The 138413-nt window shown below is 48.3% G+C and overlaps 2 protein-coding genes across 6 annotated transcripts; both read right to left on the reverse strand.

Moving 5' to 3' along the window:
* Positions 1 to 2460: 2460 nt before the first annotated feature.
* PHF2 (PHD finger protein 2) lies at positions 2461 to 54828 on the reverse strand. Of its 2 annotated transcripts, XM_066326996.1 has the most exons (22): positions 54272 to 54824; positions 31556 to 31641; positions 25833 to 25947; positions 23362 to 23522; positions 22711 to 22852; positions 20136 to 20322; positions 19433 to 19595; positions 18507 to 18594; positions 17821 to 17927; positions 17426 to 17517; positions 16907 to 16996; positions 15804 to 16166; positions 14925 to 15044; positions 14192 to 14310; positions 13684 to 13862; positions 13412 to 13485; positions 12208 to 12365; positions 7722 to 7999; positions 6695 to 6790; positions 6237 to 6346; positions 4783 to 5044; positions 2461 to 2759 (listed from the first exon to the last, which is right to left on the reverse strand). In XM_066326996.1, the coding sequence occupies exons 1-22, from the start codon at positions 54367 to 54369 to the stop codon at positions 2671 to 2673; spliced, it is 3177 nt and encodes a 1058-aa protein (XP_066183093.1). In that variant the 5' UTR covers positions 54370 to 54824; the 3' UTR covers positions 2461 to 2670. The 2 variants fall into 2 exon arrangements, with proteins under 2 accessions (XP_066183093.1, XP_066183094.1); XM_066326997.1 differs by lacking the exon at positions 4783 to 5044 and having other exon boundaries at positions 54272 to 54828.
* Positions 54829 to 60613: 5785 nt separating this feature from the next.
* On the reverse strand, positions 60614 to 107013 carry FAM120A (family with sequence similarity 120 member A). Of its 4 annotated transcripts, none has more exons than XM_066326989.1 (18): positions 106229 to 107004; positions 101232 to 101478; positions 96438 to 96520; positions 88662 to 88790; positions 88077 to 88173; positions 86893 to 86990; positions 86321 to 86604; positions 85532 to 85619; positions 81978 to 82202; positions 79519 to 79693; positions 73732 to 73981; positions 72925 to 73039; positions 71183 to 71392; positions 70158 to 70341; positions 69154 to 69291; positions 67606 to 67747; positions 65044 to 65140; positions 60614 to 62526 (listed from the first exon to the last, which is right to left on the reverse strand). In XM_066326989.1, the coding sequence occupies exons 1-18, from the start codon at positions 106700 to 106702 to the stop codon at positions 62215 to 62217; spliced, it is 3348 nt and encodes a 1115-aa protein (XP_066183086.1). In that variant the 5' UTR covers positions 106703 to 107004; the 3' UTR covers positions 60614 to 62214. The 4 variants fall into 4 exon arrangements, with proteins under 4 accessions (XP_066183086.1, XP_066183088.1, XP_066183087.1 ...); XM_066326991.1 differs by having other exon boundaries at positions 86893 to 86993; positions 106229 to 107002; XM_066326990.1 differs by lacking the exon at positions 69154 to 69291 and having other exon boundaries at positions 86893 to 86993.
* Between the last annotated feature and the right edge of the window lie 31400 nt (positions 107014 to 138413).

Consider the following 138413-nt stretch of genomic DNA (forward strand, 5'->3'; position numbering starts at 1 on the left):
ACTGCACCGTGCAGCTCAGGGCTTAGCAAATACCGTCAGCTGGGCCACAGGAGGATGGGAAGTTTGACAGGAGAATGACCCGAAAATGAGTCTCAAAGAGCGTCCTCCCTGCAGGCTGAGGAGAAAATCTAATTCATTATAATTATTACGCTCTCAAGAGAAGAGAAGAAGCAGGCTTTCTCTTGCGATATGCACAGAAACACTTTCAAACAGTTTACACAAGTGCTGGGAGTGCTGTGGGGCGGGCACTGAGCTCCGGGCAGCTGGAATGGAAAGAACAGCGCCTGCAGCCGGGATGGCACCGGGCCACGGCTGGAATGTCCCCAGTGCCCGGGCAGAGCGCCCCGGCCACGGGGACAGAGGAACGTGGGCTCCGTGAGACTGAGGTGCGGCTGTGCCAAATGTCTGCGCCGGGGTGATTCCCGTCAGTGTAAAGACAGGAACAGCAGAAACACCGATGCTGTGAGGAGTGGGTTATTTACCACTACAGAGAGCCCCCAGCCTCTCTGCCCGTGTGTGCACAGAGATCACTCCCTGGCCGGGCCATCCTCCAGGCACTCCTGACCTAAGGTGAGGTCACTTAGCACCTTGTGCCAGCCCCGGGCTCCTGCGCAGGGAGCTGGCACAGCAGCTGTCACCCCTTGTCCCTGCGCGGGAGCTGCAGCTCTGCGCTGCCTCTCCAGAGCTGGGCTCCTGCCGGCTGCAGCATCCAGGCTCGGAGGGCTGGGGCAGGGCCGGCCGTGGGCGCTGGCTGGGTGCGCTGGGTGCCTTGGCTGGGCGCTGGGTGGGCTCTGGGTGGGTGTCCCGGGTGAGTGCCCTGGGTGGGCGCTGGGTGGGCTCTGGGTGGGTGCCCTGAATGCCCTGGGTGGGCTCGCTTTCCCCCCTCACAGCGCAGCCTGGGCTGGTGATCCCGGGGTCCCTCCCAGCTCGGGACGCCTGGTGACGAGGCGGGGCTGCTCCGCGTCCGCAGCAGCGGGAGGTGCTCGGGAGGCTCCGTCCCGGCGGCTCCCGTTTTCCCGGCCGCGGCTGTTTCTGAACTGTGAACTCCCCCAGCTGGCGAGGGCTCGATATCGCCACCAGCCACCGCCGCCCGCCCGCGCCGTCCCTGCGAGGGCAGACCGCCAGCACCATTCCCCGGAGCCGCGGGGCAGCGCTGAGCGCCCGGCCGGGCCGGAGCCGGCGGCTGCTCCCCGGGGCACAGGGAGCAGGACACTGGGCAGGCTGCGGGTGCCCCGGGGACCGCCAGCACACGGCGTCCGGGAGCTGGGAACGGCCCTGCAGCATCAGCGAAGAGAAAAAGGCAGATCGCACATGTCCCCAAGGATCGGGGATAAACGGTGGGATGCTCCGTGTTTCAGTGAGCACGAAGGGGGGGAAAGGCTGGAGCACCTGGTGACACACAAGCGGGAGGAAGCAGAGGGGAACAGGCCCGAGTGTTTGTCCATGGGAGCTGGAGGATGTGCTGGGCGGTGGGGGGACACCTTCGGGCGGACTCTGAGTTATCTCACTGGGACACTCAAGCCCGTGCCCAATGGATGGGGCCGCTCGTGGTGCTGTAGCAAGCAGAGGTGTGTAAAGGGCTGGGTGACAGAAGGGGCAGTGGCAGCAGAGCCAGCCCCTGTGCCAGCTGTGGGTCACTGCTTGCTCCTTCACCCAGCCTCAGGGTTCCCCGGCTGCTCCCCACCCCTTCTTCGCCGACCCCACAAAAAGGCCAGGCCCAGGCAATCGTGTACAAAACCTGAAATAGTTTTACTTTGCTTTCTTTTTTTTTTTTTCTTTTTTTTTTCTCCTTTTTTTAAACTTTGCTCTAGGTTTACTTAAGATTTTGTGAAGTCGATACAAGAGCATTTGATATGAATCGGTAAATAAAACACTGTCATAGATAGATAGCCACGATAAACTTTGTTAGAAATGTACATGTCGCGAAAAAAATAATAATACTAATAATAATAATCATAATCATAATAAAAAAAGCCGGCGCGGCCCTGGTGGCCCTGGTAGTGGCCTTGGTGGCCCCGGTGGTGGCCCCGGTGGTGGCCCTGGCACACGGCGGCAGGTGGCTCTGGTTCCCCGCAGGCGCCGCGCCCCGGTAATGTGTGTATATAAACAAAGCCCATAAGAAATGTACAAATATAAAAAGCTACAAACATTAATAAATTACATCGTCACAAAACACGGAAACACTCCACAAGGTGCTAGTAAAATAACTGTCTCCCTCCTCGTACAAGAAGTTACGCAAAGAGCTGGTACCGGCGGGCAGCGCCCGGAGAGACCCTCCCCGTATAAAAACCCGGCGGTGGTTATTCCAAAAGCTATGTACAAGCTACATTCTAGGAAAAGGGGCCGGGAGCGGCCGCGCGGGCCGGCGGCGGTGCCTGAGCATCCTCCCCGGCGCCGCGCTCCCGCCCCGCCGCCGGCCCCGAGCCCCGCCGCCGCCGGCACCGGCCCCACGGCGGGCTGGCCGCTGGCCACGGGCCCGACGCGCTCCTCGGTGGCCGAGATTAGTATTAACTTTTTGCGGCTAGTCGCTCTCAGCACTCTGAGAAAGGACATCTATATTAAAAAATATTTATAGCAGGATTCTGTACAGTCCGACCGCTGAAAGTTAAAGGGATCGTTGTGGTGGCGGTGGTGGCCCAGAGCTGGGTGGCAGCGTCCCTCCCGAGGCCACTAGAGCAGCAGCTTGCCGTTCCGGTGGATCTTCAGGATCTTGCCGAGCCGCTGCTTGGCCGTGGCCATGCCCTTCTTCGTCCGCTTCCCTGCAAGGAGAGCGGGGCTGGGTGAGCACCGCGGCCACCCCACCCGTCCCCTAAGGGCACAGCCCTGCAGCTGCCCCTGACAACACTGCCCTGCCCTGCCCAGCACCTCCGGGAGCCCAGCAGCACCCTCAGGAACGGGAATGCTGCCCACAGGACAGGGCCGGGCTGGAGCACAGCCCCTGGAGAGCCAGCCCTGCTGAGCTGGGGGCACAGAGCACACCGCCCCCAGGGACACATCCACACCTCTCGGGGAGGCACAGCCCTGCTGGGCATGCTCTTGTCCCTGCAGCCCTGCCAGGTGTGTTCCTGTCCCCACAGCTCTGCCAGGTGTGCTCCTGTCACTGCAGCTCTGCCAGGTGTGCTCCTGTCCCTGCAGCTCTGCCAGGTGTGTTCCTGTCCCTGCAGCCCTGCCAGGTGTGTTCCTGTCCCCACAGCTCTGCCAGGTGTGCTCCTGTCACTGCAGCTCTGCCAGGTGTGCTCCTGTCCCCGCAGCTCTGCCAGGTGTGCTCCTGTCCCCACAGCCCTGCCAGGTGTGTTCCTGTCCCCACAGCTCTGCCAGGTGTGTTCCTGTCCCCGCAGCTCTGCCAGGTGTGCTCCTGTCCCCACAGCCCTGCTGGGCATGCTCCTGTCCCTGCAGCTCTGCCAGGTGTGTTCCTGTCCCCACAGCTCTGCCAGGTGTGTTCCTGTCCCCGTAGCTCTGCCAGGTGTGCTCCTGTCCCCAAAGCCCTGCCAGGTGTGTTCCTGTCCCTGCAGCGCTGCCAGGTGTGTTCCTGTCCCCACAGCTCTGCCAGGTGTGCTCCTGTCCCTGCAGCCCTGCCAGGTGTGTTCCTGTCCCCACAGCTCTGCCAGGTGTGCTCCTGTCCCTGCAGCTCTGCCAGGTGTGCTCCTGTCCCCACAGCCCTGCCAGGTGTGCTCCTGTCCCTGCAGCTCCAGCCCTGCTGCCCTGCACCCTCACCTACCTGCCCTGGCTCACTGCTCACGGTCACCTGCTTGCCCACAGGGTGACAGTCAAACCCAGCCTCAGCAGTGCCTCCTGCTCCTCAGGGAGAGGCTGCACACACACACACACACACACACACACACACACACACACAGAGACATGCCCCACAGCTCTTCACACCTCTTTGCATCTCCTGGGCACCTCTCTCCTTTGGACGTGTTTCCCACCATTTCACCACAAAAGCACAGTTCCAGGCAAACACATTCTTTCCACTCCAGCTCTGCAGAGAGCCATAGATCCCTGACAGGACCCACCCCTACTACAGGCTGCAGACATCCTGCCCTATGGCCATCCAAGCTGCCAGGGTACTCTGCTCTACCTCCAATCTGCTCCACTCAAATACATGGAATCCAGGAAACATCTGCCAAGTTGCCTCACTTGTCACTGGGCCCTTTCCCAGTGGGATCACACACAATTTTCACACTACACAGTGCCTGTCCCACACACCTGCCTCAGTTACACTTCCTGAGCCGAGTTCAAGTGGAGAGCAGGAGGTCCCAGCTCAGACTGGGACAGGCTCAGCTTTCCCATGCTTTCCCTATGGCAGACAGAGAGCAACCTCTTCCTCTCTCCTGCCTTTGCCCAACGTTTGATATTCCTCTGCTCCCTCTCCAGAGAGATCTGCAGTGTGCCCTGTTCTACACATCCTGGGAGGGCTGTCCTCAGCTACAGTGAGCACAGAGCTGGTGTCCAGCCACCAGCAAGAGCACAGTGCCTGCCCCAGCCCTGGGCACAACAGCCTTCGTGGGTGCATCCTCCCTGGCCAGCTCCATGGGTCAGGCTGTCTGGGATGTCACCCTCAGGTGCTCCTGAGCCGGGCAGTGCTGCTGCCACGGCACCCCTCACAGCCTGCAGCCAGCAGAAGAACACTTCTTTGGCCCTCCAGAGCCAGGAGAGCCGAGGCCAGGGGCCCTGTCCCTGAGCAGACCTGCCTGGCATGCACACACCTGTGCAGGAGGCTGGGGCTGCACGGCCCTTCACCCTTCCCCACTCCTGCACCACCAGCCAGGCGTTTCCCGGTACCTTTGGCGGAGGCATTGTTCTGCGAGGATGATGAGGGTCTCCTCTGTGTGAGGAACACACCGGGAGCCATCGGCTGCGATCCCCTGTTGGGCTGGGCGACCCCAAAGGTGCTGGCCCCTGCGGTGTACTCGTGATCTGTGAGGCTGCTGGCCTGGGACTCCAGCTTCGGCTCGGGGGAGCTGCCTTCCTGAGCCGCTTTGCTTGCGTTGGGGGCTGACAGCTTCTTTTTGGTATTTTTTTTCTTCTTGCCTTTTTGTTCCTCCTTTAAAATGACAAAGATGAAGCTCAGATTAATCCCCAGAAGACCTTTAGCTAGGGCAAAGGCCAGCGGCGTTGCTTGGGGTCCTGATACAAGGACAGCCCAGGAGTTGGCCGTGGGGGCTGCTCCGACATGTCTGGCTCACAGCTGCACACACACGTTTGCCTCTCGTGCCTCTACATCCTGGCATCCTCCTGGTGCCTCTACATCTTGGCATCCTCCTGGTGCCTCTACATCCTGGCATCCTCCTGGTTCCTCCCCGCTGCGGCGAGCGGGAGCCAGCCGGGGCCGCCCCGGCACCGCAGCGTGGTCAGCACGGGCAACTCTGTCCATCTTCCACAAAAACTGGCACCTCCTATCTTCAGGGATCTTCACACCCTTGCACAACAGCATGAAGGATATTAAACATGCCACTGATTCAGCCTCTGCTTCCTGCCTGGACATACACATCATCTCCTGACCTGTCACTGCACCTGGACACACAGAGGTCTGCTAATGTCCTGCGTCCCTTGTCTACTTCCAGCTCCTTCTTCTTGAAACCCTGCCACCATCCTTAAAGCTCTTCTACTCAACAGTCCACATCACAGAAGCCCAAGGTCACCACAACCTGCATCTCCACCAGCTTGCTGAGGTGCCTCACCAACTTCACTCCAGCAGACCATGTCACCTTAGCATCTCACCACATGACCTTTGTGGGGCTTCTCTCACCCCTTCAGAGACCAGATACCAAACATCCAACCTGCCCCCAGTTCCTTTCCTGAACTGAGCCTCTGCCCACCTGGTGAACTCTGGTGAACTGAGTTTACCAAAGCTTTGGAAGCAGACCCTGACCCTTCCCAGCAGCCAGTCTGCACAGACAGCAATCGCTCCAGGCAGCTCTCAGGTACATATCACATCCACTCCTTTGGGGCAGCCTTCTCCCGCTCTACCCCAGCAGCCATCATCATTCTCACTCCCTCATCTCTCCCTGGGCCTCTCTCTGTCCCTTGCAGCCTTGTGACGTGATCAGGCGTGTTCTGACACCGCTGGGCTCGGATCCCCTTCAGTGCCAAGACTGCAGAGCCTCGTGTCACTGGCAGGAGCAGACACCGCGCAGGGCTGGCACAGCACCCGGTGCTGGGGACAGGGCTGTCCCTGCTGACAGCTCCTGACAGCTCCTGACACTCCCCAGGCAGCCTGTTTCCCTCTCTCTCACCTGCTGGGACAGCTTGGCAGCAGCAGCGGCCAGTCCAGTCTCGATGGAGGCGACTCTGGTCCCTTCCCGCACAGGCCGGTCCTGCCGGGGCACCGAGGGGCCAACACGGGCTGCAAGAGAGGGGACAGTGAGCCCAGGGGACACTCTGTGCTGGGAGAGGGGACAGTGAGCCCAGGGGACACTCTGTGCTGGGAGAGGGGACAGTGAGCTCTGAGGGACACTGGGCTGGGAGAGGGGACAGTGAGCCCAGGGGACACTCTGTGCTGGGAGAGGGGACAGTGAGCTCTGAGGGGACACTGTGTGCTGCAGGAGAGGGGACAGTGAGCTCTGAGGGACCAATGCATGTGCAGGCAGAGCAGAGCAGTGAGCACCAAGGGGCCAACTCCTTGTAAATGGCTGGGGTTTGAGATTTGCATGAATTGGCCTGAGTGTGGGCAGCACAGAGCACAGGGACTTACCCGTGGGACTGTAAGGGGCATCATCAGAACTTTTCCTCTTCTTTGATCGGGATTTGAACACTGGATTATCTTCATCTGATTCCAGAGAGGGGTAAACTGCAGCAGGAAACAAAGGCAGGAGGTTCAGTTCAGGAAACAGCTCCACCCTGCCCAGAGGCCCCTTGCAGTGACCACAGGCACTGCAGTTGGATGGTCCCCAGAAGTGCCACTGGGCACTTCAGCTGTGACACTCAGAGGGCTCTGCTCTCATCCACAAATTACTCTTGGCAGCTGCTGTCATTAAACTGTGACTGGCTTTCTCTATTTCTGTATAATCACAGCATACCCTGAGCTGCAAGGGAGCCACAAGGACCATAGAGCCCAGCAAAGCTGCGGCCACTCCATCTCTGCAAGTGGCCAAAGCCAGGCTGGACAAGGCTTGGAGCAACCTGGGCCAGTGGAAAGTGTCCCTGCCCACGGCATGGAACTAGACGGCCCTTGAAGGGTTCCTTCCAACCCAAACCACTCCGTGATTCCATGATAATTATGGCAGAAACGATGTAACTGGTGCAAACTGGCTTTGTGCCCATTTCTGCTGCAGCAGCTTGCCTTCTCTGCCAAAACTCAAAATAGAAATGGATCCCTATTCCGTGTACAAATTGGACTTCTCAGTCCTCTCAGCTGGAGGTTCAATTGCTGCCATGCAGACAAGAACATTTCCGTCACAAGCAGCAGTACTTGACCCACATTTCTGGGACAGTCCCCTGCTGCAGTTTCAGGGGCTCTCCAGATTTCCTGAAAGTTTCTCATTGTGCCACACCTCAAATGCACCTCAAGGCCAGTGTGTCCCTGGGCTCTGCAGCCAGGCTGCTGTCACCTGTCTGTGCTCCCTCTGGTGTGCAGATGCCCGTTCTGTGGCTGCTCCTGTGCCCAGCTGATGCCAGGGTGGCACAGCAGGAGAAGGCACCCAGGAGCAAAGGGACATTTGCCAGCAGGCACACGTGTCCTGCATGGCCAGGCACAGCCTCATCCTGCTCCCCCTGCTCACCGTAATCCGAGTCCTTAAAACAGGCATCCAAGTGGTCCTGCTCCTCGTCGTAGTCCTCAATGTCGATGCTGTTCTTTGTGCTTTTCTTCAGCAGCCGCTTCCCGGCGTTTTTGTTGCCACCACCGCCAGTTTTTTTCGAGTTTTGTGTGGAGAAGGAGTTGTTCTTGGCCTGATTGGTGCCCCACGATGCCTGCAGGCAGGACTCTGAGGCCTGGAGGTTTGCCATGGAGAGCATGCCCTGGATGGCTTCTTGTGTGCTGGGGGAGGCAGGTGGCTGGCTGTGGGACACAGGGAGAGAGGCTGGAGCACCCAGCGAGTCCAGAAACACCAACCCCTGGCTCCTGCCACGGCAGTGGGGCTGGCAGAGACCCCCTGACTCCTCTGAGCAGCTGCATGTCCCACCGGGGCCAGAGGGGAATTTGGTGGGACAGGAGCACCACAGAGAGCACCTCGGATGTGGGGGTGATGGCCCAGGAGCCACACACATGTGGGCAGGTCCCTGGGGCTGTCAGTGCTCTGGGCAGAGCTCAGGGAACTTCCCAAAGCCCACAGCAGAATTCCTGACAGAGAAGTGTCTCTGTACCAACTATCATCATCCTTCTCCTCCTCATCATCATCATAATCTTTAAATATCCATCATCCATCCATCCATCCATTTTTATTAATGTTATTTTTCTGTGCTACCAAATCACCCTCCTCCTCCTCATTGTATTTTAATAGTGTTATTTATAATCTCCACTACCAGCTCCTGTAAAAGGAGAGCTTATGCATCAGTGCTGATGAGGGATGTTGTGGGGGGCTCTGATCAAAACTGCCTGGAAGTTTTTTGGTCCCAGTTCACATCGTGGGCTGTCACCACTCCAGGAGCTGCTGGATATTCATTCTGAGACTGGCACAACACATCATCCAGTATTTCCAGAAGTCTGGAGTTTGGGCAAGTCGTGAAATGCAAACAGCCCCTTGCAGTGGCAATAATATTTGTTACACTTGTTATACATTTGTCATGCAGTAGAAGCCACAAATATACAAGAGAATTAACAGCACCGTGTCACTTTCTCCTACTTGAGCTTAATCTGGGTTCTGAACAAAGTCATGTACAAGACCATAAAGGAAGTTTCTGGGCACTGATGGCATTTAGTCATAATCCTGAAAATGAGTTAAGACTAGCATTAGTTCACAACTCAACGAACAGAAGAACACCAAAAAACTTATTTAGGGAAGAGCCATTGAAATCCCTCTAATACCATGGCGTCTCCTCTGCCTTCTCTGTGGCAAAGAAATATTTTGCATCATCTACAAGGAATTATCCTATTTTCTTTCAGCCTTTTTCCCTGAACTGTTTTTCCAAATACTGGACTCTCAAAACACTGCAAACAGACCATCAAATACTGACCACTAAATGGGCAAATCAGAGAGGAAACTGCCTTAAGCAACACAAACTTCAACAAATAAATGGTGGGATATGATCAAAACCAGTGGTTCTGAGAGTCAAACACCAACCTGAAAAGGGGGAAATGTCTCAGAGCTGCACATGGGGCAGAATGTTTCTCATTAGGGTATGTGCCTGGTGTGCTTCCATCAGGAGTATTTCAGCTTTCTAAGCCAAAAAAAAAATTCAAGAATACTCAGGAAGCAATTTTGAAGCTCTGGAAGAGCCATATCTCCTTTCTGTAGCTTCAGCAATGATTTTTGAAAAACTACGTTTATGAAAGTAAACTATCAGTGAGTTACAATTATGGGTTTAAAAAAACATTTTTAAAAGAGCACTGGAGCAGGAACAAAGCAGCCAAAGTTGCTTCTACCCCCGCTCTGTCCCCACAGCCACCTCCAGGCACACAGGAGGTGGCACTGGGGGACAGCTCAGCCCTGCTGCAGCCCCGCAGCCTTGCTGTGCTGTCCTGGGGCTGGCAGCTGCTGCTGTGGCTGCACAGACAGGAGGACACTGACAGACAGACACCCTGGCGCTGGTCTGTGCCCTCATCTGGCCTGTGGCAGCCCTGGGGTGGCAGCAGGACCAGGGCAGTGCCCGTCCCCTCTGCTGGCACTGCTGGGACTCCACCTCCAGCCCTGGGGTGAGGTTTGGGCTGCTGGTGACAAGAAGGACATTGAGGGGCTGGAGTGTGAGCAGAGGAGGGAGCAGAGCTGGGGAAGGGGCTGGAGCACCAGGAGAGGCTGAGGGAGCTGGAGAAGGGGCTCAGGCTGGGGAAAGGAGGCTCAGGGGGACTGTGGTACCCAGCTTTGCCATCCTGTCCCCGGCATGTCCCAGAGCAGTGGAGCAGGCAAACAGCTGTGCTGGGGACAGGAACAAGCCCTGGTGGACTCAGGGCTCACCTCCTTAGTGAGCTGGGCACAGGAATGATCCCAGCACCCTGCATCAGGCAGGATAGTGCCTGGGGAGCCAGTGCCTTGCTCTTCCTCACCAACTCAGGCCCTGCCGTCTCTCTCCAAGGGTTCACCCTCTCCAGGCAGAGCATCTCCTTCCTCCCATCAGCAGTTACTGAGTCTCCTACCTGTATCCTCATATTTAGAACTGAATTTCTAACTTTTCAGCAGAGTGTTATTGATTGAGCAGTGGCTCTGGAGAAATTACCATTGTATAAAACTAAAGAACCAACAATTCCCCTACAAACCCAGTGTTTATTTCCATTTTTGACTCAGATCTGGATACAAGTAATTTTGCTCCTTTCAAGATCAGGTGATGGCCAGCCCTCCAAGCTTTTTCCATCTTCCATTTCAGTTCTTTCAGCCTGTTCCCACCCTCACAGCAGCCTTTTGCAGGAGCTCTGTCCTGCCCTCCCCCTGTCTTGCTGACACACATAGTTGTGCTGCAGTTCCCTAGAGCACTCCAGGCAATGCCAGCCTCTGGGGTGGCAGCTGCTAGTGACAGCCCAGGATTTTACAGGATAAGTTTTCCCATGATTCAGATAAGGCCACTGTCACAAAAAGCCCTGACCTGTTTCCCAGTGACGGCAGGGATCCACGCTGGGCTGCCAGGGAGGAGATGCCACAGTGACACAGGGCGGCCCCACAGCACCCACAGAGTGCCACACATCCACATGTGTGTACACACACATACAGACACACACTCTGCAGGCAGAGGAAGGTGGGGATGGTTCCTGCAGCCAGCCCTGTGACACAGAGTGTTTGCAGATTGCCTTTCTCCCGCTTCATCCTCAAAAAGCACCTTATGGCCATCGGAAAAGCCCAGCATAATTAGGAAACGAAACACAGTGATTACGTTTCCCAGGGCCTTTTTCCAATCAAGATGCAGCACACGCTGCCAAAAGCCAGCGTTTATCCCAGAGGCAGCACTGATCTGACACATTCCCACTGCAGCACCCCACATGGAGCAGTAACTCAGCCCAGTCCAGGGATGGGGGGCTTGGGTTTCAGAAACCACAGAGCCTCCAAACACCCAGCACAGCACCCAGGCTGAGGGGGGAAAGCAAAGGCCTGAGCCCTGCTCTCTTCTGGTTTAACCCCTTGCAGACAGCAAAACACAGCCCAAGCAAGGCAGACAATTGTCAAGGACCATTTCAAAGCACACAGTGAGCTGTGCTACCCACAGAATGGCCAGCAGTGTACACAGGGCCAAGGAAGATTTCTTTAAAGTTCTTATAATAGTTGATCAATTTTCTTTTTTTATACCAAACTTCCAGTATGGGAGTTTAATTCACCCAGCAGCTTTACTACGGTGTCAGACACACTGAACTACTTTTTGATGTGTCTAATCACCTGCCAAAATGTAACTGTAAAATCAACATAAAGTCATCCCATTACGGGGCATAATGCAGAATAGAAAGGGAATTCCCAGGGATGGTCAAGCAGACAAGTGTTAATGTGATTATTCCTTTCCCCCACTCGCAGCTTGGATCACTGAAGGATCTGGTGCTGTTCCTTACTGGCCACAGCCCAAAACATCCAGCATCAGTTTCCACATAAGACACCACTAAGCCCAGGCAGACATTTCCATTTCAGGTACAGAAGAACCCACCAAAGAGTTTGCTTTTTTCTCCAAGCCTTATTTTTTGGTGGGAATAAGAAAGATGACCAGAGATGGGAGGGAGGGCAGATAGTTTCCTATATCCTCCTTTCAAACACCTGGCATTGGTGGCACCTTAGAGTGCCTTATGGGAAAAATGCTGGCCATTCAGATTTCTTTATTACAATCTCACTACATTAAAAACCATAATTCCCACTCTGAAGCTGCAGTCACTGGACTCTCTCCTTCTTCTGAATTATTCATCTATTACAGCATTATTGCTAAAACTGATCTTCAGCATCTACAGATGTGAAATCCTCTGTTTGTTCAAATTATGCCACCAAAATCTTTCCTGCCTCTCCCTCCAGATCACAGGATAAAGGAAGAGTTTGTTTACTGGAGAAAAAGCGGTTACCAAGCTGCAAAATTCATTCTCACTCACACACAACCACAAAAGAGCAAGTTTGTTGACAGGTAAGAGAGAAAGGCTCCCCTGGTGCATACCTGTTGGTGTTATACTCTAAACCCCCAACTTCCTTGCTTGCCTGCAAAAGATCAAGAATTCCTGCTGAACTTCCACTCTCTTTCTTTACTTTGGAGTTGCGTCCTGGCTTTGCCTCTGTGTCAATGTGAAGTAAATCTTCATCTGATGAGTCTTCACTCTGCAAAAACAAGGAAAGGGCTAAAGAAGGGGGAAACTCACTGAGCTGGTCCCCAGGAACAGCACTGATTTCTGCAGCCTGCTGCTCCTCCAAAGACATAGGCCTAGCCTTTGGAATTTGCTTCCTTTAAAAAAAAAAAAAAAATGAGAGAACAAACCCAAGTACATGGTAAAAATCCATTTCCTTGTAGCCTGTAGGCATGGCAGGTTTCCAAAGCTTTGAGGTCTCCCAAAGCTTTGAGGTCTGGTCTTGTCAATGGGGTCCATTCCCTTTAACAGTGGGGTTTCCATCCCCTCAGCAGCACAGTGGGAGGATCAGGCAGAGGAATGGGACATGTAGGAACAGTGTCCTGTGAGCCTGAGGAAGGGAGCTGCCCACATCTGAGCCCCTCTTTGGGGCTGGCATTTCCAGGCCCTGCAGTCTGGTGCCTAAGAAAACAAGTTTTCCCCCGTTCCTGCCCTGCTTTCAGGCTGCTACTGCACCAGCCCTTGCTGCTTGGGTGCCAGCCTGTTGTGTGCAGAGCCCCTCCTCAGGCTCCTGCACAGGGACACAGCCCAGCCAGACCCCAGTACTGACTCAGAGTCTGCACTTCCTCCTGAACGTCCCACACACAAATCAGGATGAAAAGAACTCCTTAGTACTGAAGGCCAAACACTTTGGTCATCTTTGGTCCTGTCTTAACAAACTATTTTGTTTTTTCTGCCTTATTCTGGTATTATAATATGAATTTGTAGTGACCACAGTTGGGCAAAACATTTAATTTTAATGTCATTTGGTTTCCAGCACTGAGCTTCAGACACAGAGCAGACTCCCAGCTGGGCTGTGCCAGGCTGCAGGTGAGCTCCACCTCACTGAGCCTGCAGGGCTCACCTGGCTCAGGAGCGCCCCAGAGCTCAGCCCATCATGGGCAGAGAGGCTCTGCCAAGTGGCACAAAACAAACACTTGGGCTGCTGCATCACATGAAGAGAATCACAGGATGGTTTGGGTTGGACAGGACCTTAAAGAGCCTCATGTGCCTCCTGGGGAAGGTGCAATAACCCCGTACCTTGTATGGCACCGACTCCACCTTCGGCTTCTTAACAGGGGTGTGCTGCAGGGCTTCCTTTTTATCTGACAAAACTGAATCAAGAAAAAGAAACAAAAACTCAGGGGTTTTTCCCTTCAAAAAGCAGCCCTCCCATTCCACTCACATTAGACTGACAGGTAAGGCGTGCCTTCCCTTATTATAAATCACATAAAGATTCTATTGACTGTTTTGGACAATCACCACCTACGACTTTGTTGAGCAGATAAAGACAAACCAGGAAATATCCTTACAGGGCAGTTCTCTTTTTGCAGTGTTTTTCTTTCTTCTGATTGGAAACTCATCAATTTTCAGCTCACCATCATCGGACACATATTCATATTCATCCCGTACAGGTTTGGCTTTGTCCTCTTTAAAATTCTGCAGTGACCCAAACACACTGGTGTTCAGATGAGTTTTGACTCCCTTTGAACTGAAAAAAAAAATATTCACAAATCAGTAACAACATTCTGAGTTGGAAACAACTTGTGACTCGACAGACAGTGAGTATCTCTGTGTATAACCCCAATCAGATCTTTTAGGGGTGTCAAAGCAACTAGAATAATTTTACAAATACATTTCTGAACCTATGATTTCTGTCTTAAAATAGGACTCTGACTAGAGCACTCGAAGAAGTTTTAATGATTGGGTATTTTCTACATTGACCAGAAAGGCAGATTTTCAACATCTTGGATAAAAAATATAAATAATGACTTTTCAATTTCCTTTTTTGTTGATGTGTGTTGTCATATTTTTACTTACCCAAGCAACTTCTTATTAGAGAAAGAGAATGTGAATTTGTTGTCTTTATTTCCTGATAAAGGCGTCTTTTCTGATTTGTGTTCCTCTTCCATTTTTAGAAGTGAATCAGGTTTACTGTTCTGAAAGGCAAAAGGACAAAACAAAATAAATAAATCAGTTAAATGAGCCATTTATGTTTCAGCTTCATAGGTACCCTCAGAACCTAAGCCAAGTAATTTTTCCCTTATTAAAAACCCTATCGAATTTTCCCTGCAGACAAAATGTTCTATTCTAGGAGTGAATTGCACTCACCCTGCATTAGCCCTCAAGAAAGGCAAGCTTTCAATCCATAGGGCATAATTCAGATTTCATTAGCTCTAATTTTATGCCATTAGAATTAGTTATTGATTATTAGCTATTAGTTAGTTATTGATTTCTCATTAGTTATTGATTTCAGACTTAAAGTAGTAGGACTGTGTCAGAGCAAGGATCACAAAAGGACCAGCACTCATTGGACCATCTCACTGTTAACAGTCTGGTGTCCCTACAGATAAATGGACAACTCAGCACATGCTTTTGAAGGATCCATCCACCCCCTCCTCCTTTATCAGGGATTAATTATTTCCTGCTTAATTTTCTTTTCTTTGGGAACTGAAAGTTGGTGCCTCGTTCTCTCCACTATGGCAGAGCCACAAACTATTCCCTGCCCCTGGCTCATTATCATCATGTGGCAGAATTCAACAGGAGACATTACCTTGTATTTCCACTTGGCTTCTGTTTTGCTTTTATTTTGCTCTCGAACTTCAAACTTCTCCACCTCATTCTGCTTGCTCGCAGATTCCTTATTGGGAACACTTAAAACATTCTTTGCAGCCTGGGGAAAAAGTCAGGAACAAGTCCTCTGAATGAGGGTGGAGTGTTGGCATGTCAGAAACACAGGCTTTATCTGGGAAATAACATGATACAGTTTTGAAAACTCCCATTTATTCTTTTTGAACCCCAAACTGAGGTTCAATCAAATGTTGCTCCTTCAGAGTGTGGCAGAACAGCAGCTTCACTTCTCCTTGATCCACCAACACCCTCCTCTCCCTGTCTGTCACCCCCTGACAGGTTTCACAAACTGCACACACGCTGTCGGAGCTTCAGAAACATTTTAGGAAAAGGTTTATGGATATTTCTTCACAAACAGCATACAACCATTCCTCTGTCAGTGCCTTGATGGATCCTGGCCCCTACTGAAATCTGTAGCAAAATTCATGCTGAATTAAACGGCCTCAAAAAGAAACTTGTCCACTTGTGGGGAAAAGCAGAAGAAAACTACTGTTGTGTTTTCAGTCACTCATTCTACAGTAACATCTCAAGTAAATGAGATACTTTAGAAACAAGTTCTGTCATCACTGACACCTTTTTGGTTTCTGGGAGGCTCCACATCACCGAATAACCAACGAGCAGTCAGAGCAGAGCCAGCAGCTGGGCAGGAGAAGGGCCATGCCCAGCAGTCCCAGACCTTCCCTTGCCCCTGCAGGGCCAGGCTTTCCCAGGGGGCTGCACATATGACTTTGTGCATGAGACTTCAGGGTGATTTCATCCCCCTGAGGGTGGGAGGAGAGGGAGAGGTTAAAACAGGACCCACCTTCCCCTTCTTTGGCGTCTCGATCTTGGTCAGAGCCTCCTTGGTGTGCGCCTCCAGCAGGTCCAGGTTGGGGATGGCTGGCGGTGGGCTCTCCTTCGCCTTCTTCCCTTTCTTTTTGCCTTCTCCCTTCACTTTCGGGGTTTTGGGAGGTTTGGGGGGCTTGGGAGGCTTCGGGGGTTTGGATGGCTTGAGTTGTTTGGGGGTTTTCACAGTTTTGGGAGTCTTTTTTTTCGGGATCTTTTCTACAGGAGCGGGCGGAGGGGAGACCTGGACGGGCGATGGAGGCTCCTCCTTGTCCCCAGGACACACCTCCTCGGCCGGGGGGTTGGCACTCGTGTCTGCTTTGCTGGCTTTTGAGGCGTTCTGGGGAGTGGCACAGAGCACAGGGGGTTCAGACACACCTGCACCCTGAGATGGGGAGACAAGCCCCAGAGACACCCAAGGGTGCGAAGGAAGGGGACCTGCAGCACAGCTCAGGGTGACCCAGGAGAGAAGGTCCCACCAAGTGATGCTCTGCTCATCAATCCCCACCCCAGCTCCCAGCCCCACATTCCTCAAGCTGCAGGAACTCCAGGGGCTTTAGGGAATGGAACTCCAACTGGGCTGTACCATCCTATAAAAGTGTTACATGGCCTGTCCACACAGGATGGATAAAATGAACAGCCTTCTGCTTAAAATGCTGATCAGCTCCAGCAGAAACCCTCTCCATTTAATTCTGATGTGATAAATATAGCAGGATCACATTTCATGCCCTTGGGAAAAATTAGCAGTAAAATAGCTGTCCAATTAAAATTAACACTGACTCATTAAAAAGAAATTATTTTCTGCTTAACTTGCCATTCTGACAATCAGAAAACTTAAATACGACATCAAAGCGGATCAAAGGAGAAGATAGGTTTCAGCTCTGAGGTGTCTGGATGTGGTTAGAACAGGGTGCAGTGCAGCACAATGTCCTCCTGAAGGAGCTGAGCCAGCTGTGGTCACCTTTTGCTGTCACACGTCTCCACCCAGCAGGATGTGGCACCATACTCCATGGCTGACACCTCTGTGCATTTTATAGCCTGAGCCCTCACTACAGTAAATATCATAAAAACAGCACAAACCTCACTTAATCTGATTTCTTTGGCAAGGTCCTTGATAAGTTGTGCTGGTTTGAAGTTTTCTGGTAGTTCATCTTCATGCTCTGCTAAAGCCTAAAACACAACAAAGCCAAATTGCTGTTTCTGTGCATGTTTTCCTCAAAAACAAACAAACACCACCACCCCCCCAGCCTTGAAGTGACTTGTCTGTATTCTTTCCTATGTATTTAAATCAATCTTGACTTCATTCGGCATTCAAATAAGACAAAAAAATTTCCCTGTTCTGGATGTTATTGTAACAAGTTGTCCTGTGAGAACAACAAAGTCAATCATCTTTTTTCAGATATTTAATTTTCACGACTGCAACTTTCAGATATTTAATTTTCACAACTGCAACTTTGCTCACCCCTAGTTCTCCCAGTTCCTTCTCTCTGGCATCTGAGAATTGGATGTTTTGCAATGGAGATGCTATTTGTTCCAGAATTTCCTCTCTGCTCCAGCAAATGCCAAACACATACTATTAATCCAGGCTGCTTCTCCTACCTGTTTTTTAGTCCACGACCTGAAAGCACCATTGAGAATCTTTGCTCCTTGAAGGAGATGAGCAGGAGGTTGTTGTCCAGCTTTATGCAAACCTAAGCAGAGAAAAAACCCAGTGTCATTCAACCACTGACAGCTACAGCTGTTTACAGAAAGCATTTAATTTGAGGATTGTAGCTGGGAAAGCTGAAGGTAACTCTTTGAGAGCTGCTTCCCATAAATGATTCCCTGCTACAACCTCATGATAATAAGCAGGTTTTTTAATGTTTTCACTGTGTCCCAAACACAGCAGTCTTCCCAGCCCATGCTCCTGTCAGCCTTGGCTGCTGAAATTAAGGGTCACTGTCCTCAGCCCCCAAAGCTGAGCCATCAGGGCAGGCAAGGAAATGCAGATTTACCTTTGAATTTCTCCAGTAGATGCTTCCCCATGTACCAACACGCTGTTTCAAAGTTGGGGAACTGGGTCAGACTGACAATTTTCAATCTCCTTTCTACTTCATATGCCCTGCAAGACAAAGCCACAGCAACCTGAGCACGGCAGAGCACGAGTGTGTCACACACCTGTGTCACACACCTGTGTCACACAGGTGCCAGGGTCCCTCTGCAGTGGGTCCCCTCTCTCTCCTGCTGCTCCGTAGGCTGGCCTCAGGCCAAAAGCAAACCATGACAGCACTGATAAAATCCCGAGATACAGATGTGTGATGGTTTTATTGCTTTATTTGCCCAGAAAAGAACTGCTTGCATTGTCTTACACTGGGCACAGAGCCCAGCTGAGCAGGTGGGCACTGCTCCAGCAGTGAGTGCCAGGTGCCAGGGTAAAACTCCAGGCACTGTGGAACAGTTCTACCTTCAGGATGGGGACACATCAATCCAGGCACCTCAGGCAGCCTCCCCTGCATTGCCAACACGTGTAAGGACAGCTCAGGATAACTCAGCACAAGGGAACAGGGTCAGAGGGGACAAAGGCAGGGGCAGCAGCTAGGACTGCCCAAGAGCTACACCAGCATTACTGCCAGTGATCCATTATTAGTGATCCATTACAAAATGAACTTATACAAAACTTTAGATTTTAAAGACAGATTACCTCATCTGCATTTCCACGCTTAGACTGTGTAGAAAATGTCCTGCAAAGGCCAGGCAGTCTACTGGTGTTAGAGTTGCATAAATCCAACCTAAAAGAGAGAGAAGAGTCCTCAAGACAACAACTCGAAGGCCATCAGCACAGACTCCTATCCCCAATGATGTCTACCCTTCACTGAGCTGCTCCACAGGCACCCACACAGCCCAGCCCCAGAAGCACACACACTTGGAACAGAGTCCCTCTGGTCCCTGCTTTGTTCTGCTACATAATGGCAGCTGCTTTCCTGTGTCCACAAGGACCTGCCACAGCCCCTGACACATGCTTTATCACAGTGTCAGAATCAGGTGTTTTCCAAACATGTATTTTCATACAAAAATCTACTCAAGTTAGTGAATATCTATAAATTGCTCTGTGTTTGTTCCACCATCTGCTCCACAGATGGTCATGAGAGAAACACCTACTTTCCTCTTCTTACATCCAAGGTAAAATTCAAATGCGCAAACATTTGGTGCAAGAATCTACTCACACATAGAGACCTGTAGTTCCTGAGTGTCACAGGGGATTAATGTCTGTGACAAGGATTTGGGGGTGCCATGGTCAGAATGCAAATTCATTCAATGTAAATGTTCTGCTAGGTGGACACAGAAAGAGAACTCATGAGTTGCTACAACCCAGTGAGACCATGACTGGAAGACTCTCTACTAGTTCAACTTTTAAAAGGCTGCTAAAATATTACTAGCCAGCAGTAAAAGTTCTTGTTTGTTTTGTTTGTAAGCACATAAAATAAAAACAAATACAACCTCAGAAGTAGACTCCATACTTTGTCAGAGAAAGCTGTCACATCCCAGCCCTGTGGCACTTTGGCACTTTGGAGCAGCCCTGTGGCTGCTCCAAAGGATGAAGAAAGCCCTCCTCCCCCACCTGCTCACCTGATGGGATGAAGAGGGTCTGGCCTTGTTTAACTGTGCATTTGTAACATTTATCTACTTGGTCTGCAAAAAACATCTCGCTGTGATTTGCTGCTGACTGCCAGCGTTCATACAGAGAAATATTTGCAGAGGCTGGTTTGATGAGATAAAAGATCTTTTCTCCCTGAATTAGAAATATAAAATTAGCAATGAGCAGCCAAATCAAACCACACTGCACCAGCACACACACACAGACACAGACACACAAATATTTATCTAAATACACATGTAACATTGTGTACTTTGGCCATATTTAAATAAAATCAATTAGTCAGCTTTGTACAGAAGGGCTGAAATAGTTGAATCACAGCTGACCACAACTGCTCAGATTTGTGAGAGTGATGGTACAAAAGGTTTACAGCACCAGCTTCCAGCACACTGCAAAAACAAGACGTAGTATTTTTAAGGCCCAGGGTGATGTATGTGCAGAAGACACTAAACAAATATTAAAATCCTAATAGAGAGAAAATACACAGAGGACTTCCATGCTCCAAGAGATTCCTCACTCAGGAGAACCTGGCACCTCTGGGAGTGCACTCACTGAGAGCACTTAATGCTCAGATACAACAGGACAATGAGCTGAATTTTGGAGAGAATTCTGTGGTGGCCTTTGTGTATAAAATGGAGTTTGTCACTGGCTGCCCCCCAGGCCAGGCCCCCTCACCTTCAGCACGTGGTACCAGGCAGAAGCGCCCCCAGAGTCTATGTGGAAGTCGGTGTAGCTGTCCTTCACACAGATCAGGCAGTACTTGGTCACTTTGGGTTTTGCCAGCAGAGCATCGTCAGGCCAGTAATTCTCCACCCAGGACAGCTTCTTAACGATGTCAGGAGGCTCCACAAAGCTGGACATCCTTACAGGGAGAGTGCAGAACAGACAGGCAGCTTTTAAAACACAGCACAGGCACCCCAGTACAGCGAGAGGCGACTGGCACAAATATTTGCATGGCAAACTGGAGCCGCTCCTCTTGTGGCAGTGGAACTGCCTTCATTCAGAAAATTAGGGAAAACTGTTTACAGAGACTTAAGGGTTTGTAAGTGTGGTGACTCAAGAACAACCCTTTGCCTCCTTTCAGCAGTATCATCTATGAGCAAATCTGTGCTGGTTGCAGTTTTCCAGCCCCAGCTGCTCAGGCTCAGGCAGCAGCACTGCTGTGATCACTGTCACCTTCCAGCCCCCTCCAGAACAGAAGGGAGATGTGTGCACTTGGACAGAAATCCCCTGGTAAGCCATAAAAATCACCAACTCAAGCTCAATATTAATGATCCAGATAACAACAGCATCAATGCTTATGAGCAAATAACTCCTGATGCTGAAAATCAGCAATATGGTTTAGATTGACTAAATTATATTAAAAGCTCAGAAGAAGGAAGAAGTCTGTTTTGGGTTGATAATGTGAATATATTTTAAATATAATTGTATATATATTTTAATATATAGACAATCATATAATATACAGATATATTATGTAATTGCAATATAAAATATATATCTCTAATATCTATATTATAGAAGTAATAATAATAGAGTATAAGATATATATCAATAATTTATATGAATGAATCTATTTATGTACATTAAGAACCTACTCTTACTGGATATGTATCTAAATTTATACAAATTATTATCTTCATTCACATTGAATGTAAGTTCCTATTTATTTATTTATGTCATTAATGTATTATGTTTTTGTCAAATACGTAACATACACTATAATCACAGCTAAGGCAATGCAGTGGCATGACAACCAGATATTAAGTGTTTCATCCTAGAATGTGCTGAATTTTAGATTCAAACAGTCCAAAATTTGTAGGAGCTGAAGCTTCGCTGCTAGACACTCCAGCACATCAGTAAGAGGATCTGCACTTCAAACCAATATTGAATGCTCCCACGTGTCATTTGCGCTCAGTGTCAAGCCCTGATGACAATAACTCCATTTCCATGGCAGGGAAGAGGGAGCTGTGCATTCAATTAAACTGTCACTGTCTATGCTAAGAAATAAAATATTTGCTATTAATGTCTCGATTAGCAGAGTATGAACGACAGCTCCAGCAGTCCTTCAGGAAAAAAGACATCCCATTATTTGGGGATAATGGCAGAAAGCTGAAAAAATCTCTGCTGAGATCCCGGTGGTCTCAAACGTGCAATGAGCAGAGCTGCTCTCTGCAGTGATGGGGGAGAGCCACTAAATCCCAGCTACAGGGATCAGGGGAATGCCTGGCAAAAATGAGCTTGTCCTTGGCCACCAGCCTTCTTCTCTCAGCCTTGGTGCTGAAGCAGAATGCTCCCCTAAACAGCCAGTCTTTGTTTTTCTGCTGACACTCTTCATCATCTGTGTGGTGTGTTTGTGTGTAAAAGGATCTTTTCCTTTTCCTGGTGCTTCTCTTCTAGAAGCATCAGCTACACCAAAGGCTCCAGGGCCTGTGAAATAACCTGCCCAGCTTTAGGTGTTCAGGATCTCACAGGTGCCCCTGCCCACTGCTGGGAGGAAAGCAGTGCTCAGTTATGGAGCACAGCAACAGAGAGCAGCAGGCAGTGTCTCAGCAGCAGCTAATCATGGAATCACAGGGGTGGTTGGGCTGGAAGAGACCTTAGAGGTCATCTCATTTCCATCCAGTCCTGCCCAGGGACACCTCCCCTGTCCCAGGCAACTCCAATCCCCAGTGTCCAGCCTGGCCTTGGGCACTGCCAGGGATCCAGGGGCAGCCACAGCTGCTCTGGGCACCTGTGCCAGGGCCTGCCCACCCTGCCAGGGAGGAATTCCTTCCCAACATCTGCACCACCATGCCCAGGGCAGTCAGCATCACCCTGAGCCTGAGCTGCTGTCAGACAGGTCACAGCCCTGAAACCAGAACCAGGACACATGCTGGAGGATTACAAAATTATAACCAAACTCCAAAGTTATTCTCCTCAAAGGACACCCAGTGATATTTACCCTACATCTAAAGTCAGAGCACCCAGAAGCTGCTAAACAACTTTCCCTGAGGAGGAAAAGCACTGGGGAAGGCAGACAGGTATCCCAGACACAATGTGGAATTCAGTAATTTAAAATTATAATTCATATATAATTATATGTAAGTAATATTAATATAATTAAAAAATAAACACATAGGGTAGTGGAGTAGAGTATAAAGCTATGTTACTGTACAGAAATACATTATGTACAAAATAATATATTAAATACGAAGGAAAAATCTAAATAAATCTCTAATTATTACTGTGCAGCAGGCTGGACCCTTACCTGGTGTCAGAGAACTCCAGGTTTGTGACATTTAAGACCCTTTTCCTGTTTGTGCTGTAGTAGTAATCCACAAATTCCTTGAGCTTCATCTTGCAGTCTTTCTGCTTGGTGACATCAGTGACATCGACACTCCGCTCTGGCCCTGCACACGGATTCAGGGGAGAGGAGAGGTTGATGGACAGCCTGCCTCGCCCCTTTTCTGTGCTTGGGCTGAGTTCACCTGCCCAGAAATATCTCAGTCCTCTGACTTCCTGACCTTCTCAGCCCTCGGATCCTCCCTTATGTACGTTCCCACACAGACACACATGCATGAAATACCTGCATATACATAAACACCCATCACATGGTGCTTTTGTAGTCATGTCCTGGGCAAACCATTCCCTGGTACTGCTCTGTCACAGCTCGTGCAGAGCTGTGGGGAGCAGTGCAGGCTGGCTGAGCCTCACTGCCAAGCTGCCACACCAAACAAGAGTGCCTCAATTGCAAACTACAAGTTCCCACTGCATAACAAACCCTGGGAGCAGCACAGCTCAGGGCACAGGCAGTGTTTTACAACACCCTGTACGATTTTCCACACAAGCGGTTGTTTCTATGGAGCCAATGCCCTGATGAGGACCACTCCATCCCAAGCAGGGCAGTGCCAGCACTCACCGACGTAGTTCTCCACGTCGCTGACGTAGAAGGTGGGGGCAGGCACAGCCAGGCCCAGCCCATCCTTCTTGGGCACCAGGATGGGGTCTGCAAAGCCCTTCTCCTCCAGATACTCTGCTGTCAGCTGGCTGCCTGCCACTTTCACCACGATGTCCTCAGCACTGCAAAGCAAACACAGATTCAGTGGTGAGGGGCTCTGCGCTGCGTTTGGGCTGTTCTGGTCCCACTGCTGAAAGGAAGGCCTCGGGAAAAAGGAATTCCAGGTAAATTCCAGGTAAATCAGAGACCAGGTAAAATGAGCCAAACCCCCATTTATTGCAAAGCACGAGAGGCACAATAAAATCAGGCAACATCAATCTCCCCAGCCTCATGCTCCAGCTACTGGGAAGTCCTAAAATAACAGTTGACAGCAAAAGACCATTTTCCTCAGCTGTAGAATCAGCTGAGCTACCAGTGATCAGTGTTACAGGAATTAATGTTAAATGTTTCACTCTAAAGAAGGTGAAATTAAAAATGTTACCCAATCTCAAATACATGGCCCTAGAAAAAAAAAGTGCTTTGCAAATCATTTGAAAGCAGTCAAATAATGTGCTCAGGAAATATTCTGCAGCTCATTTTGAAGCGGCAGGGACAACTTTCACTATCCCAGGGTGCTCCGTGCCCCAATGTCCAACGTGACCTGGGACATTCCAGGGATCCAGGGGCAGCCCCAGCTTCTCTGGGCACCTGTGCCAGAGTCTGCCACCCCCAGAGGGAAGAATCAATTTGATTGTTATCGCTGTACTCTTACTACTCCAGCACTATTCTGGTAAGAAACATTTTAGAACAGAATGCCATCAATTCTATTTTTGTCCTTTTTGCTCTCTCCAGTGTTTTCCTGTTGACCTGAGGCCCTCCCAAGCCCTCAGTGGGGTTGTTAGTCCCTGCCAGTGATGCTCCTGGTCTGAGCCCCCTGTCCCCTCCCTGTGCTGGCACCTGCCTGTCACAGCTGCACTTCCCATTCTTCTGCTTTGGAGGAGAAAATTCCTCCACAAGACCTGGTGTCTGAGCCCTGGATCTTGCAGGCATTTCTTTGTGCTACAGACCCCCCTGTCTCAGGAGGTTTCATTTGGCAGCAGGATTTTCTTATGCACACATTAATGAGTAACAAAGAGGAAAAAAAATGGGGGGGCTGTATTATTTATAACAACACTGGAGTGACTCAGAGATACTCTGTGTGTGTGACTGCAGTCCCAGAGGCCACCCAAGGTTACTGAAATCAGGCTGCCTGGGCCATAAATCTTTTTTAAAATGAGCTGTGCAACCTGTCAAATTACAAATTACAAAAAAACAAAAACCACAAAAAACCAAAAAGAAATATAAACAGCAAAGATAAAAAACCTTGCAGGCCCCAATGGAAATAGCCAAGCAAGTAAAAATACTGGATCCTGAGCTCAGCAAAACACATCTGTAAAAGCTGCAAAATACTTTCCAGAATTATTTTCAAGTTTTTTCTTTAAGCAGCCTAAGACTAGTATCTTAAATTAAATGTGAAATTAAATTCTCCACAAAAAGGAAGAAGTTCTGTGTTTACTTTGCCAGTCTCCAAGGATTCGTCTAAAATAATTAGTTATTAATAATTAAGGATTTATTTGGCTACAGCCTACATTAAAGAGCCAAAAGCAAATGATCACTCTGGCAAATGGCTGTGGAGCAGCCTAATAACATGTGGGACATGTCACCTAACAATCAGCACCATTCATTGCCCAATGAGAGAGCCTTTGTCACCCAGCCACTGAGCAAGGCATTGTTCTGCCCAGGATGGGGAGACTTCAGCAAAGTCATTAGGATTTGGAGAACTGGAGAATTCTATGCAATAAGTGGGTTAGTTCCTTATGCAAGTGGATGTTCTGGGGGCCAAACACATTCTGGTGCAGCCTGGAGATATCTCAGAGCCACTTTCAGAGCCTAAAGGGGACTTGTAAAAAGCAGCAAGAGTGAGTTTCTGCAGAGGCAGTGATAGGACAAGGGAGAAGAGTTTTAAACTAGGAGAGATTTAGATGGGATCTTGGGCAAGAATTCCTCCCTGGGAGGGTGCCAGGCCCTGGCTCAGGGTGCCCAGAGCAGCTGGGGCTGTCCCTGGATCCCTGGCAGTGCCCAAGGTTGGACACTGGGGTTGGAGCACCTGGGACAGCAGGAGGTGTCCCTGCCATGGCAGGGTGGCACTGGGTGGCCTGTAAGGTCCTTTCCCACCCCGACCATTCCATGATCCTTGCCTTCCCAAATGCCAGCACCCATGAAGATCCACAGGCACTGGGCTCAGCTGAGAGGAGATCTGAATCCAGCTGCACAAAGGTGGAAAAGGGGAGAGCCTGGGACATCTGCAGTCAGACAGCACTGCTTTAAGCAGCAATACTGGGCCATGTTCCCAGCACAGACCATCCCCAGCCCCACAGGAGCCAGCCCAGGAGCCCACCCACGCCAAAACCCACCTGGGGAACGTCCGACTCCGAAGCTCCTTTATGAACACTTGGCTCCCGTTCTGGACAGGCTTCACCTCCGTTGTCTGGCCTGTGTCATGCTTATGCCAATTTCTTTTCTTTTTCACTGCAATAGAACGAATTGGACAGCCACGTGAAGTTGAAGATAATTCTTAAAGGCATTGGCAGGAAGGGCGAATCTTCATTTAATTTCTCACCCGAGCAGAGCGGAGGGAACCCCACCACACTGCCCTGCAGATTTTAATACTGCTCTCAATGCCCCATTAGACAATTGTGGTGCAGCTGAAGATGCATTACAGAGCGAGCAGGCAGCATTTGGGAGCAGAGGGCAGCAGTTGGGTAATTGCTGAGCTGCAGTGCCTGCAGCCTCACAAAAAAGCTGGCTCTGGACACTCTGGGCTCTCACACTGCCCCTCAGCCTTGCCAGGAAACTCCCAGAAAGGCCCTTGGAGATCCTACAGGAGGGATCTGTGGCAGTGCATTCATCAGGAATCACCTCAGAATAAAGCTCTGAACACTAGTGCTGATTCAACACCAAATTTGATGGGATTTTAGTGTGCCCTGCACACAGCATGGACAGGGAAAGGGGGAAAGGGGGAAAGGAGGAAAGGAGGAAAGGGGAAAAAGGGAAAAGGAAAAAGGAAAAAGGAAAAAGGAAAAAGGAAAAAGGAAAAAGGAAAAAAGGAAAAAGGAAAAAGGAAAAAGGAAAAAGGAGTTAGTTACTAGAAGTGCAGAGAAGGGAATTTATTATGGCTCAGACCTGCAGGCCCCTTGTCTGCTCCCAGTGAGGGATGGACACTCAGGACAGCCCAGCAGGACACAGGGCAGCAGGAAGGAGCACACGTGAGCAGTCAGGTTTCAGTGTGGTTTTGCCCAGCCTCTGACAGCTGGATAAAACAGAGCAAGAAAAACTGGTCCTGCTTTTCCCCTGAGTCAGCACTATCCCCCTCAGCTGTTCCTGCTTCCACAGCGTGGCCAGAGAAACTCACTTCGGTAGGAAACTGGGTTTGTCCACATTTGCATCATTTAAAGGCTCTGCTAATAGAATTTTCATATGTCACACACTTTCATTCTCCACCCTTGTTGTACATCATGAAACTCAGTATTTCAGCCAAGTCCAGACCTCTTATCAAAACAGTGAGGGAAGGGAGCAGACCCCTCACAGATGGCATCCACTCCTCACTCTGCACACACACAGACCCCCACACTTTTTTTCCATTCAGAAAGGAATCCGGAGGGAGATTTGAGGACATGAGATTTGGAAAGAGCAGATTTTGCTTTCCCAACCACAGCCCTGGAAAAACTCAAGGAAAGACATCTCCCAGTGAGTCCATCCCAGGTTTTGCACAAAGCATGTTGGGTTTATTAGTTCCATGCAGGCTCCAGCCTAGCTGGAGATATTCATTAAAGCTGCTAGTTCTTTATCTTAATGACTCTCAGGCTTAGTGTATTAATTCAATGCTCCTGGTAACAAAGGAAACAAGCCTGGCTTGAATGCCAAACCTTCCTCCTCTCCCTCCCGCCCCAGCCTCCACCTCCTCCCCCTGTCAGCCCATGGACTCCACACCACCAGTGTGCTGATTGCACTTGCCCTCCGAGTGCAAGTCCCAGGGAAAGAGGTGTCACTGCCACAGGAAAATTAAAGAGCTTATCCTCTAAGCACGTTCCTTTATTACACTCCAGCCAGCATGGAGCATGGGGAAAGGAAAGGACAGAGCAGTGCTGGACTGACAGACCCACTGCAGCTCTGCCAAAACCTCCGGGGAGAGGTTTACCTGGGCACCAGAGGGGGGAAACTGCACCTGGCGGGCGTCCAGCTCTGCCATGAACCTCCCAGACACCTCTGCCATGAACTCTGCCCACCCAGCCCTCCCGCAGAGGCAGCCCGGATCCCTTGCCCCAGAGCATTCCCCAGGAGAGGAATGTCTCCTGGGCAGCAGCTGGAGTCCATCTCACTGCATCAAACCCTCGACCCTTCGCCATTTCCAGCCATGCTTTCTGTATTTTATCTTTGCCATGAACACCACAGTCAGGACCAAAGGTTCATTCCCACGTGCAACAGATCCCAGCTTTGGCCAGAAAAGCTACTCTTTCGTAATTTATCACAGATTTCTTTTTCTGCAGATCCTTCTGATCCAAATTTAACCTCTGGGAAGTCCAATACTGGAAAAAGGGAATACAGTTTTACAAAAAGTGTGATTTAAAATGAGTAATTCACAGGTATACGTATATTATTTTAAAGCTATTTGTGTAGAAGGGATCATCAACTTGAGTACTGAGGAAGAATGAAAGGCTGGACAAGCATGGGCCAGGGCTGCCCAGGGAGGAGGTGGAGTCTCCATCCCTGGAAGTGTTCATGGAACGGCTGGACATGGCACCCAGAGCTCTGGTCTGGAGAAGCTGGTGATCAGTCACAGGTTGGACTCAGTGACCCTGGAGTCTTTTCCAACCTAAATGACTGTGAGGTGGAAGGGACTTTACAGCCCAGCTTGTGCCATGACCAGGGTGCTTCCCTGGAGCAGGGACACCCTGGAGCACCCTGTGGGCTCTCCACTGATCAGCACCAAAGGTTGTATGTGCTCAAAGCCAGCCACAGCCTTGGCTCACTGGCAGCTCTGTAACTCCACTGATTCCAAAGGATTTCTCCTGATTTTCACTGCTGCAAACGAGGCAGCAATCAAACCCAGCATTTCAGACTGTTATGAAAATGAGCCAAGCCTGCCCAAACGAAGCCCTTGCATTTCATTGAAATGATGTCAGAAAATGTTGGATGAATATGGATGATTTTTCCCAAAGAGAAGTCCCTACACATTTCATTAAGCAGGAATGGTTTAAAATGCCATGTGACAGGAAGCAATCTTCTGAGAGCAGCCACTCACCACAGTGGTAATGTGGAAAAATGTAAGGAGAGGAAAATGATTTTTAAATTTGACATCTGGAAAACATATCTGGTAGAAGGCAAGCTCCAGAAATACAAGTATATTTTTAAATCCAGACAAGTTGCATAACAGACAATTGGTGTCTGTGTTTCCCTTTGCTAATCTCACAATAATTAAATCCTACCAGTGAACTACTGGTGCTGGAACAACTCCTACTCCTTTATTACAGAGCTGATAGTGCAGGATAACGGGTCTGAACAGATTCTGGAGCAGGGAAGGAGCAGAGGAAGCTCCCAAGCCCTGCAGCAGGACATCCTCCATGCAAATCCCAGCAGATGGAATTCACCAGCCAAGCCTCTCCCTCCTTCACTGCATCCAGCTTTCAACTCCCCTGGCCTGGAGAGCCCTGCAAGGATGGGCTGCAGCAGAACAGCCTCCTTTCTTTTTCCACTGGACCCACAATTCTACAAAGTAGTAGGGAAAACCACTATGCAGCTTGTGACCTTGTCACCAAAACTCAAGGTAAGGATAGCAAAAATTTATGTTTAAATAAAATTTTTGCACATCCCTTCTTTGATGATTGGTGTTGCATGTCATTAAACTGCCTGTGCTGTATTCAGAGGGAGGAAAGGAAGTGTCCTTGCTGTCCTGCAGAATGGCTGTTGGCCTGTATTCCCACCACACTGCAGCCCCAGAGGGAAGAGGGCCCAGGGACACCTTCTGAGACCCCACCTACAGAGCTGCCCTGGGTCTGTGGGTGCAAGGAGTGATCCAAGAAAGACCTGGAGCTGTTGGAGTGATCCAGAGGAGCCCGTGGAACTGCTCCAGGGCTGGAGCTCCTCTGGTGCCAGGCTGGGAGAGTTGGAGGTGCTCACCTGGAGAGGAGAAGGCTCCAGGGAGAGCTCAGAGCCCCTGGCAGGGCCTGAAGGGGCTCCAGGAGAGCTGCAGAGGGACTGGGGACAAGGGCTGGAGGGACAGGACACAGGGAATGGCTTCCCAGTGCCAGAGGGCAGGGATGGATGGGAGACTGGGCAGGGATTGTTCCCTGGCAGGGTGGGCAGGGCTGGCTCAGGGTGCCCAGAGCAGCTGTGGCTGCCCCTGGATCCCTGGCCGTGCCCAAGGCTGGACATTGGGGCTGGGAGCAGCCTGGGACAGGGGAAGGTGTCCCTGCCATGGCAGGGGTTGAGCTGTGCTCCAGCAGCACTTTCTGCTGGGCTCTGCGACACATCAGTGGATTTTTATTTGGATAAAAATAACTGGATAGACAGAAACCTTTTTAAAAAGCACCAGAATGTTGTTGTCAATTCAACTCTCCTCATCATAACTGGTGTATTAAACTTGCAATCTTTTTATCAAAACTGCCATGTCTTGAATTCTGGGATGACACACCCCAGTTTTTATAGAATTGATATTCAATTCCTGATTATAGGCTTTGGCTGCTTCTGTCTGGGCTTTTCCCCTCGCACTGAAAAGTAGGTGCCTTTCCTCATTTATAATTAAAACAAAAAGTGAAAGCAATCAAAGTGTCCTACCCATCTGAACGTTATGCACTGGCACTGTGAGGCTGGAGATGCTGTGCTGCTGCTGCTTCCCCCCGGGTCAGGAGCAGTCTGGGAGTGTCTGCAGTCCCCCCTCTCCAATCCCCAGTCATTCCCTTCCAAATGACCTGTGGTTATTTGTGTAACCAGGAAAACAAAACCCTAGAAAGGCTGATCCTTTCAGACCAGAACATTTGGTAGGGACGTACTGACTTTGTTAAGACTTTCAGAACCAGCTCCCCAATGAGGATTTTGCCAGTTTCTCAGTTGGACCCTCTGGGAGACAGGAAGAGCTGCAGCTTTCCAGTTCACATTTGATTTTTAAAAAATCACAGTGGAAACACAATTCTATTTTTTGCCCACAAAACAAACACTTCAGACCCCACCCCATTCCCACTAGAAATTTTTTAAACTTTAACAATTAAGGCAATACAGAAATAATTGCTTGGGTTAAAAATTCTGTCTTTTAACGCAACAGGAGTCACTTTCCAGTCATCCCTTATTTCACACTAAATAAAAGGTCATCAGGATTCCCTCAGCCCTGGCAGATGAGTGCACTGCTCTTCCTCTGCAGGATGCCCTGAGGTTGCAGAGCAGCAGGATCCTCCCTAGCACTCTTGCTTATTTATAACTGGTTTTCAAGTGCAGCATTTCATCTTCTGCAGGGATTGGTTTCTTTTCCTTTTTTTCCTCCACTGTATAATAGAAAGAATTTGTGAATTAATCTGACCAAAGCAAACACATCCCACGATTCCTTCCCAGACAAAACTCCCACTGAGATCAACTGTCACTTTTGCTCAGGAGAACCTTTTCCTGTGAAAGAACTGCAAGAATTGGCACCCTCAGCGTATCCTACAATTTTGACTGACACTGAAATTGCGGCAATTCTATATCCAGGCCAAGCACAACAAACTGTTTCTTACTCTTCTCATCTGTACACAGAAAACACCATGTAGGCTCCAAAACTCCCTCTACCAGCACTTAGCTGCCCTCAGTGGGTTTTTTAGCCCTCATTGCTGGGTGTGGGCACGATTCATGCAAGGCAGGCCAGTGTTTTTTGCGGGGCCAGGCACTGCAGATCCAGGTAAGTGCCTGCATGAGCTCCCACACGTGCCTGAGGCTGCAGCCAGAGCTCTGGGATCCAACCACAGCTTCCTCCCACCAACGTCTTTCTTCACCTCCTGCCTTGAATTCCAATATTTATGGCACACAATAGTGGGGCGTGCCTTCCGCAATGGCCAAAATGAAAAGCCCCTGTTGTTGAGACACCCCACCCCGGCTGCACAGGGCTACTTACAGGTGGACTTCCCGTGGGTTTTCTCACAGTTTGGACAATGGTAGATGTCAATATCTGGTGCCTCCTCCTCTTCCACGCCGACACAGCTGGAACACAAGAAGGCAGACCTGCCATTAGCCTGAGCACCCCCAAGCCCAGCCTCAATCCTGAGAGCCCCTCGCGTTTGCTGTGCAGCCCAAACCAGCTCGGGGGCTGTGCCCTGTACAGACAGGGGTTTGTGGCACATCCTGGGGGCTGGCCTCAAAAGCTGCCAGGCAAAGGGCACCCAGTAGTCCACTGCAGAACTCCATGAAAAGGTGGCAGAATCCCACAGAATGTGGGGGTTTTTTTCCCAAGGAGACTATTTTGCACCTACACAGAGCTCTCCCAGCGCCATCCCACGTAAATCTGATTAACAAAACACATCTCCACAAAACACGTGTGGGCAGCTGGGAAGTACCAGAGGGATCTTGGCAAGGGATGCCAGGAGCACAGCTTCCACGGGTCCCACCTCTGCAGCAGTGCAGGGAGATGAGGAGGCGGAGCAGACACCCAGCTCAGCACTGCTGGCCGTGCCAGGACGGTGGGTTTGGATGGCACACAGCAGCAGCGGCCCTGGGCACGCCCAGGGACAATCCCTGAGGGAGCACAGCCCTGCGGAGGAGCCAGACACGCAGGAAAGCGCTGCAGCACCCAAGACAAGCAGCTGCTGCACAGCCCCAGGGGCAGCAGCCAGCCAAGGAGCCCAGCCCCTGGGCTCTGTCCTGCCCAGGAAGAAGGGCCAAGGGGGCCCTGCTCCTGCTGCAGAGCACCACACCCACAAAAGGTGCTCTGGGATCCACCCCTGGTGCCTTGGCTCTGTAGGATACCAGAGTGTCCAAAAGTCAGTTCAGCAGTGGGAGAAATTCCGGCAGGGTGGGCACAGCAGCAGCACCTGGGGCTGGTCCAGAGGCACGAGGACCATGAGCTGGGTGCTGCTGAAGGAGGGATAACACAGAGCCCTGTGCCCACCCCTGCCATGAGGGTCCTTGAGGGGCTCTGGGTGCCCCTGGCAGGGTGTGCAGGTGTCCAAGAGCCAACACAAGCACACCTGGGCCAAGGAAGCAGCTGTTCAATGCACTGTGAGCCCCCTAAGGTGGTTTTGAACCCCCTGCTGACCCCGGGGCACATGGTGCTGCACGTCACCATCACAAACCACAGACACACCTGCTGCTGGAGAACAGCAGCAACAAAGCCAAGGCTGCTGCCACGCTGGGAAAGGCCAAACGAGCTGAGATACAGAGGCACATCCTTTTTATTACCACTGTAAATGTTGTGTCAAAACAAGATCCCGCCAGAAACCTCGGTGGGTTTGTTGCAGCTGTCAATGTGGGAGCCAGCCCCCTTCAAAACAAAGAGCCCAGGGTGAGAGAAGCTCTGCAACCAAAGCCAGACTCTCTCATCTCTGTGAACCCAGACTGGGAACAGAAATCATTACTCTGGAATTGTGTCAAAGCAACTGCAGATTTGGCTAATTTTTTTTTTCATTAAACAGTTACTTGAAAAAAATACAAAATTATTGTGTGTCCCTGGGAAGCCAGCACAGAAAACTGAAGTTTGCTGACAGGAAAAATCACCATCACAACAATCCAGTCCTCAGAATCCTGTACATATATAGAGAAAAACATCACATTGGTAGAGAGTACCAGAAAACTTAGTAGAAAATTACGAGATTAATCAGTAGAAAATTTAAACAAACCCTGGTAGATTACAGGCAGTGTAAGAGAACATAGAGGATTCCTCTACCCACAAAGCTGCGTCAGCTGCTTATGCCACTGGATTCAGCTGGCTAAGCTCAGTAAAGGTATGGATTAGGCTCTCCACAAGAGCTTGAAAAGTCTATATTTAGCCAAAGTAAGGAGATGAGACCCTTGGCACGGGATGGGAGGAGGTTTGAGCAGCTGTGGGCAGAGCTGTGGCTGCAGCCTGGTGGGAGCCATTGTTCTGAGAGAACAAGGAGGAGAAGTAAAAATAACTGACCTCAAACTCCAGTGGGGCCCTACAAGACACAGTCAACTTTTCCAACTGCAGCACAGTTGGAATAAGGCTTGGCCACTCACAGCTGCTCACAGGAAGAAGCTGCTGCTTTCTCTCCGTGTGGGAAGGCGGGAGTGAGAAGTGTCCAAGGGATCCCCGAGCTGAGCTTCCTCGGGAGATCAGGAGCCCAAATAACCCACCCAGGCTGTGCTGCTGCTCTCACCCAGCAGAGCTGGGCTCTCCAGCCACTGCCACCAGCACCACCGGGGCTGCCTTCCACATGGGTACAGGCACAGCAAACCGAATTCCCACCAAAAGTTAGAGCCAGACAGCCCCGAGCAGCCACTCCTGCCAGCAGAGGAACAAGGGGTCCCCACTGCCTCTGCTGGGTTTGAGAGCAAGATTTGGGTAGGAGGGGCCCTGACTGAGCCTTGGGTTGGTCTGAGCATTTCACCTCGGGATAAAAAGCAGAAAGGCAGTGCCAGCTATGCTAAAGCCAGGGCCCAGTTCTGAAGTGGCTCCTACCCAATTTACTAATGTGTTTTTTCTCAGGCAGTTAATTACCAATAACACAGAATCAAAGCATTTCTCCAGCTGAAGCCGTGTACAGTGACTGAACAGTGCTGCTCTCCCCTCAGCCCCTGAACTGCAGCACCAGTGGCACTCTCTGGTTTGGATCTATTGCTTTCCTCCCATGACAACACTGCTTTGGTCCCTCCAGAGTTTTTCCCATTTGCCCAAGAGAAACAAACATCAAAAAGACCCAAATCAAGCATTTGAAAATGATCAGTCAGGTCTAAAGGCAGCTGGTACAGGGTCACAGCCAGTGCTTGATCACAGATGATGTGTTTGGGACCCAGGATTTGTGTTTGGGACCCAGGATTTGTGTTTGGGATCCAGGCAGGGTGGTCAGGATTCAGGTGTTGTGTTCAGGATGTAGGCAGGGTGCTCAGGATGCAGGCAGGGTGCTCAGGATCCAGGTGCTGTGTTCAGGACCCAGGGGCTGTGCTCAGGATCCATGCAGGGTGCTCAGGACCCAGGCAGGGTGTTCAGGATCCATGCAGGGTGCTCAGGATCCAGGTGCTGTGCTCAGGACCCAGGCAGGGTGCTCAGCAGAATCCCACAGTGCCCCCAGAGTACCGTCACTGCAGGATCAGGTGTGTTACCATTGTCAGGGAAGAACTGGGAAAAGCTCCCATTAGAACTGTTGGGTTAGAAGGAAAAAATATTTGCCTGGTGAAGGACAGAATCACAGAGCCATACAACTGTTAAGGTTGGAAAAGCCCTCAAAGACCATTAAGAGCAGCCATTCTCCAGCACTGCCCAGGCCAGCTCTGCCCCATGTCCCCAAGTGCCACATCCTGTTAAATCCCTCCAGGGATGGGGACCCCACCTGGGCAGCTGTGCCGGGGCTGGAGCATCCTTCTGTGAGAGAAAAGCCTTTGCAGACACCCCCAAAGGCCTGAGGGGGGATCAGTGCCTGAGGGGCTGCAGCCGTGCCAGCAGGGCCTGGGCATGCCTCTGCTGAGCAGGGCAGGGGCTGGGACGCTGGAGCAGCAGCCAGCACCACCTCCCACAGCTCACAACCCTTCCTGCCCAAACACAGCAAAGATGGCCTAAGAGATTAATTATCCTGCACCCAGGAATCCTGTTGGAACAATTTTTACCAACCTAATGGTTGATTTTTAAATGGTCATTAAGTGATTTAACTCATGTTGAGGCAGCGTAAAACTAATTTGATAATGAGATAAAAGGGAAATATTATTAAAAATTTATTTGAGTTTTACCAAAACTGTTGTAGGGAAAAAAAATAATAATGACAAGTGAAAGCTTTGATATTGCAGCTGTTTAAGCTGATATCTCACCCACGTTACACAGACTTAAAGGAGAATTAGCACATTAGAAGCTTTTGCAGTCAGAGGCTACAAATTACATTTTTATTAGAAACTCTGCCCTTTGCCACTTTAAAATGAAATTGCTTCTGTGTTCACAGTGAAGAGATGTTCAAGTTTCAATATTCTGATAAAGTTAACAATGATTTTTTTTTTTTTTTGTTATGCAGGCAACACTAATAAAAGGTGTGTAAATTGAACTGGTTTTATACCATGGATGTTTCTAGCAACCTTGGGTTGTCATCTGCAGGGAGGTGACATTTGAAGTAGCTTCAGGAGAAAAATTAACCCACATGATATCTGCTCTATCAAAATCATGTCATCTCCAGTATCAACCAGAAGATAATACAGAAAAATATATTTTAAAACAATAAAATAAAATAAAATAAAATAAAATAAAATAAGAAAAAGACTCTTAGATGGGGAAGAAAATTATTTCTAAGAAAACAGAAATAGAGCCAAAGAAAAAACAGGCTGCCTTGCCTTGCCTTGCCTTGCCTTGCCTTGCCTTGCCTTGCCTTGCCTTGCCTTGCCAGCACTGCTCCACTCCAACTCCACCCCAATTCATGAGGACAAATCATCCAAGTTCCAGGGAGCAGAAGAGGAGTTCCCAGCGTTGTTACAGGTCCCAGTCAGTGATCACCCTGAGCTCATCCCTGTCCCTCGGTGTGTCACTGACCACGTGTGGCACAGAAATGCTCTCCAGTAGCAACTGGGTGTGATTCACAAGAACACCTGCACATCTTTGTGCAGAGGAGCCAGAGGAGCTGCAGAAAAGCAGGACAGCTCAGCAGTGGAGAGGCTCAGGCTTCAGGTTTTGATGCCAGGCCAATGTTAATTGTCCATCCCAGCACCCAGAAATGCAACAGCCAACACTGTGAGCACAAGAAGTTAATAAAAGACAGAACAGGGGAAAGGGGGAGGCTGTTTTGAGAGCAAGGGAATGAGCTGTTCCATGGGTTCGTGTCTCCTGGGCTGTTTTCCTGGTGGCTTTACAGGGTGAACTCTGACCAGAGCTCTCCCCTGTGTGCTCTCCACTGTCTCCAGAGCAAACAGACAAGCCTTTTCCTGAGCAGAAGGATTTGTCTCATCTAATCAGTCACATGTTTCCATGAAACAGAGATTTTGGAGAGCTGAAGCCTGCTGTCATCTAGGGTTAAAGGCAAGCAGCAAGCTCAGGAGTCATTCAGGAGAACAGCGACACACGACGGTGTCACTTCAGCAGGAGACCCAAGACCAAGGACAGCAGAAGGAACCCATGAGCTGGTGTTGGCACAGGGGTGAGGGTCCCCTCCACGGACACCTTGAATTAAGGCCTCAACGAGAGAGAACTCAAGTTGTACTGGACAGCCAGGGTTTCACATCAGCTCTCACTCCCTCACACAAACACAAATGTGGAGGGAAAGGGAAATGGAAACGGAAAAGGCAAAGGCAAAGGAAAAGGCAACGGAAAGGGAAAGGGAAAGGGAAAGGGAAAGGGAAAGGGGGAAAGGGAAAGGAGAAGGGAAAGGGGGAAAGGGAAAGGGAAAGGGAAAGGGAAAGGCTCCTCTTCCAAACTGAATAGCATCTGCACACTCCCTGCAAGGAGCCCAGCATCTTCAGTAACACCTGAATGCAGGGACAGGGAAAATCCTCACTGCCCATCAGATTGCTTGGACTGCTTTTCCTCCTAGGAAATGAGCTCAGCTCTGTGACTCAGTTTCCCCCCTGCAGGCACCACCACCACCTGCCCCATGGCCTCGAGGCTGCTGCTGTAAAATGGACAAACACTCACTCAGTGCCCAGTTCTGTGCAAGAGAGCCTTCAGAGGCTTCATAAAATCATGGAATGTCCTCAGCTCAAAGAATCCACAGGGGTCACCCAGCCTAGCCCCTGGCCCTGCACAGAGCCCCAACAATCCCACCCTGGCCATCCCTGGAGCTCCTGGCCCTGCACAGAGCCCCAACAATCCCACCCTGGCCATCCCTGGAGCTGCTGGCCCTGCACAGAGCCCCAACAATCCCACCCTGGCCATCCCTGGAGCTCCTGGCCCTGCACAGAGCCCCAACAATCCCACCCTGGCCATCCCTGGAGCTGCTGGCCCTGCACAGAGCCCCAACAATCCCACCCTGGCCATCCCTGGAGCTCCTGGCCCTGCACAGAGCCCCAACAATCCCACCCTGGCCATCCCTGGCAGCGCTGTCCAAACACCCCTGGAGTGGTGGCAGCCCCGGGGACATGACCAAGCCCTGGGCAGTCTGGGCAGTGCCCAGTACCCTTCGGGAAAAACCTTTCCCTGATTTCCATTGTGACCCTCCCTGACCCAACTCCAGCTGCTCCCTCGAGTCACCAGAGGCCTGGAGCCTCCAGGTAAGGAAGGAGATGTGTGTGAGGGTTGCAGGTGCAAGTCTGCCCTGTCCTCAGGGCTCCTGGGCTGGTACACAGCTCTCACTGCCATCACTTGAGTTGCATCAGTGAAGCCTTGTCCAGGATGACCAAGGCTCTGAAGGAACCATAGAGGTCCTGTGTGTGCTGGAATGAACACCTGTGAAGACAACCTGACAGTGCTCCCCCAAACCAAGCAGTTCTGACATCAGCACGAGATGAAATGACAGCAGCAGAGATGTGCATCCACCACAACATTCCAGATCCACCGAGACAACTGTGCACTCTTCCTTCCAGCCTCGTTTCTGGGCCTTGGTGAACCACTGTGGTCATTTCTGGGGCTGATGAGAGGAGGTTTGGTCTTGAATCAGAAACTGAGAGCAAAACAACACCAAGGTGCAGCTGCAAGGCAGGAGCCTTGTCCTGGGGGCACCTCAGGGGTGGCTGTGCCGCAGCTGGAGCCAGGGCAGCAGGGCCCTGTCCTCTCCAAACCACCTCTGCTGCAGGCCCTGAGCCACACACAAAGGTATGGCTGGGGACTCTGTGCTTTGCCTTGCTATAAATAATAAAGCTTCATTTCCTTCACAGAGCTTTTGACTTGTTTCCTTTGGGAGACTCACGGGTTATAATGGTATTAATTCCTATTTGCCAACCTTGTCCTTATAAATGAGGATCTTCATTAAATGAATGTTAAGCGATGAGCACTATAATTAGGACAGATTTAAAATGCACTGTGCCTAAATCAGAGACTGCCCAAGATGTTCTTTTTTTTATTAAGATATAATTTGAAGGAGAATTACTGCTTAGTTTAGAATGAATTATATTTCCCAACAACCTCTTCTCACTGAGGGAATGTACAGAGCAGGGAAATACATCCTGGAGGAGTGAAGCCCAGCTCTCCTGATCCCACTGCTGGCAGATGACTCATGAAACACATGTGGCTGAGAAGTGCTAGATGAGACTCTTTCCCCCCCTAATTATTTTATGTCAACTCAGAATTCTATTCAATCTTGCTGTCATATAATTTAAAATAATTAAAGACTTGGAGACTGACCCCAACAATCAATCACACAATTCCAGCTGGTTGCAGTGCCTGTCACCTCCATGACCTCAGAGGCAACACCTTGAAGAGGTGAACACCTTCACCACTCATTGGGGACAATGTCTCAAGCCATCTTCTGCACAGCCCCATCCCCTGCCAGGTGAAGGAACTGGGCTGGGCATGGGACATCTGTGCACCCACCACTGTGCCAAGGTGCTGCTGCTGCTGAAAACCAGGCTCAGCCTGTTCAGCAGAGAAGCTGCTCAGCCCTGTTTGATTACAGCTGCCCTGATGTTTGCTCTCCTCCTTCTCATCACTGGGTTTCCCAAAAGCAGACGGGAAATCAGCCAGGAGGGAGGGGACCAGAGAAAGAGAGTGGTAAAAAGCAGGAATAAAACAACACTGAAGGAAAAAACTGCCAAGCCCAAATTAAACCCGAAAGGTCAAGAAGTCCATTAGACAAACAGAACAAAAACAACCCTCCTCTCAAAATCATTCTCTTAGGTTTCATTTACTCCTTGTGTAACTCCACTGAAAGAAGTGGCACTGGTCCACAAAGGAATTTGGCCACATCCAAAACCTTTTCCAGGCTGGGTGGCCATCCTGCAGCTGCAGGGAGCAAGAAGGGCTGGTCCCAACCTGTGGGGAGGTGACAAAGCAGAAGCCCAGTGCAGCCCCCCGAGTCCCCCAGCCCTGCCCAAGGGAAGCTCCCGCCCCAGGGCTGAGCCAGCGGGCTGCAGGTGTGAAAAATGAACTGGTCTGCACATGTCTTCTCTCTGCTGCTTTCTTCTTCCTCTCTCCCACTCCTTTCAGCAGCCACCTTCCGTTCTCAGTGTACGGTTTCTGTTTGATCCTCAGCCGCTGTGCAGGTGCCAGCCGAGCAGCGCGGGGCTGTGACACGCGTCCTGCTCCGTGTGACACACCCACACAGCTCCCCTCTGCTGCCACACAGCCCCAAACAGCGCCCTGGACAGCCAGCCTGCGCTCCGCCGAGCTCACAGGCAAAGGCAGTGAGGGGCAGCACACGTCCCCTGCACAGCCACAGGCGGGTGCAGTGCAGGGTCCCCTCCCCAGAGCTCATCTCCCCAGCACAGGACCAGCAGCCCCTCCACCCACGGGCCCACAGGGCTCTGGGGCCAGCAGAATGACACAATCACAGGATCATTTACGTTGGAAAAGAACATGAAGGACACGGAGTCCAACCGTTCCCCAGCACTGCCAGTGCCACCACTGATTCATGTCCCCGAGTGCCCCAAACCCTTCCTGCTCCATCCTCAGCAGAGCAGCAGCTCCACACCCTGATGGAGCCCACAGCACTGGGGGTTGTTGCCCATTTGCTCCATGGACCAGCCTGACACTCAACTTGCAGGCTCCATGTCCCCAGACCTGCCACCCTCACAGACACCCCCACCCAGAGCCTCTGCCAGCAGCAGAATAACCCCTCACCCCGAGCTCCCTTGGGCTGAAACCTAAACACCAGTGGGGTGGACACCGAGGTTTTCCTGCCCAGGTCACTGAGAGCTTTACAGAGTGAAGGGCACCTGCAAGAGGAGTCCTGCCCTGGGGCTCTGCCTGGGTGCAAACGCTGTGTCAGGTTAGTGGCCATACACCAGAGAGTGGATTCATGCATAAAATTGCCCTTTACTTCTCTCCCGCTGGCTCCCAGCTCATCCCAGTCTGCACAGGCAGCTCTCCAGATCCCTAAACACCTCCTCTTCTATCTCCAAACATACTGCAGAACTTCTCTGAAGAATTAGGGCTGGGTTGATCCAACAAATTCTTGTTTATCTGCTGCACATCACTGAGGGGTGCAGTGATGGAGTGCATTCTCTCACATGCACAACAGTAAACAGAAGATCCCAGGGATGGACTGATTTTCATGAGCATTTTAGAAACCACAGGCTGTATTCTGCCCAGTGCAGAAGGAAGTAGGAAGGAGAATTGTCTCAGGGAAAATAATCCTTGAACTATTGTATGATCAACAAAATTCTGTGATATCAGTGTCCCAGCACCTCTTCTTCACGCAGTGTTGTCACCTCAGCTGTTGAGCCCTGCTCCATGAGGAGCTCCAGGAGGCAGCCCTTGGGAAGAGCCACTGTCAGAGCAGCCTTGTACAAACCCAGCACAAACCATCCTCCAAAGGAAGTGCTGCAATCCAGCCTTTGTGTGCTTTCACTCACAGGTCAAACTACTTTATCTACTAATCACCTACTACTAATCTAAAAATATCTGCTATTAGCACATGCCCTTTGTTCCTCAACAAAAACCAGCTGGTGACACTGTGTAAAAGAAATATCATCCACCTTGGGAAAAAGGAATTAACCAAACAGAAATAAAGTAAGAGTCTAGATGGCCGCAACCTGCACCTACTGCACAGCCCAAGTCTTTGCCAGCATCACACTGTTATGTGGCCTAACTAGAACCTGCACATGCCAGCAACAAATCTGTTACTCAAAGCTGGAAGTCAGAACCCCCAAAATCAGGCAGGGCTCACTGCTCAGGTCCTTGAGGCCCTACAGAGCGAAGTTTCAAGGCTCAGTGTAACACAACCAGTAGGGATGAGGAAGGTGGACACTGCCAGCTCTCCAACCAGGACATACCCAGACCCTACGGACCAACAGAGGCAACTCCCCTGGCAGACTGGTCCCAGTGAGCCCTGGCAGCCACCAGCCCAGTGCGGCAGCAGGCAGCACTGCCAATGAGACTGGATTTAACCTCAGCCTTCCTTTGCTGGCCCAAGGATTTGAAGATTAAAAGCATCTCTACCAGAAATGGCACCCCACAAGTGGCCAAGCAGGGAGGCCACCTTCCCAGGAGAGCCCCACAGCAGAAGGAACCCCAAAAGCTAAACCCAAGCCCTGAGGAGCAGGAGCCAGGATCAGCTGTGCTGCAACACAAACCCGTGTTTACCAAGCACTGCCTGGTAAAACATGTCTCTTATGTCTTGCCCTCTGCAGTTCTAGGAATTAGAATGAGCACATGCACACCAGGAAATCAGCCACTGTGGAAAACCCTTACAAATTCACTGCAGCCTTGCCCCGGCCCTGTCATTCCATTTCTCCCTCCAACAGGAACATTACTGCAAATAGCACTGCAGCAATATCAGCTGTGCAGGATCCCCCACCCACCAAACTCCTGCAGCCCTGGCCTGTTACAGACTCACACCTGCCACCAATGGGCCCTCTGGGATTTCGGGTTTTGGGACTTTTTCTCCAAAAGCCACAATGCTCAGAGCAGCACCGCTCCTGTTTCATGTTCCTTCTCATCTCACCCCTGTTGCCCACACCAAGGATGTGCTCACCCTGCCTGTCACATCCACAGCCCACGAGTGGCAGGAGCAGGCTGGAGATGGGCAGTGCATGTGTGTGACTGAACGACAGATAAATGTAAACAATTTAACAGCAGCAAAGGCCCAGACATCACTAACTTTGAACAGCAACGATCCCTTGTACCTGTGTATTTATACATCCACGTGTGGATTTATACACATTAATACAAACCTGAGCACTGCGTGTGTTTGATTTGCTTTAATTGTGACACCCATTTATATAACCATTTATATAACTTACTTTTAAATCTGAGGGAACTTACCACCGTAATTTGCATAAGCATGCTCAGATCTGGCTAAAAATACTGATCAATGGTTGGTTGTCCTTTTCAGTCACAGGACCATTTTCATGCATTCTTTATAGGTATATATAAATATATAAACACATGGCAATGCTGATAGTAGCCCAGCGTTACCTTTCATGCTCTGTTTTGCATGGCAAACACTCTGAGCCAACTGCAACACTCACAGGGGAAGCTCCAAAATGAGCCAACAGCACAAGGAGGGAGAAGGAACAGGAATGATTTTCACTGTCATGTTTTAAAGGACTTATTAAATTAAATCCAACAACCACACAAATTAATAATTATAAATTATTAACAGAACCTCCAAACCATTCTTGACTGTTCCTGTTGAGATACATAACCTGCTCTTGTGCCTTTATTTCATTTCAGCACCTCAAATACATTTTCAAAAGATTAACATCAAATTTCGAATGACCTAATTACAGCTTTATCACATTTTATTCCTATTTCAAGATGCAAACTGGCTTTATACATGTCCATCCATGCTGTGCTCTGCCATTCTGCAGCTGGCTCACCCCCACCATCACTCAGGTGACAGCACAGGGTCCCCTGCCCACGGAGAGCTCAGCACTGCCCCACTGCTGGAAACAGCCAGGGTGGGGATGGTCCATCCTTGTCCATGCTGCACATGGCCCATGTGTGTGGGAATGATGGAAAACATCCTTGACAGAGGGGAAAAAGGAGAACCTGAGTGTTTAGAAAGCTGTGGTAGCAAGAGGCACAAACCACACGGTGTCCTGGGATCAGACATTCAGGCTGGGCACTGGGCTGTGTGAAATGAAGTGGTGCTCTCCGTGTCCACAGACTTGTAAGGATTTGCTCCACCTGGTAACTGACAGGGAAACCCCTTATCCCAAATGAGGATATCTCTTAATCACCCATGATTTTGAACTGCAGAGGAGCAGTAACAGCTGAAATAAAACACCCAGTGACACCCAGTGCCACCAGCAGTGAGTGAGCAGTGGGGACTGCACCTTGTTGCTGTTACTGTGGTGTCTGACTAAAGTGCTCTTTTCTTCAGCTGATTCACAAATCTGCACATCAATGCACCTGGCAGGAGGCTGCAACAAGGTGAGGTTTAAGGTGCCTCCCAAACCAAATGATTCTGGGATTCTATGGGGAGTCATCAATTCCCTCTTTTACTCCAGATACTTTTCTTGCCTTTTCACAAACACGACATGAAGCGTTAATATTGTTTCACTGCTTGTGACTTATCAACAAAAAATCAGAGCTCAGCCTTGTTCTTCTCAAAGGGAAAATCTTCCAGCCCATGCAGTATGTGCTCCACAAGACACTCCTTAAAAGTGCTCCACAAGACATCCTTCCTTAAAAAATGACTATGGCATTTTCTGTGACATTTCTGTCCCCCTGAAGCCCTGTGGCACGAGCAGGACCTGCAGCAAGCCAGTGCCACTGAGCCTCCCCATCAGCATGGTTTGCAGTTACAGCCATCAGTTCTGCTCTGAGAGGGATTTCAGGGCTACAAGGATGCAAAAGTACACAAAATTCAGAAGGAACAATGAAAAGGCAGCAGCAGGTTCAGGCTGTGACTGCAGGCAGCCAGACAGGCTCTGCTCCCACTCTCGGCAGGATTCCAGCTAAGTGCTCTTCACAAACACCTCCTTGACACACGTTTTCCTTCCTCAAACCATTCGCCAACTCTCACACCACAGAAAAGCAGAAATAATTATTCTGAAGAACATTTGTGAGTGCTTTGCTACTGAAAAACTTCCTTGCACCAAAGCATAAAGCAACAATTCTGCCAGGTCTAAAAAAGTCTCCAGAAAAAAAAAAAAAAAAAAAAAAAAAAAAAAAAAAGCCCAACTAAACAACAAAAGCTGCCCACTCTCCCTGCAGAAAGCCTCCTGGGAAAAAGCTTAGGTTTCGGAACTTAAAAACATTTAGGCTTGGCTCATCGTTGAACACTACAAGCAACAGCAGTTCTGATTGCAAGTGACTTGTTGAATGGATCATTTCCTACAGCCCCTTGCTTTGGAAGCATCAGGGAACAACCCCAGCCCCAACTCCTTCCAGCCCTTTGGGTATTTTCCAAACAGGACTGTAACTGAATTCCAGCACCTACTTCAGATCAGCACTTTTTAAATGGGAAAATTTAGCCGTATGGTAAAAAGGGACACCAGTTCTATGCGGGACTGAGGCAGCAGCCGACAGCAGCTCAGGGCAGCCCCAGAAGGTAAGTGGGAGCAGAACACTGCCCACAAGACTCTCCCCTCGGTGCAGGGCTGCTCTTCACAGCATCCCCTCCCTGCTGGGGTCACTCACAGCACCCATCTCCTTACCTGCTCCCCTCTCCTGCAGCCTGGAGCGTCACCGGCGAACCCGAAACACGACAGTGCCGGTTTTCCGGCGGGGCAGAGGGCTGTGCCCGGCCCGCACAGCGGGGCAATGCCGGCACATCGGCCGGGAGCTGCTGGCGGGCAGCGCGGCGAGCTCACGGCCGATCACCCCTCAGCCGGAGCCCCCCGAGCTCCCAGCGGGGCTGAGCGGGAATCGCCACCGCACCGCCGGCCCCGGCACGCTGCCTTCTACACGAGCGCTTGGGCAAAACGATGCCGCGCTCTGGTGAGGTGTTGGAAAGAGGGAAACCTGGATAAACCCGCACAGCGCCGCGGGCACCGAGCGCCGCGGGAGGACGGCCCGGGCCCGCACGCCTCGGCAGCATCTGCTCGGTTTGCGACAGTCCTGCGCAACTCTGCGTCCGAAGAACGACGGGAAATAACGTGTCCGAGTCCTCGAGAGCCCTCCCCACGCATTCGGGCCCGAGCGCCCCGGCACACGGCGCCTCACAGCTCCGGCAGCCCGCCGTCTCCGAGGAGCGCCAGGAACAGTGACGGCCCTCAGCCTCAGCCGCCCCTCAGCCCGGCCACTGCCCATCGGGCCGCCCTTCCACTCGCACTGCTCCAGCGGGCCCCGCTCCTGACGGCACGGCTCATCCATCACACGCCGCGCCCTCGGCAGCGCACACAGTGCGGCTGCAGCGGGGCACTGGGGCAGCATGCAGCATGCAGCAGGACAGGCTCAGAGGCGGTGCAGCAGTGCAGCAGGGCAGCAGTGCAGCAGTGCAGCAGTGAGGGCTCTGTGCATGCTGAGTGCTGAGCAGAGGCTGTCAGAGGCTGTCAGGGGCAGTGCAGCAGTGCAGGCTGAGCAGAGGCAGTGCAGCAGTGCAGCAGTGCAGCAGTGAGGGCTCTGTGCATGCTGAGTGCTGAGCAGAGGCTGTCAGAGGCTGTCAGGGGCAGTGCAGCAGTGCAGGCTGAGCAGAGGCAGTGCAGGCTGAGCAGAGGCAGTGCAGCAGTGCAGCAGTGCAGCAGTGAGGGCTCTGTGCATGCTGAGCTGCTGCCCTGGGCTCAGTGTGGATCCTGCTCCTGTGAGCGCTGGAAGGACAGAGCTGTGGGCAGACATCCCTCAGCAGGAGCTGGTGTGCAGCAGCGCCCCGTGATGCCATCGGGATGAACTCTGGCACAGCCCCAAGAGCCTTAAAATTTCTCTTGAGGAACTGCTACATGTTTCTTTCTGCTTTCCTTGGTCCTTCAGCACTCTGACTTATCAGAGCCAGTACAGTGGACTGGAGAGGTTTTTTACTTGCTCCAACTCAGAGCAAGGCTGAGGCCTTCTGCTGTGATTCATGAGCCAATTCCAAAGGTAGAAACACAGTTTCAAAACCAGACTGCTTAAAAAGTAACTAGTACAGCCATATCTGGCTCCTTTACAAGTTTAATGCAGATAACCAACACTTGTCTGATGAGTTACTGAAAATATAAACTAAGAAAAAGGGAAACTTGAATGTGGAGTAGAAGAGGTGGGAAAAATATTCACTGAAACATGGTCAAAAGTTAAAAGGTCTCTGTATAGAACTACTAAATGAAGAGTACTTCTTGGACTGTTTATTAGTATTTCAGCCAAATCCAGATGAACAATTTTATCATCTCACAATTAAAGAAGATGACTTGAGCAGAAGAACATCAAACATTGATAGAAACACCTCAGTGAGAAAGAGGCTCTTCACTAATGCAATAATACAGCACTTGGAAACTGAAAATAAGCAAACTTGGATTGGAAATACACATGATTTTATTTTTCCGATAATGAACTAATAAACCACTGGGGCAACTGATTAGTGGATTTGTTGACTTTCCCTCAAGAACAGCTGTCCTTTCCTTTGGCCAGTGTGTTTGTCCTGATGCAAAAGAATTGTGGATGAGAGTTCCCAGTACTGCTAAGAACCACTCTGGCAGTAAAAGCTCTGAATTCTTAGGATCTTCTCAGAACACATCTGAGTGTTTGAAGACCTCCTCAGGCACCTCAACGGGAGCAAATCCACCCCTTTAAGAACAAGCCTCATGTTGGCCTGTAAGGAAATGCCATCCTCACCTTTTCCAACCCCCTTTACACACTCTGCCCACCTTTACACCTTTCACTGGTGATGTGTCACTGGGAGGCAAAAAGAGGAGGAATTCCAGCGCAAGAATTAGTCAGGTCCTTGGAATGAGGAATCCCTTATCAGGAACCAGCTGCAGAGTAGCACTGTCAGTGTTCCACAGCCAGGAGCAGAGATGAGAGAGGAGAGGCTGGTGAGAGGTGGCCCCTGGGCTTTCTGGGGCCCTTGTGGCATCTGGTGGCACCTCTGTGACTTGGATTTCTGAAGTGACCACGGAGCAAGACTCAGCAGCCCCACGTGCTCACCACTCTTTGCTCAATGACTCTTCGTTCAGTACTCAGGAGGATTCCTTGGTGACAGAGTCCTTTAACTCCCGGGGAAACACGTCTGGGGTGTGAAGGAGCTCCTGTGCTGTTCATGCGCTGTCCCCGTGGCCTGCAAGGAGCTGGGGTGGTCCTGCTCCTTCCTGCCCAGTCAACTGCTCCGTTTGGCTAAACAAATTAAGAGCACCCTGACAGCCTCCACATTCCTCAGGAACAGCTGCACTTGTGTCTCAGGGTGTTCAGTGACCGGGAATGGAGGGGAGATCCCAAGGGGATGGTGACCAGGAGCCACTGTCCCTGTTAACACACAGGCCCAGGGAGCCCTCCTGCCTCCCCACCTGCCCCCACCCCGAGGCTTTGCTGGGACACTCAACAAAGGCACTAAACCACACTTACAACCTGGCAGTGGGGACTGTGCTCCTGCACCACGATCCTTGGCTGACACAAGGGACACGGCACATATGGCACAGCAACACCATTCCTGCCAATTCCCACTTTTCCATTCCCCACCATTGAGATGTTAACAGCAAAAATGGAGGTTTAACAAAAAATCACAGCTATTGATACCTAGCAGAAATATTTCACTTTTTTTTTTCACTTGTTACATCCTTCCAGTCTGCCAGATGAGGAAAAATCTCTTTCTGAGAGTAAATGTACTGTGTATTTTGCTAAAAGTGGAAAACACAACGAAATCCATGAGCAATTCCATAAAAACAATAAGGCAGCTCTCACATAATTTCAGATTACTGGGTTGACAATTGCAAACAGGAAATTTAAAAATATCTTTGTTTCTGCAATTCTAGTTTATTTTTTCCTGTCAAAATGTACTATTGCTTAACTTTGTGCTTTTCTCGGCTACTCGCTAAAACTAATGGATGAAGCACCACAAATTGCTGAATATCCCAGCAGAAGCCTGTCCTGGTTACCTGGGAAGCTGAGCACAAATACACCCAGGGAGACTCAGTGTCCTGCCTGCTGCTCTGCCCGTGGGCACAGGACTGAGCCCTGGCCTTGCCTGGAGCAGCAGCACCTGGCAGGTTTTGGGGATGTGTCTGAGAGGAAAAGCAGGAACTCCTCCACAGAAGCCCTGCACGTGTTGTCAGCCTCTCCCAAAGCTCTTCCAAAGGCCCAGGAGGGTGCAGCAAGGAGGGATTTGCACTCTCCCATCCATCCCTGGGTGCCCCAGCTGTGCTCCCAGGGCTGGAGAGCACCAGGCACAGAACGGAGCTGGAGATCACGGAACCATGGAATCGTCTGGGGTGGAAAAGACCCTTCAAATCACCAGGTCCAGCATCCCTCCCAGCCCTGCCATGTACTCCACTAACCCATGTCCCCGGTCTACACCTCCTTAAATCCATCCAGGTATGGTGACCCCACCACAGGACAGTCTGTGCCAGGAATCACAACCCTTTTGAGGAAGAAATTTTCCCCAATATCCAGTCTAAACTTCCCCTGGCACACCTTGAAGCCATTTGCTTTAGGATGTTGCAGCCTGCTCACAGCCCCAGGACACCCTGCCCCTCAGTGCCCCTCTGAGGAGGGGATATGCTCAGCCACCACACGGGGTGGGGAACTGACAGCCCAGAGAACATCTACCTGAGAGACCTGGTGAGATTTGTTCTAACATGTTGGTTCTGCCATTATATTGTGTACCAGAGGTGCTTGGATGCAACAGCCTGGTAACACCCCAAAACAGCCATGCATGAAGTTGTAAAATGGACTGTGAACAGGCTCCTTTTTTTCCAGATAAAACTCTGGAAAAGAATTACTATTGGTATCAGTCAGCCAGTGTAAGATTTGCTAATGTACACCCACGTTACAGTGTTATCAGTCACTGATAAGATGCATGACATGGTCACTATGAGAAACCCACGTGATCCCAAAGCAGCAGCTCACCTGTAGCACAAACAAACCTCCCGCACTGCTACAGAGCACCTCTGTAAGACACTTCTAATGACACAAACCGTGTTTTAATAAAATATTTTGAGAACTGTAGACCTACAGGCTGCTTTACAAGAGGGGAGAGAACACGTTCAGTTTTTGGTGCAGATGTACCACAGCGCTACTACAAAATTTCTGTTGCTCAGAAAGAAGAAAATGCATTAAGATAATATTAAAGACGGTGGCCTCTGAGTTTTGGAAAGCCTTATGTTATTGTATAACACTTTTTCTCCTCACCAGTATCTCCCCATATATAGTCACATTCCTTTGTGACTTAAATATTTTTTAAGACATCTTTACCCATTTTCTTTATTATGGAGCGTTTCAGCACTAAGGAACAGTTCCCCTTTGCTTGCAGAACTCATTTCTTTGTTGTGACATGTTAAGGCTGCCACCCCTCTAATGCTGAACTCGACAGGTACCTCAGTGCCCACAGGGCTGCTCACAAAACAGTGCAGTTAAAGGCTTGGGCTGCTGGAGAGTACTCATTAAACCACAGGATTTCTCCCTTTTTTTAATTAAACACAAATTGTGTTTAATATTTCTAACATTTTACCCTTTCAGAGGTAAAATCTCAGTAAAGTCTTCTAGAATTAGAGGAATTTTTATACACAAAAATCTTCTGTGAGCTCTACTGGCTCCCAGATAGCAGCAGGACAGACAATGTCCAGGTAGGACTTTCCACACAGCTGTCCACTCTTGGTATCACTTAGGCTCGGATTTCCTAAAGCATTCCAGAATAGGCATGAGCACGGCTGGTTCATGATACCTGCTGTGGGCAGGCTCCCAGAAAACTGAGCCTGCCATGTCAACTAACTCTTCAGGAAAAAATGAAATTACCTGAGATTTTTAGTTATTTGAAAACCTTACACACCTTGGTCCTATCTGAACTCGGCACATGAAAGGAAATCATGCTGGGCACAGCACAATTAACCTCAGGGATTCCCTCTGCTGTGATAAAACCAAAGCAAATAGCACTCCAGGATTTAGGATTATCCTCATCTTCAAATTTTACCCAAATTTCCAAATTTGCTTAGTGATAAGCCTGGGTATAAGAGTGGAACTAGATGCTGCTGTGTAAAACCACACCTGGCTTTGAAAGGGAAAATGCTGAATGCTCCGTTATGAGCATAAAATCTGCCCACACAGAGGGCTCAGCTCTGCAGTGTAACAGAGGAGTGCTTTCCTTACCCCAGCCACGTTCACTCTGTGTGCCAGGGCGTCCTGAGTGACTCCCACCACCACTCCAGGCTGCTCTGATAACTGCACCAGCTGCTTTAGGTAACTAAACCTTTTACTAAGTTATTGACCACTGCCAGGCCTGGAGCAAGAAGGATCAAAGTTCAACTATACACGAGGTAATAAAATCAATACTTGTTATTTCATTTAGGGAGCACAATCCCACCCTGCAGCACCAGGTGTGGGTTATAGGAACAGGTAACAAAATACTGCAGAGAAAATGAATAATTTACCTCCCCTCACCTCCAGCTGTAATGAGTAACCCCGTACAGATTTCTAGCCGAACAAACTGGTACAAAAAGGCTTGTCTTGGATACCAGGTTCTGTAACCTGCCCATTTCAGATGAGGCACCTGGAGATCTGTCACCATGGACGGCTTTTTCCAGCCCCCAGCAACTTGCCAGGAAACCCATCCCTGCTCCCAGGACAGGGGATGGAGGGTGTCCCTGCTCTCAGGACAGGGGATGGAGGGTGTCCCTGCTCCCAGGACAGGGGATGGAGGGTGTCCCTGCTCCCAGGATGGGGATGGAGGGTGTCCCTGCTCCCAGGACAGGGGATGGAGGGTGTCCCTGCTCTCAGGACAGGGGATGGAGGGTGTCCCTGCTCTCAGGACAGGGGATGGAGGGTGTCCCTGCCCCCAGGACAGGGGATGGAGGGTGTCCCTGCCCCCAGGACAGGGGATGGAGGGTGTCCCTGCTCCCAGGACAGGGGATGGAGGGTGTCCCTGCTCCCAGGATGGGGGATGGAGGGTGTCCCTGCTCCCAGGATGGGGGATGTAGGGACGTGGGGCAGCACAATGTCACCAGCAGCATCCCCTGCAGGCTGAGGAGAAGGCAGAGCTCCTCACCCCAAACAGCTGAAGGCCTGTCCCTGTGCCCCAGCAGCACGTGGCTGGCCCGGGGACCCCAGGTGGCAGAGCTGGCACCAATCCTGTCCTGCCAGGCCAACCCTTGAGGCAGCAGTGACCCAAGGGGCACCTGCTGAGTCTCAGCTTCCTCACACATCAAGACCACTCCCTCTTCCTCCTCCTTTCCTGCTCTTCTTCAGAGCCACCTCCCACCCCACAGTCCCACAGCCTGGCTGTCCCTGTCCCTGCAGAGCTGGTACCAGGCAGAACAGCTCCAGGACTCCTCCTTGGGACAGCACCCAGGGGGAGAGGAGCCAGCACAGGCAATGGAGAGGCCGGGAAACCACAGAGCACCAGGGTGGCTGCTCAGGACACAGCTCTGAGGTGTGTGGAACTGCAGCAGCCCAGAGAACACACCAAAGAATGCACCAAATAACACACCAAATAACACACCAAAGAGCACACACACCACCTGCACACGAAGGGGACTCAGACAGCCCCATGCCCACCTTGGCATTACTGTCCTTTGCCCCAAGATCATCTCTGTCCTTTCCAGACTGCTGGAAGCTGCTTGTGTGGAGCAGCTCGGGCAAACAGAGAACAGGAATGATCAGACCTCAGTCTCACGAGGAGTCATAGGGTTCTGTGAACACACCAACAGCTCCAGGGCTCAGCACAGGTCAGCAGTGTCCAAGGGTCCTCAGAGCATCTGTCCCATAAGTGGAGAGGGCTCCACTGTTGTGTCCAACTTCTAAACTACATCAGGTAAGTTTAACACACTTCAGATACTTTGAAAATATCAATTTGCCATCAGAACTGCTGAAGGTACCACAGAGATGTTGCCCAGCCTCAGATGAATGGGCAACTGTGACTGCTGTAGGGATAAACCCATAAAAACCATTTATTTTAAATATTTGGGAACCCTGTCTGAAGGGAAACATGAAAATACCTGATCTGCTTCTACAAAACCAAAGCAGAAAGGGCCATGTTTTCTGAACGGCACACTGTGCATCATGTCAAAAAGAAGCAGAAGTATGATTAAACACTGGGCGAGCCTCCTGAGCCCAGCACAGCTTGGCACGCTGGCTCGTGTTTGGTTGCTGCCCCGATGTAACATTGTATTTTTGGTTGCAGTACTATATAACACTGAATATTTTTTTGTTGCAGTTCCGCATAAACATCAACATCAGTGCTTTGAGCGTCCAGGACAGACACGATTTTATACAGCTAAATCCTGGTAATTTTTTTTCTATTTATTTGCTTACATATTACCAAGAAAAGCAAACAGTGTCATAGATAAGCTGTTTGCTCCTAATACTCTATGAACTTCTCTGATACAATTACCTCAGGTTTTGACACTGTGAGAAGTGAACTCCTCCTCCGTTTCCTTTCTCTAAAATCAATCTCTGGGCACCACCAGAAGCTAAGGGAAAAGCGTACAACCCCCCAGTAGCAGCACTACAAATCAATTTTGCCCCTTTTGCCACAAAATGAAACACCTTTCCTCGTGCTGTTGAGCCGGAGCTGCCCACAACACGATCATTTGCTTGATCAGTTACAACCAACCTCTCTTGGTTAGTGTCAATGGAAATTCCCCTACCTGCGCCGGCAGCTTAACTCCTTTCGCTGTTTACGCTTCAGGAATCCACTCTGTCATTACTCTGCCCGAAAATCCCAATTCTTTCATGTCCTTAAACTTTCTAAGTTTGGAGTACACACGCTTGAGGCTCCTCTCCAGCCTCACTGCCCATCTGTGCCCGAGTCGTGCCCGGCAGGGGCCGGCGGGTCCTGCCAGCGCCCGTCCCGGGCACCCTTCTGCCGGCACTGCCCCCCGGACCGGCTCTGCCCGCATTTCCCTTCCTAGTCCTACACAGCTTCCAAAATAAACGGCGCAACATCACTCCTGATGCCAGGGCGAAGCGTCTCGAGCAGCTGAATCCGCGCACGGGCGATGTGCGGGTGCCCGGGCAGCGCCTCTCGGCCCCTCTGCCCGCTGCTCCCGACGGAAGAGCCACAGCCTGACCTCACCGGACCCCTGTGGTAAAAAGCGCTCGTCCAGGTGATTTACCTGATTTTAACTGCACTTTTTACACTTCAGTCACTCCCGGGGAATCGCCGCGATGCCGCTGACACTCCATCCTCCTCCTCCTCCTCCGTCACATCCGAAGGGAGCGAGGGGTCCTGTCGGGGGCTGTCCCCGCGGGTACCCCCCTTTCCCCCGGTCACCCCCTTCCCCGCACGGCTGCCCGGGCGCTGCGGTGGCCGCCGAGGCTCTCTGTCCCCAGTCGCCGCCCTCGCCCCCATCGCATCAGGCGCCGCCGAAGTTCCGCCGCCCGCCCCAACTCCGCCGCGGCCGCCCATTGTCTGCGCGCCGGGAGGCGCTTTGGGGAGAAACGAGCCGAAAAGCCGAGTCCTCCGCCCCGCCCGGCCTCCCCCGCCGCTCCCCTGCCCGCGGCCCCGCCACGGCAGGCCCCGGCTTCGGCCAGGGCCGGGGGTCCCCGGGGGTCCCCGCGGGGCGGGCGCTGCGCCAGCCAGGGCTCCCCGCCCGCTCCCCCCGGGCCCGGCGGTCCCCGCGGCCCCCGGCCCTGCCCGGCCATGGCCGCCCTGTCACCGGGAACACGCCGCGGCCAAGGTGCCCCAGCCCTGCCCGGGCGGGAGGCCGAGCCGCGGGGCCCGAGCCCGCTGACAGCGCGGCCGAGCCCCGCCGCCGCCGCTCTCCCCGCCCCGGGCCCGGCTCCGGCTCCGGCTCCGGCGGGGACGCGGCGCGGAGCCGCGGCCGGGCGGCCCCATCCCCTCCCCGGGCGCGCACAATGGCCCCCGCCGCCCCGGGGCTCCGGTGTCAGCGCGGGGGGAGCAGCTTTGTGTCGGCGACCCGGCCCCGGAGCCGCAAAACACACAAAACCGGCGCGCGGGGAGCGCGGGAGCGGCGCCGGGGAGCGCGGCTCCTCCTTCCCCGCTCCGGGAAGGCCTGCGGGAGGGAGCGCGGCGGCGGGAGCACCGGGGGCGGCGGGGCCGGGGCCGGGGTGCCGGGCGCGGTGCGTTACCTGCCGTGGAACCAGTCCTTGCAGGCGTCGCACTCGATCATGAAGCGGGTCACGTCGTAGGGCAGCCGGCAGATGCAATAGACGGGCACCGTCGCCATGTTCGCGCCGATCCGCTCCGCTCACGGCCGCCCGCCCGCCGCCCGCCCGGCCGAGCGGAGCGGAGCGCGGCGGGGCCGCGGGGGGAGGCACGGGGGAGGAAGGGGAGAGCGGAAAAACAGGGAGAATACGAAATAATAACAATAAAAAAAAAAAAACGCTACAAAACCGCGGCGGTGGGTTTAGGGCTCCAGAGGGGCGGGCGAGCGGTGCCGGAGGACGGGGAAGCGCTGCCCGGAGCCGGGGGCCATGGCCAGGTCCCGCCGCCCGCCGGCGCCGCGGGCCGGGGCTCTCTGTTGTTGTTGTTGTTGTTGTCCCTCCAGGATGGTGATTCCCGGCGCTCGGCGATCGCGGCGGTGCCCCCTGGTGACAGCCCGGCGCGGCCTCCCCGGCGGGCCCGGCCTTGCGTCAGCCCGGAGGGAGCGGGGCCGAGCGGGGCCGGGCGGAGCGCGGCGCGGCCGAGCGGGGCTCCCCGGTCGGGGCCGGGGCGCGGCGGGGGCTCGGCGGAAAACGCGTGTTTTGTTAACCCCCGCCTGCCGGGAGGGAGCTGCCCAGCCCCAGCGCCCCCGCCCGCCCCGCCGGGGGGGGCCTGGGGGGCGGCGCGGGGGGAGCGGAGCGGGGAGCGCCCGGGGACGGCGGCACCGCGCTCGGGGCGCCCGGGGCTGGCCGCGCCACCCGCACAGCCCCAGCGGGGAGCCCCAGGGATCGGGGGGCTCCGGCCCCCAAGGGCGAGGAAGCCCGGAGGAGAGCGGCGCGACCCGCGGGAACAACGCCCGCCGGGGTGTGCGGGGGGACAGGCAGAAACACACCGCGCTTGGCTCTCATCTGAAGAACCCAAAAGAACGGGCTTCTTTCTGTTCAGTAACGTGATCTTGCTGGGGGTTTAACCGCCTGGGGGGGGTTTGCTGGGGGTTGGAACGAGAGGGTCTTTAAGGTCGCCTGCGGCTCAAAGCACCCTGTGATTCTCTCTATTTGCGTGATTTCTGCTTTTAAAGTCACCACCTCTGCTCGCAGCAGCCCTTGCCCTGCTGTGACACCAAGGGGATGGCAATGAACGCCTGGTGGCCACCGAGAAGCAGATCACGGCAGATCATGGGCCGTGGGGGGACCCTGAGGCACGGGCTGGCCCTGTACCCCAACACGGCCCAGGGCCCAGCCAGAGCCCCGAGAGCAGCCCTGGGTGTGAGCGGGGCTGAGGATGCAGCACCGGGCCGCCCCGCCGGGCCAAGGCTCTGACAGGGGTTAAACAAACGGGCTGGGGGCTTTGGGAACGACTTCTATTCCCACAGTGTTCGCAGGCCACCGGCACCTTTCCCTGAGGAGCCTCCTACAGAGTGCTCACAAAGGGCCTCCAGCTAAGGTGGGATTGTAATTCTGTGACGATGGATTCAGCGTCGTGAATCCACTGCATTTGGTGGTGTGGCAGGGAATTTGTCTTTGAGCAAAAAGCTAAAACTGACATTTCTCAGCTCTTTTTCACCTGTCTGCAAAAGTCCTCAGAATCACCTGTGGAGGACAAGGGTAGCTCATGAAGCCAAAAAACTTCAGTTTCAAGTTTTTCGACAGAGAGGCGGCTGTTGTTGAATGGCTGAAGAGAGGCTGTCGGGATCCTTCCCCTTGCCCACTGCGAGTATTTGCCAGGGGCAGGAGTGTCCCGCCCAGGGCTGTGTGTGAGTGACACACTCAGCCCCGCCACAGGTGGCCTCTGCCACAGCTGGGAGTGCAGTGACACGGGGGAGGCCCCGGGCCTGCACCCTTAGCTGTCACTCAGTGCTTTGGAGGGTCTCCAAGTGTACCGAGGGACAGTTTCCTTCACCGCAATGCACCGTGTAAGAACGCGCTGCCTAACACCAGCCCTCTTTAAGTTTAAATCTGTTGGTCATGGCTTTAATGGTTCAGAGCTTCAGCCAGAATGTAGAAGAGTGAGTCCCGGGAGTAAGGCAGATGGGGCAGAAGGGCTTGGGAGCCATCACAGAGCTGCACACACCTTTGCACTGCTCCTCGATGCCAAGGACACCTCCAGCACCATCAGGGTTTAATGAGCCCCCAGAGGCTGGGGTGTCCTTTGGCACAGGATGGTCACGAGGACACTGGGCTTTGTGCCTCTGCCCACCCCACACACGGGCAGCTGTGCCCTGAAGGGTCCCCTCCCCTCCTGAAGGCAGTGTTGGCACGTTACGGGGCGTGGAAGCAGCAGGTGGATCCAGGATCTTGGAGGCCTTTTCCAAACAAAATCACTGTTCCCTGAAGCAGCTCCCCCACACCACTTCCTGTGCCCGTGTTCCCTCTCCCAGTTGTTTATGAGCTTTGCTCACCCAGCCCATATCGGTGTGAGGAATTTTTCCCATCATCTTTCCTCAGTCCCATGAGCATCTCCATGCAAACAGCTTTATTTCCAAGGCACCACCCAAATTCCAGTGTCCCAGCTGCTGCAGTGGTGAGCCAACCCTCTGAATGCCCTGTGAGTTTGGTGCTCACTACAAAGGGCAGCAGGGCCATGCCTGAGCTGCAGCCAGGTGCTCCCAGGGGCTGGAATCATGTCCAGCTCACCACTGTCCATCGCAGGCCCTCAGGTGATGCCATCCCTGGCAGCAGAGCGGTTTGTCTGTGGTTTTACTCCTGTTTTTACAGGAATCATGTATACCTCTCCCCTGTCCATTGGTGGCCCTCAGGTAATGCCATCCCTGGCAGCAAGCGGTGTGCCTGTGATTTTACTCCCGTTTTTACAGTGTCCACGTTTTTACAGATACTGCCAAGTGCCACAGTCAGTTGGGCCATCAGTAGTTGTGCTAGAGCATGCTGGAGCTGACACTACATGGAAATGTAGAGACTGTGTTCTGACAGCTCAGACACCTTACTCATCGTTTTAACAGAGATTAGTGGATTAAGAAATTGATGGGTGAGGTTGCCCCACTGTCCTGAGCTCTCCACGAGCACTTCAGTCCTGGCTGAAAGTGCTTGGCTGCCCTTGGGAGGGGAGGTGAGCAGTGGAGCTGTGCTGGGGTGCCTCAGCAGAACATCATTTGATCACAGAGTTCCCTCTTTGAAACCTTGAAGTGAATTTTATTGTCTTTTTAAACCAACTGGAAAAGAGTGGCACAGGCCCACACAGAGGGCAGAGCCTCTCACAGAGCTGCTGTGCAGGGCCACGAGTGTTCTCTGGTCCAAACCTCCACAGAAGAGGGAGACACGGGAGCCCATCACTCCTCAGGCTGATCTCCACTTGTTTAATCTCTCGCTAGGGATCAGCACACATCCTCAGGCACCTGAATGTTCATTTTTCCCAAATCTAAAGTGTCCAGGAATTTCCCAGGTAAAAAGAGATTTTTCAAGTGTTTAGAACTTTTTCTATGCACTGAGAGCTGTTAAGAACCAGAAACTGGAGTAAGATAACAGCAGAATCACTGTTAGATGAGCCCTCTGCTCCCATCCCATCCCATCCCATCCCATCCCATCCCATCCCATCCCATCCCATCCCATCCCATCCCATCCCATCCCATCCCATCCCATCCCATCCATTCTTCCAGATCTTTCTGGAAATGGGCCAGAGGGCTTTCGAGGGACATGGGTGGTTTTGATCACCTCCTACAGCCAATGCTCACTCCTCAGCCTCATTCCTGTGCTTGCACTGGACTGTGTTGTGCTTATCTCCAGAGACTGGAACAAGGATGTTTGTCCCAGAAAAGTATTGCCCCTCCTCTGCATGACCCCTCCTGCAGCCACATCTTGTTCTTTTCCAATGGGGTGTTATTACCAACAATCCTTGGTTGGCTCCACAGCTATCAGTGTTTGAGACACACACATTATCAACGCCTTATCTCCTGGGATGCTACACTGTCCCCCTTCAGCCCATCTCTGTCCAGGGGGTGGGACTCGCCGGGACCTGGCGGGTCAGTGAGCCCGGGCTGGATTCGCTTTACAGGCTCTGGGTGCGATCTCCAGGATCACAGACTGTCACCACCACCGGCACTGCCACCTGCCACGGGGCCGGGTAATGCGGGGCCGGGTTACGGTGCTCCTGGGCACCGGCAGCACCGCAGGACGTGCCACCGCCTCATCTTCATCTCGTCCCAGCGCAGGAGCGATGGCTGCACGTCCCATTCCCCACTCCCCATTCCCCATTCCCTACTCCCCGTTCCCCATTTTCCCGTTCCCCGTTCCCCTCCCGGCTGCGCCAGGCGCTGGGGCTCCGGCCGGGGCTCACCGGAGCTGTTCCCTGAGCGGGAGAAGGGCCCCAGCGGCGGGCAGGGCTCTCACAGTGCCCCAAACCCGGCCCCGGGGAGCTGCAGCCCGGAACAGCCCGAGCGGCGCTCCCGGCGCGGCCCCGCCTCCCCCGGCCGGCCGCGGGCAGGAAGAGGCGGAGCGGCCGCGGCGGAGGCGGCGGGGATGGGGACGGTGGTGGCCATGGCGGCGGGGATGGGGACGGTGGTGGCCATGGCGGTGGCGATGGCGGTAGCGGTGGGGATGGCGGTAGCGGTGGCGGTGGCGGTGGCGATGGCGAGCCCCCCTGCCCCGGGGCCGCCCCGCTGGCCGGACACCGCCCCGAGAACGAGCCGGGCCGGGCCCTGCGCTGGGCTTGTCCCGAGCCGGGACCTTCCCCGCGGCCGCTGCTCGGTTCAGCCTGGCGGGGCCAGCGCACGGCCGGGGCCGGCCGGCACACGCCGGGCATCGCGGCTCCGTACACGGACACGGGGGGAGCGAGGAGCCCCGTGGCACAGCACGGACGGTGGCCCCACGTCCCACGCAAAGAGCGGATTCTCCCGGGTTAACTCTTGTCTTGGAGCTGGCCGATGAGATACTGGTCGCCCCGGGGCTTTCCTTTCCGGGAGGGTGGTCAGACCCTGGATCAGGGTCCTGGAGAGTGTGACGGTGCCCCAAAATGTCACTGTTCGAGGGGCATTTGGATAATGTCCTTATTAATGAGCTTAAAGTTTTGGCCAGCTTTGAGGTGATCAGGCAGTTCGACTCAATGATCTTTGTGGGCCACTTTCAACTGAAGTATTCTGTCCTATTATTCCTATTCCTATTCCTGTTCTATTCCATTCCATCAATTCAGGTGCAAAGACGTCCTCCAGGAGCACGCCCAGGCAGCGGTCGGCCATTCCGTGGGGTCGCCGATCGCGGGCTCAGTTCGGCGCTCTGCAGGAGGACTGTGTCAGTACCAAAGGCGCCTCTCCTGCAGGGAGCTGGGGGCAGCGGGCGGGCAGCGCCGTGCCCGTCCCGAGGGCTGCGGGCTCTCGGGACATCGCCGGGCTCTCAGGGCATCGCCGGGCTCCCGCAGCCCGTCCCGGCTCCTCGGCAGCGAAGGCACAGCGGGGACTGGCGCTGCCGCCCGGGACCGCTCCGGCAGCCCGGGTTTGCTGGTGCTGTTTATTCCGTGCCAGCTCCCGGCCGGAGGAGGGCTCGGGAAGGAGAAGTGCCGGGCAGTGGGACAAGGGGTGCCCGCAGCCGGACATGGCAATGCTGGCAGAGCAGACAGGGGCTGGCATGGGCGAGTCTCCGAACGGAGCGGGGCGGGCAGGGGCCAGGGATGTGACTCGGATCGCTGTCCCTGGTGGGAACACGGCTGTGCTGCGGGTCGGGTCAGGGCAGGCCGGAGGAGCCGTGCCCGCTGCTCACAGCCCGCGGCTGTGGGCACACAGGGACGGGCACGGCAGGGAGAAGCTCCCCAGTTTACACCAAGGCGTAAACCTGCACTCCTCGTGTTCTGTCAGCCGGATCCCGTGTAAAAGTCCTGGTTCCCGGCTCTGTGGAGGCATGGCCCACCACCCTCTCACTGCCCACCCCCATCAACCTCCCTGAGCACCTGCGCTTGTCTTTTTCTTTGAACAACTGAGCCCGTTATTTCTGCCTTGTTTGCATCTCTCCAACCGTCTGACTTTTAAAGGTGACATCTAAAGGAGCTGCACACACCAGCAAAGCCAGGGCACGACTCCAACCAGGTGTGGTGTCCCCCAGTGAGTGAGTCACAGAATGGCAGACTGGTTTGGGTTGGATGGGACCTCAAAGCCCACCCAGTGCCACCCCTGCCATGGGACACCTCCCGCTGTCCCAGGCTGCTCCAAGCCCAATGTCCAACCTGGCCTGGGACACTCCAGGGATCCACAACCAAAGGCTGTGCTTTCCTCCCCTGCCTTTTAGGAGGACACCACAGATCCTGGCAACTCAACCACTTGACTTGGGCACAGGAAAAACTTTTATTTACATGTTAATTAAAAAAATACTTGACAAAAAAGGCATACAGTATTTTATACTAAAAGAATAAAGATTTTTATTAAGCACTGTAAGTTGCATTCAATAGCCTTCAAAGACACCACACCACAATCCATCTACAACCAGCCAAACCCAACAGTAGTTCATTCTTGCACAATCCATGAGTTGGGGCAGAACTCCCTTCAACTTACATTAAGATACCTACTTAGCTCTGGCGGGCAGGGAATGGGGAATTACACCTCATTTCTGATCACTAATGTGTGATGAAGAGCATCAGGAGAATTATATGAAAACGAATATAAAGAAATGATTCTGATTTTGAAGTACATTAAGTTTGGAAACACTAACAAAAACATCAAAATGATACAGGTATATTTGCTTATACTAAATTCTTGATGGGAAAGTTCTCAAGAACAAGCCATTTGTTTCCTGCTACAGAAGGGGGGTACTTTTTTTTTTGAAGATCAAAGCGTTTTTTTTTTTTGTTTTTCACAGAATTTCATATTTGCTAATATGAAGGCATAAAACAGCAACAGAGAACAATAATGCATACAGCAATGAGTACACCAGGGTAACGTTGATATTCAAAACGGCTAGATAATTTTTTTTTTAAAGTTTTAGAATAAATGCAACAGAGGTCAATAATCACAAAATTTTAAGGTTAGAGCAAGATCAGTCAATGACTAAACATAGTTAACATCTTTTATAGGACTATTACTGATTATTAGCTTTTTTTTGTTTTGCAAATGGGCACAGTACTTGTAAGAATGGAAGAAAGAGGACAATAACATGCATAATATTAACTACACACTTTAAAAATCATGAACCATGCAGAAGTTTAGCTCAAATAGTAGTACTAATGGTCTACGTCTGATTCAAAACCACATAGTTCATTGATCACGGATGCATGGTATTAGTCACAAAAAGTTTCCCAACACATTGTGTTTGTTTTGAAAGGTCGTTTGCATCTTCTATGATTTCAAGTTTATCTCCGTTTAACTCGCTCGTAACATATGTATGATGTCTATTGAACTCAGCAGAACTGCAAGTGTTACTGAGAATTGGTAGTTTCGAGAGTTTGCACATTTTTAACACAAAAGAACCACGGCAACGGTGATGAGATTTCAGAAAGAAAAAACTGTGGTTGTGCCTTTTTCCCCCCATAATCATGAAATCAAAGCCTTAAAGAAAGCTTTATTGTGACACAGTAATGCAAAATCAAATATAATGGCATACATATGGTGCCAAGTACTAAAAATTATAGTTTTAAGCTATATATACTTAAAGACTGCCAAAATTTGTTTTCTTTATATTTCAAAAAACAAAACTACAAGCTTTTGTCATAACCAGTTTAAACTTTATGTATACTTCATTTTAAGTGCGGGAGTCAAATGCTCTTCATTCTCTTTTTTTTTTTATTTTTTGTTTTATTGTAGCATTTTGACTACAACTGGTTAAAACTAAAAAAATGTGTTGTTTAAATCTCTGACATCAAAGAGGGATCCGAATTTCCAAAGTCCTCATTTTTCTCTTACGGAAAGGAAAAAATGTACATAACTGTAGGCTCTCTTTCTTTCCAGATATTCCTAATCCTGACCCTTCCCAACATCCTTCACCCTCTATAAAAAATAAGTTTACTCTTCTTTTTTTAAGACAGTGGCCTCAAGAGCATCATCTTTATGGCAAACACTGTCTGCATTTAGTGCATTTAAGTGAGGATTCGTATTGCACATTTTAGAGTCATTACTCAAGGCACTTTCAGACTGATTGGAAGCCCTGATGTCTCCTGTATTCCCATTCATCTGGGAAGCTGGTTTTTCCTCAGTCACAACTCCATTCTCAGCCAGGGATCCATCTGAAGACACAAGTGAGGATTTAGATTCCTCGGATTTTGACTTAAGTTCTTTGGCTACTTCTTCTGCTGAAGCAGCGTAAGGAGGTTTGCCCTAGTTGTTAAAAAAAGAAGAGAATTACTGAAGAACCAGTGCTAAAAATGTATATAAATGTACAGTCTGACATAAGGACACTACAACAGGCAGCATGCAGGGCACAGGGTCGTGAGTGAACACCAAATATTAGGCATTGCTGAAGGAAGTGGCCCACAAAATACACGGAGAGGATTTTTTTCGGTGTTCCCCAGAGCCTTTTGATGCCCCCGGGAAAAATGCTTTTGTTTTAACTCCGATGTGGCCCTCCTTTCCCAACATCAGAGCTACACAAATGTCTGAAACACCAAAAGGGAGGACCAGTGTACAGCTGCACTCTGCTCCTTGGTTCATGTGTGCTGTGATCCAGTGGCAGGATTCCGTGTCACTCAAGCACAAACCCGACTGTTTCCAGCCAGGTTTGCAGGAGTGCAGAGGCACCATGCACTACTCCCTGCACCAGCCTGTATGCTTCCAGGACTAGGAAAGGCTTTCATAAAAAAGCATATAGTAAAATCTTACAAGACTGAGTATAGCCATAAAAACCAGACTGATGCAGCATACAATTAGTTTTTAAGTATTTATAATTAATCTTAGTGTTCCAGAAACATAATAGGCTTTAAACAAACCAAAATAAGTGGGTTAGGCTGCTAAGAAGCAGCACACTGGTCTGTCACACTGTTCACAAAGTCAAGTGCTAAGAAATGGCTTAAGACAGGGACACCTCAAACAGCAGCAAACAGCTGTGCAGTATAAAAACCTCCACTGTTACCCACTGGAACACCTGCAGTAAGCTGCTGAAGGATTTTACAGAAGGACTTTGCAGGTGAGTCAGAACTGCTGTTCTCTGGCATTCCCATTATCCAGATAATCACAATTCAGTCCCACTGCACAGGTATGGGACTGCACATGAGGACAAGGGACATTGATCACTGTCATCGTGCCTCTTTGCAGACGTCCTTAAGTTCAGCTTTCAAGACATGCTTTAGTTCATTTCCAGAACAACAGTGAAAGGTCTCATCTTGTGACAAAACAGACCAGTCTGGTGTGCTGGACAAATCCAAACAGCTGGTTTTGGTCAGATTCCCAAGCTGAGGGGAGGAAGTGCCTCAGGCTGAGCCTGGCCCTGCACAGGCAGTGCCTCAGTGAGGCAGAGGGGCCACTGGCACCTCCCAGCCTCACCTGACCCTCACAATCCACTCACTGCGTGGGAACTTGCCCAAGTTCTCCCTGCCACGTGCATTTTAAATCACCTTTTGTCTCTTCCTGTACAAGGAAGATCCTATATGGCCTTGATGACCACAAAATGCAATGAGCTCAGGTCCACAGAAAATGCCATTTATCTTCCTTCTCCAGGCACAATTTTACACACAAGTCCTTGTGATCACAAGTATTTACCATCCAAATTACATATCATCAACAAAAATGCAAATACCCAACCCTGATGGCATTGCCAAGACACCTGCAGCTACTACCTAAACTACACCTGAACTATCCCATAAGTACACCTGTAGTAAGCCTGGAGTATTTGGGAGCTCGTTTTCAGGATTTCCTTTATTTCAAAGCTTAAAGTACGCAGAAATTAGATGCTCTGTTATTGACACAGTGGTTTCTCTTCTATTTAAAGATGTAGTTTCAGATCCACAGGTATGTTTGTAGACATACAGCCTGTGTACACAGCAATTTAAGAAGGATGAGAAGTATTTGAATTTTTACACCTGTAAAACAGTACGTTTTACTGAAAGCTAATAGTTGCTTCATTATCTACTGGAGAAAATTCTCTATTTTACTGTCTGACACCTGAAAACACCCCCCCTACTCTCAGGTCTCCCTGACAAATGGCATGTCCATATAACATACTTATTGTGGAAGTTTTTCTAACTATTTACTACTCATTCATCCAAACTGCAGAGCAGCCAGAACCATGGAAAAGGGAGGAAAGCAGAATTCTGAAAACAAGTGGCATCTCATACAAATGAGCAGTCTGCCTCAGCTATGTTTGAAGGATCCACGGAACAGACAGAAGTCATGATCCATGGATGCTTTGCAGGCTGTCACCAGAAAGGAACCTGCATGCTCAGGGGGAAAGGCTGCTCTGCTATTCCCAAGAAGTTTAGAGTGACCTCTTGGATCTGGAGCGTGGCAGCAGCAAAGATCCTTCACTGCTACAAACTTTCCTCCACAAGGTTGGGCTGGGGTCCCAGAAAAGAAATTGGGAAGAGTAGGGGCAGGAACAGAACTGCTAATTTGTTTCAGCTTTGTATTTCTCCCATTTTCTAAATTTTCTTCTACTCCCATGGCTGGTTAGAGCTGTGTAGGCACAGGATTCATGTCAAAATACATTCTTCCACGTCTGTCTTTAGAAGCCAAGTTTGCTTTAAGTGAGCTGTGAGAGCAGCCTGTCCTGTCAGCGCTGTGCAGCTCACAGCCTCCAGGGTCGCCAGAAACACTTGTAGCAGTTAAAGTGGTGCTGGTCTGGATGCAGCCCAGCCCAGCCCGGCACAGAGCGTGCTGCAGTCAGGCACATGGCTTCATTACCTGAATTGCTCCCTGGCTTTTATAACCTCGCCCATAGTACCTTCCACCTCTTCCAAAAGTTCTTATCACCGGAGTGGAGATAACTCCTCTAGGACGCCTGCAGGGGTGGGGCAAGGGGAGAAAATAAAACACACATCAGTTTTGTTTACTACTGCTTTACATTTAGTTTTGCTGGAATATGATTTCCCTAGCTTCACTGTCTAGTGCCTATCATCAACATGTCTTTAAAGAGGCAAGATGCCTAATTCTGAATTGCAGGGTTCTACTGCTTGCAATTGCATCAAACCCAAAAAACCTTTTTGGTCCTGAGCAATGAAAGGTCTCTTTTTAGATTTCCCTTCTAAATAAACAATAAATAATGCTTTCAAGCTTTGCAGAAACATTTTCCAAGTGTCAAATTATCCTCCTGACACTTTAAAACCAGAGCTCAAAATACTTTCACCTTACAAAAATAGCAATTTGAACCACACAGAAAGCCATTTCTCTCATTAAGTAACAGGTCCCAGTGTAAACAACGAGACAGACAGGCTCTGATAAAACAAAGTGATGCAGAATTAAAAAATCGTGTAGATACAAAACTATGTAAGAAACTGAGCGAATAGAGGAGTTTCACCTGTACCTGGCATGTGGCAACTGGTAAGCTGGGATGCTTTCCAATGGAGACTCCCAACTTAGACACATTGGGTGGTAGTTTTTGGTGTGATTCAGTACAGACTACATCAGATGAAACCAAGCTTTCTCACCTTGGTCTCACGTTGTGCCAGGGGAAGTGGTTTAGGTTAGATATGCTTGGAAAAATTGGTCCACAGAAAGGGTGAAACCCTGGCACAGGCTGCCCAAGGCAGTGCTGGAGTCACCATTCTGGGACTGTTCACAAAACACATGGATGTGGCACTTGGAGATGTGGTTTAGAGGTGAGCATGGTGGTGAGTACTGGGTCGACAGCTGGACTTGATTTTAGAGGTCTTTTCCAATCTCAGCAATTCCAGGATTCAGCTGCAACTGCTTTAATTCCATCAGCTGAAGAAACTGAACTTCCCAATCATTATGTCAAGAACACTGTTCTAAAAATTCCTTGTTTTCTCTGCTAGCAATACTGGATTGCTCTGGGAATGCCCTTTGTTTGCTCTGGAGGTGCTGGTGTGACACCTGACCCCAGTGGGGCTGGCTGGAGCAGCCAGTGCTGCTCAGGTCCCTGAGCTGAGCAAGGCTGCACTGCCCAGGGAACAGCACTGTGCCCCCCAGTCTCCACTCACATGCTGTGAATTCCCACACTGGGCATTAAGAAATCCAATTCTGGGGTTTAGAAACGAGAGCAGAGAATGAAGAGAGAGGAGCTGTGGTTTGCATGTGAGTCCCTCTCACTGTGTTCCCTCCTTGCCAACCCCACTGGCTCTCTTTTCACAAGGTCAAAGCATGTCCTTCAAGGAGCTGAGAAAAACTGTTCAGAAAATCACACTAAATACACTGATGGATCGAGGCCAATACAAAGCAGCTGGTATAATTTTACACAATAAGAACAACATCTGAGCTCAGCATTGCAGAGACATGAGGCAATGGGGTGAACAAGCCTGACTCAATTCCCTCTGCTGAAAGAGAGAAAAATGGAATACAAATGCGCAAAAATTGGGCCATGAACTGAGACAACTTGCTGTGCTGTTTCCCAGTAGTGACCTTTGGCAGGAAATAACCTCTGCCAATATGAACCTGTTGTTAAAGCACTGGAGACCAGGGAAAGATTCTTCCCCCAGAGGGTGCTGGTAGTGCCCAGGCTCCCCAGGGAATGGGCACGGCCCCAAGGCTGCCAGAGCTCCAGGAGGATTTGGACAGCACTCCAAGGATGCCCAGGGTGGGATTGTTGGGGGGTCTGGGCAGTCACAGACTCCATGATCCTTATGGCTCCTTTCCAACTTAAAATATTCTATGGTTCTGTGATTCTGTCTTTAGGCAAAACCCTTAACATGAGCATGTTTTCCTATTGGTTTTACTTCAGTACGAACTGACCCAACCAACAGGCAAGCTGGTGCAGTCACTTTCCCTCTGGCCTATTCCAGTAACTCTGCATGTGACCAATGCCCTATTGGTGCTGATCTGATGGACACAGGATGATCTGGCATTGACAGTTTTCCTCTCTCTTTGGGGTGACAACCTGCACTCAAACCTTACTGCCTTAGGACAGCACTTCCAACAAAAAGAAACTTCAGGCATTTTATCTCAAATCAAAATCTACTAGTGAAGAATCCAATTTCTCTGTCATAAAGGTACTGGCACTCCCAAAGTCATCTCCTCATGCAAAACCAACCTCTGTGTGTGTGTATATATATAGATATATATTTCAGATTGAGTATGAGTTTTATTGGCACATAAAAATGCTCATACTCATACAAATAACTGGCGAAAAGCATCTTAAAAGGAATGCCAATGTTTTTCTTGAATATTCAGTGGGCATAATTGACCCTATGTATCCTAAAGTGTCATATGCAATCTCTACTGCCCCCAACTTTTCCTTGTTTCCCCACCCATGAAATCCCCCGAGGAGCACATTCCCAGGCTGGCACTTACCCTCTGGCTGGTCCTCCCACGGACACCACCTGCAGAGGAAATGGCCCTCTCCCCCCTCGTCCACGTCTGCTTCCAGCCCAGTGGCCGACTACAGTGCCGGCAATTTCAAGTTTCCCTCCCTGAGAAGGAATAGGTTGGACTCCTGCACATAAAAGCAAAACCAAACTTTGATCTTCACAATCATCACAGTAAAGTTCCAAATGAATGGAAAGCTGGTTTGCCCAGATTTCACCACATAACCCATTTCCTCTATGGATACTGTGAGATTATTGCTCATTTTGCAGTATTCCAGAAGTGTTAGAACTCCAAGAGCCTGTTTCCCCCCACCCCTTTTTAAAAATAGATATGAATTCTGAAAAGAAAAATGATCTGACATGAGTGCTTCAGTTTCAGTAATTAAAAATATACTTGAGATAAGCCTCAAGAAACTAGGGGAATTTTACAAGCTGGCTGAAGATTGGTTTTTTCCTGCATTCCTCAAGAAGAAGGAATTCTTGCAGGTTCAAAGCACTTTTTAGCCCACAGCAAGTACCAGCATAGACCACACAGATTATATTGGCAATAAAGAACTTATTAGGCTGGATAAGCTGTACTAACACTAAGTTACTACAAAAATGTAGCATTCGAACAGATCTGGTTTAAAAGGTGGGTTTATCATTCTCCCTCAAAGAAGGCAGCTAAAATAACAGTTGTCTAAGATGTAACTATAGCTTCTGTTCTAGTTGTTCACGTCTCTATACTAAATCAGCTCTGGGGCATAACATGTAGCGTAAGAAACCCAAGTATGTGAACCGAGCAAGATGTTACTGGTAAGACCATCAGCACCAAAAGGGTTACAAACCACAGCGTTTATGCAGCCATAATTAGTCTCCAAATGTTAATAGGCTGGAAACTACACTACTGATTACATCCAGAAGGTTCCTACTTCCCTGTGCAAGTCCTTCAGCTCCAAATGCAGATGGTTTGCAGGGCCAGAGTTATTCACACATGAAGCATTAGAGGCATATTTGTTCTCAGGAGAAAAGCTCAGAGGCCAGAAGGAACAGCTAAATATGCGGGAAAAATTTACCCTGAACAGGTTTCCACGATCCCACACCATACAGGAGTGAGCAGTGGGCACACAGGTCGGGAAGTTCATCCCACTCCTGTGTCCACACCAGCGCTGATGCCAGCAAAGAAGAGCTCAGCAGTAACACTAAAGCCACTCATTTCTACGCTGGGTCTTTGCAAAAAGCTCAGCTGTCCCCAGATTTTGGAAAATCCCTGTTAATACAGAGGCAGAGGCCAGTGGGTTACAGATGCCCTTTGCCTGTGGGGGCACAGCAGCCAGCCTGCCCCGCTGGGCGTGGGGCTCTCCCGTGGCACCAGGAGGGCGCCGGGGGCTTGCGGCAGGGACGGGAGCAGAGCGGACAGCACCGGGCAGGCTCTAGAGAGGGAAGCTGAGACAGTTAGGGAGACAGGGAGTCAGTAGGAAAGCCTCAGACCAACCCGTACAGTGGAGGAAGCCGTTGCCAGAAGCTCTAAGAGAAGGGGTTTGGGTATAATTACCGCCCTGAAACTTGCTAGTCCTGTTGCTGTCATTGCCAGAGAAGGCTCCGGAGTGTCCTGCCGCTGCCGCCACCCGGAAGGCCCGGTAAGCGCCTGTGGCTACTGTTTCCCCATAAGGGCCTCCGAAGCCATAGACTCCTGTTAGACCCAGGGTAAAGAAAGACAGGGGAAAAGCTGTGAGGGGGCCAGGCAACCGGGAAGGCCCCAGCAGAGAGGTTGTGCTGCCTCCTTCCACCCTTGCAGAGCCAGGCGGGAGGGCCACGCTCCCGCTGGCCGGGCTCCTGCGGGCGAAGCAGCAGCACGGAGGGAGCCCTGGCCAAAGGGGTCCTGCTGCCTCAGCCAGCAGGGAGCCTCTGATCCGAAGGGCAGGCCTTGGGGCTTGGAACGGGATCCCAGCTTCTGTGGCATTGCAAAGGCTTGTGACAATTATGTGGCAGTGAGCTCTGGTGGCTACAGTCATGGCATCCCTGGAATGCCTGTGTCCAGTATCCATACACCTACGGGCCTTGGCACGGAGAGATTTTGAAGAAGGGAGCAATTCTGGGAGCAGCCTGGAATGTTTATGTCAGTATTTACACTTGAGGGTGCCAATGGTTATATGACTGTAGCAAAACAGAGGCGTGGGGAGGGGGAAAGATTGTCTTCAGCCCTGACAGTTAAACTGTGTCTGTTAATTTATAAATGTTTTGAATCAATTTACTGTGCAAATCAGAGCTTTTCCATACCACCCAGTGTCAATGCATTCCTCTTTTTTCTAGTTCTACAATAACAGTAAAATATTTTGATCTGGCACACTTAGTAAAATCCTGATGAAAATCTGCAGCAACACAGCACATTCCGTATCACTGGGCTGATAAAAGCAACCCCAAACACAGAGACTGGCACATGCCAACACAAGCTGACCACCTGCCTTTGTGTGGTTTCCCTATGAGATCGACCAGGGTCAGTAGTTTTGGGAATGTGCAAGGTAAGGCAATGTGTGGCACCGCTGTCCCATCACTTACCAGCAAAGCCTCTCCCCCTGCCCTGAGGTGGTGGGACTGGCCCAAAGTGTCGAGGATACATAGAAGCTGGATAGAAAGGCATGGCAGGTGGAGGTGGGAAAGGGAGAGGATGGTTCTGCCTGGAGAAATTTAATCCTTCTAGGATGCTCTGACGCATCTTTTCAACCTTGGCTGCCTGCTCAGCCTAGGAATAAAGAGAAGGTCACAGAGGGACATTAAAATTCTTATTTCAATTGTATAAAGCTACATTTACACAACAAATTCAAAGGAAAATGCAAAATAATAGAGGAGTAGAGACAGAATCATCATCCTAAACCTGGACTGCACACCACAGTCTGTGCATACAGGCTGAAACATGCCTAGAGGGTTACATGCCTGAGAGGGACCACAGCCACCACCAGTAGCAAAGCTGGATCAGAGCTTCCCTCAAGTCACAAAAAAGGAAGGGATACAATTTCGTATCTTTCAAAAAGTTAAACCCAAAAAAGTCTGGGTTATTCAGTAAACTGTTTTATCAGTTTCCTGGTTTTACAGGTGGATAGTAACTTTGCATGATTTGGATAACACAAAAAACTCTTCCATTTGTATTTTAAGATGGTTGTAAGAAATGTGAAAAGATTTTGAGCTGAGGACCCCAAGAACGACTTCGCAGTCTGTAAAATCAATTAGAATTCACCAATTTTCTTTCACTACAAACCCAGTGCAGCTTAGTCCTTTGGACAGTCTGACCCAAAAAGGTGGGACTTGAACAAATGAGCAGAGTTTCCAAGTTGGCCATTCATCATATCAGTGTTTCCATTTTGAGAGGAAAAAAAACCAAATTCAAGCTGATGCCTCTTCTTTCAAATCTACCCAAATGCCATTCTACTCATTAAGAAATAAGGAACTAAACAGCAAAACCCACCCATTAGCCATTCCCCTCACATCTGCCTTTAGAAACAGAGGAGACACATGAGGTGAATGATGACAGGCCACGGAGCCCCTGTGGGCCCACGGGACACTCCATCACCCCACACGTGACACACCTGACCATCACAGAGGTCGATGAGCGGAACTTTCTCCCGGCTTGCTTTGATGAGCTTGGTCTGGAATAATTTCCCATCAAAATACATCCAGGGACAGCAGTGCTCCCAGGGAATGGGCTGTCCGCAGGCGTCGTTGGCAAAAAGAGCCATGTCCACACCACTCATGAAGAGAGCGGACAGCTGGATTCCACGGGGATCCAGATTCTCAATCTGTTCAAAAATGGGGTAAACGTGGTAAGATGGCAATGAGATGTAATTCAGAGTTATTCCTATAGTTACATGCTTTTCAAAACTCTTGCAAACAGAGGGATTTTAAAAGGTCATTCACACTTTCAGAGGTTTGAGCAGAAGAATTCACTGGAATCCCCCATTTGTGCATGCAGAGCTGCCATCTTCAGAAAAGCTGTGGTCCCATCCACCTGCTCTGAAGACCACGGATAAACACAAACCCCTATTTTCTCAATACAAAGTACAGAAAACTATTTCTAAAGACATTTAGAGGAAATTAGCACTAGAAGAATTCATTAAAAATTTTATTCCAAATAATTAAGTGCTTCTGAAATGTGTGGTAGAACATCTCAGGAAGGAGCTCAATGAAAAATTCCATTTTTCTTCCCATGTAACACATTTTCTTCTGGGCCCCTTTATAATGGATTTTCTATTAGTTTGATTCAAGATTTTGATTTAAGAACACATCTCTTAATAAGAAATAGTGTGTATGCATACAACAGCTTTATTTAGGATGCAGGATAGGGACACTAAGGTAGAATTAAAGAGTGAATAATAGGTAGTGGTCAAAGCAAAAAGGATTTGCTTGCAATAAGTGTATTTTTATCACTGATGTAAGAAAATATCGCTACTGGTGTTTTCTGAAACACTTCTCAAAATATCAGCCCTTGCTTGGGAACAGTTTCAAGACCTCGGTACTAAATTTTAAAATTAAACTCCATTACCACCTTCCTTAGCAATAAGCAACCTTTAAGAGCCCAAAGACTCTCCCGCTCATTTTGCAGATACATGACTGGGTTCAAACTCAGCTGCTCTTTCTGTCTGGCTTCACAAGCTGCTTCCTGTGAAGACATTTACGACCCTGAGGGAATTATGGCATCTTCCAGCTAACCAACAGATCTTCTGGAAGTCATCTGCATTACTTTATGTATAATTGAAAAATAACACAATTACTATTAAACCAAAATATTATCTGCTTTTTGTTTTGTGTTGGAATAGAAAGAATATTTTCTCTGGGAATTCCTTTCTAAGGTGTCTAAGAATAGCGATTTTCACAGTGGAGTTTCTTCCTCTTTGCATCAGATCTTAAGAGAGAAGTGAGACTTTGATGACTCTGTAATAGACACCTTTGCCAAAATCTCTGCCCCTAGATGTCATTTAGTCTGTGGGCTCACCATCCCTGGAGTGTTCCGGGCCAGGCTGGACAGGGCTTGGAGCAACTTGGAATAGTGTAAGGTGTCCCTGCCCATGGCAGTGAGTGGAACAAGATGGGCTTTAAGATCTCTCTGAACCCAGCCCAGTCTGTGATTTTGATTTATTGTGCTGTGTTTGGAAAACAGACATTGCAGCCATCTCTGCAACACTTCAAGCCACTAAGACTAATATTTAGGAAAGTATAGGTGATTGTGCAAGGCTTTTAGTGAGACAGGCACATACAGATCAGACACTACAGTAATTCCCAGATCAGCTGGAAACAAATCTCTTCAATTATGTAAGTTCTAGTTAAGAATTACCTTGAGTTCCTGAAGCTGGTCAGGTTCATAGAGCTTTGGAGACAATGCTTGGGCAAGGAAAGCATCGAGTTCCTGGCGCCGCAGAATGCGCACCCCTGGCCACTGTACCATATACCTGTGAGGGAAACACGGCCCCAGTCAGCGCCAACATGGATACAGGACATGTGACAGGACAGAAACATGCTGTGCCAGTGAAAAGAGGAGCTTTAAGATCCCACTTTGTTTGCATACTAACTAGCCTATAAGGAGAAACAGTGTTTTAGCACTCAAAGGGTAAGATGAAGCTCAATAGAACCAATGACAAATTTACATTTATCATTCTCAAAAATGGCTTACATTTTACCATGTGTAAGATGCTAACCTTGGATTCTGAAAGAATTATAAGCTAGCTGTCTTAAACGATCGCTCCAAATCTAAGCATCTCCCAATTCCTCTGTCAATTTTCAATCAGAAAATCGAACCATTCAGGATTTTGGACACTGTGACTTTTTCTTTGGAAAGCTGGAAGCTTTTGTTGTGCAACTTCACCCACAGAAGCCTCTGAGGCCCCAAAAGTTGTTTTTTTACTGAGCTGGAGCCTTGAGTACACCAAGGGAAAACTAATCAAATGATACAACCTCTTTGCAACACAACACCTTTTTTGTCTTCCTGTCAATGCTTTAGAGACTGAAAAAGAACTACACACGCTTTTCCAGAACCAAACCCAACCCCCTCTCCCAGTGAGGCTGCAGATATGAATGAATACTTTCTAGAGATCCCAGAGTAAAGCCTTTCCCGGGTTCTGACGTGCCTGGAGGTGACACTAACCTCAGCACACAGCAGAGCACCATAAGATGAGTGGGCACATTAGTTGGGTTGAGCATTGCTGGTGTGTCTGATCGCATACAGGCCAGGAACGCCCTCATCCGTCGGTTCTTGTCTTCCACGGCCTTGCCCAGCCACAACTTCTTCAGGTTGGGGCAGGTCCACTCCCTGAAGGCCAGGGCTTCCACTAGCTCAGGGGTCTGAGGAGATTTGCCCTTGTAAGCAGCCCATTCCTTAATTATCACTGGTGAAACTGCAGAATGGCAACAGCAGAAATAAATCACCCTTAGTATTTCATATTCCAGCATTTATTTCAGATTTCATATGCATGAGATTTTGATTTAAAAAGCCTCACTTTGAGACTGCAATAGTGTGTTGGATTACAGTGCCAAACTGGTAATTCAAACCCCACACGAAATACCTTTTAATTGTGATCACTTACAAATCAGGTGTGTACGGACACACATACACTAGGAATGTCATACTAATATTTTCAAATGAATAAAAAACATAGAGGAAATACATATATTTTTCTAAAACAAACAGCACAATTTCCCCTGGAAGTGCTCAATGCAAGGGAGGACGGGGCTTGGAGAAACCTGGTCTACTGGCATGTATCCCTGCCCATGGCAGAGGATTAGAAATGGACAATGTTTAAAGATCCTTCCAACCTAAACCATTCCACCATTTTAACTTAAAAGTGCAATTTTCCCCTTAAATATCTCTGTCTATCTGACAATACTTGTGTGTGATCAGAAACCTACAGCAATAAATAAAAATAGTACATAAACACAAATGTGGTCTTTTAAGAACAATATGATCCTAGTGTTTTTATTTGAATCATTTTTAAACCTGGTAGTATTATACTTGTCTGTAGCTGTTCAGCTACTGCAATGGAGTGATATCTCAAATATAGGCAGGTGTGCAACCTAAAAATTTTACAAAATATTACTTTACATAAAGCCTTCGCATTTATTGCACTGCTTTCTACGAAGAGCTTAGTGGCTTTGTGCCCAAGGTCCCTTTCATCCACATCAGCACGAAGACAGTTCACTCTGCATTGCTGCTAAATCATCTCCCTCCCTCTGTTTGAAGACAACCAGAACAGAACACAAGTTCAAGTCAAGGCTGAGACACGATACCTTTGGCCTTGGAGCAACCCCGAGCCTGACACAGTTCACAGCATGCCTGCACCCTTCTAGCCCTGAGCCAGCTATGCAGTGTGGAAAGGTTCAAGGAACTTGTTAGTGCAGGTTCAGGTTACAGCCCGGGGAGATTCCCTGAGGGAGCCCAGACCTGCTCTTTCTGCTGGAAATCCACTGGATACAGCCTGGGGAACACGTCCCACCGCTGCCAGCACAGACCTGACAGCTACAAAGCCTCTTTCAGCAGTGGGGCAGCAGCCTGATGTGTGATCCTATAGCCAGGGGCAGGCAAACCACGGCAGAGGTGATAGCCCGGATTAAAGAGAAAAACTCCAGAACACCCCAAAGAGCTCTCCTGCTTTTTGGGAATAAACCCAGCCTTGCATTACAGTTACTCTTCACAGAGCTCAGGGCAGTTTTACAAAGATCACTCACAGCAATGCAAATAAACATTTTGATATATTTAGTTGGTCACCTCACTACAAAATCATGTTCTATTTTGGTTGCTCCCAGGTTTTATACACTACTGCACTAAAGATGGGCTTTAACAGCCAGTAGAGCTACCCTGCCCTGGTGCACAGCTCATCTCTCTGGGTTTCTCTGCTCGCTTAGGTCTGCAACAGCAAACACAAATGGAAGTCTGTATTTTATGTGTGATTTCAAACCCTTCTGTAATTGCTTTAGGTATCAGAAGCAAAGCTGTACACACCACCAGTGCTTCCCTGATGTTTCTTTCACTTACACTGAACACATAAGGACCTTACGCTTAGAAGAAGGGAATGTTTTATGTGTGTGTTTTCTACTTTACGCTTCAACATTCAAATACAGTTCAAAGCTTTTAATTAGTGGATGAGAATTTCCATGGCTCTGTGACATGAAGGCCACACAAAGAATACCTCAGCCTGTTCTTCAGCCACATGCTACAAAGGTCACACTAGAGCTGCACACGGCCTTCTCTGTTATGCCAAATAATGATAATATACAGGACTCCTAGAATGGCTGGAGTGGAAACAGACCTTAAAGCCCACCTTGTTCCACCCCCTGCTGTGGCAGGGTAACCTGTGCCAGGGCCTCACCACTCTCACAAAGTAGATTATTTTCCCAGTATTCCGTATTTGCCCTCTGGAAGCAATTCCCCTGGTCCTGCCACTCCAGGCCCTTGTCCAAAGTCCATCTGCAGCTCTCTTGGAGTCTCCTTAGGTACTGGAAAGGGCTCTAATTTTCCCTGGAGCCTTGTCTTCTCCAGGCTGAGTCCTCCCAGAGGGTCTCCACAGAAGTGTTCCAGCTGTCAGAACATCTTCATGGCCTCCTCTGGACTTGCTCCTGCAGTCCGTGCCCTGTGCTGAGGACCCACAGCTGGGTGCAGGTAACCATGCTTCTTGTGAAAAGGTTTAACACAAAGGTCCATCTAGTGGTCTGGAATACAGTTTCCTCTCTGAGTGATGGGGATGAGGAATTGCAGCTGAATCTATCAACAAGCACAGGTCTAGCACTGTTCACCCACAATTAGTATTTAACTGAACAGATGAATCCAGGACTTGTCCATACCCACCTATTTCTCCAGGGCATTTCTTAAACCTTTGAAAAGCCTCTGCTGAGACTGCTACCAAACTCACTGCATCCTCAGCCACCAGAATCACAGGACGTATGGCATTCCCTCCCATGACTTCCAGTGAGAAATGAGCAGTGCTTACCCTGAAAACTACACTGACTACAACGAGGCTCAGCATGCTCAGCCCCATTACCATGGTGATTATCCTGTTTTCATACCAAACCTCATCCTACTGCTCATCAGCACGTTTGAATACTCACAGAGGCCCGAGGCACCACACAATCTATGGACCTCTGCTTTCAACAGTGCCCTCACCACATGTTAAGTTAATCCAAGCAAAGAGGGTCAGCATCAACCTGCAGGACAGTAACCTGCTTGATGAACACCTGAGTGCTATTACAGGCTGAAAAGGCACCAGCCACAGCACCCCAGCAGAGCACTGGTTGCTAAGCACAGCTCCAGTGGTCCTGGTCTTATCCATTAACTGTGATTTTTAACCTTACAATCCTTCCTGACAGCACAGCTTGAGCTCAGCATGCTTGATTTTGCATGAGGGCTACTGCCCAAGAGACATGGCTTTCCTCTTGGCAGGGCTGGCGCCGGCTGAGCACATCCGCGATGGGAACAGCACGTCACAAGGTGGCTGGGCTTAAAATAACATACCTTGGGATCCAACCAGGAGCAGCTTGTGCAAGTGTGCCTTTTGCCACTGAGCAGAAAGAGCAGATGGTTTCACTACACTCATGTATTTATGAGACACAGAAATAACCTGGTTCAGAGCTCGACAAGCAGAGCAAGGGAGATCCTTGGTCTCCAGCCCCTGCCAGGGAAGGGCAGCACGGTCAGCACCGTGCCCTTGGCAGCCCAAACACCAGCAGGCACCCTGTGACCCAGCATCCCCTGTCCTCTGGGATCAGAGATGAGGCCATGTACAGCAAAGGCATCACTTAGCAGACACTGATCACTGAAGAAACTCACTGATTGCTGCTTCTCTTGTTTCTCACTGGCTTTTAAACTCCATAGAAAAAATAATGTTTTAAAATACAAGGCCATCCGTTTCATGAAAGATCCATTATCTTGCCATCTATATATTTAGTAGCAATCCCGACATGTCCGTTTATTATGCGTTTTTCCCAGTTTCCAATAACCCTCACATGCAGTAGTATCCTCACCAGTTATTCAGGCACTACTATTAACTTGCCAGTGTTTGGTTTGTACAACAAAGATGACAGGATTATTGCTAGATTTTCTCTTAATTGTTTTCATTACTGTGTTTCATAATTTACTCATTTTTGAGAGCAGCAAAATAATTTAGACACTGGAGGAGAATGAGCATCACTAGTTCATTGCAACTTGGGTGCTCAGCAAAGTTAGAGAAGGCTAATCAGTGCTTCAGACACTGTCCTCTCCTTAGGTCTTGCACAGCCTGCCCAAGCCTTGCTGCCCTGTAAGAGAGCCAGCCAAAATAAAGGCGTTCCTGCACCAGAGCCCTTTCACAGCCCACACCTGCACAGCAGCCCAAATCTATCTTTACTGGCACTGGCACTTGCAGCCAAGCAAGGAACTTTTGGGCATACGTTCAAATTGGATTTTGCTTTTTTAAGAGCCTGGTCAGTCCTAAGCTAGAAGTAGGTCAGTAGCTGAATGCGTCCTGCAGCAAGATTTGCCAGAGCTCCCAGAACTAAACCAAGTCAGCAGCAGTGTGCTTACCCTCCACTGAGAATAAACTCTGGAAAGCAGGATAAATGAAGAGAAAATAGATTATATAGGCTTCCCCAGCAGCCTAAAGAGAACATTCTAGGTTTACAGGATTAACCTGAAGCAGACCTCCAGCACTCAGCCACTCACCAAAAAAAGGCTGTAGTACGCTTTTCAGGACAGAATTCTCATGAGGATAAATGACAACTGCAAATAAAACTACTGTTTTAATACTGAAATGACCTTGTAACCTGAAATGCCACTATGCTGTATGAGTTTTAAGAAGTAAGAAGTTTTGTGAGTAGGTGTGCTGAGGTATTATTCAAGCAGGGTAAATGCTGATTCCCACAAAGTAACTGGCAAAGATAAAAAGCTTTTCAAACATCATTGGGAGATAATCGCCTTCACTACAATCATACAAAAACATTTTATAATCACAAATGGAAAGAGCAAAGAGAATGAATATAAAGATTATAACTGATACTTATTTTTATCCTTTTACACATGAAGCCTGTGAATGATGATTTCATACATTTGAATATGTGATTCTTAAATTTAGCACAGTGACAGCAGACTCCTACATTTATATACTCGTGCTGCTGCTGCCATGCACCGAATGCTTCAGTATTCCTGTAACCTTTATAAGCTGCTACTGCTAAGTTCAGTCATTTCCCTGTATGCATTCATTATAACAAAAACACTCTAGAACAAGGGCTGGAATGACAGTAATTCCTGGAAACTTAAGACTTAAAAAGATAACACTCAGTTTAATGAGAAGATTAACATCCACATCTCTGAACAAGTCAAAGGATCTTTTGACAAGGTTGTTTGCAGAAGTTTAGACCTCACCCAGGTCTACCTTTGGTTACATTACACCCTGATTTCTGTGGGGTTTAAACTAGGTTTTTATACATCAATACTTGAAGGACACAAGATACTTGCAAATTTCCCTGAGGTACCTTCGGGGACATATTCAGGAAGCCAGGGCAAGTTAATCTGTGCACCTCTCACTTTTGAAAAAAAAGCAGGCAGATTTGTATGTGTGTGCACAGAATAGAAGTTTCTTAAAATATGGTTCTGCCACACACAGAAATGACATCACAAGCTGACATCACTCACTGCAGGTCTGGCAGCAGCTTAAGCAGATGTTCAAAAGCAAACCTCAGAGCTTGCTTTGAAATGGCAGCATTTACAGTTCTTAAACTACAATAGGAAATAAAATTTCAAATTAACATCTTTTTCCCTTATCCATGGCATTAAATAGGCCTGAAATTCCTCTGGCATCAGCTACCCTGACAGGATCTTAGCAACAATTCCTATTCACATCACAGTACAAGTGGCTCTGGGACCACAGCAAAGGGAAGGGGAATAAAGCATGGGTTCTGCAGTACGTACATTCTGGTGGAAGTCTGTTCTTTCTAAAAGCAAGCCTTTCAGTTTTCTTTCTGCTTTCTGCCAAACTAAACAGGACTCCGTAAACATACTGACGCACTGGCCTATACAGGAGAGCAGCAGGAGGCAAGTCCTTGTTGGCTTCATCTTCTATAGAAACGGCGATTTTGATTTCACCCTTTGGCAGGAAAGAGAGCAGAGAAATATGACATGTTACAGTGAACAAAAAGCATTCAGGTATGCACTCAATTCAATCCTGACCCACGTCAGCTAGTCAAGACAAATGTGATTCAGTAGTAAAGTGGGTCTCAGCTCAGGGATTAGCCCAGCCTGCTTCATTTCCTCCACGTTCTGTTGTTTTCCTCTTTACCTTCTCCATCACACACATATTTGTCTGGACTAGCTACATGTGAGGATTAACTAAATACTGCTCTTTTAATACAGGCACTTGGAAATAGAGCAATGTGCTTTTAGACAGCCAAAGCACATTTGAAGCTGATCTAGATTTCAGGCAATTATTTAAAAAAAAAATATTCATGCTAAAAACACCAGTCTGACTTTTTGCTGCAGGATTTGAAATTTATTGGGGACTCACTGCGAAAAACAATGCACGAACACACCTGGACAAAAACCACCTAACTGGGAATTATTCCACTAAGGTTGGGTTTGAATACACCTATGTAAAAATTTAGCATTTTAGACCTTTTAAGAAAAAAAGCATAAAAGAACCTTCCAACATTTTCTCTCAACAACACTGTTCTCTATAACTGTATATCCAAACATGTTATGATATTCTTGGAAAATGACTGACTGCACTGCCCCCAAAAATCAACCTTTATTTTTAACACTGACAAGAAAACACTCCATTGTGCTACTTTCCCTTAAAAAAAAAAAAGCTATTTGAACTATCCCGGTAATGAATGCTGAAGGTGACATCTTGAAGTGGTTACATGAGGATATTGTCAGGTTTAACTCAGACAACACTACCTTAGGTGTAAGGTTATGACTCAAAGGTCTCTCTCAGTAACAGCAACATAACCTGGAACATGTGTCCCTTTCTTACGGAATCACCAGAACTTCACCACAGGGTCCAACAGCTCTGCTCTAGGGTCACAGAGACCCCCTGCAGCTCCAGGCTGAGCCAGAGGGGCTGGAAAGGCCCCGGGCTGCTGTGGCAGCAGCTGAACAGGAGCCCAGGTGGGTGAGAAGCACCAGGCCACCTTGGCCTGTTCCAGCCCTGGGGTGGCAGCAGGAGCAGGGCAGTGCCATCCCCTGTGCTGGCACTGCTGAGGCCCCACCTCCAGCCCTGGGCTCAGTCTGGAGCCCCTCACAACAAGAAAGAGCCTGAGGGTGTGGAGTGTGTCCAGAGGAGGGGACGGGGCTGAGGGAGCTGGGAAAGGGGCTCAGCCTGGAGAAAAGGGGGCTCAGGGACCTCCTGGCTCTGCACAACTCCCTGACAGGAGGGTCACGCTCTGGGAACAGGGAACAGGACAAAGGAAATGGCTTCAGGTGGCAGTGGTGGAGTCCCCATCCCTGAAGGGATTTAAAAGCCATGATGATGTGGCACTTGGGGACACAGTTCAGTGGTGGCCTTGGCAATGCTGGGTTAACAGCTGTATTCAGTGATCTTAAAGACCTTTTTTAACTCAAATGATTGTGATTAAACATCAAGTAGTATTTAAACATGCTAACACACACTATGCAAAGTGTGAAACAGAACTGGCATCAATGGTCTTCACAGACCTTTTGATTCTTCTTCACTTGTCTTTGACAAAAAAAGCGTAAGAACACACAGCAACATGAGCTGTGGTACCAAACAAACAAATGGGAAATAGGAAATCCAAACCTCAAACTCGATACAGTAACTTTTAGTTTGATGGGTTTCAGATCTGCCTGTGGGTCCTTATTGTCCTGAAGAGGATTTTTAAGGTGAATACAGGTTAACAGGCATGGGGACAGTGCCACTTTGCCAGCTGGTGGTACAAAAGGGATTTCTTAGAGCTGCTGTGTTTCTCAGGGCCAGCTATCAGTAATGGGAGGGATCAGACTGGGAGAGAAAACAATCTCAGTACTTCTGAACACTGAAAATAGAAAAGACTTGGCACAGACACCAAAGTACATACGCAGGAATTTTTAAATGGAAATGGACTCTGCATAAACACATGCACACAGACATATACACCCATGCATAGAAATATATACAAATAACTGCAAATAGTTGGGAAAATAATTAATTTTGTAAATAAACACATCTAATTATAGTAATCTCAAATTTATTGGAACAATGAACCACATCAGAGGTTAGAAGACAGGAGGGAAACTGGTTCAAATGACTAAAAAGGGATCAGAAGTTAGAGCATTTAAAAAGGATGTAAAGATCTGTTACTCTTTAGCCAGAAATGCCAGGGCAATTATCTTCACAGAATCATTATCTCACAGTGCCTCATTTCCAAATGTCATACCTTGGTTAGGACATGAAAGATGTAGGGATACATTAACCCCTTCTTGTGCCTGTGCTCTGCCACTCGTAATACTTCAGGTGCTACCGGAGGTAATGGAGGGGTGGTAATATCCATGTGGTTTCTGGTGGGCATGGACAAGAGGCATGGGATTTGTGGATTACTGGTTTGATTCCCTTTGACATCAGCTGCCTGACTTCCTGAAGAAGCACTAGAGGAACCTTCTGCCTGTAACAGAACATACAAAATAAAGGGCTTTGGATGTGTCCAGAAACATACCAGGAGATCAGCCAAGAAAAACAGCAAACTTCCTCCCTCACCCCCAAAGAAAATAGTAAATCTTCACATCATGCTCTTGCCGTGTGCAGAATACATTATCCAAAGCTGCCTGCAAGGTTTTCAGGAAACCTTCAGCCATTGTTTGCTAGTAGAACCAAATTACTAAGAAAATAAATATTATGATATTTATTTATTTTTTATGATGATAATAACTTTTAAGGCATTAACAGCAACTGAAATTACTATTTTCTAAAAATTTTAACTGCATAATGCAGAAGTGGACTGATGGTCTTTTAATGACCTGTGAATGGCCTCGTAACTCAGTATTTCCGAGATACTCCCAACTCAATGTGTTAACTGACAGTCACATAGTCTGTAATTTATCTAGACTTCCATAAACATAGCCCTTCTCAGCTTGTAACTCTAGACAAACAGGGAAAATTACATGGTTCAATTAAATAACATGTAAAATACATAGTGTCTAAACTCAAAAGCCCCGTAAATGTTGTTGGAATTTTTTTGCTGTTTGGGGTTCTTGTAAACATGAAAGCTCTTTGTCTGAGAAGACTGTAAGAGAAAATGGTGAAGTTTTCTGACTGGAAGACTAAACATTCTGTTCCAGTTCTAGAAATGCAGTTCATAAACTTATGGGAAAAATATGATGCATAACAATATACTGTAAATCTCCCAGCCTTTATAAGGATTTTATGTTGATTTCTCACTGAAACAACCAAAACAAATTTAGAGTTCATTCCTAAAAAACCTTTTCTTCAAAACCAAAAGCTGGTTTTAGCTTATGAATTCACATTCGCTTCATACCTATAAATTATTACAGCAAAAGTAAAAACTTTTGAGAGCAAAATTTGATCACTTGATGATACATCATGCATGAGTATTTTCACAATTGAGTAAAGAAGTTCATATGCTTCCTAAGACTTGAAAAGCAAAGCTGAAAGGGAAAGACCAAAGCATGAAATCCCACAGAACATGTAACAAGAAAAATAGGCCCAGACAAGCCCAGGTGGTTCACTTCAGACCCAAGAAAAATACAAATCTGAAAGCAAACAACAAAAAACCCCACACAACTTCCAAAAGTCTTCTACAGAAAGGTGTAGGTAGTAAAAACAGGCTCTAGCAAAATATCAAAGGGCAACCTTTTCAGATGACACTTTAATCACACAATCAAAGGGGATGTTACAGAAAGATTGCATTTTCATTGGTAATATAGACTTGAGTTATAAAAATGAAAATATATAGATGAAATGGTTAAAACCTGTAAACCAGAACACTTCCAAAACACCATGCTAATACCAAATGCTTTTATATCACCTTTATTAAATCTGTGTTATAGTCCCAAATATTTCTTTATCAGGTTAAAGCTTTTTTTTCCCCTGTCTTCTACTACCCCAACAACTGTAAGTCAGTGATACTGAACCACAGCAAGAAGCTTACAGAACTCCCAATTACTGGAAGCACAGAGGCAAGAAGAGAAAAGCCCCCAGGTGACAGCAATGCTTTCCCTGACTGCAGTTCCCTGGCTCTTCCTGCATCTGCTCCAGCAATACTCCAACACCTAAGCTGAGGAAACACCACACTTAAAAGGTGATTCTTTTCTTTAGAAATATGCATCCAGCCAAATGAGAGGAGCTTACCTTTGTCATGTAGAATCTCACTGTGAGATAACTGCAAGGAATTTTAACATTTAAGTCAGGTGAAAGGAGTGTCAAGACTGCTGCTACCTGCCTGACCTATGCTGGATTTTCAGCACTTTTCTTCAGAAATTCACATAGCTCACTCCGTTGAAACCTTCATAGAATCACAGAATGGAAGGGCCCTTTGAGACCATCTCATTCCACCCCTGCCATGGGCAGGGACATCTTCCACTGTCCCAGGTTGCTCCAAGCCCTGTCCAACATGGCCTTGGACACTGCCAGGGATTGAGCAGCTTCTTTGGGCAACTTGTTAAGGAAGTGCTATCTCTTTTCTCAATTATTAATGTTCACCTCTCCAGGAAATGAACTCATTTACAAAATGTACTCATAATCCTTCCTGTTGTGCTCAAAAGATCCTTCTGCCTTCTCCTGCTACTGAGGGCTGACACAGTGGTTTGATAGTAAAAAACAGGCAAGTAAAGCTCAGGAGCATTACTACATTAAACTGGATACATTTAAGTCAGCTTGTGCATACATCTCTTGGAAAGTTTAGTGAGTGCTGGTACAGCTGTGGCTCAGTGGGGGCTGTCTCTGGGAAAGGACAAGCTCAGGGCTGGGGGACCCACAGGGCTGCACACACAGCCCAGCCCAGCCGAGAAGAAAGGAATGGAATAGGTCAAATTAGCATTTGCATACGGTGACTAATCCCCAGGCAGACACCGTTATGTACAGGCGTAGTCTGCAGGAATAATAACCGCTGATGGATGAAATCATCCACTTGATATTTTAAGCACAAAAGCCCAAGTTTACTGGAATTCCTACGACAAAAGTACAGGGAAAATGTTCTGTTTGCTCACAGTGTAACTAACTCAAGATCACGGGGTTTTGACAGAGTTAACAGTTGGTGTACAGCTCCACCATCAAGGCACAGAGAGATTAAGTGTAAATGCCCTGAATATTCTTTCCAAACACAGATGAAACTTGGAATAGACACCATAATGTTCTTGATTTGAATGTGGTTTGAAATCTCAAATTTAATAATGATAAAGCTTTATTAAGGGCTTATCTAGCTCATCCTTACCTAGTTAAGCACCAACACTAACTGGCCCCATGGAGCAACTTTACAAGTATTGTGTGAAATCCTTACCACACAGTTATAAAGGATTTTAAACTCCTCAGCTGAGCTCTAATACACCTGCAGTGGCCTGTGGCTAACACTGATGGTGTCATCTGCTTATTGCCCTGTGGGATACAGGACATGGGCTCTGACTCCACGGACACTCAACACTGTCACTCCTTTCTGAAAATCCAACATGCACCACTGGAAGCCCAGAGAGCAACATCTGAGGGCGAGACTGTTGGCTAAGGGCCAAACAAGGTGATTGATTTGTTCCTGGTTTGCATCTAGTATTTTCTAAAACATTCTCTTTCATGTTTGTTTTTACGCATATGCTACAATGTCCTTGGAAAACTTCCCCCGTACTCTAAAGTTGTTGTTTTCAAATTCACAAGCCGTACAGGTTTGCACTAAATACCATGGATCAATATTGAAAATCCTCCTCTGAGCTTGCTATAAAGCTTTAATACTAACTAATAAAACAGGATGCCTGGAATTTAAGGAAATACCTTTGTTTGGTCTCCCAGCTCTCCACGAGTTTGACCTTCTGACTGGGTTCCTGGTTTTTCCCAGCCTATTTTGTTCCCACTGACATGGCTAAAAGACAACAGAAAGAAGAACATCATACTAAAATGCAGTTTGAAAGAGTGAAACAAATCCTTGGTGTCTGTGACTGGAATTTTGGCCAAGATATTCTGATTTTAAGGGATGCTTTCTATTAAAAACCTATTACTATTAAAAATCTATTTTCTATTACTCACTTGCAGGAGTCTTGAAAAGAATTTCTGACATTCACATTACATTACGCCTAAATTTAGGACGTGTAAACACCACAAGTTCAGTGATGTTCTGTAGATCCTAGCTTCTGAAATTTTAATGAATTATACTGTGAAACAGGAATATTTTTTATATAAAGTAAAGGACCTGAAGGCTTTATGACATTTACCAAAACCTCACTCTCTCAATAAAATATAAGGGCAGAAGTGGAAAAACACCCAACACTATTTGGTTTTGGATTCCTGCTTAAGGAAGAAGGCAATGTGATTGAACCATGCACATGACTGCAGCCACAGACACCCAAAACTATCTTTTTAAGGTCTATCATATCACTAATTTGTGGATTTCTGTGAAGTCCAACTCTGCCAGGAGTTTGACTTCAACGATGCTTGCAAGTCCCTTTCAGCTCAGAGTATTCTATGATTGATTCTATGATTCTTATAGGATACAGGTACACGATTTTGAAAGTAAATTTACTTTAACCGACGCTGAGTAAGAGAACATCCTCACGAGAAACTTACTTCACTGCACCCCCATTGCCTTCATCGTTGTCAGAGGATGAGGATGTAGAAGAGGCAGGAAAATAGGTTGAATCCACATGATTAGGGCTCCCACTCTGGGCTGGATTTATTGGAGACGACCGTTCATACAATGGTGTGTGTTTTCCTTCGTGAGGAATGTTACTGTAATTGTTCTGCTCAGACAGACTTTTTCCACCTGTTTCCAAGGTGATGGCTGGCTCAGAGAGGCTGTATGGGTATGGACCCTGGCCTTGGGCCCCACCCTGACTGGACATCTGCTGGGCCTAAAATAAATGGATCTCTCTTAAGTGAAGGCAACTAAGGCTTTGCTTTTAAAACAAAATACTTTCTTTAATCAAGTGGCTTTTCCCAAATGTATGCATTAAAACTGAGACATCTTGAGCATCCACAAAAACTTCCACCAGAGTCTGCAGCATCACTTCAGTTACAGATTTAAAATTCAGTCAGTGACTGCTCACACTGAAAAAGATGGCTACACCTTTCCCACCTGGATTCCAGCTTGCTGAGCGCAGCAGGCCTCTCCCAAGGAGCAGGGCAAAAGCTGTACTTACCACAGGTTTTGCTTGTAGTGAGGTCTGTGGAATGTTAAGCATCTGAGAAGTAACATATGGTGGCACTATCCCAGGCATACCAAACTGATTCGGTCTGGCTGCTGTATTGCAGGGGAGGAGGGAAAGGAGAAGGGAAAAAAAAAAAAAAAAAGAAAAAAAAAACCAAGCAATCATAAAAACATTCAGTATTTGACACAAATGTTACCCTGTTTGTCCTTTTGCTTCTGTGGCTTATTTACTCTTGTTCTGTTAGCATTACTGTTTTCTCCTATGCCTTTAAGTTTGTTTATTCATTTTTATCTTTCAATAAAAGTACTTTGTAGCTTGTGAAGTGTATTTTATGTGTTTCACCTTCTTTCAGGTCTTTGTATCTCTCATTGCTGCACATTCCTATTGTATCTGAGAATCAAAGGTAGCTTACAAGAAAAAACCCCCAAGAGATGTCATAATGGAGACACTGCCAACGTCACGCAGATACAGAATGCTGGCATATTGTCATTTGAATATCTGACCTAGAGTAGCCTCTAAACCCATTAATGCAGGTCTCTGGATGTAAATAATGACACCCCACACCCTCAAAAAGAGCAGGAAAATCCGTGTCAGTGTACCAGTGTGGTAACTGAAGATCTTCAGAAAATTTTAGCTAAAATGACATTTTAGTGTTAAGATTGGGGCACGAGTAGGAAATCCTGTGATCACACATTTTAATTTTTAAGCCTTGAGAATAATCTGCAACACCACAACAATGTGTGGCTGCAATTTGAGCAGGTTTGTTATGACACCAAAAAATCAAAGACTATAAAGGCATTTCTAAAACATGCCAGCAAGGCCAGTGAGAAACAGTAAATATGTTTTAATGACTAGAAACAGCAACTGTCCTCATGAATGGGAGTGGACACCAGACTTCTGTTGTTCACAGCATCACTGTCTCAAGATTCCAAATACCAGAATGGATGCCGCAGTAGCCAAAAAGAGAAGTAATCCAGGTTGTCCTCTTTTGGGACAAGAACACAACCTCAGCATACATCCTATGAAAACCTTCTGAAACCTCATCTCCACAGGTCAATGAGAATTGCCAGAAGATATACCCATTTTTGTAAGATGCTGCTACCAATAGGATTTCTGATTTAGGGTTATCCTGGGTTTTAGTCAAAGTGAAAAGCCTGGCTGCTGTCAGTACTTACCCAGGTAATGTGGTGGATGAAATGGCATAGGTTTATTAGTTGCCGAGTAATAAGCAACTGCTCTCTTAAACCGAGTAACTTTGTCATCTGTTCTAGACTACAATTAAAAAAAAAAAAAAAAAAAAAAAAAAGAAGAAAATTCTGTCAGAAGCACATCCAGGTTTATCACCTGCAGGTCAGCACAGGGATGTTCAGCAGTTAATGTGCACCATATCTCAGGATTAATGCTTATGGACCCTCCTGGGCTGCAGCACTGCTTCAGTATAGGAAATGGTATGTCAACCCATGTAAGGGTAACCTTTAAACATTCGGTCTACATGTACAGCTGATTCTTGAAGGCAGTGCACACAGCTAGACTACAAACCCCTCTAGTTATAAAGAATTTAAAACACTGAGGGTCAACACAGTGTTTTCACCCTCAGAAAGCACAGAACATGAAATTAGGACAGCTGAGCCTGTTATCAACAGCAGACACCTATTATCAACTGATCAAGTCACTTTTTTATCAAGTGCAATTCTTCAACACAAATGTACAGCAAAATTGAGTAAAAAAACCCCAAGATAACATCTGGCTTTATGCTTTACCTGCGAATGCTGAAAAACATCTTTTGCTATGGCATCCAAATCAGTGGTGTCCTGAATGTTGCGGACGTAGTCGGCTACGGCTTTGATCACTACGTCACACGGCGGTAAAACTAACTGGTGAGCACGTACCTGTGAGCAAGGGAGGCAGGTGAGCACAGCTGAGCCTCCTCTGACTGTCTGCAACAACCCCCCTGCTCCCACATCTCTTTTCTAACTACTTCCCGGCCTTCTGCTTTGTTCTTAAGACTTCACCTTCAATAGTGACTCACACAATTACAACGTATTTATATATATATGTGAAACCTCACCTCTATGTAAACCTGCTGGTCAAGTATCAGTTCCAACAACAAACAAGGTCAACCATGCTGATCCTTTTACTGCTTTCTAGTTGCACGTTTCCTCCAGTACAATATGCTTCATCTGATTCATCATACATTCACATATACAGGCCAGGAAATATTTTGACACAGTTTATTTTCAGAGTGTTAAGTGATAGCAGAATTGATGAAAAAGACCCATTGGAAACCCTGCAATTCCAGCTCAGCATTCATTCAGTTATTCCTGAAAATAAATTATGATTTGGCCTATGATTATGGGAATGGCTGCTCCTACATGCCCTGTGTAATCCTAGGTGGGGAACAGAAGCTTCAGGTCAAGGAACCATCTTGGACCTCTGCAGAATTCCAGGCAGTGCTGCCAGCTGGGTCTGAAGAACTCCTCAACCACCAGCCGCTTCTGCTGCCATCCCAAGTGCTGCACAGGCTCACAGGGCCAGGAACAAGGTCTCCAAACACGTGTCCTACATTCTAGAGGAAGTCTGAGCAATTTTTAAAAATTCTGGCTGGAACCTCTGCACAATTCTGAAGCACTCTGTCTGGGCTATAGGGGCAGCAAGCTTTTGCTTTTAACATCTTTTAATCTGTCTGTTGGCAAAATTCAGTGATTCAGAACCTGAGAGATCACTATTATGATTTACCAGTGCTATTTTTAAAACACAAAAAAATTCGAAAAATCTTTACGCATTCTTATGGCATTCTACACAAAGAGATCATATTTTACCAGAAAATAGTGCAATTCAGTCTTGTCAGAAACATTTATATGCAAAATTCTGATCAATACCTCATTAATTTTATCTTTGCAAATTTAAAACCCATACCACAACTCCTTTTATATGGTGTCTACCATATGTGATTATTTTCTTCCCTGCCCTTATCTGATCTATTTGTGGTGTGATTTCTTATACTGTCCTCCTCTTATTTAGACCATGGAATTTTTGCCAGATATCCATTTTTATTAATTCCCTTCTCCTAATGTCTACTTTTTACAAATGTCAGGATATTCATTCTTTATTTGGTCTTTCTCTACCAGAGATGAGCTCTATATTTTATAAGCCTAAATTAAACATAAAAACAGAATGGTTAATGGACTTTAAAGTCCATCCAGTTCCACCCCCTGCAATGGCCAGGGACCTTCCACCAGCCCAGGCTGCTCCAAGCCCCAATGTCCAACCTGGTCTTGGACATTTCCAGGGATCCAGGGGCACCCACAGCTGCTCTGGGCACTGTGCGCCAGGGCCTCCCCACCCTCACAGGGAAGAATTTCTCTCTAATAACTAACTAAACCTGCCCTCCCCTTCAGGTTAAGACCATTCCCTCATGTTCTGTCAGTCCATGCCCTTGGGAAAAGTGAACAGTCAGGAAGAGTTTTGTTTAGTGTGGTCAGTGGCAGGGTAATTATTTCTATCTCAGATACTAAAATCTAAGCCTACATTAGTGTGAACTCTGAATATAGACAACAATACTAAAAATAGATCACACTCGCATGTAAGCTTAGAGTCACAAATATTGGTGATGAAATTTGGCGCCCATTTTGCCAGAGGAAGGAACAGATTTTCTTCTCCCTGGTAATCCAAGTCAGTGGCTGAACACCTCCCATTTTCCTCATATGTGTAACAATTACCCATCTCTGAAAGAGCTGAATCATTCCATGGCTGTGTCATGCTGGATGTGCTCTGGGCAGCCCTTGCAGAAACCCTGCACTGCTCCCTGAGTGTTCCTGCAATCTCTGCTTGGAAACACAGTGGATGACAGGAGTAAGCAATCTCCTGATAATTTATGTGATCTCCATGATGGCAATATTGAATAAACCATTTAAAGCTGGCACCAAGAGAAGACACCACATCACTCTGGCACTAACAGCCAGCTCAGGCCTGGAAGTTTGAAGCCCAAGTGAGGCCTATCAAGGGAGCATATTGCGCCCATTTAGCTGCCTGTAAACAGCCTCAAGATCTCACTAGAGCATACTCTTAAATCCTAAAGTGAGACTTCCAGACATCCTTCTGAAAGTGTGTTTTACAGATCTAGAGACATTTCACATATTTGGACTTTCTTCTGTTTCAGAGACATCAACTGCATATCTGAGAACATCCTCCAAATTAAAGAGTATTGTGACCTATATGCTGCACAAAATTTGGAAATGGAAATGAAAATGGTGACAAGATGTACTTTCCTGTTATTAAAGAATAATATAAATACAAATTAAATTTATATAATTATATAAATATAATTATATAAATATAATTATATATAAATATATAAGAGCATAAATAAATATTACATAAATATAAATAAAGATATAAAATAATCTTCCTATTAATTTCGGAACTTTCCAGAAATCCAAAATTGTAGATTTTGCACTGAATCATAAAGAGCGTTTCTAATCCTGGGAATTAAAATACAAGCTAAGTCTTACTGCATGTTAGGGATAGGAAAAATTCAGACTTGCAGAGCAAGTGTTGGTGGTTCAATCTTACTTTTATTGCCACACAAAACATTTCAGAGCAAAAGCAGCAGCATGTTTTACCAATTTCTTATTAGAAGTTACTTTTTTCCCTTATCCTCTAGAGAAACGTTTCAGACAAGCAACAACACAGAAAATCAATTCTGGAAGGCAAACATGGTCCCATACTTGCAGGCAATCAGGTAGAAGAGCTTACACCTTAGAGGAGCCCCAGTCTCTTTGCTAGGTGTAAAAGGACTCCTGCAGTCCGAGACAGAGCACTGACAAAAATCACAAGTCACTTCTTTGTGCACTCTGAGAAGATGAGGTGGGGAAAGGCAATGAATTCCAGAGGGGTATTTGTCAAAATGAGAGGCAGAGTAACATAGAAGCAACAAGATAAAAATGTCTAGGTTTTGACAAAATAAATTTGCAAAAATGCTTTTTGGAAGAGAACAGACTCACATAAGCACAACTCCATGGGATGATCAGGATAGTGTAGAACCTAAGCCACACTAGGGAAAAGCTCCCAATTCTGGGAACACCCCAGCTGCCCACTGTCCTCAGACAGCAAAGCCTGCAGAGACTAATCAACACCGTATTTACTGCTGTGCCTGCTGGAAACAGGTAATTGGTTCAGCTTCATTTTCAAACCATTCAAAAAGAGACCTCGAACATTCACTTGCTGTGAGGCAACATACAGGGAACATCTTTTTTCTGCTGGTGAGTGAAAAGGCTGAAGATATGAAGAGAAACACGAATTATGTCAGAAAGCAAAGGAGAGAGCAAAAGCACAAGCCAAAGACGTGATACAGACAGACTACACTGAGACCCGTGGACAGCCCAGCACACCCCGAACATGAGGGCTGGGCTGCCATCCAGAACTCCCTGACAAGCCACAGGCATGAGCCAACAGGAGCCTTCAGAAATTCTGTAGCTAGAGAAGTGAAGCCTTGCACCTGGGTAGGAATAACCCCCGGCTACTCCACAGGGCTGCAGGTGTGCCAAAAGGGAGCTGGGGCTGAAGATGCAGCAGAATGATCAGGAGCCAGGGGTGACCCTGGGCTGTGCAGCGGGAGCACAGCTGGCAGACCCAGGGATCCCACTGCTCAGGGCACTGCACTCTGTCTGGGGCTCCAGCCACGTGTCACAACAGTTGGGCTGGCTCTGCAGGCCATCCTGACTGTCAGTCAGGAGCAATTGCTCTGGAAAGAAAGCACTGAAGGAAGGGGGCTTATGCAGCACGGCAAAGGCTTTGCCAATACAGCCTTCCACTACCCACAGAAAGGTAAGTGAGCACAGAGAGCCAAGCTCTTCCCAGCAGGACGCTGTGCAAGAGCAAAAGACACCAGACATAGCCTGAAACAAGAAGGGCTCAGACTGCACACAAGGCAAAGCACCTTCACTGTCGGGACCATCAAACCACAGGGCAGGCTGCCCAGACAGGCGGGGCACTCTCCAGCCCTGGAGGTTTTCAAGACTAGTCTAGGCAGGGCCCTGAGCAATCTGCTCTGACCTCAAGCTGAGCACACTTTTCACAGGAGGCTGTCCCAGATGACTTCCTGAGGTCCTTTCTGACCTGCATTATGGTGACCCTTAGCATCAAAAAACCCCACAAACAACAAGGCACTTACTTGAAGTATATCTTAATAGTGTCACCTTTCTCATCTGAGCAGCAGCAAATTACCTAAGCACCTACTTCACATATTAGTCTCCCATTTGGCAAACACCCTCTGAGGTCAACCAACAGAGCAAGACAGGAATTTCCTAGAGAGATTCAGAGAAGCCTAACCTGCATAGTCTAGATTGCTTTCCAGAAGCATCTCTGCCTCTCCACTGAGATGGAACAACCAAGGAAATGGAGTTTCCCTGCATACTCTTCTTATTTGTAAAGGGAGACTGCATGAAGCTTTGTTTCTAAGGTTACCTTGTGAATGAAGAGTCAGCACTTCTTCAGTGGTCTGTGCTCCCAAACAGGCACCAATTCCTTCCAGAGGTAAGAAACTGCCCTCCCAAACTCATTCTGACAGTATCACACATTGATGTTGAAACTCCACACTGAAACCAATTTTTCCAGAATAAGAACCAAATTGTCTTTAAGATAAATCCCAAAGCACACAAATAAAAAAGCAGGATAATGTGTTTACAAACAAGGTCTAGCAATCTAGTCTAGACTCTTCTTGTCTCAACCCCCTAATTTGGGTGGTCATTTCAGTGAACTCTGCTCTCAGACAGGTGACAGGACTCGAGTGCAGGTCTGCACTCTAATGAGATTTTCCCACAAGGATACTTGGACAGGTGAGATTCTGACTCGGAACAGCTCACAGAGCCAGCTTCTGATTCTTTCTCCCTGTTGCAGCAACAGCAATTCCCATCTCTTCATTTAAATTTGGCCATGGAATCTTCCCAGCTCTGCTGGGCTGATGGCAATTGTTGGTGTCTCCTGAGAGGCTTTTCATCCAGCACACAGAGACGCTGTCCTGGCTCTCGGGTTCATTCCCTTCCAGATGTTAAGTACAGACTCTTCAGTCAGGTTTTCCACTTTCCTCCCATTTCTACTCAGCTGTTTCCTGGCCGAACACCCCTCCAACTAAATCAGAGGTAGGGGTTCCTCTGGTTTGCTTTTTTCTCCTTCCCATGGTGACTCCAGGGGAGAGCCAGCAATTTCCACCAGCAAAGGTGGTAGGTTCTTTTTTTAAGTTACACTTCTCACTGGTGAACTCACAAAGCTTCTCTTGTAGGAAAAGTATCTATTTTGCTACAGCATAATAAAAGATTGAAAGAGAATGCAGGAAATAAATTGTACTTTATTAACTGTCACAGATCTCCCTGAAAAGCAACAAATCTGGTCACTGGAACAGAATCTGTCAGCTTTGATGCTCAAGACCATACTGTTCTAAAGACAAAAGATTAAAATCTTTACACGATGAGAAAAAAGCTTTCTAAATCCTAAACTGAATGAGGTGTGGGATTACAGCCCTTGGGTCCCGAGCACGGAGAACACTCAGTTGTGACTCTAAATAGACACAACAAAGCAAAGTTTGTAAGCACAGCCCAGGAAGGACATCCTGGGGAAACACAACAACTTCCCCCCATTTCTAGATTTCATGCATTTTGAGCTTTTTGGGACTGCTCTGAAACTACTTGCTATCAGCCTTGTGATTAAAAGAAATGTTTTTCAGGGTTTTTTAAGCATTCATAAAACTTACAAGTAATATTGCCCCTACAGAGAGCTGTGGTGATATCACTGACATACTAGCATGTCAATGAAATTAAACTCAGTTAACGATCTCCTGAAACAAGTCATCATTTCAAGCCATGAGCACTGTAAAATTAAAGCTGAAACAAACAGGCAATTGTTCCATTACCAGTAACTAAAGACTGGTTTGCTGTAGATGTGTCCTGCCACCTGACAGCACTCCCAGGCAGGAGACAGCAGTGCTGTGCTCACTTTGGGGCTGTGCACTGAACAAATGGCCAGCAAGCTCTAGTGGAATTCAACAAATCCTGTGTTGTGCTAGCCTTCCCTCAGTCAGGGCACTCATCTGGGGCTTTGCACTGCTACCAGCACAGCAGTTTTCACAGAACCTTTAACAGCCAAATGGGAACTGCTTTCATTTCTAATCACATTGGCCAACAGACCAAAACCACCAGGGAGGACTGCCTATGGCAGGCCAGGATGCTCTGAGGGTACACACTTCACTCCCTTGAGATGCCAGCTACAAAGTCCAGTTGGCGTTTCCATGAACAGGTACCTCCAGATGCAAAGATGACAAATATCTCATTTGCATTCAAATAATTCAGTGTAAATTTTGAGGGCTTTCCAGGAGGTCTACGTGTCTGAAGTTATAATCTGACCTGACCAACAAACAAATCTACTCGGGCTAGACCACAGAAAAGAATCACCACAAAGGTAATCAACCACTTGGCAAGAAGCCCTACATTCTAACCCCCTTAATAAAAAATGAAAATACAGGCATAATCACTCATTTTTTCACCTCAAATTTTATAAGGAAGTAGCAAACATGCATGCAGGTTTTGTTTTGCCACTGGAATGTGCTGACACTTACCTTTCTAAGCACCAGAGCGGCAGCAAAATAGAGGATGAGTGTAACATCAAATGTCACAGCTGTTCACTAAGCAATGCATGTGCAAGCCTTAAATATTCTGCTGAAAATCTGGAATCTGGTTTTAAATTCTACCTTTGGCAAAGCAAATTTTCAAGGTTTAATAAGCTTTCAGAACAGAAGGGGGAAAAATCCATCTCTTTTTGCCGTAGTGATAACAAAACAGTCTGATGGAATTTACAAAAAGCAGATTATTTGCTACATGGTACACCTTAAGGGAAAGGCAAATAGATGCATCTGTTGTGGCAGAGAGAAAGGTCACTATGATCCCATTCTCTGATGTGTCCAGTTTCCCTTTTATAGCCCTCTCCTTGGCAGATGCACCAGGCAAGTGTGATGAAGCAGCAGAACACACACACTGTAAACTAAGAGCATCAGGCAACTTACTTGTCTCAGCCCCTCCAAACCTACCAAAGGCCACTTCAGCTTTCTTGTGCAATCTGTTCTCCAGCATATTTACACTTCAAATACCAAAACCGGATTATTACACACAAACTCAGAGCAGCAGAAAATAAAACAAGATGGTAGGAAGACATACAGCTCATTATTTTTGATAGCTGAAGAACATGACTAAACAAAAAAACTCTCCTCTTCAAGAAAGAGGAGAGGAAGAAACTGCATTCTGCAAGCCAAAGCACACTGGAGCTCTGGCTCGTGCAGCTGAAGGGCACTGAGGGGGATCACACAGGCTAAGTTTAGCACTGTGAGGCCAGTGACCCCAGGTATCCTCTGCAGCCAGAGACTGGGACACCTGAGGGTGACTGAGCACAAGGGCCAAGCAGAACTCCTCTCAATTAAGCTACCACATTGCTCTTGTTAACCAGTAGCATTGATTTTACCTAAATTTCTCCTAGCTATATTAAATTTGTACCTTAAGTGAAGCTAGTGGATGTTCTGGACCAAGTAAACTCCAATGAAAGGAAGCCAAATCTTCATCAGGTAGAATATGATTACCTGGAACATAAAGCAGAACTCATTTAAGTGCACTATAAAACATTACACACTGTTTCTACACACAGCAAACAAATCTGCAATCAGTCCTCAACTCCTGATCAAGAGGATTAACAGATTAAACTTGCAGATAGCTTTCTGTTACTCCAGAAAAGCCTAATTAGCATGCTGCTGCAGCAGCAAGAGCCAGTTGGTGTGTGTGAGGAGCACTCTTCCATGAAACCAGCTCACCTACAGCAGCAACAGAGCCAAGCAAAACACAGGGTCCACCTCAAGCCACTGTGTCCTCTGAGGGAACCCACAACACATTTCACAATGCAGGTGCAGCAGAGTCAGAACCCGTTTTGTTGCTCCCTGACATGCTGTGAGGCCTTTCTGCAGCCCAGCACGTGCTGTTACTGACCCCATGGGAGCTGCCTCTGGAATCTGCACTCTGTTCCAGTGTGCAGCATGGCTCAAGCAGCAAGGCACCAGCCAGCTTTATCTAGCCCTCAGCAACGCCAGCAGCTCCAATCACACTTAGCAGGTTCCCAGTTCCTGGGGTTTCTTTTCCTGATCTCACCAGGTCAGATGGGACCTTGGGCTGGCGGCAGGGAAGGATTTGGGAAATTATTTTGTAGTTTCCATGGACAGAGTCTATCTCTGTATTTATCACACTGGTCATACCTAAAGGAAGATCACCTACATTTTTTTTCCCAAAGTGCATCACACTAAAAAAAAAATTCTTACTAGGAAACACTTAAAACATTTGAATAATCAAATGTAACTCATCAGCCTCTGAAGTTCAGTGGCTGTGGACCCAAACTTTACAAAGAGCTACACTGAATGTATTAATACAATTCTGGCAGAAAACTTCAGGATATATTCAATACCTGGTTTTATAGAGCAGCAGCTTATTAGTGAATGCACTGTTCATAAAGAAAATTAAAAGATTCTCTGAATATTTCAACAATTGTTTTCTTTCTTGATATTTTGTTTGTAAAATCATCTAGTTTGCTCTTAATGCTCTTTAACCTGTGAAAGCCAGGAAAGCTCCCACTGCCTGGTGACAAGCAGAGGACTTCTCAGAAGAGAAGTCTTTGTGTCCAATCAATACTTCACCCACTACTGAGATCTCCAGCAAGATGTTATCTTTTTTTTCATTAGGAGCTAAACTTTAATCTCTCATCAGAAGATTCAACAAGTTTGCACATAACAGCCACACTCACTAATCTGGTCAGGGTAAGGCAAGTCTTTCTAAAAGACTGCAAAAATCTATTGTAGCCAGAGCAGGACAGTTCTGTGGTAACTGACAATCACTCCTGCAGATGCTACCTTTTAAAACAGTCAGGGCCTCACTCCCTTCCACCAAAACCTCAATTTTGCTTGGTCTCCATCTGTCACTGCAGTTAACTCAGCCCTCAGAACACCCCTAGGCACTGTTTGATCACTTCTCATCATGTATGTTGAAGTGCAGCAGTGTCTTCTGTTGTCCAATTAAGAAGTGATGACTGTACTTACCTTATGTAGTTCTAAAATTTTACTGAGGAGCAGAACAGGATTCCATAACTAAACATGTTACAAAGTGCTGTCACAGTGGGAAAGAGATCAGCGTTACATAAGCAACCTCTATTTCTTGACCTGGCTGAACAACCTCAACATATATTGATTTTTCCCATTTTAATGGCTTATTTTAGTGTATGCCTTAGGTTTTTTTTTTTTAAAGCAATTAGATACTAATTGAAGCCACTGCCCTTTCTAAAGAGTTCACTGAATTAGAGCCCTGTATCTCACACTGGGTTTGTTTTCCTACTTGCTGAAGCTTGGGTTGCTTTTCTTTTTTAAAACTATTCCTAAGTATTTGAGTCAAAAGTTACAAAATAACCCAAATCAACCCCCTGTTTACATCAGCAGCAATTAGAACAGAAATTTTTAAGAGCATACTCACAGACTGCAGTATCCTGGCCACATTTTAATCATCCATGCAAAGGATGCCCTTTATATTACAATGCTACAACTATAAACCCCTTCCACATGAAAAGCTCTAAGAAAGAAAAAAACCTGTATACCAAGCCAACGAACCAGAGTGTCCACAGAATCTCATCTGAAACTAATCTTTAGAAGTTTGCCTCATTGATACAGTCGGAAAAATATTTTGAGGGAATATTTCAATAGAGACTTTATCCCTGAACAGAACTCAATCCCAAATCACTTGCCATTGAGGACAATTTTTTAATTGCCCAGTCTAGTGTCATTCCTCAGGCTTCTTCAACTGGTCAGTGTGAGACTGAAACTTTGAGGACAATTTTCCTCTTTCAGCATTCCCCAAATTAATTCATCTGAACACAAAGCAACTTTGGTTTTCTAGATACAGGGAAATACATCTGCAGCCTCTAAAGCCGAATACAGAGAGCACAGCTATAGTGATAGTTTGGGCCTGCTGGGATTGCAAACATTAAACCAGCAGCTTAACTGTAATTATTTCAGAATACATTATTTTATTCCTACACAAAGTACTAGCATGGGGAGTTATACTGCTGTACCCAGAAAAAAATTCACGTGTCTTCCCATGCCATCAAACACTCATCCATCCCTTCCCATTGCGCTTTTCCTTATTCTACTTAACAGGATCAAAAAAGACCCAAAGAGCCACAGGAACAAGGCCAGAATAACCTGTGAAGTCAGACAAGCCCTCAGATAATCAACAAAAATATAAAAATTTAGATTAGAAACTGAGCCACCCTAATTTAAACACATTCCATACTACGCAACTATATGCACACAGGCACTTAATAGTCTATTTTAAAAAGTTACTGTATTACCAAGGTTGCAAAAGTTAAAACATGTTGCCAGCACTTTCAGCCAAACTGTATCTGTTTGTTGTCAGCTCATATAATCACTTTCTACCCCAAATACCTCGGGTTCCTAAAATGCACTCATATTTAAAAAAAAAAAAACCAAAAACAAACAAACAAACAAAACAAAAAAAAAAGCCCCAGCACAGGAAGATCTTCGGAGTATTTTCTGTTCCAACTCTGACTTCCATGAACTTTACTCTATTCTGCTTACTCATACTGAAAACACACACAAGAAATGCAAAGGAATACTCAGAACTAAACTTGTAGTTGACCTGGGGGGTTTTAACCTTTACACCAATTTGACAGGGAGGGGGGAGAGCAACCAAATCTCTCTAGAGTAATCATGTGAAATTACCTCCAATTTCTTTCTCCTAAGAACATGCTGAAAAATATTTGGTCACGAAAGACAAGAGAGAAAAACAACCAAGAGCTTCTTGCCTAAAACTGGAAAGCTTTCAGAAGCTTTAACAAAACTTCTCACCGACTGTTTGATGTAAGCAAGCAAAGCCCCAGCAGGCCGTGCAGCTGGAATTGTGTGGAGACTTAAAGCCACACTTCCCATTAACTCCATAAAGCATCTCTGCAAAGGGGAAACTGCTTTTCCAGCAGTAATACTTACTCACTGAACTGGCATGCCCCAACTTATTTATAGACTCCAAAACAAAGCCAAGCAATAGTAGCCTGTCATGCAATTCCTGCAGTGGCAGCTCAGCCAACCCTCTGCCTTCCCTCCCTACACCTGTGCAGGCAGGAAAAAGACAAACTGACAAAAAGCAACTCCAACACGTCAAATACTTGTGGCTGTCTACTGCAAAATCCATTGGTACTTTCCTCCTTAGCATGGAAGGTGCCTTTCTGGACTGGGAACAATGCTAAAGACTGCTAAAATATTAGCATTTAAAACAGTAACACAAAGCCTCTCTCATTCAGAGCTTTCAAAGAAGTTTTATTCCTCTATCATGTACCCATACTGAAACAGAGTGAGAAAGTAGAAAGAAAATCCAGTTTTCTTAATTTGTTTGCACAGCATGACAAGATCAAGAACATGGCTGTTTCCAAAAAGCATTTAGAATGCTATTCTAAATAAATCTTATTCATTGGAGTCAACTTTGTCAGTAATGAATTCACTCTTGTGTCTGACAGTATGACAGCTATTCTCTATCCCTGCCATGGAACCAGAGTGTGTTAAAACTGTCCCATTTAAGCAGAAATGTGCAACTGGAGACATTCCCACCTATGCTGCTGAGCATGAGAAGCTCATGAGCAAGAGAAGCAGGAGAGCTTATCAAGTATACAGCCAAAACCAATGGCTGTATGTACAGCCATGGAAAATATCCAGTGTCAGTCACTTGTGCTTTCAGAAACACAGAGTTTCACTCAGTTATAGTTCGGTATATTTCTGTTGCACCTGACGTGCTGCCATATTTGTCCAATACTCATTTCTGAGGGGAAACAAAGCCCCAGCAAACCAAGTTCCTTCACTCCATAGGTGTTATTTTTAGGTAGAATTCAGGACAAAAGCAGACTTCCAGTCTGGAAAGTGTACCACTGAAACTAAACCTCATCCACTGTACAGGACCCAAACTAGAACCACAACTGTCCTGATTTCCCCCACCCACAGAGAACATTCTGGCTAGGCAGAGCTCTGCTGAACCCTTGCTGTTCTCTTTCTAGACAGCCACAGTTTGCATTGCTTGAAAGTTTCTACAAACTGGGCATGTCTGACCTCAAACACACATCCAGTCCACCTCACACGGCAGGAACGTCTGGAACAAAGGGATGCCTTTCCCCAGGTGCTCTGTCAAATTACACACATTATTTTAAAACAGTTAATAGAAACTGAAATCGTAAGGCTGACTAGCAGCATCTTCACTTACCTAAAAGAGCAGCAAAAATAGGAAAGCGATTTGGATTCAGGTCCAGTTGCTTGGCAACTTCATGCATTAGGTATTGGCTTGTTGTGAGGCTTTTCCCATTCCGGCTCAGTTTTAGGGCATGGGCACTGAAATAGTAAGGGATGTTGCACAATGCATAATCGGAGTCATATGCAACCAAACCATGGAAACCTTTTTCTCTGCAGAAAGCAATTACTTCTTGATGATGATCCTCAATGCTCTGTGCAACCTATAGTGGAAGACAGAGCAATTAGCTTCAGCATGAATGGCAGCACAGATTTATCACAACTATTACGATACAGTGGGTCTTTCTGAAATTACACATGTGAATTGAAAACACTCGAGATATTTCTGAAGTCATTTTAAAACTCCAGTGATGCAGTACATATGGACAGGAGGTGAGGAGCACTCAGAGGCACAGCACACTTCTGGAAGCCTGCAGGCTGCATTGTGTGCTAGTGAACTCATCTGAAAAAACTGCTGATTACCACAAACACGAACTCTGAAGACACTACTGTTCCAGTGTCTGTACCAGCCCATGAGAAAACCTTGAGGCTGTGGGTACTCCAGCAGTTCAGCACACCAAGACGCCTCCCATGATACCTTTTAAAGTTTTTTGGCCCACTTTTAATGAGCCAAACACAACCCCAGACGAACAGAGAGAACTTTGCTGACCTTTCAAATGCAAACTTTGCCGTATTATGTCAACTCTTTTCCCCTTTCCACCTTAAGTCTATGCCTTCATGCACACCTGTACCTGATGGTGCAAACTGCTTTGAGATTTCAGCCCAAACTTCCCCTCTCCACTCCTGTTGACTAGCAAAGCACGTATTTTAGACTACAGAAATCAGATGACTTGAACAGACATGTGCAGGCAGACATGGGCCAATGGCTGATGTTGGAAATATAAAGGAATCCTTTCTAACCAAGCAGCTTACACTGAAACTGGAAGTCCCATGAGGATAGGTCAGGACCTACAGTCCTGCATTCCAATACACCTTCAGAACTGCTACAACTACAGAGTGCATCCAAGCACACTCAACTCCAGTCAGCTGAGGGCTTTGGATCCCTAATGATTCCACCATCCATAGACATAATGCACAGTGATACAGAAATCCCCTTGGAAGTTTGGTGTTGGTACAACCCACCCTCACTGAGTATTCCATTTCAACAACAATGTAGATAGCAAGCTATCCCAAAATAGACTAGTACAAAACTATTCGCTTCAGTCTCTGCAGCATGCATGAATAACTACAGCCTTAGTGCCAGCAAAGCTATTTATTTCCTCTGCAGAACAGGAGACAAGGTCCCAAACTCCACAGCCCCTGTAGTCACCCACAGCAAGTTTACAGTGACCCTTCCTCTTCCACTCATGTCTTGCACTTGCTGAACCTGACGCTGAACCACCACATTCCAGAGAGGTATGTCAAATTTTACTTCTCCCATGCACCTTTGTGAGATGTTCCCTCTCAAGCCAGACCCCCAGCCAGCACCTCACCTGTTCCTGCAAACAAACACCAGTTCACTAAGCTCTCCCTACCCCTAATCCTACCACCCTGTACTCTTCAGAAAATGTTACTTCTTCAGAAACTTCCTCGATGGACTGCTTGTGAAATTCACTTTGTTTGTGAGGAGGACGCACATACTCATTTTCCTTACAATGATGCTGTCCTCGAGCATAAGGTGTGGGAGAAACCATAAACATTTTTGGAAAAATTTAAAGACATCAGACTTACATAGTTTCTAACTAAAGGAAGAAAACTTAGGCTTCACCCCACCCTCACCCACCAGTCTTCACAGGTTTTAAATTAGACAAATCCCTCCGATGCTTTTTAATTAAGGGTAGATAGATTTAAATTATGTCCCCATCTCTAAACCCAACCTCTCTGCATGCACAACGAGCAGCTCTGATCTATAAAAAACCAAGTGAGAACTCCTTCTGCAGCACTAGGTGTGACATGGGTGTGGAGATAACGCAAGAGGAAGCTCAGTGTGCAGCTCCTCCGATTTTCTATGAGCTATTTCCTCTACCTCCACAGCCTCCAGTTCCCTCCCCATTTTATAGAGCTCTCTAACCCAGCACGAAGCTGCTGGGTGTTCAGGGAATACCAGAATCCATGTTCAAATAACTGAACCATCACAGGGAAAAGCGCTGTATTTACCAAAGTACAGTTAACCCACAAGGTAAAACTCTAACAAGATGGGAGGCAGGGAAACATCTCATGGCTCTCACAAATGCAGAGGAACATTCAGCCTTCAAAAGCAACCCAGGGAGAGGGACGTGGTGGAAATCATAGCCAGGAGTTTGGAATAATTTTCAAGTCTAAATCTTGTGTAAACATTAACGGTGCTGGCTCAGAAAGAGAGAATCCTGCCTGAGTAAATACACACGAGCACCTTTAGGTACTGAGAACAAAACAGTCTCCCCCAAGTATTAGAGTTCTTAAGAACTCCATTGCCTAAATACATAAATTTTAGCAAACCTACTTTACATAAAAGTTTCTTTTAACAATTATTCCCCCCAAACTCAAAAACACTAGGTCACCATGAAACTAAGAACCCGCAGGATATTTGTTATAACCTGGAGGAACCTGTTACTTCTACATCCTGCTGAAACCATCTGTGAGTGATTTATAATTGTTCTGGATAGAAGACATTACTCTTTCTCCTCTCTAATTACCAAAATGGATTAAATTAATAGTGGTGGCTCAGTGGTGTGGACAGCAACAACCTCTCCCGAGACACCCCTCAGTATTTGGTACTGGGCTGCCAACTCCCAGGGCTAACCTGACAGGGACAAATAAACACCTCACAAACTTTCTCCATCAAAACAGGGGGGATGTTGTATTTACTGAGATTTTGCAAGTTTGAGCTATTTTTTTAATGACAGAAAAGGACTCAGTATGAGTGTACTTACACTCCTACAACTACTTCCAGAGATTTGGAATAAGGCCTGCCACCAAGAAACCATACAGGAGCTAATGCTGCAGCTGTGCTGGAAAGTAAACAAAATGCTACAGGTGATACCACTGTCAAATGCAGCAACTTAGTTCAGATGTAATGTACCTGAGTCAGGTCTGAGACAGAAAATGTTCAACAAGCTAACAGCCACTTCAACACACTACAAAACTACTGCAAGCACCAGATTCCCACTGATCTCAAAACAGCTGGCTTGCTGTTGGGTACTAGGCATTTCCCTGTTGCATTAAACCAAGTCTCTACCATATTACATTAAAAAAAAAAAAAAATCTGATTTTACCCCATTCATTGCTTTTACTAATGATCTCCAAGTTTCAATAACAAATGAGGAAGATTTACAACGTACCCACAAACAGGTCAAGGTAAGGACCTTCACTGCACGGGCCCTAAAACGTTTTGCTGAAAGAACAAAAGTATTTCCTAGCTACAAAAAGTCCCCAAAAGTTTAAATTATAGGGATGTTTTACTTATCACGCAAATTGCCACCACACAAAAGACATAACACCACTTGGCTTCTGCGCTGGCCAGGAAAACACACAAGAGGGAGCAGACACGGCCATAACCTCCTCGCTTTATGCAAGGCCAAGGCATCGCCTCTGGCAGAGCTGCACATGCCCTGCAAGCACCAGCTTCGCCTCCGCTTCCAGTTCATTCCACACGTGCCTTGCCTGGCGGCCCGGCCTGAGCTCAGCGTGGCCGTGCTCCAGCGCCGGCTCCTCCAGCAGCGCCTGGCCCGGGAACGGGGCACCAGGGAGCGACAGTGATTCCCGCCCTGTTGGCAGAACCAGGAGAAACTTCACCCAAAGTCACCGGCGGGGTGAGCTCCTTGGAGAAAGGCCTCTGTACCCCAGGGCTGCAGCCCAGCCAGAGTGTTTCTAATCCGCCGAAAGGCCAAATAACATTAAGCTGCTGCTAGGGATAGAGCAATTCCGAAGGTTACATAATATTTTTCTACACGCAAAAGTAATTTAAGATAATAAAGCCTAGGAGTATGTGCTTCCCTCCTGCTGCTCTTCCCTCCCCAGCGGGAAGGTGAGCAGTCAACTCCTAAAACTGCAGCTTCATCCCTGGGCTTGTTTTTCCAGCGTCTTGTGTTTCAATACACACAATCGTTCAGCTGAACAGAAACCATCGTAAATCAGGGACGCCGTGAGGAGAGATGCGACGTGGTCATATCCTGCAACCTTTGAAATCGTGGCCTTCGAGCGCAAGATGGCCATGGAGCCCAGCTCCGACATGAAGGGCTCTACGTGGGGCCAGAAAACTGAGGTCGCCCCTTAAAATAAGGAGTTTAAAAGAAGGACTGTCAGCTTGCCACTGCTGACTGCACGAACTAAAAGTGTTGCTGTTATGGAGTAAGGAGCCAGTTAGTCAACAACTGGTTTTAAAAGCTTGCCGATACTGAGAAAACGCTGAGCGAAACACGAAAACCTCCATAAAGCCAAAAGTGGCACCCCTGTGTTTTCTGCAGCGAGCCATTTCCCCTTCAGCCCAAGTTTAAAACACCTCGCCCCAGCCGGGAACTTGTTGCAGATCCATCCTGCGCGAGAACTAAACTGATTAATTATTTTTTCCTCCCCTCAATAATTAATTACAGAGATGCTTTTCTCCCACCCGCTCTCCCCTGCGGTACCACAGCCCACAAGGCAAGAAGGGACATTTTGAGTCAACGGAGCGAAAGAACATGGAGGCAGAAGCCGCCCTGCTGCCGGGCCGGGCCATGGGCGCTGCCGGTCGCCCCGCCGAGGCCTCCCGGCCTCCGGCCTCGGCGGGGCGGCGGGCAGCGCCGCGTAAATAAGCCAAAATCCCCCGGGGATTGAGGCCGCCCGAAGTTGTGCCGCCCCCGCGGGTCTGGGCGACATTTTGAGGCGCCGAGGTGAGCGGCTGAGGGTGCCCTCCCTCCCCCGCGGGCAGCCCCCGCTGCCATCTTGGAGCGGCGGGCAGCGGCGGGGAGGGGGCGGCGGGACCCCCGCGCGGGGGAGCGCCGGGCTCCTCCTCACCTTGATGTGGAAGCGGATGAGGGCCAGGCGGATGCAGTGCGCCATGCAGACGGGCGGCAGGAACCAGACCTTGGGCGGCGGGGTGCCCTTGTTCTGGACGTGGCTGACGATCTGCTGCGCCGTCTGGCGCTCGTTGCCCTGGCGCTTCACCCACTCGTGCAGCCGGGCCTTCTCCAGGGCGCCGTTGAAGAAGACGAAGAGCTCGATGTTCCCGTTGAAGCAGGCCTTGGCCAGGGCCGCCAGGTAGCCCAGCATGTGGTTCCACTGCCCGCCGCTCACCCAGTCCGTGTAGAAGCCGCCGTAGAGCCGGTGCAGGCAGTTGTCGGCGTCGATGAGGAGGCGCAGCGGGGTCTGGGGGGGCCGCTGGCGGCCCCCACCCACGAGGCTGCCCCGCGCCAGCTTCTGCAGCTCGACGGGCACCACGGCGCTGGGGCAGTGCTTCTCGATGTAGTCCTGGAATCCCTGCACTCCCATGATGAGGACCGGGCGGCGGCGGCGGCGGGCGGGCGAGCGGGGGCCCGGCGGCGGCGGCGGCGGCAGCGGGGTCTGGGCTCGGGCCGGGCGGCGCGGCGGCGGCGGGCGGGCGGTGGGAGCGGTGGAGCCGGGTGGGAGCGCTGGCTGCCGTCGGTGGCCGATCAGGGGGGAGTTGTATGGATTAGTGGGGGGCTCATGGCTGCCGCGGCCGCCATGTGCTGCGCTCACAGAGCCATGGCTCGGGGATCCGGGCGGCTGCGGCTCCGACTGCCGGGGGGCGGGGGAGCGGCCGGGCGCGCAGGAAGCCAACCCGCCGCCGCCGCCGCCTGCGGCAGCGAGAGCGGAACGGGCGGGACTTGGCGGCGGCGCCGCTGCCACTCACACACCGCGCGGGGCCGCGGCGGGAGCGCGCCCCGAGCGCAGCGCCCTCGGCGCCTCCCGTGCCCGGAGCCCCGAGCCCCTCACGGCCCCCGGCCTGCCCTGCCCTGCGGCTCTGGCCCGGCCCGGCCCGCCCGCCGCGGCCGTTGCATAACCCGGGCATGCGCGGGAGCGCGGCGGAAGCGAGTGGCGGGGAAGGGGAGGGGGCCGGGGGCGGGGAGCGGCGGCGGGAACCGGGGCACGAACCGGGGCACGAACCGGGGCACGAACCGGGGCACGAACCGGGGCACGAACCGGGGCAGGGGTCTCCCGGCCCGGCCCGGGCCTGGCCCCGAGCTGCCGGACGGCGGCGCTCCATCCGCCCCACGGCCGCCGGGGCGGGCCCCGCTCGGGCCGCGGCGCCCCGGGCACCTGTTGCTCGGGGCTGTTGGGCCGTGGCCGGGCAGCAGAAGTGGCCCCGCAGCGGTTCGGTTCGGGCCGGGGAGCCGCGGAGCTCTCGGCATGGTGCCGCGCCCGGCCTGGCCATAGCACCTCCGGTAAAAGTGGCCGGCTGGCTTGGCCTCTCCCGGCTGAGCTTTTGGTGCTGCTGGTAAAGCTTCCAGATCGTACAACAGCCCGAGCTGGAAGGGACCTACAAGGATCATCAAGTCCAGCTCCCGGCCCTGCACATAGCCCCAACAATCCCACCCTGGCCATCCCTGGAGCTCCTGGCCCTGCACAGAGCCCCAACAATCCCACCCTGGCCATCCCTGGAGCTCCTGGCCCTGCACATAGCCCCAACAATCCCACCCTGGCCATCCCTGGAGCTCCTGGCCCTGCACAGAGCCCCAACAATCCCACCCTGGCCATCCCTGGAGCTCCTGGCCCTGCACAGAGCCCCAACAATCCCACCCTGGCCATCCCTGGCAGCGCTGTCCAAACGCCCCTGGAGCTGTGGCAGCCCCGGGGACATGACCAAGCCCTGGGCAGTCTGGGCAGTGCCCAGCACCCTCTGGAGGAAGACCCTTTCCCCGCTGCCCACCCTCAGCCTGCCCTGCCCAGCCCCAGCCGTGCCCTGGGCGCTGTCCCTGGCCCAGAGCAGAGATGGAGCTGCCCCTCGGGAGGAGCTGCAGCCCCCGGGGAGCTCTGCCCTCAGTCTGCCCTTCCCCAGCTGAGCAACCCGAGTGTCCTCAGCCCCTCCTTGGGCGGCCCCTGCAGACCCTGCCCCATCCTCATTGCCCCCCTTTGGACACTCTCTAATAGTTTTAGATCTTTCTTGTATTGTGGCACCCGGAACTGCACAAAAGACTTGAGGTGAGGCCACACCAGTGCAGAATAGGGATACACAATCAGCTCCTCAATGATTTTGGCAGCCTTTTCACCTTAGATGTGCTTAAAGTGGCAATTGCTTGTATCTTGAGACCTGCCATCCACGGGGCAGCCAAACTCTTGCCATAACTGGTAAATGAGCATAAGTATTAACTATCAGGGAAGAAACCCATAAATGAGCATTAAAATCAACTACTGGAAGAAACCCATTTTTCACTGCACAGGCAGTGAGGAATTATCTGTCTTCGATTTTATCAGATTGAATTATTTTTAGAAGGCTGAGGTCCACAAGCTTCAGAGGTTGCCTGCAAGTTTATCTTTGCAATAGTTCTACAGCACGTGAGCAATGCTCTGCTTTTCAGGTGTTGGAAAACTACAGGAAGTGTCAAGCTGCTGATGCTGTATGTTCATATTAATATTTAATTAATGAGGAAAAGCATATTGTTAATGAGATTTCAGTCAGGCTGGGTTGGCACCCACAGTAAATATTCCCAGCAGGGAATAGCTGTTGCAGCAGGAGTGGGCCGGCTCACTCTCAGGCATGAGTGCCATGGGTGTGTGTCTGAGCCCAACTGGTGCAGCATCAGCACGATGAAATAAAGAATACTGGAAAAGCTATGGAAGTAATCAATGACAAGTGCATGCTTCTTCTTGGAAATCTGTTTTTGCAGTAATCTGGGAGTGTGGTTTCCTAAGTAAATAGTCTGGTCTTTTTCCGAACTACTTTTCCCTTAGAATTGTTAGATTGTAAGAATAGATACGCTCTAAGAATGTCAAAATAATAAAACAATTTAGAACACTTGAACACACAAAACATGGTAACAGGCCAATAGTGCTAATAGAAGGGAAGTGGATCGAGGAGACCTTAGAATTTCAAAGATCCTAAAAATCACCAAAATCTGGTCAAAATAACAAGTACTGCCATACATGAGGTGCCTAAAAAGCAGACTTTCAGACAGCCCTGCATGTACCAATGCTCCAACTGTGCAAAGCTTAATCACAAACAAGCCATTCTCTAAGTAGCCTTGTGAGCGACAACTGAGTCAAGAAGAATTCACTTCTTGTCGTTAATTGTCTCGCAGGGTCTTTATGGTCAATAGTCTTAGGAATGGCAAATCATCTATAAATGAAAGATGATAAATTTGCCTGTATTTTTTTTGTTTGTTTGTTTTTTTTTTTTTTTTTTTTTTTTTTTTTGTTTAGGAAGGACACTAATCCAGAGCACGTGCCACCTGGAGTTTGGCTGTCAGCATCCTTGGAGTCAGGGAGGCACAGCAGAACTGAGCACTGCCCAGCCACAAACACAACCCTCTCTCCTCAAAGAAAAAAAAAAAAAGAGAGAGGAAAAGCATAAGGGGAAACAAGGTGCCTCCAGAACTTATTTAATACAAACTAAAAGTTTGGCCAGACAAGAAGACAATGGAAAATAAGTTGAATTTATAGAAAACAAAATTACTCTGGAAAGCAGGTAGATTAAGCTAGATTTAAAGAGTAATTAATCAAAGACACAAGGCAAACAAGGTGTTTTTTCATCAACCAGCATTAGAAAGTCTGCAGGATTCATCAATCTTCTTCCTCAGTACAGAGACACAGTGTGTTCCACAGTTCCCAGATGCTGGTTGTGTGAAGGAAGGGTTAATAGCAGTTGGTATTAAAGTCAGTGACTCATCATCCAACCTGAACAGAAGAGAATTAGGAGTGGCTCCCTCAAAGGAAGGAACTGAACAGTCATTAGAGAGAACTAAGGAATAACCATGTCAGAGCAAGAGCAGAGATGAATGTTACCAGTTTAGTCTCAGTTCCTTTTGCTAACAAAGTCAGTCCCACAGCCAGATGAACATGCACACAGGCTGTGGAGCAGACTAGCCACTGTGACCTCAAAGGTACATCTGCCTGGGAGGAAGGCCTTGTCCATGGGAAACACTTCTTCCCTTCTTATCATTATTCCTTTCCTTTTTCTCCTCTTTTCTTGCTGTGGAGCTGCTGCCCCAGAACTTCCCCGTTCTTATTGCTATAGGAGAGCTCCCAGCCTTCACATCACTGCCCACTGCAAGTGGCCGTGGGCTCACCTGTGGACAGTTGCAAAAGTTGCAAAAATAAAAGAATTTGAAGAAAAAATTGTTGAGGTTTTAAAAAGTATTTGGAATAAAGTTTGTCTCTAGTTGCCATCTTGCTCTGATTTTGTATCATCATATTTGATCCCATGTATGACATCTCTTTCTTGTCTCTTAAGTTGCTGCAATTAAACTATACAGCATCACACAACATTCGTAGAAGGATTTCCATGTTCAGGTATCACCACAAAATATTAACAAACACCATCTTACTTAAGCATACAGTAACGTTTTTCAAATATCTATGATACTTCAGATGGAACATCTTCCTCTTAGGACAAAGATGTGCATGTAGAAGGCACATCAGTGAGTTATTTAAAACACTTACTGGTGTCTCTGTCAGCACCAGCTCTCTAGGGACCACCAATCCAAAGAAAAGATGATTCAAAAAGTAGCATACTTCACTAGAGCCACTGCTATGCTCAAACTCAAAATTTCTGATTGTCCATAGAGGCCAGCCCTTGAGGAGTTTGGCCCTGGGCCTATGTGGGGTAAGTGATGGTGTTGCTCCAGCAAACTTTCAGGGCAAGAAAATGCCTGGTAGCGAGTCCTCCAAGTGCCTGGGAGAAGCAGGCTGGAGGAGGAGGGGGCAATGATGCTTGCTGAAAGAATTCCTCCTTTCAGAGAACAAGCAGTGCTTTCACAGCAGTGGATGCTCAGCCACAGCACACACTACACAGATTACATCAGGGCCATTCGCTGCCTTTGATTAGTTTTAAGAAACAAAAGCATGAAATTTTTAAGTTCTAAACTTGAATTTTCAAGACAAAAAGCATAAATAATAAGGGCATTATAGAGCAGGCAGCGGGAGCTGGTGGGGAGCAGTAGCACTGCTCCTTCAAAAAGCTGGAACAGTAGTGTGCTGTTCCTGTGGCTGTTGTGGCAGTCATACAAAAAGCCAGTATTTAAAGCCTATTCTACTGCAGTTTTTGCAGGAGCATCAATAATATTACCAGAAGATATTAATAGAATGCTACAGCTTGATATTATAACAGATAAGATGCACTTGCCAGTGGTACCACGAGAGCATGTCTGAGCTAAAATACATCTGCTGTGGCCATTTCAGAACAGCAGCTATTTACACTTCCAACACTTTAAAAACATGTCATTTTTGTTGGTATTTATGCAATTAACAAGTATCTCAGGCATGGAACTACACAGATGTACTACCTACATGTGGGGTAGGGCTGCCAGATTTGGGACCACCATCCAAGCCACACTTTCACCTTCAGTCTGCTACACAACTGAATTCTTCATCTTGCCCAAGCACACGGCAGCACGGTCTACCAGCGTGCCACTATAGGTGTGGATCACTCAGTTATTCGTCTTACCATGGTCTGCCCTTATTTCACCCCCACAGCTCTTCCTGCAGAGTCTAAAATGGAAGTATAAAAAAAATTTAATTGATTTGAATTGCAAAGTATGAAGTTCTGGGGCTGCGCCTGCTTGAATCAGCACACAGGATGAAATGAGGTCCATAAATCCAGACTTTTCAAAGTGGTGGCCTGGACACAAGGGTTACTTTGTGCTGTTTCCTCTGCTGTCACATAATGGCTCCCCCATGTCCACCCCAGAGGCACGGCCGCCACTCCTGGGACAGGGTGCTCCTTGAGCGGCCGCAGTTGCTGAAGCAGACAATCTCCCTGTTGTCCAGAACTGGCCCACGAGCCACCAATTAGACTGCTCTGAACGACAGCATTCCCTTCAAAGGGCTGCTAATTGTATTTTAATGATGATTTAAATGCTGCTGCTGATCATTTCAGAGACATCCAGATCACTAATTACTCATGGTCTCTGTTGAGCTTTAAGCAGGCACGGGCACAGCGCTGTAGAGGCATCAGGTAATGTTATCAATGTTCTCAAAGGCTTTCCCTGCCCTCCTACATGTCAAAAGCATCATCTCCTGCTCTCAGGCCCCTAACTCAGCCCTGGCTGTTCACATCTGGGATCCAGGAGCTCAGCTGCAGCACAAGTTCTTGCAGCATTCTGGAAGTAAGGAAAGAGAAACAGCAAATCAAAATTACTTACATTCATTTAAAAATTCTACCCATATTAATAAAAATTAACTGATGTTGTTACAACATCACCGCTTCAGAATATTTTACCTTAAGATAAAATACTAGCTCAATGGAACTGCATCCCTGAACACAGAATGGTCAGGATGTTTGAATAAACTCACCAGAAATGCAGATCCTAACAAGCTGCCTGCACAGCCAGGAAGGACATCAACCTGTTGGAGCAAGTCCAGAGGAGGCCACCAAGATGATCAGAAGGATGGAGCAGCTCTGCTACGAGGAAAGGCTGAGAGAATTGGGGTTGTTCAGCCTGGAGAAGAGAAGCTTCAGGGTGCAGCCTTCCAGTACCTGAAGGAAACAAAAGGAAAATGAAAAGAGGCTATTTACAAGGACCTGGAGTGACAGAACCAGGGAGAATGGCTTCAGACTGACAGAGGACAGGTTTAGGTTAAATATTAGAAAGAAATTCTTGGCTGTGAGGGTGGGCAGGCCCTGGCACAGGGTGCCCAGAGCAGCTGTGGCTGCCCCTGGATCCCTGGCAGTGCCCAAGGCCAGGCTGGACATTGGGGTTGGGGCAGCCTGGGGCAGCAGGAGGTGTCTCTGCCATGGCAGGGGTGGCACTGGAGGGGCTGTGAGATCACTTCCAAACCATCCACCTCTATGGTTCTCTGAGTGTCTCCTTGCAGCAGGAGCAGTGGTGAGCTGGGAACGTGGCCGCCCTGCAGAGCTCACACAGCCAGAGCTGTGCTGTGCACTCAGTCCAAAGCAGTTCAGCTTCCAAGGCTGGCAAATCAATACCTGCCATAAGCATGAAATTCCTTCCCAAATGTTTACTTGTATTCTGTACAAGATGCTCATAGTGTGTGGAGGAATCCATTCTCCAGAAAAAATATTTAGAGTGCAAGTCACAGTTTTCCCCTTCAGAAATTCAGCCAAAACACACCAAATCTGCTATCCACTGACAGCGTAATGCTGGTCAAGATGTTTATACATAAAACACTCTGTCAGTGAGAGTAAAGCACATATCTTGCCTGTGTAATTGATATCTACAAATGAGGAAACTGGCTGAGCCCTGTTCTAAAATACGTGCTTTTACAAGAATGTAGGTTAGCTGTAGTACAGTGGATTTTACATGCCAAATCTAAGCAGTCAGAATTTTGAAGAGACTTTTAATGATGCAGGAAAAAAAAGGGAGGCTTGTTTTCTCACTGGAAAATAAAATGCATGTAAATAAATCCTAACACTGGGTGTTTTTTGGTGAAGATTTATCTGAGGTTAATCCCTTTATAGTCCTAGAGTGTATTAGTGTCACTAATCTACCCTCAGTTTGATGTGAGATTACTGGCCTGGGACACGAGTGAGGGGCTTGCTCCACTCTGTGGCCAGGCACAGGTGAAGGGTGGGCTCCTGTGTGCACACCTTCCCCCAGTGATGTGCCTGGAGCTGCAGGGGCACCTCTGCCTCAACAGCCCCTGAAACAGCCTTAAAGGAGACTTCTGCTTGTGCAGCTCAGGTGGCTGGTCCACAACAACGACATTTGCACGTGGGAAACATTTTACATGCAATTTTTTTTCAGTCATCTGACCTGAGAATTTTACTTTCTGCATAAATGGTCCGTCTTGCTTGCCTGAGGAAGACTTTAGGTGATTTTTGTGCGTCTCTCTGTTTTCTGAGGGCTGTGCCAGCCATGGCAGCTTTGGAAATGAAAAGTCATGAAAAATTCTTGTGCTTTGTTACCAAGTGGTGTTTTTTTTCCCTTTTACATCGTTGATGGTATTTGAAACTGAGTAGGTATGAGGACAAATAATTCCCCCTTTTCTGTTTTCAGCAAGCACCTGCCTCAGCTGCCAGCCTGCTCCTACAAACCCCCCAGCTTGCACAGAGCAGCCAGGCTGAGCTGATGCCAGAAAAGTGAAGGTCTTGTAAGAGTTTAAACTTGTGTATTCCCAGCTTTCATAATTATAGGTTAGTCACCTGGTTTCATTCTTTTCAGCAAGGTCTGAGATGTTGGTGTCGTAGGTTTTCTGCCTGATCTACACAGGTTACTTCCTTATCTTCATTTATTCCTTAAAAAATGCATCACTTGAACTTTATCCTGTGGCTTTCTTGCCTAACATCAGTCAGGAAAATGTTTAAAAATTAAAGAATTAAATATGTTTGGATAATAGGTAATCTCTTTTGTGAGAGATGAGAAGACTTAAACCCTGCAAGCGTGTCACTCGATGACAGAAGCCCTGACTTCAGAAAGTTGTATACACACGTGCAGCCTGCCCTGCGCTCCGTCTCCTGACTGCCATGAAACTAGAAACATTAATTAGCATAAAACATTTGTAATCTAGTTTGGAAAAGGAAAAAAAAAAAAAAAAAAAAACAAACCCAAGACAAAAAGGCAAATGCTAAACAGCTCTCATTTATGAGAACATTCTTATTTTCCAGAAGACGTCATTTAATTCTCCAGTTACTCGCACTATACCCAGCAACTTTTGGTCCCCCCCCCCCCCCCCCCCCACATAATACAGCACAGGAGAGTGTCTCTTTAAATTCATTTATAAAATAATTCAGGACTGTGGGTGTCTTTGATCTGTTCCTCTCTGCTAAAGTACAGAAGAGAAGAACATGTCGCTTAGCAACCCCTCTTAGCCAGCACTGGGGGAGGCAGGAGGGATGGATGGTCCAGAGCCACAAAAGGGGAGGATTAAGCCCCCTAATTTCGGACAATCTTTCTCAAAACTGAAGCAAGCAAACATGGTTGTTTGCAGAACTGGGTAATCTCACTTAGTCCTTTTTTATATCCACTTATGGTCTATTAATAGCCACTTTCCAACCAAATGAGAAAACCTGGCATGGGACGGACAACGCAGGCTTTGACAGCCTCAGGGCTGGGCTGCAGGTGAAGGGAACCTGAAGTTTAATTTTAAACCAGCTCAATAGATTTTAAATAGAATTGGCGTTGTCAATACTAATGGTAATCAATTTCATACCACAGTTTTAATCTTAACACTTCAAATAAATTTTGTGTGAGTGTCATCCTGTTGCACAGTTGGACAGCCTAAGTGTCCCCAGGCTGACGTGTTCAGGGTCACTTACCTTGCTGTAAATAAACCCCAGAATTCTCTGAGTGGTTACCAGGCTGGTAACTAGGTAACATCTTAGAGCTGCAAGAGAACACCAGTTAGTGAAGTAACTTTGCTGTGAGGCAGAGGAGCAGCCCTCAGCCCTCTGTCCTTCCTGCAGCTGCAGGGTGGTGACATCCCAGGGGCCACGGCAGGAGCAGGCACCAGCTCAAACCCTCCTGCTCATGCCCTTGCTGACCACTGCTGGCCTAGGGCAGCCTTGACTGATTCTTTTCCCAAACACCAAATCCCACAGCAATGAGGCTGAGCTATGGAAGAAAAAATTATGCTCAAAACCTGTGTCAGAGGAAGAATGGCAAAACTACCTACTTCAACATCTGACACAGGAAAAAAAAATTAAATACAGGTAAATTGTTACATCTGGTCGTGTATGAATGATCATAAAGATTGTTCTAAATCATCCACTTTCATGTACTAATCACCTATAGCTTGTTAGTGAACAGTTAAGAGAATCCCTACATTCTAATGGGTCAGGTTTCTCCCAGAGCTCAGTGCAGGCAATCCTGTGCTCAAACTCTGTAGCAAAACTGCAGATTTTTAGACAGAGCACCTACCTCTATCCACAGGCAGGAAGCTTGTCTAAACTGGCACCTGCTGCATAGTCCAGCAGTTATAAACATACCTGAAAACAGACATTATTGGACTCCGAAGTAACATTGTTTTTTTTAGTAAGAAAAGTGGAAAGTGCAAGTGTGGAGCTCATTCAGAGCTAAGGTTCTTAGAATAGTGTACTGAAGAACTTAATTCATAAGTGACAAGGTAATTTTTAGTACCCATCTATAGCAAAGACCTGTACAGTAGAATCATGTCTTCAATGGGAATTTTACTGGTTACTGTAGGGGTGCTGGATTTTACCCAGGATCTCTGAGTGTGCTTTTTGTATTGGCAAATGCTCGTGTAATGTGATTCTTTGGAGAACTTTAATTAAAGAAAAATGCGTAAGGCACTTGGCATTAAGTGGTCTAAGTTTGTTACCGTACAGTATGGAGAATGAAACCCAAATTAGAAGCAAATAACACTAACTCATCTGTGAGCATTTCCATAAAAACTGCTTTAGTAAGAAACTTCTATTTTTGTAGCACATATTTTCTCTATACTTTCACTTTTATGATCCAAACAAATTTAGAGGCTTTATTTGAAGTGTCACAAGCTGAAGCAAACCCTGTTGACTTGACTTTGTCTTTGCTCTCAGTTACACCACAATTAACAATTCTTTACTGTAACTCAGTACTGAGAAAGTAATTTTGCTGACTGCCGAAATTGAGGAGGAGGAGGAGTCCAGCAACAGTAGAACTCTTTTATTTGCACTTGTGTTTACAGTGCCAGTTCATACACGTAGTGGGTTTTGGTTTTAGGGAACAGAAATATGTCATACCCATAAGGCCAAGGTGCTCTTTGTTGGAGATCCTTGTTACAAACACTTCCTGTGGCTCCTCTGACAGAAAAGAAGATCTCCAGCCTCTCGAGCAGACTTTGTGAGGCGGGTGGGCTTGAGGAACATGTTTTGGACTCCACTGACTTCCAAAGCTGCACAATTAACATAGCTTTCTGCTTATAGCATCCAGCTTCCCGGGTCAGGATGATGCATGGAAAAAGCATGCAGATAAGGCATCATTTGCCCAAACATGTCACCAGAAACTGACTTCCTAAAGGTATGTCTCAAGCTGGAGAATACAAACAGATGTGTGATAGTTTTCCATTTCGGAGCAGTCGTTATAATATCACTATGATGCAGATTACCTTCATGACTTCTTAATCCAATCCAAGAGTAATCTAAATTTGCAGATGCATCATGTTGGAGAATTCTCAGTTTAGTGCAGCAGTTCTTGAAACTATATTGGCCCAGCTGACAGTATTTGGGAAAAGAGGATAATCTCTGGCATGGAACCACACTGCAACAGCCCCTGGTCTCAGGGAAGAAGCTCTAATCTAAAATCTTTCAGACTATTTCTTTGTCTTGTACTCTCTTCCTAAATGAAAATAGAATTATTCAAGTTTTTGTCATGATGTACAGAAAAGTGTGAAGTTAAAAAATAAGTCTCAGCTCCTCCTCAGTGGAGGGACAATGGCTGTTTTTTTAAACTAAAAGCCCACTGGTCCCATTACCTTCTGCTAAACAGTTGGGCATCACACAAAGGTTTTTTGGTGTTTGAGGCTCACTTTCCCCAGAGATCAATAATTACAGCAGGAGAACTGCAGAGTTGGACACCTTTACTGCCTGCAGTACTACCACCACATCTGACTCCAGCACCAGGCAGCTGGAATATAGATGGACAGAAAGATTCACTGAAATGCTTTGATGTTGTATAGATGCCGAATTTGAAAGGATTGTGAGTATCTATTTCTAAAGGGAAATTAATAAAAAACATTATGAGGCTAGGAAAAATACTGTGTGGCATAAAGGAACATCAGGAAATTCTTGTTTTTCTCATAGTTTAAGGAACACAGGCATTCACAGAAAGAGATACAGTGCGCAAAAATACGCAAACAAACCAGAAGAAGCCATTCCCTGCTGGATTTTGGTGTGTCCTGACTGCCTGGTTCAGCTGAGTGAGGACCATGAGCCAGCCTGCCCAAACCAGCCCTGCTCGCCCCTGTCTCTCACTGAAATCAGCAGGACTATCACCCCCATGGTGCTGCAGCTCTGAAAATGTGTAACTGGAAGCAAACGGTTTTGAAGGAGAGAAAAAACAGGTGCAGAGAGATCCTTGTCCTCAGAAAGCCTGCTGAACCACACCTTTTTCCTTGGAAAAAGTCATATTTACGTGACAAATTTACATGTAGCGATGACAGTGGCAGAATATTTCCAAGAAAGCAGAATTATTAATGTTTTGGCAGTGTGAGATTGGGTTTTTTTTTTTCCCAATTGCAAATGTTGCTCCATCTGCCACAAAACCATTAGTTCCAACAGCCTGGCCTTCCCCAGGAAAGGGCATCAGAACAGGTTCGTGGCTGGGGTTTGAGGAGGGGAGGTGACACTGGAGTGCTGTGCCCTGCTGGCCAGGGGCTGCCCCTGAGGACACGAGCCAGCTGGGGAGGTGTGTGTCCTCCTTCCTCCCTTCTGCTGTGTCAGCTCTTCACTTCATTGTGTTTGACGCCACCTGGGTTAAGATTTTGATAACACCACCGGTGTAAATCTGAGTTACACCATAGAAAGAGTGGTTGGACAGGGCCTTTAGATCAGCTCCTGCCTCCTGCTCAAAGCAGGGCTGAACCAACCCTGGGTCAGCTCTGCTGTGATTTTACCTGGCCAGATGTTTGGTTTCCCCCTCTGGGTGGCCTCTTCCCTCTGCAGTCCTCAACATTTTCAGAGTTTAAGATCATGACAGGTCTGTCTCTGCAAAACACTCTGTTTTTAGCAGAACATCACATGTCCACAAAGATAACTCCCTGATTTATGTTTTGACATCTGAATTATCACAAGGGTAAAAGGTATGTGATTCCTTAAACCTAAAGGAGACATCCAACATAAAAGAGCAATCTTAATTCTAAAATTACTATTTTAGTGATGAGTTGTAATCTATGCAGTTTTATCTACTTGATAATACCCAGCTTAGTGTTAGATCTAAAAAAAAGAATGAAATGAGAAAATTATTCCTTTGATACACATTAAGTTATTCAGTTAGCAAATTAGTGAATCTTATCCCGTTATTAGCTATTAGCATGTTACATTTCTTGATGTTGCTCATGGAGAATGCATATGAAAATGAGGGGGAAAAATTACCTTTTGAAGTTCCTACCACTTGATATGTTGACATTTCTTTTAATTTGTGACTGTCCTCTTGAATGCAGTATTCCACTGTCTGGTTTTATGAGAGATTTTTCATTTTTAATTTGTTCTCCCATTGATCAGACTTTTTTTTTTTTGAATGGGTAGCTCTCAAGATAATTAGCCTTTCAAGGAAACCATGTTCTCCTAAATAGTTATTAATTAGTATCTCTCCCATTCAGTGCTCTCTGCTCTTTTTCATTAAGGGACTTTCAAGGCCTGGCCAACCTGTGCCTGGTACTACTGAAGACAGCAAGAATCTGGCTGCAGATTTCAGGGAGAACAAGAGCAGACCCTGGGAGTGAAGAAACATCATTTCCATTCACTTTGGCAGGTGGCTGTGTTCTAGGAGAACCTGCAAACAGTTCTCGAGGCTCCAGGGTAGACTGAGGAGAGAGTAAAATGAGTGAAAGAAAACACGGTGTGTTTCCTTCTCTTTTTTCATCCTCCTCATGACCCAGGTTTCCACCTTCAGAGGATCTCACCAGCTGCAGCAGCTGTGCTAAGGAGCCTCAGTTACACTGCCCTGTTCACAGTGCTCCCTTGTATTTGAAGTCATTATGTACATTACGTGAACATAAACCCATTGAAACCAACAGCCATTCTGTAGCTGAAGTTATCGGCTGGTTTTGTCTGCAGTTATGCACAGTCACTTTCAGCAGGGGCTTATTCTGTACTTCAGGTTCCTATAAGCAACAGGAAATAAAGGTTGGCTATTTTGTCTCTGCTCATCCTGATTCTGCAACGCCTAAAGACCAACGTCTTTCTTTGCAATCAACACTGGACATTTTTTGGAAGAACTAGATCAGGAACTTCAATAGAAAAAATGCTCAGACACCTTTCAGGTGAAATGACACCTTTCAGGAAGAAAATCAATATGAGATTAATGAAACTGAAAAAAAAAAAAAAAGATTACAAATAAAACCCAAGGTGATCCAACACAAGCTGTAAAAGTCAGTATAAACAGCTGAACAAACAACCATCGTAGAGTCATAATTCAAAGGGAAGCTTCACTTTGGAGAAGAGCAATGTTTATAGAGACGCTAATTTATCTTATTGAATACTATTAAAATAACTAATAGAAGTTACAAGTTGTAGTCCAAAACACTGCAGTGCAGCTCACAGGAGAGCTAGCACAGGCTATGAACTGGCCTCACCAGGTGATCTGTGTCTGTTACCATAAAAAATACACTCTTTCAAGAGCCCAGGCAGACTGCATGGGCAGAGCCCTGTCCTCGCTGCACCTGACAGCTTTGCTAGTGACACCTGGGGAATGATGTTTTCCTCTGGTTTTAGCCCATACAAGTTTAAATACTGGGCCAGGAAACCCATAGCAGCTCTACTGCATGCAATACCAGTGATTTTAACCACATTTGCTTAGGAGGATTAGTAAACGGAATTTGAAAAGTGATTTACTACTGGAAAGTATTTTTGTTTGTTGATTCACCCAGTGTTCCTAATTGTGCCATGTTATTTTGTATGGTAGTGTGCCTCTGCTGTACGAGGATGAAATATCCACTTAAGCCTTTGGGCATGTATGAGGTGAGTTGTTTCCCTTCCCCATTCCACTGGAAAATCAACAAAAACAAGCCTTCAATAGCATGAATTCCATTATGAACTGCCTTCGCAGGCACCTAAATCCTGTAATGATAATTTATCTTTGAACTCGTTAGTAGCGGTGCATAATTAACAAGTAAGCTGCAGGAACATGCAGTTGCTCTGTATTTACGGTCCTTGCCGTGCCGTGTAATTGCAGAGATGATGACACCTGCCCTCTGGAACAGGAGCACACGGTGTCCCCCGGTGTGCTGCTCCACACCCAGAGCAGAGCCCAGCGCTGCGAGTGGCCGCGGGACAGAGAGAGCAGCGCCGGGGACACTGCCTGCCTGGGGACACTGACTGACTGGGGACACTGACTGCCCGGGGACACTGACTGACTGGGGACACTGCCTGCTTGGGGACACTGCCTGCCCGGGGACACTGCCTGCCCGGGGACACTGACTGACTGGGGACACTGACTGCCCGGGGACACTGCCTGCCTGGGGACACTGACTGACTGGGGACACTGACTGACTGGGGACACTGCCTGCCCGGGGACACTGACTGACTGCCCGGGGACATTGACTGACTGGGGACACTGACTGCCCGGGGACACTGACTGACTGCCCGGGGACACTGACTGACTGGGGACACTGACTGACTGGGGACACTGCCTGCCTGGGGACACTGACTGCCTGCCTGGGGACACTGACTGACTGGGGACACTTACTGCCTGGGGACACTGACTGACTGGGGACACTGACTGCCTGGGGACACTGACTGACTGCCCGGGGACACTGACTGTCTGGGGACACTGACTGCCTGGGGTCACTGACTGACTGGGGACACTGACTGCCTGCCCGGGGACACTGCCTGCCCTTTTGCCTGCCCTCCTGCATGCCCGGGCTCACAGCCTGCCCTCCTGCTGCCCGCCCAGCTGACCGTGCCCGCACCGGCAGCGCCGCCCTTCTACTGATGCACTCCTCTGGACCATGCAGATTCCAGGGCAGGCAGAGTTGTAGTACAGTAACTTTCCCCTCTGATGCATGCTAGTGTAGGTTTCTGTAGTAATAACAGGAAATGCATGGAAAGGATGTGTCTTCTTACAAAGTTTTAAAATTTTTTAAGTTTGTTTGATGCTCACACATCCCCACTGCTTTGCCCTAAAACTCCATTGGTACCTCAATACCAAATGTGAAGTGGCAGCACATAGGTGCTGGGGAAAAAAATAACAGCAAGTGGTGAAAAGTGCAAAGAAATAATGCTGTGCCTCCGAGCTGATCACATTTTATGTGATTCAACATAAACTATAAGTAAAACTAAATGTAAAGTTTCTGTTATATTTGAGATCCACACCTAACAGGAAGGGGGGTACTGTACACATCACCTGGTGCACAAATTGCTGTGCCACTGCTCCAAAGCTGACTTTCCACTCCTGCATGCAGTATTGCCCTCTCCAAGGAGAATGCACAGGCCTTTCTAGAGCACGGATACAGGTCCACACTAGTTAAAGCAACTCAGCAGGAGAAACATGGATTTATTTGCTGTTGCCAAAGAAAAAAATTTCACTTCAGCAGACAATAAAACCATCCAGGAGTTCCCTGTTCTGCTCCAGGTGGAAGGAAAAGTAGGGAGCTTTTTAAACTGTAAATTATTGTTGTTCAGCTTCATAATAGCTTTCCTGTCTTGAGGGCCTTGATTTCTGAGGACAGAATTACCAGCATCTCGCTCTGAAGGGCCAGCAGTGTGACATGACAGGGCATGAGCTGTGCTGCATTGATTTCCAGCACTGCCTTGGCAGTGTACAACTACATCACCAAAATGAGATGCAAATTACCAGGATATAATTATCTCATTTCAATGTCTCACGGTGATTTCACTCTGTGCCACAGCCAGGGCTCTCATGGTTTTTTGTCTGGGTTCTGCTGACCTTGGCAGGGTGGGTGGGGCTCCCCCATCCCCAGGGCTGGGCTGCATCTGGCACCCAGCTTGGTGGGCAAGCCTAAAACTGATAGCTTGAACCCAGGGTTCAGGGAACTTGGATGCTTAACATCAACAGCTTGTTTCTGTCACAAACTGCATTATCTGAGGGGTTGTTCATGAGCAGTTAATATTTCAGTCCACCTCAGAAGGTGCTGGTTAAGGACACGGACACAGTGCACTAAGTCTTTTCTGCACTGACAGATTTAAAAATCATTTCAGAAGATGTTAGAGAGCAAAATTAAAGTAAAACTTCTTTTCCAAAATTCATATTTGAAAAAATGGTATTTGGTTTCTCACATGCAATATTTCTATGTGGACTTTTTTATTTTTAACTGTTTTTCTAGGTCTTCCTGTTTTCACAGTGGACAGTAAGGAACAATGGAAGAGACACCCATCCGTGTCCCATTTACAATCACAAATGTCATCATCCATGAATTCCGTGATTTTTCATTTTCCTTTTTCCTTTTTAGCATCACAGAGTGCTGGGGTGGCAGCTGCAGCAGCTGTTTACTGTTGCTGGAATACCAACAAATTGATATTTTACCAGCACACCGACCAGAGCCAAGCCTGTATTTTACAGGCACCTTCAAAGCCAACATTTCAGGCCAGCTGCAAGACCTGGATTTGAAATTCTAGATCTTCTTAGCTCCGGTGTGCCATGGCACTCGGGGCTTGACTTTTCCCCCCTTTTCCACATGGTCAGAGTTACTCTAATGCTTTTCTTTGTAAAAGGACACAAGGTGCCTGACTGAGGAGGTACAACTGACACCAAAGGCTTTGAGCATCAGCACCTTGTTATCTAGAAGTCTCTCATACCTTTTCTCTGTAGCCTCCCATGGGCAGATCCACACAGCTCTGGCTCTTTCTCTCCTTCTCTCCTCCTCCAGCAGTTCCAGCTCGCTGTGTCCTGTCCCTGGCACGGCCACCTAACCCCATCCATCCCTGGTAGGAGGTGTGACCCCTCCCATGCCCTCCTCCTCCCAGCAGGGCCAGCCGGCTCCAGCTGAGCTCTCCCGGCTCATTCCCTCTTTATCACACCCATAGCTGAGGGCAAGGCTGTTCCCAGCGCTGGGAATGAACACAGCCTCAATGTACCCCGGGCAAATTGCCTTCAGTACTATCTCCATCTTCAGTACTATCTCCAGGTACCCACCCAGAGCCCACTGAAAGGTGCAATCATTCCTTTGCGCTTTTCAAAGACGGTGATTTGCAGTCTGGGAAGGACAGTTTTCTCCACCTGGAAACTGGAGAAAGGAGAGCTTTGCACTGAGTCCAGCATGGCCCTGGTCAGGCTCTTCAGCTGGGGTTCCCATACAAACATACTTGTGTTTCATTCAAGTGTTAAAATAACCAGGGGAACCCTGCCATTATTGCTGGGAATGAAGTAACCTTTAAATGGTGAAATCATGCATAATTTAATTGTTCTCAGGGAGAATACTAAGACTGGCTCTTTTGATGTTTTGTTCACAGAAATAGGCAGGTGATGCAAGTTCATATATACAATGAATGGACTTGGGACAAATGTTTGAAGACTTCTTGCAACAAATTGCTCACAAATGATCTACAGCAAGAGTTAGTTCCAGAATGGTTACTGCACATGTGTTTGGAAAAAAGATATTCAGGCAAATCAAGCTGATTGTGGACAAATAATGAAAAGAGAAAAAGGAAAAATTCCTCTAACAAATATGAAACTGCAAATTATTCACTCAGCTCAGTTGGCAACAACCAATTTTTGTGGTAGTAGGAGCTCATGGAGTAGGAGGTAACTGTGTGAAGAATGATTGATTTGGTATCTTATATTGCAATTCTGGAAGGGCTTCAATTTCTAATTTAAAAGTCATCTTCCTCCTTTTATCCAGTAAAGAAAACAAAATGATAGTTGATTTCTGTGAGCTGTTTTGGGCAGATAGGATCTATTTTATGTCCTCTGGACACTGACAACAGCTAGCTCATAAGAAAGAGCAGTTATTTATTAGAAAAGATCTCTCTTGCCAGAAAAAAAAACCAAACTAAGCCTGCCTAAGGAAGGATATTGCCTTCACAATCCTCTTTGCATCTTCCCAGGACAGACACGTCATGGGTCTGAACTTGGTGCATCTTTGAGTTGTGGAGCCTTGTGGAAGCTACTCCTCCACAGCCTATCTTTCGGTACAAACACTGATTTTCTTCCCTCTGGGAAGAATACAAAGCACATCTGAGACATCTCTGAACTAAGAGCACCTTTTGCCTCTCCTTCCCCACTCCTGGGCTGGAGGCAGCCACCCTTTGGGTGAGAGGCTCTGGGATGCTGCAGTGGGATGCTGGCAGAGTTGTCTTCTTCTCCAAACAAAGTGACTGTAGTGTGCTCCGTTTGTGCCTGTGGAGTGGCGGATGAGAGTTCAGCATTCAACTCCTCTTAACTCCTTACACGTGTGCTCCTGATTGAATATGTAACTCCTGATTTATCCTGAGCAGGCACGTGCCTCTCTCCAAGGCAGAGCAGATGCGAGGGAGTCCACTTCATCCCCGCTGCTTTACTTCCCAAAAACCTTAAAATGCTAAAGCCATAAATAGGCATTAAAGCACAATCTTTGGCTGAATGATCTCCAACGTTACTGCAGATCTTAGTCATAGTGAAAGCTTTTACAAGCTACTTTGAGCTAATGGCAAAATAGTTTTCATTTAAAGCAGTGATGTGTTCCTTCCCACAAATGCTAATTGCCATGATTCTATTGTAAGTTCTGGGCTTAGTTACACTGAGCTTCAGTTAGCTTGTTATAACTTAACACTAACCATTGACCAGAGACTCATTTTACGCTTTCTGAGGTTTTAGAGAGAAGGATATTGGGGCTGAGACACTCTCATGTCACCAAAGTCAACAATGGGACAAAGGTGCATTTCTCCAGGAATGTCCCAGGCAGCCTCCTCAGCAGCAGGAGGACGTGCTGGTGTTCAGGAGCCATTCCACCAGCCCACGAGGATACAGGATGAGGATATCTGCATCCAGCTGAGCTCTGCCAAAACCACCTTCCTGCCTCTCACACCTTTCTTTCCATGCTGAAAATCCATGTTAGGTTGAAATGTCTGTGAACATCCTACCCACTGCTGCTGCTTTAGGAGCCCTTGCTGCAGCACCTGCCTCCTTGGGACAGGAGCTGGGGCACACAGCAGCTCATCACTTCATTGTCAGAGCACAGCTGCTGTGTTGGTGGGCTGACTTCAACAATTTCACTGCTGGAGAGCTTTAGTTCTGACTATTGTAAGGATATAGATGAGTTTCTCAGCCTGCTTCAGTCCACAAACTGCAGATACATATAGAGGTGATTTGATCCTGGACACGGAACCCACCGCTGCCCTGTCTTTACCCTCCCCATTCCCTACAGTTTGGGAAAGTGCCTAGAAAGGGTAAGGAAACTTTCAGCTGCTGCAGATCTTCCTAAGCCCACCTCGCAGCTTGTTTGTTTGTTTAATTTGCTCCATATGATTAACTCCACTGAGTTCCTGCCAGGCAGAATTTGCAACTCAAAGTAGCCCATGAGTGTGCTGCAGCACTGCCAGGAAGTGAATACCACCAGCCTTCTTAATCACTGTTTTCCCAAAGAACAGGTATAGCAGACAGGCCATTTTAGGCTATAAATGGAAATCAGAAAATGAGATTTCCTTTCCCTGCTGGTTCTTCTCCTGGGAACTTTTGTCCTTTCCTCTGTGCACGTGCTTTGGTTGTTGGTGGCCGCGTGTTGGCAATAAGGGTCTCTCAGAGCATCAGTCACTGGAGCCTGTACTGAAGCACTGCAATGCCAGTGAACATGGGGAATCATTCCCACTAGTATCAACGTGCTCTTTGTTGGTCCAAAAATCACGTTTTAGATCAAACCCAGATCAGGATAGCCTGATTTACCACACGATTCCAGTGGCAGGTGATTCAAAATTCAGGTTTACAAAGTAAGTAAAGGTATTTGCCAGCTACCTGCACTCCCTTTTCTAATAGTGGTGATCCATTTGCAACTCTCAGTTTTGTGGATTGCCTGTTACCTCCTGTGGATGATGGAAGTCCAGCCATGAATGCAGGCACTCTGCACTTGCAGTCCTGTCCATATCAGGGACATCTGGCCTTACCTTCAATTTATAGCACAGACACTGCCACCCAAATCATCCATATCATATTGATCTAATGCAAGATCTCTGCATGGCCTTTAAATCTGAGAAGTTCCAGTTATCATTCTTCTATCATCAATTCTTCTATCATCAGTTCCAACATTCTTCATGAATTATGATTAAGGGTTTTTTTTCTGGGAAAAGCTTTGCATTATTAGGAATTAAAGAGATTGGGTTTTGCTACAGCAACATGCAGATCTGAGAACTTGAGAACAAACCCTTAGCATCACACGCACTTTTCTGTTGTCCCTAATGGTAATGAGAAGCATTTTCTGAGCTAGGAAATATCCTCATTATTTTATGACAGGGTGATACTAGGCCTGCATCCCCTTGTTTGATTAAATGCTAATCATAGGTGTCTTTGATAGGGTAAAATATAATTATCCTTTGATATTTTAGTCAATTGTAGTACTATGAGAGAAGCACTCTCTTCCTGCCTATAGAAATAAAAAACCCATTTAACCTTGGAAAAACATGATTCATGCTATTTTCCTCACTGAAGGAAAAGGAGTGGGCTTTTTTGGGTACGAACCTATCCAGTGAAAGATATTTTAGTCAACAGAGGTCAGCTCTGGCACTGAGAGAAGGCGAAAGATTTTGAGAGAATATGCGAAAAAACCAGATGGCTTTAACTAAATTAATAGGAAACATATTTTGTGTTTTACCCAGCCATCACGTGATAATCCTGACATCCCAAACTGTTGTCACAGTCACACTCTCATTCTCTCAGTCTTCCACTTTGCTTTGTCATTTACAGCATTCATGTGCTTGACTTCAAGCAACCTGATGCTGTTCACTGGTTACTTGGTTTGGCATTAAAATATCATTAAAATTGAAAAAAAAAAATTAGAAAGTTGGAGGACTGTTATCCGGTCAATTCAGATTGAGTCAAATCCAGTCAAATTCTCAGAGCATCATGAAAGGTGTAAAGTGACTGAACTCTTGGGTTTACTTTGAAGAAGTCCTGTCTCCACCTGTCTCTCTAGTCCCACCACCAGCTGCAGTCACCCTTGTTGATGCTGCTTCATCTGCACCTTTCTCAGGAGGCTCCTTTGTTTTGCCATGATTTATTGAGATCACCCTCATGCCTCTGTAGTCATCCTTCAGGAACAGCTGGAGACAGAGCTGTGACCTGTGCCTGCCTCCTTGCTCTGTCACCAGCTCAGAGCCTTTAAAGTACCGATGGTTAATCCACAGTTTGCTCTGTAAAGCCCCTTGAGCAGCACTCCTCCCTTCCCCTGAGCCACTGTGGCTCCTCAGAGCAGTGAACAGATGGTGGCTGTGAGGACTCAGCCTCAGGCAGCAGCCTCCTGACCTACAGCAGAGCCCACGAGTGCAATAACCACTGAAACTCTGCAAAGCTGTGCCTGAGGGGTGGCAGCTACAGGTGCACCCCTGTATTGGCAGCATCCACCAGGTGCTTGATTCCACTGATGATCCTATGGGCTATCAAGGAGGATTTGTATCGGGATGTGTATCAGAAAAGCAGCTTTCCTCAGAAAGAAAGATCAGGAGGCAGAAACCCTCACTGCCTAAATAGGGCTTAAATCTGGGCAAGAAGTGTGGGCTAATCTGTCTGCCAGTCCTCTCGTGCTGGAGCTGTGCTGCTTGAACAAGGAACACTCTGGTTTTGTTATTCATGTTTTCTTATATTGCCCCATGCCCACATGCCCCATGTGCTGTGCAAGCAAAAAGGAACAGGTCACCCTTGTGCAGAGCATCTGCAGTGCTAAATCATGATCCTCATCTCCTGCTTTCCCAGCCTTCAACCAGAGGTTATTTTTCACCGCCAACCTAAAAGGGCTCAGAAGAAAGCTCTGTCTTTGGTTTAAATAATTAACTACTTTGACCTGGATATTCTGAGAGGCCCCACTAATCTCAGCCTTCACAGCAGTTTCTAAAATAAAGTAAAAGCAATAGAATAAGATAACATAACAATAAATTAAATTACATTAAATTAATTAGTCTAAGTCACCCTCAGTTTTATGACCGAGCTCTTCTGCCACATTCACAGCTCCCACTTGGGATCAGACCTGCTGCTGCTCCATCCTGCTCGGTTTGTGCCCAAGGCAATGGCAAGACAGCAGTTTATTTCAGCTGAGAATTTGATGCCAGGCTATTTCGGGACTGAGTGAAACTCGTCCCCCATAATTACTTTACAATCAGTGAAGAGCTCTTTCTAGAGCAGCCTGATGCGATACAAAACATGCTTTAAATATTTTGGGCTTGCACTGTGTAACAGCAAGAAAGGACGGTGGCCTGAAGAGTGCAGGGTGCTCACTTGGGAGGCCACAGAAGTGCCATGGCTGTGACAGAACGGGCAGAAATACACTGTTTAACCAGCCCTGAGACTGCTAACAGAGGACCAAAGAAATCCACAGGAGAGCTGGAAAGTTTATGATGTGTGATAACACATCACTGTGTAGTGCTATATGGGATTGTATTACACAAATATATCTACTTTAATAAATGGAATATCAGCTGGTGATTTTATTGCTCTGTTGCAGAAAGGTGAATATATCATTTATTGGGATCCTCTGGGTGTGCACACACTGGCCCTGGTGTGTTCAACCACCCGGGCAGAGCTCCAGCGGGTGGGACAGCAGACACACCCTGCACTGGCACCTGGCACTGGGTGTCCCTTGGTGTCACCCGGCACTGGGCGAGTGTCCCTTGGTGTCACCTGGCACTGGGTGAGTGTCCCTTGGGGTCACCTGAGGCCACACAGGCACAGGTTGGTCCATCCCCATGCCCACCCGCTCTGCAGCCAGCCCCGGGGTGAGGTGGCTGCTCAGCCCTGGGGACAGGGCCGGGGACAGCGGGGTCACCGGGCAGGTCACCCCAGCCCTGCCTGCAGCTGGCCAAGAGGGGCCCGAAGGGTCTCTGCCCGGCCGTGCCCGGCGAAGGAGTCGCTTCGCAGACGTCCTTAACGCGAGGCTCAGGACTACATCCCATGGCGGCAGGGCATCTGCGAACACGAAAGCTAACGCACAATGCCGCTCCCTTTGTCCCCCCCCCCCCCCCCCGAGAAGGCGCAATGGCGGCTCCCCGGCCCGGGAGGGTGTGAGGGGCTGTCCCCGGCACTGTCCCCCTGACCCAGCCTGTCCCCCTGGCCCAGCCTGTCCCCCTGGCCACACCGCAGCGGCCCCCACACAGCGCTGAGAGGAGTTTGAGGGTCCCTGTGTGCTTTGCCTTTGCCCGTGAGCTGGGCAGTGACCGGGACACAAGGGGGGACACGGAACCTCCCAAACCCTTTCCCTCACAGCCAGAGGGGCTCCTTGCACCGCCCCCGGGCTCACCCAGAGCCTCTGCTCGGATGAAGTGTTAGCAAAACCCGGGCCGGCCTGTCCCGGGCTGTCCCGGGCTGTCCCGGCCTGTCCCGGGCTGTCCCAGGCTGTCCCAGGGTGTCCCAGAGTGTCCCAGGGTGTCCCGGGCTGTCCCAAGGTGTCCCGGGCTGTCCCAGGGTGTCCCGGGCTGTCCCAGGGTGTCCCAGGGTGTCCCAGGGTGTCCCGGGCTGTCCCAGGGTGTCCCAGGGTGTCCCGGGCTGTCCCAGAGTGTCCCGGGCTGTCCCAGGCTGTCCCAGGGTGTCCCGGGCTGTCCCGGGCTGTCCCGGGCTGTCCCAGGGTGTCCCAGGGTGTCCCGGGCTGTCCCTGTGTCGCCGGCGCAGCTGCTCCTGCGGGGCTGTCCCTGCCCGTCCTCACCCTCCCGGGCTGGGCAGCTCGGCTCAGATCATCCCACCAGCATTTTGCCACCGTTTGGGTTGGATTTTCTTTCTTTCTTGGTTTTTTTGGGGTTTTTTGTTACCCGGCCATGCAGAAGCTCCGAAAGCAAAGCCAGTGCCCGCGCTCCTGCCCCGAGCACAGCAGTGACAAGGAATACAACACAGCTGCAGCACCTGGCGCTCGGCCTCAGCTCAGCAGCTCAAAAGACATTTCCCAGAGACCTTTTCAATTTTGCAAGGAGGTTTGTGGACGATTAAATAATCAGTGAACTTTGCCTGGTGTAAAGGTACCGAGCTCGGCCGAGGAGGTGAAGCGGAGTCAGGCTGGACGCTTGGGAGGCCGGCAGCAATCAGCCCTATCTGATGGCGCACATGAGAAAAACAAGGCGCGGGGAACAGACCGCTGCTTTCAGTTGACTTAATTAGTTTATACACTGAAACTCTGAATAAAGGGGCTGTGCAGTGCTTTGGCTTCAGGAGTAACCCCGCAGCCATGACAACAGCGAAGCATTGCCGATCACCATGACAAAGAGCCGAGGGCTGCTGCCACGGAGAGCGGAAAATGCCACCCTGACAAACCCAGCCCAGGAACCCAGCCCGCCACTGCCCCACTCCACGCTGCACTTCCATCCTCTGCGAAAGTCGGGCCTTGGCAACAGCTCTGGGCAGCTCACGCACGTCCGTGCCGTTCCGTGAACCGCCGCTAACAGCAGTATCTTGTGAAGCCAGGATGTAACACAGAGGTTTCTTTTAAAAACCAGAGATTTGGATAGTTACAGGCCAGTAACGCAACGCTGCGCCCTTGCCTGCCCCGAGCTCCCAGGCTGGTGTGGCACAGGGGACTGCTCCAGGCTCCTGCCCACAGCTAGAGGATTTTGTCCTAGATCTGATTTAAAAGGACAATAAGAAATTCCATGCTTGCTCCCAGCCCTTCCCTCTGGTTCAGCCCGTGGTAAGAGATGGGCTCAGCAGTGATCTGGCAGCCACACGGGTGACTCTGTCACAGGGTGTACGGTCATGCACCCCCCAGAGCTCCCTGGAAACCTGCTCACCGTGTCAGCTCCTGCTGAAGTGGAGCATTTGTGTTTGCTTTGCAGCAATTGCATTTTCCCATGGAGAAACCATCCAGGCAGGCGATTTCTGAACAATTTTCCTTGTCTGCTTTTGTAATAAGAGGTGGTAGAAAACAGTGAAGGATAATCATACAATCACAGAATGTTTTGGCTTGGAAGTGACCTTAAAGCTCTTCTAATTCCAGCCCCCTGCCAGGGGCAGGGACACCTTCCAGTAGGTGGAAGGAAATAAAAGGAAAAGGACAAATAAAAGTCTCCAACTGCTGAACTCTGTAAGCTTCATGTCCCTTTTACTTGTCTTTGCTCATCAGTGAACAGAAATGTTTTTCTTTCTGCTTTGCTAATTTCCAGCTTCATATCATCTCTCAGTGTCAAATAAATATAAAATAAATACAGAAATGTGCTCCTAGAATTCTACTGCAAGAGCAAACAGGACACCGCTAGCAAATTTCTGGGAGCTCATCACTTTGCACGTGTGAGAGCAAACCCACAGGGAGGGTGTTGGGAGGAGGGTATCTTCTCCCAGACATCTCCTATCTCTGCAGCAGCAGCCAGCGCTGGATACAGAAAGTTCACTCTGCCACCAATAGGCAGCACAGCAAAGCAGAGCTCCACTGACGCCAGTTTATGGGCTTTAAAAAAACCCCAATGCATGCTCTGATTTAACAAGGATGACAAACACGAGTTACTTTTCAAAGTGCCCCCAAACAAAAGGTTTAGGGCTGCAAAGTCCCCATGCCATCCCTCTCCCAGAGCACACACACCACTGAGTCCAACAGCTCACGTGCCATCAGCAAACATCTGAAAATAATGTTGTTATGTCTGACATTTTTTAACTGGCTCTGCATTTCCATGACTGTGTTACAAGCCCCTGGAATCCTTGTTAAACATCCAGCAGCCTCAAACATCTCCACATGCCCCCAAGTGTCACATCAGTCTCCCGCCAAATGTATTCCTTCTTTTACTTTCCCTAATAGAATATTTATAAAATGCTTATCTGGAGTCAGAGGCCCCTTGATTCCCTGTGACCGTGGAGGAGCTCAAGGGTCTGTAGAAGCAGTGAAGAAGTTCAGAACAACTGATGAAGGAAGTCCTGGGCCCCGGGAGAGCCCACAAGGTATTTCCCTGGAGAAGACCATCTTTTGAACTCAGGAATAAAAAATCTGAGATGAGGGCACAGTGCTTTGTGCCTGTGATCACTGGAGTAGTGGCTCATCCCTGCAGAATCACCTCGGGGACAGGGAGCTGCACTCCCTGCACAGAAAAGAGAAACAGGAAGGTGTCCCACTCACCTGGATCCCCTTTCTCCCACCCGTTAGGGAAGGGACAGGGGTCAGTCCCTCCTGTGAACAGGGAAGCCCAAGGCCAGCAATGATTTACCAGTCATCAGCCCCTGCTCCTGTACAGGTGATCAATCCCATTTCCTCAGAAAAGGAATGGGCAGGAGACACCCCAGAGAAGCAGAAAATTAACATAAAAATGCATATTTTGTCCCTGGGGCTTCAAAACTTTGAATTAACCACGTGTTTGAATGGTTCTGGAGCTTTACATGTACCTCCACCTGAGCTCTCCTCACCCCTGCTGGTGGAGAGGAGGGGCCCAGCTGGAAAGGAAATAGGGCACAACAGCATCAAAATAAGATTTATTATTTAGAACCAAGATTTGGAAGAGACAGACATGGCAGATAACAACAAAAAAGAAGGCCAGGCTCCAGCTGTGAGGGAGGGTGGTACCGAGAGGGGCAGGGGGAGCTTCCCGTGGCTCTGGGATCAAAAACAGGAGTGGGGCTGAGAACAGCCTGGGCTGGGAATGCACAAGGAACAAGGCAGGCCCCTGGGTGCAGAGACTTTGGGGCCCAGATGTAACAGCAGGAGCAGCATTTTCCCCCTTCTTAGGACAATGCTAACCCAGCTTTCTGAAAACCAGGTGAGTAGTCCTTGGATAAATGATTGCTCGTGAGATTATTGCTACGAACTGCTCTTTCCATCACCTCAGTCCAGGAGACAGCTGAAAGCCACGGACAGTGAGCCCAGAGAAAGAAACCCCCACTGCCTCAGTTTAGATCATTGAAGGCACTTCAGAGTCTTAAAAATGGCTCCAGTTACCCACTCAACTGTGGAAGGATTTCAGCCTTACATTTAAAATCAGCAGTGACTCGAGACTGTATTTAAGTCTGGCAGGAAAATGTGGCCGGTCTATGAGAAAAAGAGAGGTAAAAAGGGAAGTGACAAGCAGACTCATTCTCTGATGCAGGATCTGGAGGTCTTTTACTTGATTTAAATGGATTTAAAATAGAATCTCATCTTTAAAAAAGAACTGTGAGAAATTTAAATGGAACTGGAACTTATCTTTCTTGTATGCGTGCCTAGTTTATCCCTTGGAAAATTGCTTAAATGACAATTAACTGTGTGAAACAAAAAGCATTTGAAGGAGTGCCTCCTCCTCTTCCTCCTCCTCCCTCTTCTCCATCTGCTGCTCACGGAAACCTGGCTCACAACAGAAGGGAACAATTTGGAACAAAATCCTTTTCCCCCAAAATAATTCTCCTTTATTTTTTATTGCATAACATTTTTGTATTTCCAACTATAAATAAAAAAATGATTAGAAAGAAGTTACAAAATAGCGTCGAATGGACCAGAACGGCACAGAATTCCTCACACACAACAAATCATTTCCCATCCTCCTCTTCCTCCTCCCTGGCCGCGGCGGGGCCTCGCGCTTGGCACCGGAGCTGCGGGGGCCACGTGTCCGTCGCTGATGGTCTCCTTTTCAGAATCTAAAAGAAAAGAATCCACACATGGATTTCACATCTAGGAAAACCCAAACCAAACCCAACAGGGCCACGTGAGCTGGGGGACCCCCCGTGTGTGGGAGGTGCCGCTGCCAGGGCGCACTCCTGGTCCCACAAGGACACAGGGACAGGGCTGGGCGCTCGTGCTCAGAGCTCAGCTGTGGGAACCTTTTCTTCTGGTGGCAGAACCTCAGCACCTCACAGGGTCCTCAGAGCAGAGCTCTGATTCCCATGTGGGAAGAGCCAGGCTCCAGGAGCAGAGGCGGGAAGAGCCAGCAGAGCCAGCCAGCGTTTGGCTCCGTTCACCAGGAGAAGGGGACGGATGTCACCGTGTGCGGGTGTCACAGGGCGGAGGGGCCGCCAGGACAGGTCGTGGCACTGGCTCCCCACGCCTGCAGCCTTGGCTCCCTTGTCCCCCAGAACGAGCCAAGCCTCGGCCCCCAGGATCCCGGAATGGCTGGGCTGGAAGGGAGCTCCTGCAGAGGGGCCACAGGGACACCCTGCCCCACCAGGGACGGGATCCAGCCACAGGAGCAGAGTACGGGGAAGGAGCTTGGACAGACACCAAGGGCACAGCAAGGACAGGACCAGGATAAAAGGCAAGGGAGGTGCGAGAGCGGCACATCACTGAGGCGGCGGCAGCACAGGGTGGTCGTGTCCCCAGCCCACACCACACGCCCTGGCCAGGCTGGGGATGTGCTGGGGGATAGGCACCCTGACACGGCTCCACAGACAGACACATGGACAGACACACAGACACATGCAGGCTGCTGTGGAGGGGCAGCCCCGGACGGGTGTGACGGAGCTTTGGGATGCTCAGAGCTCATGCAGGGAGTCCCCGGGGCAGGCAGGGGACTTGGGAACAGCACAGGGCATGGACACTGCTGGCTCTCTCTGCTCTGGGCTTTGCATTCATTACATGCAACCCCAACTTTCTCCCTCCTGTGTTCCCACTCTGCCTGTTCATGGGAAGAACTGACTTTTAAGGGAAGGAAAATCATGTCTTGCTCATAATTCCTCCCCGAGCTTCGGATCAACATCAGTTGTGAAGATCTGCCTGGATCCACCACAACACCTGCCAACTGTGGATAACCAGCATTTGGCATGGAGTTTCACCCAGGGAAACAGGACAAAATTAACTATTTCCAGGTAACTGCAAAAAACCCCCATCTGGCAGCAATGGGTCAGCCACAACACCCAGAGCAGAGCCAGCTCCTCAAACAAACCCCCACAAGCGCTCAGCCATGGGCAACCACCTCCCTTCCCACTCCAGAGCCAGCCTGAGCTTTCCCAGGCCGAGGGGCAGCAGTGCTGCAGAGGTCGGGGAGTGCAGCTACCCCAGAGTTTGCTCAGTGACAGCAGCACTGTGGGAAAGGACAGCCACCAGCACACCCTGTAGCTGCTGCCTAATGGGGACAAAGAGACCAGATTCAGTCTGTCTAGTTTGATAAACCAACTAGAAATGCTGAGGAAGATTTTACTTCATTTGCAAAGTCATCAGAAAAAACCAACACAAGAGTAAATACCTTTTGGGGCTATTTTATGTCAGACCTGAAGAATGCCCATTTGCAAAGGACTGGCAGCTGGTTCTTTCTTTTTAAATCTCCTAAGTTTTTACAAGGTGTCAGGGCCCTAAATGCCTCACAAAAACTGCAGCAGGCTCAGAGAAGTCCCCTGAAGAGTGGCTGGAGAGGCTCTCACCATGCCCAGCTCTTCAAAAGCCACAGTGCCCTGGCTGGCGCTCAAGTGGTGCCTCAGTCATGAAGGGCAAAGTGTGGGATGTGCTCCTTTCTGAGGGGAAAACACAATCTTAACTTTTCCCTCTGCCTTGTGACTACAACAGTATTCTCAATATTCGCCATGCATTCATCCTGTTGCACAAAGAAATCCATCCCAGTTCTCCTTGCTCACCAGATTTGGAAAAACCAAGAGCTTCTCACAAGAATCTCACTGTTGTAACAGATACTTTATCAAATCATAGGGCATTGTCTATGAACAGCTTCTCCACAGTGACCAAGTGAGACCTAAAGCTTCCTGAGGCTTTGTGTGTCAGACTGAAGGCACGACCCATGCAGAACCTACAAGGATCACTCCACAGGCAGAAGTGTTGCCCCTGCCCAAAGGCACTGACACATGTGAGTCAGCACAATTCCCACCAGATCAACAAACTGGTTCATTTCTGGGGTATACAGACAGGAAAATGACTGTCAGGGATAAAATAATATCAGAGATCAGCACATCAGACAACTCCACTGAAGCTGAGTCTGCCCGAGCACCAGGCAGGCACTTCCTGACACCACAAACCACTGAGGTGCTCCTCAAGGACTCAGTCCATGAGAAATAACTACAGGCAGAAATAACATCCCATCATGGCTCTGGTGTTTGATAAACAATCCCACATCAGACATTCATCCACCCTTGACAACAGGAGTCTGAGCTCCCTCGTTCACTCTGCGGAGACCGTGTCCACACTGCCCCACAGCAGTCACCCCGAATCAGGACAGAGGGCAGACAAGGAACTGGGGAAGGCAAGGAAACCTTACTGGATATGACACAGCCAGAAACTGTTCCATGGGCAACTGCCTCTGAGTCAACACTTTCAACAGCATCCATGGAAAACCTGGGGGAAGTAGCTGGCAGTAAGGCAGAACACAAGGTGAGGTTTTCCACAGTAGCTGATATCTGATGGTTCACATCCATCTCACTCTAAAAGCCTTGAACCTTTTCCTTCCTTGCAGCAGGGGTGGTGGGGGCAGTGGGGATGACAGGGAAAGCAATACTGACATCACATCCATTTCAGAAGGGAGACTTCTGGTTACAACTCCCCAAAGCCAACTTCCAAGGCATGAGTGAGGACAGATGTTTTTCCTGCTCAAACACTCACAAACCCAACAAAACCGACACGGAGCCACAAAACATCCACAGGGCTTCTCTGGAAAAGTTCTGCATGTTCCCAGACCTGACAGTAATCCCCTGGGATCATGAAAAATGCTTGAAGGGAAAGACCTATCATTGGCAAAGCCAATTGAAACTAATGGTTCAAAGTATCAGCGATTTCCTTCCACAAACACCAAACAGTAAAACCAGCCCCTGGAGGAAGAAGCTCATGTCAGGAATCCTGTCCCTGAGCACCCTGTTCCCAACACAGGTGTCTCTGCAGGAGCACAGAGAATGCCACATCTCACCCACTCAGCCCCTTGTCTTGCCCCCAGCTGATGTCGGGGATTTCAGAGAAAAGTGGAAGGCACGAACGGAGCAGTGAAAAGACAGATATGGAGTAATGGTTAAGTAATCACAGAATGCCAGAATGGTTTGAGTTGGAAGGAACCTTAAAGCTCATCTCATCCCACTCCCTGTCCTGGGCAGGGACACCTCGCACTGTCCAAGGCTGCTCCAAGCCCTGTCCAACCTGGCCTTGGACACTTCCAGGGATCCAGGGGCAGCCTCAGCTTCTCTGGGCAACATTTCCTCTTTAAATGAACTTCTTAAAGATTTTTTAAATTATTATTTTTTTAAAGGAATTTAAAAAATATTCTCTTTTTAAAGTTGTGGAAAGGAGACCAGAGTTAAACATGCAAACAAACTGCAAGGGCCAGTTCTGCATCATTCTTTTGAGTGAAATTTGTGCCAGGGAGGTTGAATCCAGATTTGCAAAAGAGCCTCAAACCACTGCAGTGTTTCTCCCTGCCATCTCCAGTGCCCAGCTGTGTATCCCTGCGGCATGAGAGCAGTGCCAGCAGCAGCAGCTCCTC

The sequence above is a fragment of the Sylvia atricapilla genome, chromosome 11 (assembly GCF_009819655.1).
Source record: "Sylvia atricapilla isolate bSylAtr1 chromosome 11, bSylAtr1.pri, whole genome shotgun sequence".
Classification (NCBI taxonomy): Eukaryota; Metazoa; Chordata; class Aves; order Passeriformes; family Sylviidae; genus Sylvia; species Sylvia atricapilla.

Coding starts and splice junctions, on each gene's coding strand:
- FAM120A (XM_066326991.1), bottom strand. CDS start 106,702: ATGGGAGTGCAGGGATTCCAGGACTACATCGAGAAGCACTGCCCCAGC. Junction 96,521..101,231: donor TATTTTTGCTGCTCTTTTAG/GTAAGTGAAGAT, acceptor TTTATGTTCCAG/GTAATCATATTCTACCTGAT. Junction 62,527..65,043: donor AAAGCCAGGGAGCAATTCAG/GTAATGAAGCCA, acceptor TTTAACAACTAG/GGCAAACCTCCTTACGCTGC.
- PHF2 (XM_066326996.1), bottom strand. CDS start 54,369: ATGGCGACGGTGCCCGTCTATTGCATCTGCCGGCTGCCCTACGACGTG. Junction 13,486..13,683: donor TGCAAAAAGAGAACTGCCCT/GTAAGGATATTT, acceptor TTCTTGATTCAG/TTTTGTCAGATAAAAAGGAA. Junction 8,000..12,207: donor TTAGAGTATAACACCAACAG/GTATGCACCAGG, acceptor TGTGTCCCACAG/CCAGCCACCTGCCTCCCCCA.